This window comes from Ursus maritimus, unplaced genomic scaffold (assembly GCF_017311325.1).
Source record: "Ursus maritimus isolate PB19 unplaced genomic scaffold, ASM1731132v1 scaffold_34, whole genome shotgun sequence".
Classification (NCBI taxonomy): Eukaryota; Metazoa; Chordata; class Mammalia; order Carnivora; family Ursidae; genus Ursus; species Ursus maritimus.
The window spans coordinates 3809664-3953842 of record NW_024426008.1 but is presented as its reverse complement, the minus strand read 5'-3'; the positions used below and the strand labels follow the sequence as shown (position 1 = coordinate 3953842).

General features: G+C 41.8%; 1 protein-coding gene and 2 long non-coding RNA genes across 13 annotated transcripts in view; 2 read left to right on the top strand and 1 right to left on the bottom strand.

Moving 5' to 3' along the window:
- The window catches only part of TUT7 (terminal uridylyl transferase 7), a 63243-nt gene extending 11219 nt beyond the window's left edge, over positions 1-52024 (bottom strand). For 2 of the 9 annotated variants that reach the window (XM_040620168.1, XM_040620172.1), the window contains exons 1-28: positions 51855-52024; positions 50128-50678; positions 44696-44877; positions 44270-44386; positions 43582-43759; positions 41902-41990; positions 39729-39780; positions 38922-38991; positions 38001-38127; positions 36607-36726; positions 27001-27153; positions 23972-24152; positions 21473-22557; positions 20513-20663; positions 18609-18695; positions 17875-17975; positions 16130-16187; positions 11595-11698; positions 10672-10761; positions 10153-10266; positions 9901-9978; positions 9102-9279; positions 6548-6595; positions 6373-6464; positions 4678-4793; positions 3231-3556; positions 1102-1178; positions 664-727 (exon numbers count right to left, since the gene is read on the bottom strand). In XM_040620168.1, the coding sequence (XP_040476102.1) occupies positions 664-727; positions 1102-1178; positions 3231-3556; positions 4678-4793; positions 6373-6464; positions 6548-6595; positions 9102-9279; positions 9901-9978; positions 10153-10266; positions 10672-10761; positions 11595-11698; positions 16130-16187; positions 17875-17975; positions 18609-18695; positions 20513-20663; positions 21473-22557; positions 23972-24152; positions 27001-27153; positions 36607-36726; positions 38001-38127; positions 38922-38991; positions 39729-39780; positions 41902-41990; positions 43582-43759; positions 44270-44386; positions 44696-44877; positions 50128-50647 (4558 nt within the window). In that variant the 5' untranslated portion in view covers positions 50648-50678; positions 51855-52024. The other 7 variants (XM_040620173.1, XM_040620174.1, XM_040620170.1 and 4 more) reach the window with 6 other exon arrangements.
- A 68-nt stretch (positions 52025-52092) lies between these two features.
- LOC103667641 lies at positions 52093-52740 on the top strand. The gene is made up of 2 exons (XR_569802.2): positions 52093-52397; positions 52495-52740. It is a non-coding gene; the product is annotated as an uncharacterized LOC103667641 (long non-coding RNA).
- Positions 52741-66665: 13925 nt separating this feature from the next.
- LOC103667642 lies at positions 66666-128853 on the top strand. 3 transcript variants are annotated; one of them, XR_005831823.1, is made up of 5 exons: positions 66666-66996; positions 127067-127170; positions 127316-127439; positions 128226-128313; positions 128494-128853. It is a non-coding gene; the product is annotated as an uncharacterized LOC103667642 (long non-coding RNA). The 3 variants fall into 3 exon arrangements; XR_005831822.1 differs by lacking the exon at positions 66666-66996 and adding an exon at positions 126692-126941; XR_569803.2 differs by lacking the exons at positions 66666-66996; positions 127067-127170; positions 127316-127439 and adding an exon at positions 128013-128112.
- The last annotated feature ends 15326 nt before the right edge of the window (positions 128854-144179 follow it).

Below are 144179 nucleotides of genomic sequence, written 5' to 3'. Positions count from 1 at the left end.
TCCTTGATTTCTTTGCATAAATGTTACTTAAATGAAGTACTTAAATGACTCCCTTTTCCTGCTTTGTATTTCTCAGCACATGGTGCCATCAGAAATGCTTACGTATCTCTTCTGACAAGAATGTAGAGTGAATGAGAGCAGGGGCTTTGCTGGTTCAGTGCTGTATCGCCAGCGTGTAGGCTCATATCCCGCACTTGGGGCTGGCCGGGGGCAGTGGTGGCTTAGTAAGTACTTGTTGAAGGAAGAGACAGAGAGTGGAGTTTAGGCCAACAATGACTTTCTTTCCTTACTTCGGTGCATGGCAAATAGTCTCATGAGGAGAATACACTGCTGACAAGCCAGTGGCAATTTCAAAGCAGAAAGAAAAGGTGTGAAAGAGGAACAAATAATTAAAGACTATGGTTCCTACTCAGGGATGGTAGATGGTATAGGAATCACCTTAGAACACTTACAAGATATGCAGGCCCAAGCCTAACCACGGAAGAATCAGATTTAGGAAGTAAAGGTGGGGGCAGGGCAGCTGTATTTTTAAAAGTTCCCTGAGTGTTTCTGATGTCCAGTCCCTGTTAAAACCCCTTACTCAAAGGAATCATCTCGAAAGGCATGTGGTAAACTATGCAGTAAATAAAATAATACACATTTGTTTTTTTAAAACCCACATACCTGACTGGGGACTCAAAAATATAGTTGTTTTTTGTTTCTTTTTGTCTTCATGTAAAAGCACTGCCTAAAAAATGAAATAGACTGGTTTACAAAATCGAAAGGAATAGCATTTGAAAACAGCCTTAAAACTGTACCCATATCCAAGGAGGGCCGAAATTAGGCACGTGGAAGGCAGAACTTTGCAAGTTAATTGAAAAGCAAGACAGAGACTCAGGAATCCTGAAAGCACGCCCTGCCATCCGGAGCATAGCAAGCCTCACCACAGGCCGCACTGAGGGCAGAGGGAGGAGCCAGGCGGGTTAGCCTAGGAAGGAGGGCAGGCCCGGGCTGCCCAGCACCTCGCTGAGGGCCTGGCGCAGAGCTGCTAGCACTCAGTAAGTGTTCGCTGAACAGAGAGATGACCCAAGGGCTTCTTGCTCAGGCATGAGCCAGGTTTACCTGAGCAAATGTGCCAGCTGGTCTCAAGGGGCTAGGTGAAGAAGGGGATCCGAATACACAATCTGATTTAGAGATACCTGAGGAAAAATCGGCATTTTGTTCTCACTTCAAAATGAAAGCAGTAGCCCTGTTTTCAAACTTCCACAGAACAATTTTCTGTGGGTAGGACAGAAGCTCCACTCAGTATATCGTGTGGACAAAATAATAACATATTTGAAGAAATGAGAGGGGGCAGCATAATTTTTTGATAGGAAGAAGCAACTGAGTACTGGAGGAAACGCCCCATACTCTAGCCCCACTCTTCCTTTCCTATTGTACTTTTAGAATACAGTGACTACTTGATTTAATGTGTAAATACTGCACTCTGAGGAATCCAAGATTCTAGTGCTTTTCCTTAGGTTTGATAATACCCAGCCTTCTGCCCCAAGATCCCACTGGCTCTCCTTGATTTGCTGCTGCCCCTGCAGCCTTCCAGAAGCACTGCTCTGTTTTGAGAGCTTCACTTGTAGACAACTGAAACCTTGCTACCAGCTAGGAGGAAGAAATCCATCGAAGCTGGGGGAATGCAGGGGCCTCCCTGCACCGCTGTGCTGTGCCGAAGAGGAATGCCATGATAACGTGCTTCGTGCTACTAGTATACACAGACCGCCAGTTCTTCGGAAGGGTCTACAAAAATTACTTTGGTGAAACTTCATTATATCTGATCTATACTATTTCCAGTTTCCTCATCTGTCAACTGGGATTATCAATACACCATCTCATGGGGCTGGGGAGAAAATTAGATGAGACTGCCCACGTAAAGTACTTAAAATATAGTGCCTGACTCATAGTAAGCACTCCGTGAATGTTAGCTCTGGCTATTATTTTAATTTCTCTTAAATATATATTCCTCTTATAATCATAAAAGATCTGGTCTATGTCCCATGTTAGGGTAAAAAAAGTTTGAATTTACATTTGTCCGAGTCCCTTAGAAGTAGGGCAAACTGTATCTTCCATAAACACTGAAGTCCTATTTTAAAACCAATAATTAAATAATTAAAAAATATACTTCATTCCATATAAAGCTCCTTTTTTTAAAAAAAAAAAAATAAGAATAAGTGCTCTAAAAATTTTGTCTTTAAAAAAAGAGACACTATATTGCTGCTATGATATAATAAAATGGAAGAGAGGTACTAGTATTCCAGGAACGATGAACGGCAGAGAGTTTTAAGGGACTTGTCATCAGTGCTGATGCTCTTACACCATCATACACATACACAGTTGAGGACAGGAACAGGCGAGGTTCCTACTTTAATCTAAAAAATGACTTCCCCGGGTTTCTTTTCTATGCCAATCAAAGTCCGTCCACTCTCACAGGTTTGTTCTGAGAAACAACATGAAAGCGTATAAACTGCTTTGTAAGTCCTAACTTACTACACACACAGAAGGTACCTTCACGCTTAACAGTCTGTTAGAAAGGTGCCCACAGCGGACACTTCACCCATTTGATAGAAAGGGTCAATGCAGGCCCAACAGCTCCGGGGGACGGGATGTACGGATGATATTCAACTATGGACTGATAATGTATTTTTCTTCATCGGAAACTATTAATGTACTCTTATGTACCCCATAATTCTCTTCTGCAGTTAGAACCACCATAACTGTGTCACAGAGTTCCTTCTGGTCCCTTGTCTAGGCAGGTGCATGTACATATTTAAACAGAAGTACAAGTGGCTCACTATACACAGCTTGGTGTCCTGAGATAATTTAGCTATGCCTTCCCCGTGGCCAGGGCTTCAGTTTCAAAAGTGCACATACCGAGAAGTGAAGCTCAAGTGACAGCTTATTTTCTGGTCACATAGGCTACATTTTATAGGCACTGGGGATGAGTGGGTTTTCCATTCATTGATAATCTTAGAAAAGTCAACCAAATGACTTCTATAAGCCTCTCGATGAAACTGGGAGTAAGTTTAAGACATATAAGAAGGTCTGAATTAAAGGGGGTGGGTTCACTTTCTTAAAATCTTTTTCAGTAAGTCAATTTGTTAAAGAAATAAATATAACTAAAACAGTAAAGAACTCTAAACTCTAAAAAAGAGATTTCCCTTGAGATCTGAGTGCAAACATCGAGGTATGACTGGTATCCATACCTGGAGAGCCTTTAAATTGGGGGCATTCCTTTTTAATGTGCCCTTCTCTTCCACAAATAAAACAACGTTTTTCTCTTAAGTCTTTGTCATCCTGTCTCTTCCATTTCTCCACCGGTGGCCTGAGAATTTTCTCTCTGCCCACGTCGACAGCTGCCCTCACTGGCTTGGCTTTCTGAGGTGTGCACTGCATGGGCTTATCTTCTTTTGTCGACACCTCCCTCTCTGTGTACTTGTTCTGAATTTCTTTGTCCTCTTTGCTTCTCTTCTCTTTGTTCTCGGGGTATCTTTGGTTCAGGGTATCTTCTTGATCACGCCGTCGCCTCACTCTAGAAGATGATATAACACTGGTAGGAAAAATCGAAGCAGAAACCTGACAAGATATTAAGGGTGCTCCAGGTTTGGGAGATAACCAGAGATAGAACGTATCAGAGGGAAAAACAAGAATTTAACAAATTTAATTCCGTCTCCTCTTTCAAGAAGCAACGTCAGGGCGATGGTACAGTTTTTCTTTTTGATTTTCACAACTACTCTAGTGCCATAAAAGCAGTGTTGGCAGTTAGTGGAACTCCTTGGTCCGGTACCTACTGTGATATGGATGTAATGAAACTCCAGTGATCCTTGGGGTGATTTCTTGCAACTCTGTGGCCCATTCTTTACTAGGCACTAGAAATTTGAGATGTGGAACTCTCAGTTCACAAGGGAACAAGGGTTGTTAAGGAGATTTATATTCTTAAAATGTTAACAACGTTTCTTTCTTGCTCCACATGATCAGTGACTATTATTTGAACACAAAACCAAAGTACTAAATAAGAGCTTCACATTCCAGATGGTGCCTTATTTTAAGAGCATGTTTTTAAGTGAGAGTATTATTGTCCAGTTAGGACCACCACACCATCCAAAACAACAGTATGTCCCAAGCAAGCAACCAACACTGCTCCCCCCACCCCAGCCCCGCCTCCCGCAAACATCACCAGAAGCAAGCATGGTGACCAAAGTGAGTGGGTCACCACGGCAGTCATTAAGGGTTAAACTGCGTACAAGTGAAGGGTCCTATCTGGCAATAAACTATATCTGTCTGGTACAGCCCCGTGACTGTGCACTGGAAGAGTAACTGACATCCTGAAGAGCCCATTTTACTTTCCTTGTTTCTTCTTCCATCCCTGTTGGAGAGGCTGGTGACCAAAGGGCTGAGTAGTGACTGTGGCAGTGACCAAAATGAGGAAAGGGGACCAGGCCTGGAACACTGTTATCTGTACACCCGGGGGACGTCTGGTCATCTGCCCTTAAATGCATGTTTTAAATCACTTCATTTGCATTGTGAAAAATCATTTATCTGAGAACTGCTGGATTTAATACAAGTTTATTTTCTGTTACAATAGAACCTCATTTAAAAAATGGTACAATAAGAAAGTAAAAAGGAAACCACCCCTTTCGAACAGTGACTTACTTTCTCCTCATAGGACAGTCCTTCATGAAGTGTCCAATTTTCCCACAAATTCGGCAACATCTATCATTTGGGGCCAGCTCTCCTTCAGTCAGCACTTCTGGATCAAAAAAGTATTCCTAGCAGAACATAAATAGAGAAAAATATGAACTATTAATGTGAGATCAAAACACAGAAACTAACCAGCTATCAATCAGAGATCTTCTTTTTCATGATTACAATATTGTTAAATTCCAAAATCTAAGACCATTAAGAGGTGTACTTCAGGACAGTTTTACCTAAAGTCATGTTGGTTTATTCCTTTTCATCATGCAGACCATGGTTTGACCCTAACCACAAAGGGAGCCTGTTTTCCCCGGGCACTTGTACGCAACAACATCACACATACCTATGAGTCAGCTTCCCCAGGCCTTGGGGGAGGCTGAGGTCACGTACAAAGGCTTCACTTCCTCATAAAATGTAAAGGCTAAAACCCAATAAACTGAGGAATAGGATTTGCATTACACAGATTATACAGAGAAAAGACAGAAGCTATGTATTGTTCTTTGTTTGTTGTGGCTTCTAGAGAAAAATATCAGAAGAAAGGAAAGAGCATCTGGACTCCTTGCCAGTGAAATTAAGGTGAGGACCAGAGGTATCAGCGTCACCTGGGAGCCTGTAAGAAATTCAAGTCTTGGTCCCCACCCCGATCTCCTGAATCAGAATCTGTCTTTTAACAAAATCTCCCAAGGTGATTTGTTGGAACGAGTTTCAGAAGCTTTGGTGTAGAAGACAGCCATAGCATATCCAGCAAAAACTAGATGCAGAGAAGTGATCCAATGCTGAATACACACCCATACACTTAAGGTTCATTTAAAAAGTCTTGATTAAGAAAATTAATATAGGAAAAAAATAAAACCAAAAACCCCCTGGTTCCTAATCCCCTTTTCTGTCACTGAAGGGAGTATTTATAGTGCAATTTTGTTTTGTTTTTAAATGAGTCCTGTTCCATACAGATTTTGAGTATCAGGTTATACGACACCAGTGAGCTTGCTAGCACAGTGAGCGCAGTCTCGCTCTGAGTCCCATTAAGAGATGTACTACTTTGCAAGCTGACTGAAAAGTCTAGACTTCATATGAGGAGGGTGGAGGACCCTTAGCTATGTGCAAGCTGGACTTGGCAGAGGCTGGCACGGAGCTGAATGCCGGTGGAACAGCAATGCATTACGAAGGCACAACAGCAGCACCACAATGACTCATCTTCCAACCCAAACTCCACTTCTGGCTCTTTTGCCCTTTTCTCCTGATAAAAATGGCCTCAGATCCGGGATGCTTAAAAAAAGGTTTTTTTTTTTTTTTTTTAAAGATTTTATTTATTTATTTGACAGAGAGACAGCCAGCGAGAGAGGGAACACAAGCAGGGGGAGTGGGAGAGGAAGAAGCAGGCTCCCAGCGGAGAAGCCTACTGCGGGGCTCGATCCCAGAATGCTGGGATCACGCCCTGAGCCGAAGGTAGACGCTTAACGACTGAGTCGCCCAGGAGCCCCTAAAAAAAAGTTTTTTAGGAATTACTTTATATTGCAATTGTTTATCTTGGATAGATTCACCAGACTTTCAGAGTATGTGTTACTGGTATGATATGTACAAATTAATAAAGCACCTTTTTTGTTTTTTGGGTTTTTTTTTTTGCTATTTTTGGTATCTCTAATGGACACTTACCATTTTTGAGGGGCAGTCCTTCGGAAATCCTTTGACTGGAATACCAAATACTCTTCTACCATTAATAAATGCTTTCATTATAAAATTTGTCACTAAGAAGAAAAAAGTAAGTGCTCAATTAGATGGATTAAAAGGAATCGGGATCACGTTAACATTTATAAACAAAGCAACTTACTTTTCCTTGATAATCCAGCTCCAAGATTATGATTCAAATCAAAGGGATCTAAGTAAAGAAAATTAATGAGAACAAAAAAGATAATGAAACAGGAAATGCCACTATTCATTGAGTATATAAGACGAAGGAAGTGTTACATACTTTATCATTAATAAAAGTACAGTTGCCCCTTGAACAATGTAGCAGATAGAAGCACCAACCCCCTCCACAGTCAAAAATCCATGCAGATCTTTGAGTCCCCAAAAACTTAACTATTAACAGCCTACTACTGACCAGAAGCCTTACCTGTAACATAAGTGATTAATATGTATTTTGTATATGTATTATATACTGCATTTTTACAATAAAGCTAATGTTAAGAAAATCATAAGAGCAAATACATTTATTATACTGTATTTATTGAAAAAAATTCACATGTACGTGGACCTGTGCAGTTCAACCTCTTGTTCAAGGATTAACTCTGTGTTTCAAATGTGTAATACAGTGGAGTAAAATAGATTCCTAAATATAACTGTTTTCTCCAAAGTGTCCATCAGAAGAGAGGGTGTTGCTTTATATTTGAATCTGTGTAGACTCCTTCCTATTATGAGGAGTTGGTTTATTTTGAACAACAAAATACTGTTTGGAGAGGACACATTAGTCTAATGGTGCTAGTCTGGGAAGCATAAAGAGGCCACAAATATATTTAGAACATTTTGGTACTGGATGTCCCTACTAACTAACAGGTGTTTCAAGGATCACTTTGGTCATCCTGGAGATCATAAAACATGCTTAGAAGACAAAAAAAGACACACGCACCTGTGTCAGTGGCAGGCCAATGGCTACTTGGCCTCAGTTTTTAGTGAAAGTTTCATAAAGGACTCCCACATGATGTTAAAGGTCTGCATCTCAAAGTCTTAGCTAGGTGTATATATGTTGTGTTCTGGAATATTATTTATTAGATGACCCAGAAGTGGTAGGAATGATGAAAAAAAAGATGCTGATGCCAAAGATTTATTTGAGATCTGAATAAAACTTGTTCATGAATTAAATGGAGGTAAAGTACTATTTCTAAATTAAAATATTATTTTATACATGATTTAATATACATACATAATAATTCATACTTTGAATATTATGTGTAGATATTTATTTCCAATATATGCCTAAAAACATTGAAGAAAAGCAAAGGAAAAAACTCCCAAAACCCTTCTAGGGGATCAAGAAAGAAGAAGAATGCTTGTGTACAGTACATACAAAGGGAGTACATAAGTAAAAAGAGGCATCCTGCTGGCTGGCTGTTATGCTTTTAAATGGACAATAACTGGGGCACACCACTCGGGATTCAGACTCACGAACAGGTTACTGGAGTATAGGAGCCTTCACTCAGTTTGTCCTGCACTAATAACTATCCTGCCATCAGAAGACTACCTTCCTAGTAGGTTTGATCATGCTTTCTTCCGGTGACTTTCACGTGTGTGTATGTGGAAGTATTTCTGGTTGTTTGCTTAATGCAGCAGAGACACTACGATATTAAGCTATTGGACAGTTACAAACACTGCTGCCTCAACCACCCCAGAAATTCCTCCGTTCTAGAACAGCCGGTTAAAAGTCTTCTTTCTCACTTAGCTTATTACTAATGGTTCATCTGAAAGTAATGTAAAAATCAGAAGTAAAAGATAACGAGACTTCAAAAATTAAAAACAAAATATGAACTGGAGACCATAAGAATCCACTCTGACAATGGAAAGGTTTAAGATAAAGTTCTATGTTTTTGACATACGAGATCCTAAAAAGTTAAAACCCTATCTAAAGTCATAGTGATCTGAATTTGATTTTATAAATGTTCACAGTATTTCAATACTGCCAACAGGCAGAAGTAATGATGGAAACATAACTTAGGGTGACACACAGTATTTAACTAATTAGTATATTTTTAAAAAATTTAAAAGATTAAAATCAACAAAATAATTCTTAAGCCATTTCTCAGTTCAGTTTTAAGCATTTAAATTCCACTTTGTCCCTAAAATTAAAATCCCACAAACTGCAAATAAACAATCAACTACAAACATATATGGCCCATGGGTCTTTGCATTCAATGGAAGAACACGCTTCAGCGTGGGCAAAAGAAATGTCAAAATTTATATATAATTACTTATCAGTAAACACCTTCATGGATAAAGAGCAAGTAAGGATCTTGAAAATTCATTCTGAGTGCCCCTTCTTCAAATCCTCAATTTGGAAGGTGTTAAAAGTCCCACTCTTTTGAAGCTGCCTTATCTCTACTGCAAACGTATTCTCCAGTACGTGTTCAACAAAAGTCAAAGATGTGTCCTGGTCAAAAGACTTCTGAACTGGTGAGAGGCCCCACAGGAGGACATGGGTCACTTAAAAATAAATCTTTATGCTGGGAAGAGACAAGTGTGCTAATGTGGACAGTAACAGGAAGGCTGTGGTGCCCATCCCAACCAGTGGCTCCCTGCCGTTCTAGAAGAGCTCTGCAGGGAGGAAGAACAATGCCCTCACTGTTCAAACTCCATATTCTATTCCATTTTAAGTTTCATTTTATTTGTACCTTCAATAACAATGTATTTTGAGGTCCACTGTTTCTTAAAAGTTGTAAGCAGACTTTTTCTCCTGATGCTAATAACATGTTCTTTAAAATCAAACTCCTCTGTGTAGAATCGAAGAAGTCCCAACCATAGCTGCCCAACAGATTCTGTATTTTTCCCATATTCTGGCCAATAGGTGGGCTAGAAATAGAAGGGAACAAGAGATATCATGCTCTATAGTAAAGTGTTAAGATCTATCTTCATTTGTATCTTAGGGAGTAAGTTTGGACTTATTTTAATTAACTGGAACTTAAATACATAAAAACATAATTACTTAACTTTTCTTTTGCATCTTAAAATACCATGTATTTGAGTTTATTAATCTCTACGCTGTGACTTAGAGATAGGGAGAGCTCAGGGTTTTAAATGTCAAACCCCAGAAATGCACGTTTGTGGAAGAATCTGGAAATAAATTTTAAGAGCCTTGATGATGTCTGGGTTATTAGATCTTTGAACTCAAAGAAAGTCTTTCCAAACTCTGAAAACCACTTGGCAAATAGTTGTTCACTTGGAACAAAGTTACATAACCATTTGGAATTGACAGGCATTAAAGAAATCCCAGATACAGTCCCTGGAAACTCACCTGGCTTAATAAAAATGTTTTCAACTTCAAAGGAAACATCTGTATATGCTAGTTTTTTACTATCATAATATAAATAAATACAACAAATGATAATATAGTTGTTGACCACTACACCACAGCATAGTACAGCTAACTTTTAGTCAAGGATGTAAAAAAATCTTTACTCTTAAAATACGTACCAGTTCATCTATTTGATCAAAAAAATAAATATTCCAGCCATCAACAAATATTTCAGGTTTCTTTTCACCTTTGTATATCTGAAATTAATTTTTAAACTATTAGTATGGATTACAAATTTAATGCATTGATACAAAAACTTGTAGGAAAATAGTTAAATATTTAACTACAGAACCACAGAATATTAGAGAAGGAAGAGGGCTCAAAGGCAACCCAGCTTTACAGATGAGAAACACAATTTCTTTTACTAATACCTCTTGAAGGACAGGAATGACTGGTGGATTCCTCTGCTGGAGAAAATATAGCACCATAAGCGTGTATGCATATGACGATAAGCTGCCTCTAGATGCGTCACCAATATCACACATCTAGAGGGAAGGAAAACGAGGAACAAAGAAAAGATCTGCCAATGTTTTCTGCTCAATTTGCAGCTATCCTATTATCACTAAAATGAAGGTGCTTCTATAGGGCATTAATATAGAAATTACATTTTCAAATGCTAAAATATGCCAATGAAACCAAACAAGACCAACAAAAGGATGTCAAAAACAAATAAAAGAAAAACCCCAACCACCAGCCACAAGCAAGATCAGATTATCATATGTAAAATTTAAGATGACAAAATTTTAGCTTGCCATGGCAGGCTTCCCAAAGTAGTTAAAGGAAGCATTTAACATGGCCACGGTTCTTTAAAAAACACAGACTTGTGTTTTTAACTAGGTTTGAAGACACAGTGAAATTTCCTGATACATCCCAATAGGAAGCATACTCACCTTTGTAAATACTTTCATGGTATAGCATAAATATTTCACTCTGGGATCAATGGCTGAATAAGCAGATAAGAGCCTTGTGTTATGAAGAGCCTGTTAAAAGGAAAATTATAAGCAATCAATTAGAAGAAAAAGTTTTAGGCTGGAATATTCGGAAAAGGTTTACACTGTAATTCACTTTAGGTTGAAGACATTTAGGCTGAAACTAATATTTTTTCCCCAAAACTGAGCTTCACTAACTTACTAGATATTAAGAATCATAAATGACATCTGAGCTTACGACTTAGTTACAAACACTATGTTAACTGTCTTTCGTCTGAATATTCCTAGAAATAAGGACTATTAAGATAATTCCGTCTAAGTAGATGTTAAGAGTCTCCCACCTCACCGTGGCATTATTTAAACTGAATGCTCCTAGGGTCCAGTGAAGCCGCAAAGCAAACCAAGTATGAGACCAAAGACAGACAGACACTCCAAAATTAAACAAAATTCAAGCCAAACTAAAAGCACCTATAAATACTAACAACTCTCTGTTATATCCCCAGTCTCAGAACACTTCCAGGCACACAGCAAGCACTCCTAAGTAATGATTAAAAGAATGAATAAGATAGGGGCGCCTGGGCGGCACAGCGGTTAAGCGTCTGCCTTCGGCTCAGGGCGTGATCCCGGCGTTATGGGATCGAGCCCCACATCAGGCTCCTCTGCTATGAGCCTGCTTCTTCCTCTCCCACTCCCTCTGCTTGTGTTCCCTCTCTCGCTGGCTGTCTCTATCTCTGTCGAATAAATAAATAAAATCTTTAAAAAAAAAAAAAAAAAAAGAATGAATAAGATAAAATAAATGGCTTAATTCTACTTGAGATTTTGTCAATTAAGAGACATTTGTTCCCCTCGACCTCCCTAAAGAAAAAGGCTAGAGAAAATCTTACCAGTGTGTTATACAAACTGATGTCCACTTCCAGACCACTTCTCAAATGGAAGAACTTTACAATTGGCACCTTTGCTGTTGTAATAGGCAAGATGTTTCTCAGGCCTAGGTTGGGAATAAGATAGTATTGTTAAACACGGCAGCTGGGCCATAAGCTACTCTTGTTAATGTTCCAACATAAAACGAGGTAAACCTAACCTGGGCCTGTTTCACTGCAGTCACTAGAACTACTCAAGTCTGTTATTCAACATCTGGGAAGACTTTTCTCGCAAAGTTTATATTAGTTAAACACACTGATATCTGAAGTACAAGGATGAACAAGGCGGCCAGTGCCCTCTAGAACTCACTGGATCCTATGCATGTGTATAGGGCTGTCAGTCCGATAAACACCAGAACAGAAGAAACTACTACAGAGTCTCGGCTACGTGGATCCTCCCTATTCTCTCCACCTGATTATATCTAATACAGAGACAAGCCTTTGGGGCAATCATTTGAATCCTCAAAACAAAAATTACTTATCTCAGAGCTAGAAGTTAAGACAGTAAAAGAAAGGAATCAACTTCGATAGGAGAGGAGGAAACTGCCTGAATTAGGCTTTGAAAAAGGAGAGCAACAAGTAAAGATAGAGGTGACTAAGGGGATTTAGCAGGCAAGGAAAAGTACACAGGGAAAAGAGCAGACGCCTAAAGCAGAATGGCATGTTCGAGAACTTCTGTGGAACTGTGAAGACTATAGAGTAGACTTGAGGGAAAGGAGTAATGGGTGATAGGAGGTGGGGCAGAAAGCAGGAAGAGCCTAATACAGAACATATATATCCTGCTAAGAATTATCCTTAGAGGCGAAGAGACACCAATGAACTGTGTAAGTTGGAGAGAATCACTGACCACATCTGGACAACGACCCTGGCAATGGACAGACTGGAGACACCAGCCAGAGGGACAGGGTGACCTCACCTATCTTGGTGGCAGGGGGATGAAGAGAAGCAGCAAGACATGCTAGGAGTATGTATACTGGATGGGCTAGGGAAGCAGTGGCAGTGGGGAGACCAAGCAGAGGTGGCAGGGGGATAAGGGAGAAGGAGCACTGTAACAGTAAGAAGAGCTCCTGCGCACCCAGAATCCTTCACAAACATCACCTCCTAAGAATGTTCACCCTCACCCAACAGAGGACAGAGCCCCAGAGATAGTAATTTGCTTAGGAATATGGAGCTAGTAAGTTGCAGAGCTGAAATTTGCATGTAGGTGTGACTAAGTCCAATTTCTACTGAACCTATTCTAGGATGAATTAGTTACCGCTTCACTCATTTTGGTGATTCCAAGGATGTCAGTGTCAATGACAGAGAAAGTGGATTCAGAAGGAAGGACAGGTAGTGGAGGTTGCAGACGGAAGGCAGTAGAGAGAAAGAGGCGTTCATTCTGAGATGGAGCTGGAGTTTCTTCTCAAAGAGGTAAGTGGCACGACCCAGAGCTCAGGAGAAAAGTATGGGATGAGAGAAGAAATTTCAGAAAAAAACGTCTGTGTGGGAGACAGAGGAGGTCTAACTTTTACTGATGGGGAGAAGGAGGGACAAGGAAGTTCCTATTTGCTGAATACCTGGCATATGCTAGATCCTGTACTTTAATGTACCCCCTTTCTTAACCTTAAATGCTATTGTTATTCTACTTTGTAGATGAGGAACCAAGCACTTATAACGAGGTTGTCTTTCTGGGAACACCCAGCCAACAAGCGGGAGCCAAGATTTAAAACCAGAGAATCCGATTCCAGAACCCTCACCAACTACACCGCTATACTACATCTAATAAATTAGCTCGCCTTACACTCCATCTCCTTCCCATTCCAGAATTTGACACTGTTGCCCATTACCAGCCTGTCCTCTACGGTTTGTTCACAGCACGTTGTCCTGGTTCTTGTCATTCCAATGGCTCCTTTTTCAGTGTCCTTTCTTAATTTCTACCCACAGAAATTAAGGCCTTAACTTCTCTCAAATGATCCCTTAGAATTCTGTTTTATTCTTGGTCTCTCTCTCTTCGAGGATTTCAATGCAAAATTGTTTTCTTTTGTTCTTCAATCCTGACTGACAACTCCATATTTCTAACTGCTTGCTGGACTTATATCTCTTGAGTATACCTTCATGGCAAACTACATACCTCCACGTGGTGTCCTCTACAAACATTCCCATTTCGCAAGTACCCAAACGTCAGTCTGACCCCTTATTTCCTACTTATAGGTACCGAATCTAGGAAACGTCCTCTTGGGATCGTTCCTATCTTTTTCCTTTTAGGCTAATTAGCACTGGTTAAGGTCCTTCTGCCCTGAATTCACTTAGATTCATACCTTCTCTGAAAGACTCTACCAGCTGCCAAGAAAGCTTAAGTTTTGTTTTTATTGGGTTGCTCCTCTCTTGGAAGAAGCTTCAATGCTTTCCAAATACCTGCAGACTTTACCTTATCTAGTAATGGACTCCACTTGAAACCCCTCTCCAAATGTACTGATCTTCCCACCGTCCTCCCAGACACACTACAGTAACTTCCATGTTCACATGCATGCACTCTTAGGAAGGACTTCTCTTCTGGGAGAAGATCCTTCTCAAATCATATTCATCATCACCTGAGATCAGAATAAACCCATCTCTTGCATTAATCTCCCCTGTGCAACTCTTTCCCAGAGTCTCTCCTCAGAACTTAATGAATACTTACAATAGCTTCTGACTCGTTCTGCAAAATGAATACTACCTTACATTGTTACATGGTCTGTGCGATTGCCTTTCCTTTTTTAAAATCTACAAGTTGTCCAAGGAAAAGACTTGTATAGACTTATTTTTATTTTTCCACCATCCCAAAGTGCTCAGTACAGTGCCGAGCACATAGTACGCACCAAATAAGACAGCTGGGGACCACTTTAAAGATATTAGGTTTCAGTCATAGCCCTTTAGCTATTATCAAAAATTCTTGTTCCGTGCAATCTGTGTTCTATTACTATTATCTGTGTGTATAAGTGGTTTCAGTCTAAAGATGACTTGTTTTTTTTTTTTTTTTTAAAGATTTTATTTATTTATTTGACAGAGATAGAGACAGCCAGCGAGAGAGGGAACACAGCAGGGGGAGTGGGAGAGGAAGAAGTAGGCTCCCAGTGGAGGAGCCTGATGTGGGGCTCGATCCCAGAACGCCGGGATCACGCCCTGAGCCGAAGGCAGACGCTTAACCGCTGTGCCACCCAGGCGCCCCTAAAGATGACTTGTTTTTAACATGGTTCATTCTTAAGATAGATACACTGCTGTATTTAGGGGAAAGGAAAATGTCTACAGTTTAATCTCAAATGCTACAGAAACAATTGTGAGCAAGAAAGCGAATGATAAATCGAATGTAGTGAAATGCTAACGGCTGGTGGATCTGAATGAAGGATACACAAAGTTCCTTATACAATGTTTGCTGCTTTCCTCTAAGTTTTAAATGATTTCAAAACAAAAAGTCAAAATCTAGCTCAGTACTAAATAATTAATAATTGTGGCAACTTAGCAATTTAGTTTCTCTGCATAATCTTCAAAATATTTAAAAAGCTCATGATCTTTAGAGATAAAATTCCCAAGTGAGGGGAATGTGTATTTCAGTGACCAAAAAAAATATCAATGCACATTAAAAAAAAATACTGATATTCTAACTTTCAGAGGGAATAAACTGAAATTAACATGGTTTTTCTTGCTACTTAAGTAACATGGTATCCTTTTTACTTAAACTGCTGGAAATAAAAAAGTATAAAAAAAAAAGAAGGGGGGAGCACGCAAGGCGTATACGTTCGTGTGTATCTATACGTAACTTTAAGTCTACTCTTGACTGAGATAAAAGAAAGCACCTCATGGACAGACCATGGATTTTTAGTTTTGTGGGGTCACAGACCATATCGTGTTCACCTTCATTCCCAGCTCCTAGCACAGAAATGTGCTGAACCACATGTTAAAAGAAGATTGTCACTGTTAATACCATCCATAGCCGTCCCTGACACCCAAAGAATATGTTAATGGCATGTCAGCACTGGGCACGATTTACAGCATCTGTTCATTTTACAGCTATAAATATTTAGAGGTGACCCAGTTCAGTTTTCTGAATTTACTGGTGAGAGAAAAATAGGTCAAGTAAAGTTAAATGACTTGTCCAGGTCTGCATAAATGGTCAAGCAGCACAGCTACAAATACAGTCAGTCCATAACCCCCCAGTGCTTTCCACTATGCTTCACACCGCTGCCAGCAACACTCTGACTGATACAATGTCAATATGGCAAAATGGGTTTCCAGAATTTCTTGCCTGTACGCTATATGCTTTGTTTTGAAATAAAACTAAGTTAGGCATCAATACGCACACAAATGATTACCGATTCCTCAGTCTTTCATGCTTCATCACACAAAATTTTTTAAGGACACCAATACTGCAAATGTGCTATAGATACGCCATTATACTGTTTCATTGGCATTGATAAATTTTAAGAATGCAAAACACTAATAAAAAAGACAAAAACATTTTTAGACAAAGTTTGCAGAGGTACCTGAATGTTTTTTGAGGACTCTTGCCAATTCTTCAATAGTTCTTACACAGTCCAACCCCTGCAACAAAAATTGCACATACTGAATCAAAAAGGGAAGACAGGTTCCTAACCTGGTTACAGACAGTTTCCATTACCTTCAGAAATAATGACATTAATTTCAACTCATTCCATATACATTTTTGCCTTTTAGGCAAGCCTTGGTCAGTATTCATAGGAAATAGCCTAAGGATACAAAAACTCCCACAGACCCCAGTTACTAATTTTTTGGAGGTACAACAGAGGCTGAAATCAGATGCCCCAGAAAAGTCTGAACCACTGTCCAAATGAGGACCTCCATTTGTCCCCTCTCTGTAACTCTGTTATTCAGAAGCGCCCTCTGTGCCAGAATAAATAAGAGGGAGCTTTTGTGCCCCATTATTCATTCTGGGTGGACTTTCATTATATTTCACTTAAGAGATGATGAACTGCTGTGGAAAGTGATTAAGCTCAGACGATCTCTCCATAGGACTGTGTATAATGCACAAATGAAAGTCATACAGAAAATACGAATGTTTCAAATAAACCATACTTAAAAACATTGGGCTCACCTTTTACAACATAAACCCTTTTGATGGCTATACACAACCCAGAATGTATTTGAAATTTTCCTACAGAAATACCCATAAAGCTCATATCTAAGCCATGTAAAAATTCAATATCGATGATGCATTATTATAAGGTAATTCCATGTATTTGACCCTAACCTTGCTCATCCTCTTTACTCACCAAACTTAAGGTAGATAACTTTTGGCTATTTTCCCAAATCAGATACATCATCAAAAAACAAAGACTTGAAAGCAAGGAAAGACATAAAAAGCTCCTGAGTGACAGCAGCATCACTCATTTGGCTCTACAGTGTTTGGGCTGTTGTTAAAAATAAAAAAAGAAAAGGGACTTCGTACTTTTCAGACTTTATACCTTTACGCAGTATTTTATACTTTATAATGGCGTCATATTTGTCAGGGGCCAGCAAACCTTTTCTGCTCTGCAAACCGTATGACCCTGTTGTAACTACTCAACTCTGTCATTATTGAGGGAACGCAGAAGCCATAAACACTTCACGAATGGAGGGATGTGACCGTGCTCTGTATTGACAAAACAGACAGTAGGCTGGATTTAGGCCATGGGCCGTAGTCTGCTGACTCCTGACATGCAGGATCCAAGCTGATGTGCACGACAATCTCCTGAGGCAAGAGGAACAGAAGGTACTCTTTCCTTTTATAGATTATCAACCAAGACCACATGTTTAGGGGCATATGAAACCAAGCTTGTCTTGAATCTGGGTCTCTGAACTGCACGTTTAGCGCTCTTATCATGGTACCATATTTGCCTGCCTGCTAAGAAAGTCTCAGAAAACCACACTGCCTGCCTCTTAAAACACTTTTTCAAAAGCCTTATGTGAGTTTGTGCCTCAAAGTCCACCTACTGGCGGGTGGACCACTGGGCGGTGGCCAATGGGACACCGGAAGGGCTGGTTTGGCTTTGTAGCGTTCCCATAGGCCACTCTCAAATCCGCTTTGTACTACGGTTGAAAATACAAGCCCTGGTACCTCCTCACATTCACCTCTAAGCCTCTGAAGTATTTGACCAGACAGACTGTGCCATATGGCATGTCCTGATAAATGTGGAAAATACCAAGCTGTACTGTCAGTCAAGACTGTCAAATCACTGCCACGGCAAATTCAAGTTTTATGTGGTCACTGTACCTCTGCAGTTTCAAGTCCATTAATTGTCATGCAGACGTCAAGGTCACTCTGTTTGAACCCAAATCCATTTTTGGAGGAGCCAAACAAGCTCAATTTAGTTCCTGTTAGGGATATATGAAAAGTAATAACTAATTACCTGAGTACATTTAATTTTCTGATCAAAATGCCCCTCTCATGAATGAAAAATACCCTGTTGTTAACTATCCTATATGAACCTCATTATAATTATGTTCTTTTATTAACCAGTCATTTACTACGAACTATTTTTCTCTCAAAGTTTACTTTACTTTTATTTTTTTTTCAAAATTTACTTTAAATAAATACAATCTGCATATGGTGTGAAAGATTACCAAGTGCCAAACTTTATTCTTAAATGCAAGGGTATTTCAAGGAAAACGTGGATCACATCAATATACTTAATAACGTAGTTTTACTGCTTTCTAAATATTCATTTTTTAGAGATGTAAACTTTGACTTTAAAAGTAACACAAAATGAAATTTCACTCGTGGTATCTGCTAACAGAAATCCCACACTGCTACTGTCTTCTCTGTTGGTGAAGTAGGATCAGGCAGACCAAAGACCAACCTCAGCATATCACAGAGTAACTCCTTGTCCCCACCATCACCACAAAATTACTTTCTCATTCTTGCAGTTAATGTGCTTGTAACACCTGTACTCATTCTGAAGGAAGGTCACACTACCTTTCTTTTCTTAAAGGTAAAAAGTTATTTACCTGGAAACTCCTGTCTTATGAAACTTTCTAGGTTTTGCCGAATGTGTTCGCGAGCTTGATCTTCTAAAATAGTTGGAGAAAAATCCTCTGTTTAAAATAAAACACATTTAGAAACAAAGACTGTTCACATTCTATGGGGAAAAAAATCATTTTTTCTAAAAATCTAGCAAGTTAAAAAGAAAACTAAATTTCACGTGTATTCTTGGTAGACAGCATTAGTAATATAAAATAGAGGATGTTTTTCTTTGAAAAGAGTCTGTCCCCACCCTCTTACACTGCTGGTGGGAATGCAAGGTGGTGCAGCCACTCTGGAAAACAGTATGGAGGGTCCTCAAAATGTTGAAAATAGAGCTACCCTATGACCCAGCAATTGCACTACTCGGCATTTACCCCAAACATATAAATGTAGTGATCCAAAGGGGCACCTGCACCCCAATGTTTATAGCAGCAACGTCCACAATAGCCAAACTCTGGAAAGAGCCCAGATGTCCATCAATAGATAAATGGATAAAGAAGATGTTGTGTCACACACACACACACACACACTGGAATACTACTCAGCCACCAAAAAATTGAAATCTTGCCATTTGCAATGACATGGATGGAATTAGAAGCTATTAGGCAAAGCGAAATAAGTCAATCAGAAAAAGACAAGTATCATATGATCTCACTCATATGTAGAATTTAAGAAGCAAAACAGGATCATAGGGAAAGGGAGGGAAAAATCAAGCAAGATAAAATCAGAGAGGGAGACAAACCATAAGAGGCTCTTAATCATAGGAAACAAACTGAGGGTTGCTGGAGGGGAGGGGGATGGAGGGATGGGGTAACTGGGTGATGGGCATTAAGGAGAGCACGTGTTGTAACGAGCACTGAGTATTACATGCAACTAATGAATCACTGACCTCTACCTCTGAAACTAATAATACATTATATATTAATTGAATTTAAATTAAAAAAGGAAAAAATAAAAAAGTACTAATGTATTATCCCCCCCAAATAAAAAATAATTAAAAAAAAAAAAGAAAGAAAAAAGTCTGTTCCCAGGAGCTGCTACTGAAATAGAAACAAATCTGAACAGCAGTTCTGCTTCGAGGTTTCAGAAACCCCAGGGTTCTATAAAGGTGGCCCCCAAGGAACACCCCCAGAGTGTGAACGCAGAAGTTTGTGAGCACGCACATATATATTATTTTCTAAGGGGAATCTAGTTTCCTTTCATACTTATAACCTCGAAAAAGGTTTAAAAGCGACTCAATCACTGGGTAACAACTAAGTGCCTCTGGCACAGACTCCTCAGGAGGCAGCACTGTGATGCATCAAGTTCATCTAAACCCTGCCTGCCTCTCCTTTCAATGTTTGTCCTTAAACCTTAACCCTACGTATACCACTGCTTCCCCAAACTGGTATTCTTCAACGGGCTGTTAGGGGGCTATTCATTAGCGTTAATTAAGGTACTTTATGCTCCAATTTTGGAAATGCTGGGATACAGAGTTAAATAGGCTCTTTACCGTTAACATTTCTCAGAGGCCATTATTATGCTAACACGCCCTGCAAATCTCTCTGGCAGGGAGCAGCCGGCACACTCATTCCCTACTTGGGAGTACTTCTTGCCACGAAATTCTATTAATTACACTTAGGAAATTAGTTCAAGGAACATCAGTTGGGAATGTTAGTACTCCAACAGTTAGACTTAAAAGATCCTCCCTCCCTCCCTGTCTTTCCTTCAACAATTGTTTACTGTGTGTCTCAACTAGAAGAGGCATCACATAGAGCTCTGTGGACACAGTGGAGAATGGAACAGACTCGGTCCCAGTGACGGAGCTAACAGGTCAGTGACTCCGAGGACTCTTGAGCAAATGTCAATGCAATATTTTGACAAATGAAAAGAAATGTTAATAACTTACTATAACATTGGATGCAAACTTGATCCAAGATATTTGAAAATTTGGGTGTCAGTGGTGGCAAAGGTTCCAGCTGAATTCTTTTGAAGTCTTCGGGACAGTCCTTCTTGAGATGACCTTCTCGCTTGCATAAGCTGCACACGACCGTAGGAGACTGCAGGAAGGTGGCAAAGCAAAACAAGACATAATATACAACTCTGTTTGCCAAATAAAGGGGTCCTGAATCATTTTTTAAGAAGTCCACAGTCTAGGGGCGCCTGGGTGGCTCAGTCGTTAAGCGTCTGCCTTTGGCCCAGGGCGTGATCCCAGGGTCCTGGGATTGAGCCCTGCATCGGGCTCCCTGCTCCGCTATGAGCCTGCTTCTTCCTCTCCCACTCCCCCTGCTTGTGTTCCCTCTCTCACTGGCTGTCTCCCTCTCTGTCAAATAAATAAATAAAATCTTAAAAAAAAAAAAAAAAAAAAAGAAGTCCACAGTCTACTCTTATTTTCCAAAGAAATAAAAATAAACTGAGGGTTTCAGAGGGGAGGGGGGTGGGGGATTGGGATAGGCCAGTGACGGGTAGTAAGGAGGGCACGTATTGCATGGCGCACTGGCTGTTATACACAAACAATGAATCATGGAACACTACATCAAAAACTAATGATGTACTGTATGGTGACTAACATAATAAAAATTAAAAAAAAAAAATGTGTAGCCACTCCAAACTATTTGAGATGGGGTCATCTTATGGGATATTCGGGAGAAAAAGGTAGTAGTTTCCACTACCAAGAGCATTCCATCTCTCCAATACAAATTCGCACGGGTCTGAGGAGGGTAGGAGATCGAGCGGTCGTACTGGAGTGTAAGACCAACGGTTCACTACCACCCAGACAGCGGAGAGCTCTGTTCTAGTACACAAAAATTAAAATCACATGCATTAAAACTGTTTAATATCTCTTAGTTCTGGGAGTGGCACTGATTACCTTGCCTTTGGTGAAGGTGAGTTTACTAAATTCATAGAAGAAATCAGACTGATCCACAGCTGAGCTTTCCTCGCATGCACTTTCTTCTTTAAGACAGATCTTACTAAATTCCATCAACAGAGCCCCATCCGCAGGTTTTCCACCTTCCTTCAAGTCTTTATACCTAGCAGACTCGCCTAATTCATCCTCCTCCTCAGACAGGGCATCCTCGTCCCCTGATCCCGTGTATGTATTTTCTAACTCATCTTCATTAGCCAAGTCGTCCTCATCTTCCCTTCGGGTAACGGACAGCCTGGGTTCTTCATCGTCATCCTCTTCCTCTTCCTCCTCCTCCTCTTCATCGGAATGAATGATTCCTGAGGTACCACCCTGTCCTGAAGGGGCGAAGTGGCTCAGAGCATCTTCGAGATCATCAGTACCTTCTACGCCTTCTTCGTCGGCATCAGCCTTGTCCTCTGAAGTAGTGAATCCATCACACTCTTTGGCTGCAGGATTTCGGAAGCCTTCTAAATCCAACGTGCTCTCTGTCTCATTGTTTTGTGTGCTGCCACAGATGACGGGCTCTCCATGTCTGCTACTCCTTAAACCTTGATCATCGGCAGTTAAAGGATGCTTGCCCTCTCTCCCAATTTCACTTCCTGCTTCTGGATGGTGTTCTTTAACATCCTCAGGGTCATCACAACTGGCCCGTGCCTTGATACAGTCTGGGTTTTCCAGGTGGACACTGACATGCGCATTTCCCATTTCCTCCGCTGGGGGGCTTCCAAAGCTTTCAGCAGTCTCTTTGAGAGTCAGTGGCTGGACCGTGCAGGTGTCTGCAGTCAAACTGGCAGCACCTGGCCCTTGAGCCAAAACTGAGCTTTGTTTATCATCTTTTGTTTGTGCACCCAGGTCATGCTTGGCTACTTCTTTAGAATGTTCGGAAAGACAGGTGACAGTACTCAGAGGCTTTGGAAGGCTGGATTTTGTAATTTTGTGTGGAAGAGCAAAATACTTATACGTTGTCCTTAAACAATGAAGTATATATTCAAACACGGGTTGATTATTTAGAGTCCTTGCCACATTTCTTTTAACAGAGTAGGGATCTGTAACGAAAGAAAAAGAAAGAAAAATCCACCACTTCATACATTTCTAGTTCACATTTTAAAATTAGCCTGCTGTAGATAAAAACAGACAACAAACAAACAATACTAAATTTAGCGTGACTCTTGTATGCTTTTTTAAAAATTGGGGCTGGGGAATAAGAAAGATGTAGTTTAAGAACAAAAAGAAATGTTTTCTTAAAACATCTGCTTTATGAAGAGAACCCATTCTGTTCTGAACCAATACCCCTTCCCTCTTTAGTTCCGTGACTGTGGAGATAAAAAAGGTATCATCAGTGTGGCTCTTGTGCCCTGGGGAAGGGAGGGCTTCCCACCAGGCTCTGCTGAGTGCTCTGCTTCCCCACTCAGCCAGGCCCTGCGGGGTGTAGAGCTTACCTCCACTCTTCTGCCCTGGGAAGCCCCATCACTGAACTGGCTGGACTGAATTCAGGGGCGAGAGGGAGGCACCAGGAGGAGACACCACTTCTCTCAATCTTTTCTCCTCCCCCAGAACTCCAGCAGGTTAGGCAATTGGCCAGAAGAGCTGAGCCAGAGAAACTGCAGGGGAGGGTTTAAAAATGTGAGATTCCCCATGACTGCACACAGAATTTATGCAAAATGCAAAATGCAAAAAAAAAAAAAAACAAAAAAACCCCAAAACCAAAAAACTCCTCTTATGCAATATAAAGCTTGAAAAAAATCAAGCAAAAATACAAGAATTCCATTTAGGAGGTTCTTTAAATTATTTGAAGGAGGAGAATTAAGATTTCTAGAGGGGTTTCAACCTCCTGACTTTGCTGAGAAGAGCTAGTCCATTTAATGTAGTCTACAGGGCACATCAGCGAGTCTTTCATACAATGGTTTTAGTTAAATGAGCCTTCACTACAAAAAGTGTTTTCATGAATCAGTTCCAAATGCTACTGTAGATATTCCAAAAATAACCAGCCCCTCTCTCTATGAAGCGGAATCCAATGAAGAATTATTTTTCATGAGAAAAAGTATTTTCTCACCTTCGTAAAACTAAATGAAAACAACAATCCAGGAAAGGACTGAACCTAAAAATCCAGCAACGAGAACAATAAAGAGGAAAGGGGGATTCACACATCATGGTGGGGGGGACAACTCTGTAAGCGTTTAAGTTGTTAAGCAATTTACAAAGAAAGCAAGGACCTGACCAGCCACTGTTTAGCTGTTTTTTAACTAAGACATTTTACTGCAGTGCTTAAAAAACCCAGGATGAACAAACAGTTTGGTTCCTTGGAACGACCACAGTACCACATGCAAGATTCTAACTATTTCACTTTTGGGGTCAGGCCTACATTATGCATGGAGGCTGAAAGGAGAATGAAGTAAAAAGCATGCAGTCAGACTGGAACCTTAAAAAGAAAGGGAATTAAAGATAAACATTCTGAGATACCTTCAATGGCAATGCGCTTTTTGGGCCAATCCTTTGATTCCCGAGATACAGATTCTTTGACGCGAATACTGATCACTAAATCAGCCAAATTAAATTCTAAAGCATAGAATCGAAGCATTTCCACCCAAAGCTGCCCAACTGGTACTGATGGCAGGTGCTTGAAATCAAATATTAATGATACCTATTAACAGCAAAGAGAAAACACAAAGGTTAGTTCAGATGTCAGTACAATCTGAAAAACTGGAGCTCATTCAAGCAAATTACAAAAAACCTGAAAAACCTTAGCAAAGACAGGAATTTGACAATTCATCTAGGTAAATCACATCTAGGCTATATTTCAGAATATCTATATCTATATATATAGAATGGCATTCCTATCCTGCACTCCTGGGATGAGAGCATGTTAAAATCTAACCATCATCATAGGATCAAACAGGCAATTTTAGGTAACCAGGTGGCATTCCTTATTTTGAGGCCTTAATGACAGGAGGACAGAAATGTGCCCGGATTGCTACTCTCAGCACAGAGCTCTCCCTGGTGCTGCCGCTGGAGGGCACCTTTACACTTACACACACAAAAATGGGCAGCGGCTATAGGCAGAGAGCAAAAGGCAAAACACTCCTTCCATTTGCTCTGAGAAGCTACATAAGCTCACTGAATCTGCCAGGGACAACTGTTTTAAAGTCAACTCTTTTTTTTTTTTAAGTTTTATTTATTTAAGTAATCTCTATGCCCAATGTGGGGCTTGAACTCATGACCCTGAGATCAAGAGTCTCATGCCGTTCCAACTGAGCCAGCGAGGTGCCCCAAAGTCAAGTAACTCTTGATATCAGAAATTGATGCCAGTTTTACATTCACTGACTCTTGACAAACTGGAACGTACTGTGATGGAATATACTGGAAGGCACACAGGACCTACAGTAGAAACAAGAGTCCAAATACTGACTCTGCCACTTCGCAGCTCTTAACTGCTCTTGGACTTAACCTCTTCACTCTCAGTTGGCATGATGGCATAGTGGCTAATAGAACTGGCTTTGCAATGGGACACTCTGGGGCTTGAAATCCAACTCTGCTACATACTAGCCACATATGATCCTGGCCAAGCTCTAGCTGTCTAAGGCTCAGTTTCCTCAACTGAACAATGGGGATTACAGTACCCACCTCAGAGGGTTGTTGGGAGGACTGAGTGAGAGAATGTCTGTAAAGAGCTTAGCACAGTGCCTGGCATACATGTTCAAAAAATGGTCGCTATCATTATCTGCAGAGTAGGGATGGTACCACCTATAACACAGGATAGTTATGAGGATTAAATGAGAAACAAGGGAAAGCATCCGGCAGATTTGGTTGCTCTCTGTATTCTTTCACTTAGATATTGTCTTTTAAATACAAGAAATCCATTTATCATTGAAACATAATGTCACAACTGTAAGATGCTCTTAAGAGGTAATCAAGTTCAACTCCCATAAGTTACAAGAGAAAACTGAAGCCCAAAGAGTTGATGTGATTTGTCAAAGGTCCCACTGCTTGTAAGTGGCAGAACGAGAACAAAGTGTCTCAATCCCGGTACAGTGCTCTCTCACGGCGCCACGCCATCAATCTCGACCCTGCCTAGGTCTTCATTTCTGAAGTGGTAGCATGACTAATCTCTCCAAATAGCACAAAAATGTAAACATCAAGTATTTACTTGGGCTTACAGCAACAGCTTTTCCTTTCTCAGGTATACAAATCTGTTTCCCATTGCACTTTATTATACTGAGCTTCAAAACAAGCGGTATAGTATTTTATTACCCACTAAATCCTGACCATAAATATTCTGTCAAGTACGACAAAATCATCGGGTAGATTTACAAAGCAGAACTGCCTGAAAACGGAAGTTGTCTAGGTCCCAAACACAGTAGCTGAGGACACAAAGAAAACCCCCAGAAATTGAAAGCCTCGTTAAATTTCACCTCTCCACCCATAAGCCTTCTTCAGCATCACTAAGGGCCCTGAAGCATCTCACTGAGAAGACTTGATAATAGCACAACATGGAACTTATGAGACTTTGGACATAACTATACTAGTGGTACTTAAGCTGTTTTTTGTTATTGTTTTTTATTCTTTTAAAGTAGGGGAAGGTTTCTTTCTCAAAAACAAAAAGCACAAAAAAAGGGCAACTAACACTTAACGAGTTGCTTACCACCTGCCTGGCACTGAGTTAAGCATTCTAGAAGTCAACGACCCTATGAGAGGGTACCAATGTTATCTCCATTTTTAGGTGAGGAAACTGGGGCCCAGGCAGATGACGTCACTTGCCCAAGGACACATGGCCAGAAAGAGGGAGAGCTGGGATATGAATTCACAGACTCTGGTTCCACAGCCTGTACTCTTCCCCACTCCTGGAACCCCAAGGAGAAAACCGAACAGAGTGGTGGTGTTTTGGGGGCAGCAGGGCTTGAGCCCTGCTCAAGGCACCACCTCCCTTCTCTCTCCAGCGCTCAAGGATTCGAGAAAACACAACTGGAGAATCTATGATTCACCACCATCTCCCCATTTTAGGCACAGACCCAAGGAGCGATAGGACTTGAGTACAGCGAGGACTAGAATCCTAGTCTCAGAAGTCCTTTCTGGGTACTGCTCCCATTTCATCCCAGAGAGTTATGGGGAAGGTCGTGGGGTCAGGGCCCATACATCAATTTGGGGCGGATTCCTATTCTTATTTCTAGTATAATTACATTGCTCAGAGTTTTGTTTGACATTTCAATGGCAATTCTTTCCTTGTGCATAAATTTCCCTGCCTACCCCTAATGGTACGGATGAGGACACTGCAATACATTATACTGAATACTTATTCACTGTGGATTCAGTGATCTGAATTTTACCTTTTCTCATTACTTGTCTATTTGAAGGACTGCACAAAATACGGAATGAAACATCCATGAAAGAGTTAACAGTTGACAGACGAGAGGAGGACTGATTAACTCACAGACTCCACAATTAATGATGAAATCTAATATAAACGGCAAAATTAAAAATGAGAGAGAACAGACCTGTCCCCTTTTAACAGGCACTTCTTTTGGTGTGTCTTCTTTTGCTGCGTCTGAATCCCCGGCAGCGTTGTCGGTGTATTCCCACACCACGGCGTCTTTCTGAACATCTTTAAGGTTGAAGTTCCCTAGTTTGTTCAATGAGAATCCTTCAATCTAGGAAAAGTGAGACATATACTATTATTACGAGGTAGAAAGGATTTTACATCAACTAGAGTGTATCAATCCTGGAAGAAATGGAAACATAGCTCATTGAAGAGAGAAAAGGGATCAGTTTATGGACTGAGACATCTGTTAATTTAAAAATATTTTTTAAAGTAAAGAATAAGGTTTTAACTTGCAAAAGAAATGGTGATTTCGTGAAATAATTCTTTAGTAAACAGTCTAAGAGAAGGTAACATGGCCTAGGCCCAAAGCCATGGGTTCTGGACTCGAACTGCACAGGCCCTAACCTCGGCTCCCTCGTGGAGTTGCAAGACCTTCAGTCAGTCCTTCCTCCTGGTCTCAGGTGTCTGTAAAAACAGGTTACACTAGAACTGCCTCCATGAGGTAGTTGTGACAGGACATAATGGACACAAACCACTGACACAGAGTGTGGCACACAGTGAATGCTCGATGTAAGAAACTGTTTCTATTGATGTTGCCGAGATGTCAATTGCTGAAGAACACAGTCTGGGCTCCCAAGGTCTAAGAAACGTGGAACAAAGTTGAACAGGTTTCTTTATTGTGCAGTGGGCTTGATCACAGCCTTTAAACTGGCTAATGTGCATAATGAGTCATGGTGTGGGGTGTGAATGCGGTATTCCATTTCTCAAATATATTTCCACATCAAATGGGACTACTTTTTTGTTTTAGTACACGGAGTAATCCTTCTAAAACATAAGCCATCATGTCATTTCCCCTGCTTACAATGGTTTCCTTCTTAGGATAAAATTCAGTCCTTTCCAGGGCTTAGAAAGAACTTAGGTAATCTGTCCCTTTGCCACTTTTCTGTCCCACCTTCTCGATACATTCTCCCAGCTGGGAGGGCTACTCCCTCTGCTTCAAGGGCTCCTCCCCTAACAACCCTGGAGCCACACTCCCTGGCTGGCTGGTGCTTTTAGGGCTCTACCTAAGAAATCCTTTCCCACCTTCAGGCTGCAAAGATTTTTTTTTTTCCTGTTTTCTTCTGAGAATTTGGTTATTTTATTTATGTGAGAGAGCGAGTGAGCAAAAGAGAGCATGAGTTGAGGGAGAGGAAGAGGTTGTAAGAGTGGGAGACTCTCTACCGAGCAGGGATCCCGACAAGGGGCTCAATCCCAGGACCCTGGGATCATGACCTGAGCTGAAGGCAGATGCTTAACCGACTGAGCCACCCAGATGCCTAGGGGATTTAATTATTTTATTTTATTTTATTTTTTACAAGATTTTATTTATTTATTCGACAGAGAGACAGCTAGTGAGAGAGGGAACACAAGCAGGGGAAGTGGGAGAGGAAGAAGCAGGCTCATAGCGGAGGAGCCTGATGTGGGGCTAGATCCCATAATATGCTGGGATCACGCCCTAGCCGAAGGCAGACGCTTAACCGCTGTGCCACCCAGGCGCCCCAATAATTTTAACTTCTACATTTAAGTCTTTGATCTACTTTGAGTTAATTTTGGGGTATGCTGGGAAGTAAGTATCTAGTTTTTCCAGGATCAACTGTTGAGAAGACTTTCCCCCAATGAAATGCTTAGGCACTTTTGTTGAAAACAATATTAATGCTTCCAATCCACAGATTTCATATGTCTCTACATTTATGTATGTTTTTATTTAATTTTCACAGCAATGTTCTAGTTTTCAAGTTAGAAGTCTTACACATCTTTTGTTACATTTATTCTTAATTAGTGTATGTATTCAAGCGGCATTGTTAATGGAATTTTTCAAAACCATTTTTAAATGTTGCTAATATATAAAAATACAATTTTTTTTGTATATTATCCTTCTATTCTATGCTCATACTAAATTTACCACTTAGCTCTAGGAGTAGTTTTGTAGTTTTCTGAGGATTTTCCATGTAAACCATCATGTTACCCGCAATAGAGAAACTTCTACTTCTTTTCAGGTTTTTATGACTTTTTATTTTCTTTCCTTATTGTAATGACCAGCACTTTCTTCAATTGTTGGGTAGAAATAATGTATGTGGTGGGGGCAGAGGGGGGACACACACCCTTTTTTGTCCACAATGGTACAGGTAAAATGTCCGGATTCCAACATTAAGTAGGATATTATCTACGGGTGTTTTTCACAAATGCCCATGTTCAGGCTGAGAAAGTTCCCTTCTGTTCCTAATTTGTAGAGAGGTTTTGTTTTTGTTTTTTAATCATAAATGTAGAATTTTCTCAAGTGTTTTTTTTCCTGCATCTATTGATGATCACATGGCTTTTTTCCTTTATTATTTTTGTATATTTGAGTGGATCTGTTAATATTTTGCTAAGAGTTTCAGTGTCCATGTTCATGAGAGATACTGGCATATAATAGTTTTCTTTTGTGTGTCTTTTGGTTTTGATATCAGGGTAATGCTGTTTTTTTTCTCCTCTTCTATCTTCTGAAAGAACTTATGTAGTTGGCATATTTCTTCCTTAAATGTTTGAAAGAATTCACCCGTAAAGTCATTTGGGCCTGGAGTTTTCTTCATATGAAGGTCTTTAATTACATATTCAATCTCTTCAGTGAATAAAGGGCTACTCAGGTTATTTTTTTCTTGAATGCTCTTTTTGTATTTAGTCTTATAAGGATAGGTCTCCTTGATCCAAGCTTTCTAATTTTTTGGTATAAAGTTGTTTATAATACTCTCTTTTTATCCATTTATGTCTATAAGATCTGGAGAGATCTTCATTCCTGATACTGTGTTCTCTTTTCATGAATCTATCAGGGGCTTATCAATATTACTGATCAGTTGGCCTTGTTAATTTTCTCTATTGCTAGTCTATTTTCTCTTTATTGATTTTGTCCTTATCTTTATTATTTCCTTTCTTCAAGAACTTACTTCGGGTTGGGCTCAGTCAGTTGAGCATCTGACTCTTGATTTCAGCTCAGGTCATGATCTCGGGGTTGTAAGATTGAGTCCTGCCTCAGGCTCCTACTCAGCCTGAGTTGCCTGTCCTTCTCCCTTCCCCTCTGCTTATGCTCGCACTCTCTCTCCAAAATAAATAAATAAAATCTTTAAAAAATAAGAACTTACTTTGAGTTTACATGGTTCATTTCTGGCTTCTTGTGGTGAAGATTGAGGTCACTGACATTAGACCCTTCTTCTTTTAAATTTAAGCATTCAAACCTATAAATTTCCCTGTGAACACTATTTTAGCTGCATCTCACAAATTTGGATGTGCTGTGTTTTTATTAAAATCTAGTCCAGGGGCGCCTGGGTGGCACAGCAGTTGAGCGTCTGCCTTCGGCTCAGGGCGTGATCCCGGTGTTATGGGATCGAGCCCCACATCAGGCTCCTCCGCTAGGAGCCTGCTTCTTCCTCTCCCACTCCCCCTGCTTGTGTTCCCTCTCTCGCTGGCTGTCTCTATCTCTGTCGAATAAATAAATAAAATCTTTAAAAAAAAATAAATAAAATAAAATTTAGTCCAAAATATTTCTAATTTCCTGTGTGATTTCTTCTTTGGCCCATAGATTATTTGTAAGTACACTGTTTAGTTTTCAAATATATATGATTTTGTCATATGTATTACCCATTACTGATTTCTAATTTAATTCCATTGTTGTCAAAGAATATATGATTTCAATCTCTTAAAACGCATTGAAACTTCTTTTTAAACAAGCACATATGGTCTATCTTGGTGAAAGTACAACATGCACTTGAAAACAAAAGTGCATTCTGCAGTTGTTGTGTGTAATGTTCCACAAATACCAGCTAGATCCAGGCTATTGTCAATAGCGTCTATCAAATTCCTTAAATCTTCACTCATGATTTGTTTAGCTAATACAGATGTCAACTGCCAAGGGCGTGTTAAAATCTCTTATTCTGATGGTGGGATAGATTTTGTCAATTTTCGGTTCATGTTTTTGCTGCTCTCTTAATAGACACAAACATTTAAGATTGTTTTGTCTTTCTGATGAATTGACCCTATCATAATGAAATGACCCTTTTTGTCTTCAGGTAACATTTCCTCTTTTAAAATTGATCTCATCTGGTATTGTAGAACTTTAGTTTGACCTTAATTCCCCCCCAGCTTTATTAATATAATTGATAAAAACTGGTATATTGTATATATTTAAGGTATATAATCTGATGATCTGATATACACACACATTGTGAAATGATTAATCACTGGTTTCTGATGAGTAGTTGGCCACCATTCCAATCATTGTTCATTTATGTAAGGTGTTTCTCTGGCTGCTTTTAAGTTGTGCTCTTTATTTTTGGTTTTGACTATCATGTGTTCTCCATGCTTCTTGTGGAATTTATTCTGTTTGAGGTTTCTTCACCTTACCATCTATAAATTTGCCTTTTTATCAAATCTGGGAAGTTTCTGGCTCCTTTATTTTCCTGTCCCATCCTCTAATTCCTCTCCTTCTAGGACTCAAATTACCCATAGGTTACTTTTTTTTTTTTTTAATTGTCCCTAAGTCCCTGAGGTTATTTTTTTCAAACATTTTTTTCTTCTTCAGATTAATTTCTATTCATGTTTTCACCTTCACTGACTCCTATGTCACCTCCATTCTGCTATGTCATCCAGTAAACTTTTTATTTAAAAATAATATATTTTTCACTTCTAAAATTTTTACTTGCTTCTCTACATTTTTATTTCTCTAGCTGATACTTCCTATCTCTTCATTTATTGCAAGTATGTTTCATTTATCTCATGGAGCATACTATAACTGTTTTAAAGTCTTTCAGAGTTCCTACATCTGGGTCATCTTGGGTTTGGCAACTGGATCTCTTTTCCCTTTTCCCTTGAGAGTGGGTCCCATTTTCCTTGCTCTTCATATACTGAGTAATTTTTGATTGCATTCTGGATATTGTGATACCATACTGTACTGCGAAAGTTCTGCATTCTTTATGTTACCCCAAAACATGTTGATACTTTTGTGGGTAATTAACTTGGCTACACGAACTGCAGACTGTCTGTCTCTGGTGGACGGCAATTCTGATCTCAGTTCATTTTTTTAAGCCTTAGCCTCAAGCCTGTTTTTAGTCTGCTTCACATGTGTGTTTTGAAGGTGTGTCATTAATTTTGGAAAATTCTGTCATTATTCCAAATTATTTCTTCTGTTCCTTTCTTTTTCTTCCTCTGATACTCCCATAATACATACAACTCTTAGTAACTGTCCTGCAGTTCTTAGATATTCTGTTCCATTTTCTTTTTTCATTCTTTTTTTTTTCCTCCTTGCTTTTTAGTTTGGGAAGTTTCTATTGCAGAAAGCACGATTCTTTTCCCCATCTGTGTCCAGTCTACTGATGAATCCATCAAAGGCATTCTTCATTTCTGTTACAGACTTTATTTCTAGTATTTCCTTTTGATTTTCTTAGAGCTTCCGTCTCTCAACTTGTACTACCCATCTGTCCTTCTGTGTTGTCCATTTTTTCTGTTCGAGCCCGTAGCATATTAATCTTAGTTGCTTTCATTTCTTGGTCTGATAATTACAATACTTGCTGAGTCTCTTTAAACTACGTTCTTTTGCCTTTTAGTATGATTTGTAATTTTCTTGTTGAAAGCAGGATATAGGGGTGTCTGGGTGGCTCAGTCGGTTAAGTGTCTACCTTCGGCTCAGGTCATGATCTCAGGGTCCCGGGATTGAGCCCCGCATCAGGCTCCCTGCTCAGTGGTGAGCCTACTTCTCCCTCTTTCTCTGCCTATAGCTCTGCCTGCTTGCGTGCACACGCCCTCTGGTCAATAAATAAATAAAATCTTTAAAAAAAAGCAAGCTGGATATACATCAACTTGGTAAAAGGAACTGACGTAGAAAGGCCTTTAGCGTGAGGTTTTATTTTGCTAGGAGTTAGGCTATGTTTACTGATTGTTGTAGCTGTAGATGTCAAGAGGCTAAAGCTTTCTCTGGTGTCCTTGTTTTTGTCTTCCCAGTTGTTTTTGGGTTTCCCAAGAGATTTCTTCTGAAATGATGTCTTTCCATTGTAATCCCATTTTATGCAGGAGCCCTAACAACGTGGTAAAGTCTAGGGGAAGGGAAGCATTGTATAGTTCTATGATCAGGTCTCAGTCTTCTAGTGAGCCTGTGGCCCTGGACTGTGACCTTGACAAAGCGCTTTCAATCCTCCCCACCTAAGGTAAGACAGGAAGTCTCAGGAAAGGGGATGGAGTTGGGTATTTTTCTCTTCCCCAGGTTGGTTAGGCTCTGGTAAAAGAGTTTCCCTTGAAGGCAGGCTTTTGTTTAGGAGAATAGTACACTCTGGGCATACTTCAAAATGGCGACTTTTTCTCACCCTGCCAAAAGCATGAGGGGATTTTTCTTGGATCTTCACCCTGAGAACCTGGTGGGGGTTCCTGGGGTAGAACCTGTGAAATCATTGGAAGGTTCCCTAGGACTGGAGCCCCTGCTATTTTTCATTCGCAGGCTTGTTCAGACTGAGCCTCCAGAACCACAGTCTAAGCCCTCCTACCCTGGTACTGGCTCTGTTCCTGGGCTTCTGCTCTAACAAGTTATAATTTGCTGTATTTGCCTGTCTCTCTCATTCTGGGGGCAGTGGCTTTCTCTGTGACCTCAATTCTCTGCAGGATGTAAGAAGAGTTGTTGATTTTCAGTTTGTTCAGTGTTTTTCCTTTTTGTGAAGACAGAGTGATGATTTCCAAGCTGCTTACAGGACAGACTGGACTGGTTCAGGAGTTAGTCAGAGACATGCTGAGTTTACACACAGAATTAAGGGTTCCAATTCTCAGTATCTGTCCCTTCCGGGTTTCCCCCCTTTATCCGGTGGCCCTAGTTCCTCTGGCCAGAAAGAGGGCTGGTTTTGCTATGAGAAGTGTGTGCCTTTAGGGTAAAGCCACAGAAGAACAGAAACTCGCTATGTGTTGGCCACTTGCTCCAAATTCTGACTTCTCTCCAAAGTCTGCTTGTGCTTGTGCAGTCTCCAGAGCCTTCACGTTGGTTTTTTTTGTGTGTTTAGTTGAGAATTTATAGCTGTTATAAGGATCACCTGGTCAGGAGGTTGTGCCTCCATATCATAAGTAGAACTTGACTTTCCACTGAGGGGAGGGGGAAAGAACTACATTTGTTCTCCTGCCTTGGTTCAGGAGCTTTACATTCATGATCTCATTTCAGAATTGTTCAGATGAGGACTCCAGGGCTCAGAGAAAATAAATAACTTGCTGAAGGTCATAAGGATATGCGTAAGTGACAAAATCTGCAGGAATCGTAGAGCTAGCAAACTTTAGACTACTCTTCTTTGCACTACACTACCTGGCATCCTTCGTGGGTAAATAACTGCTAAAAGCTAAATCTATATAATCCAAGATAAGGCAGATTCCAAAGAATAACTACTAGGAGACTAGTAAAATATTGTTGTAGGGGATAAAAGATGCTGAGAAGACAGGGTTACACCTATTCATCAGTCACAACTCGCTATGATTAACTTTTAGTCAAATCAAAGTCTAATAACAATACACAGGAGTAAAAGGTCAGAGAGGACAGCATCTGACATGGAAGAGGTCAGCACAGGTTGGGAGGGAATGGCCCAAAAATCTCTGAAGAGATAGATGAGGGTACAGAGGCATGATATCCTAAACTTCTTGACTGGGAATTTCATCTTATTCATCTGTGTATTCCCTTCAGGGCCAAGTAAATGACAAACATACACAGTGCTTTAAAGATTTTGAAGGAATTAACAGTTTAGAAACTTTTATAAACATAATTTTGAAATCCTCAATGCATTTTCTACAGAAATAACAATGTAAAATTTCTGGCACCAATAACGTACTGTTTAATTTCTTTTCCTGCACTTGCTTTATATTTCTATGACTCTAGCAGAAGCTTCTAGCATTGATCATTTTGGTTCAGGCAGTAGAGTGTGCCTTATTTGATCACAGAATTCAATCCATTTTTGGCCACCACATACCTGCTTCTGTCCTTAAATCTTAAATGAACAAGTGGTATAATCAAAAGCAAATTCAATGTCACTTTAGAGAATGTCAAGTACCACTGTCTAGAATACACTGGCCACGGAATAGGGCATTCATACTACTGTACTCTTAAGTGAATCCTGAGGAGAATCACATCACCAGAATAGAAACATCCTTTTTCCTGCATCCTCACATCAGTGACAGATGACTACTCAGAGGTGACCAGGTCACCAGAAAAGGTAGATCTCACTAAGATAATAGTGAGTATGGGAACACATACAATGTATTCTAAAGGCCCTCTCAGAAAGAGGAATCTAAGTGGTTTGGTTCCATCCTAAACTCCTGTCTCTACTGGATTAAAGTGAAAGGAAAACCTCAAAGACCTTCACAGGTCCCTTTTGGGTCTGATGGAAAGGGTTATTTATCAGCCAAGGGTTGACTCCATTCTCTCTTCTCTCCACCAGGAGAGCTATCTAGCAGACACCTACTGGGGCCCTGCATTCTTTCATTTTAGTACCACAAGTACAAAGAGAGTGCCCTTCAGGCCACTGGGACGCACAGCGGACTGTGATCCTTCTGCCAGGACAGAGTTTACAAAGGGCTCATTCTGCTTTTGTCTTTGTTCCTAGGACCCAGCAGATAAAGGTCCTTGCTCAATACTCACAATATATTAAGTACAAAGAAAAAAATTTTCCCTATAATCATATATTTTTTATATGTACCCATAGTTAAGCTACTGCTGTAGAATAAATTCTCCTTAAATGATGAGAATCCTGTGTACGGTAAGAAAGGTGGTTACGATACCACATGTGCCAAAATAAGCTTTTTACGAAGTGAGACTTTTTATACGGTAAGTATACATATAAGATTTTTATCAAGATAAACACCTAGGATTTAAAAGTGAGGTTTCTAAAACGATGAGAAGGGTATTTATTTTGACTTTGGGATGGAGAGTTCTTCAATCCTACTAAAAGAATAAATCAACTTTAATTTATGCAGAAAAAGAGTGGTCACATTACTGAATTCTAACTCATCTTAAACACCAAAGTATTATTCAAGAGGTGATGACAATGTTCTGCATCTTGCAGTGTAACTAGCAATCTCGACACTTCTATTTTCTTTTGTTTCACAGGGAATGGGGAATGCAGAGAGCTAAAAGACTAGAAACAGAAAGGAAGTTACAGCAACCAAAGGCTTCGTATATTCTGTCTGGAGGTGACTTGTAAATTTAAATATCTAGTTATAGCCAAAGGAAGTACGTACCAAAGGATAAATTTAATTCAGGTTCACACTGTCTTGTTAAAACTCTCAGGATCCTCTGTTTCACAAATTAAGTGCTTTTTCAGTTTAGAAAAGCAGTCCTATCCCCAGCAGAGTACACACCAGCATCTTGCAGTCAAATACACTAATATTTCAGCAGGGAGAGGAATGAATATTCATACTAGTAGGATAAATAAATTCATGTCCATTTTGGTTAAGTTTCTAGATCCTGAAATTATGCGTAAGCAATTGTGGCCCTGTAATAAAATCAGTATCAGATATATAAGCAAAAAAAGTTTTATACCCATGATCCTAGATAAACAGGCAGAAGAGGTTCCTTCCTCTGTTGAAGAAAGAAAATGGCCATCAGGGCAAACACATAAGGCGGCAAACCTCCTTCTTCAGGGCGATCTATACTGCAAAGCTACAAATGAGACAAAAAAAGGATAAGCATTCTTTTGTACCAACCTATCATTTATATAATTTGGTCTAAAACCTAAAACACCACAGTGACAAAAAGTAAAACTTCCTTAAACTTGGAGCAACCACATATTGTGATGTTGAGTGGCAACCTCAATGTCAAATTTTTAATCTAATATTTGTTATTTCTTTTTTTGACATCCACGGCAAATCCACTCAACTTGGTTAAAATGCTTGTTAGTGAAATCAAAATGATGGCTCAATCCCAAGTGCAAGCCAACTGGCTCTGCTTAGTTTATTGGTCCCCTCATCTGAACCTACTGCCTTGAAAATTCATGCTTTGCTCAGAAAGGTGGTTGGGGAGAGAATGTAGTCAAACTCATTAGCACCAACAGGAATAACAATTTAAAAAGCATAGCCCACTTAGTGATGAAGCAGGAAGCAGCTTTCAAAGGATAGCATATTGTAATTATCAATTCACCTGGTTAAGACCAGTGCAATCCTCTGCTTATCCTGGACCGCAGCAATAGGAACTATATATTGTTACTGCCACATTTTTTTTTTTTTAAGATTTTATTTATTTATTTGTCAGAGAGAGAGAGCGCACAGGCAGGGGGAACAGCAGGCAGAGAGCTAGGACTCCCGATGCAGGGCTTGATCCCAGAACCCTGGGATCATGCCCTGAGCTGAAGGCAGCCACTTAACCGACTGAGCCACCCAGGTGCCCCTGTTACTGCCATATCGTAACCAGTAAAGCACTAGCTGTCCTCTATAAAGTACCTACACCGAATCTCAATTTTATAATCGCGATGGGACCTTAGGTTTTAAGGAAATACTAAATGCTCTAATAGATATCGAGATATCATATTTAAAACATAGAAATGCAAGCACCAGCAGAGAGTGGCTTCCATTTTTTTGGAGTCTCTGGGTATATGATTGGAAATGGTATCTCTCAAACATTCCTGCCTAGGAAGCACACTGGGAAACTAGTTAGAATGCAAATTCTTGGGCTATATCCTACATTTGACCTACAAATCTGATTTTTAATAAGCACTATAAGTCATTTTGATCTTTTCAGCAATACTGTTATAGTGAAATAGAAACACTAAATTTTCCTTTCTGTAGACATTAAAATTTCTGTTCCAATACTCAGATGCCTACTCTCTTCATGTCTATAAATAATGCATCCAAACATTTAAGATTAACCATGCAAAAATCAAAGCATACTGTTTATGCATACATAGGATGTGCTCACGCATTTAAAGAACTCAAACTTACCTTTGCCCAGTACCTAAAGGCAATCACCAAAGGAACCAGCTTGTTTTCAAGTTTTCCAAGGGCAGTTAAATGGTTTGTTGTCAAACAAGCATTTTCATTTCCTGCACTCACTTTACAAAGAAGACCGCTGGGGGGGTAAGGGTGGGGATGGGAAAGAAAAAGAGAAAGATAAAAAGCATTACTCAGCTATCATTTACACTGACAATAACTAATTTGCACTAATAATAAATATGTTCAAAATGAAATAAAAAACAAAATCTCTATGGGTCATTTTAGGTCATTGCATTAAGAAAAAGATAGGGCAGCTATTCTCTGAGCGAACTTTATTTTTCAGAACTAAAACTCTGTATTTTCATACATTAAAACTATTTCTGGGGGGAAATGAAAATTAGGAAAATACTGTAAAATGGTTCAAATGGGAGTAGGAATTCATCTTTGTAAAAGTAAAAGAGTGTTTTCCCAAGAGTTGGAGGAATCTGCCTAATGAAGAATCATTACAGCCTACAAACCACCCATGTACTGTGGTGATGGTAATGCTTCCAGATGGAGGAAGAGACACATGGGGGAAGTCACACTAATTGTTATTCAGCACTGCTAAAAATGCTGCTAAAAAGGATGGCAAAGTAAGGTGGCTACAGCAAGTAACCCTTCGATAAAGTTGTTTTTGACTAAAATGAAGTGGGTCAAAATGCTTCCTTCCTCTGCTGTTTCCTTTCAAATAATTTTATTCTTTTAAAAATAAAACACCTTCTCCTCTTGCATCAAATGCCAAAAGTATAGAGAGAATGCTAACAGTGAGCCTGTGAAATTAACCACATAAGGAGCTTGTTATTCTAGAAACTGGACATGAAGATGTAATAAAGTACATGAGCTCCTGGCAAATTTCTATTTAATATAGAAACAGCTTAAAGAAACGGAGACCTTTGCTTTTCTCTGCATACCACCACTGGCACCCTAGCGTGGAAGTCTGCATCAACATCAATAAAAGAGTCTGAGGAAAGAAGAAAAAATATTAAGTAGGTTAATTAAATCTCTGTTTAAAAGCCCAACTAGATGAAGTACAAGATGTGACTTAATCTGTTCGGCCTTTGAAAGAGGATTATGAAATAAAGCTCCGAGATGACTTGAAGAGGGAAACAGTATTATGTACAACAATCAAGTAATCACTTTAATTTAAAACCCTTATTTTGCAACTCACGTTTGATTAGAAATGACTACAGTAGGGAATCAGAATATTTAAGTGTTATGGGGATAAGGTAATTAGAATTGTGGATAGGATATATTCAAGAACAAAACTGCTGCAAAAGCTACTAAAATATCTGGGCTCAAAATACATTTTGACTGAAGTAGGAAGAAATGTTGAATGTTTCATTCAAACCAAATAAGAAGGATGGGAAAGACTAATTCATGGGGTGAGACGGTTTAATGAGGCCTATGGAGAGCGTAAAAAGTCATCAAGTCCTAAGCTGGACACTACTTTGGACAACTGATAACCCTAACCAGAAGCAAACATTTGGTGATTTATTAATCAGGGTTGGGTCATACCTATTTATCGCCTGTAAGGTATTAATTTAAACCACAGAATGGTTTTCTGCTTGGATATTACCCATAGAAATAATTAAAACACACATGACTTCCTATTTTCAACATCTGACAAATAAGATATATCCAAACTATAGACAAAAGAAAGAAAATTAAGAGCAAAGCGTGGAAAGAATTTGGCCTTACCGCTGTTCTTTAAACATTCTTGAACAAGTAAGAGAACATCCGGCTGAGACATCTAGGAAACAAATCAATGAATACATCACTAATCCATAAGTACTGTTGTTTCACTGAGATAATACACTGTTATCTGAAGTTATCCAAGCTCCTTTCCAAATTAGAAAGCACACTGCTACCCCAGCAAATAAATCAATCTTTATGCCATGTGCACACATCAGTCAGAGACAGAGATGAACACCAAATGAGGGCAAGTGACCTGTTACAGTTAACTCCTGGTTAACGAATTCCTGAGGTAATCAACCTCTCCACAAATCTCCAAGACACGAAACCGTTCATGTCACTTCTCCCTCTATGACTACTTCAGTAGATTGCTTGCTGGTCTCCACTTTCCAGTCCTTGCTCCCCGTAGGAACCACAACCATTTAACATCGTAAATCAGACCGTAAATCAGACCTAGTCGTGCCCCTCCTTAAAACTCTCAATAGCTTCCTACTGCCCTTAGGTCACAGTGAAACTCTTTACCAAGGCCCACAGATCCTGCATGTTGGGTCCTCTGTCCTAAACTTAAGGCTGATTTTTTCTCTTGGTCCCTCCACCATGGCTATACAATCATCCGTCAGCTCCTTGACTAGGCCAAGCTCCGTAGGGATTTAGGGTGTTTACAAACACTGCTCCCTCTGCCTGAAACACTCATCTTTTCACTTCCTCATTCCTTTTCATTGTTTAGAGCCTAGAGTCAATGTCATCGGGGCCTTCCTGACCGCTGCAGCTACACATCCCCTGCTCTTTTCTGTCACAGAACCTTGTTTCCCTGCATAGCTCTCACTATAATTAATCATATATATATGTAATTACTTATCTCCTCCACTAGGTATGACTTCCACGAGGGAGGAATCCTACCTGTTTTGTTCTCTGGGATCTAGGATAGTGCCTGGCACACAACATGGATTCAGTGAGTATTTGCTCAATGAATGACCACAGCAAAATAACTGCTATGCTGGTAAATTACTAATTAAAATTGAAGGTTAAAAGATGAGTAAAATCTATTGGTCAGCTGACCACGCCGCTGTAGCAGTCAGGGATGGCTGTACGACAGAACATCTTGGGGTGATGCCCAGGAATCTTCTTTATTATTTTTAACTAGCAACCCAGGTAAATGGGCATAAACTATCTGCACACTGGCCTGGGGACCCGCCAGCGGATGAACAGATGATCAACTAGAGTGCCTTCCAGATTCAAAACGGACTCACTTACATCTTTTTCAATCACATTTAAACCAGAAATCCAGGCTAGGCGTGGTTCTTCAAAAGCATAATTATTTTAACAAAGTAGGTGTACAAAAGTGGAAACTGAGGAGTGAATAGAGCTTTCAGGTCACAAATGTTTCCATGTCCACACTGTTTAAAATCTGAAATCCGGGGCGCCTGGGTGGCTCAGCCGTTAAGCGTCTGCCTTCGGCTCAGGTCATGATCCCAGGGTCCTGGGCAAGAGTCCCCCAGTGGGCTCCCTGCTTGGCAGGAAGCCTGCTTCTCCCTCTCACACTCCCCTTGCTTGTGTTCCCTCTCTCGCTGTCTCTCTCTGTCAAATAAATAAAATCTTTAAAAAAAAAAAATCTGAAATCCCTCTCTGACATTGGAAAGTTGACTTTACCAAGATAATTTAATCTTCTCAAGTTAACAGAATCTAAAAAGCCCCATTAAAGTCACATAGTCAGAAAACCAGCATTTCGGGGCGCCTGGGTGGCACAGCGGTTAAGTGTCTGCCTTCGGCTCAGGGCGTGATCCCGGCGTTCCGGGATCGAGCCCCACATCAGGCTCCTCCACTATGAGCCTGCTTCTTCCTCTCCCACTCCCCCTGCTTGTGTTCCCTCTCTCGCTGGCTGTCTCTGTCTCTGTCAAATAAATAAATAAAATCTTAAAAAAAAAAAAAAAAGAAAACCAGCATTTGAAGAAAATATAAAAGATCTGTAGAGTAAAAACTACAAAAATCTGTACAGTATTAAAAGAAATGCTCTAAAATCGAAGGTCGGCAGAAGAGCACGGAACTGGAAATTTTAGGGGAAAAAGCTGCCACTTATATTATCTTCAAGTATCTAAATATACTCTTAGATAGCTCACACTTGAAAAAAAGAATTTCCATACCACTCTGTGAAAATTCCAACATTTTATTTTGTACTTACAATGGCTGGAAATTGAACGTCGATATTTACATCTGAATTTTTGAAACCCAATCTGCTACAGGATGACCCATATAATCTCAGAGAACAATCTGAAAAAAAAAAAATTAAGTCATAAATAAAGTGAAATTTCTCGAACGTCGTAACAAAACACTGCTATTTCAGAAACGGAACCATCAATTGAAACTACACATGAAAGTAAGACAGTATTCAAGTCTGGTATAAATAAACAAAAAGGAATGGTTGACTCTTTGCTCTTGTCTTCATTTCATTTTATTTAACAGGGAAGCCTATATTGTCTGTAGTTTAGCTTAACAGCTACTCTTTCATGACAACTGTAGAACATGTTTTAAAAAATTCTAAATTATTTTATGTTTTGTGCAGAAAATAATATTTGCAAGGATTTTTACAAAGTGAAAGTAAAAATGGATGCCTAACTTTGTCTTATATTCATAAACCTGCTAGAATACTAAAGAGTTAATGCAAACATTTCACCTTTTAGAAAACACACGCAGGTGTAATTTACTGTAAAGATCATGTTTCAATGAAATAACCATAAAAATGACCTTCAACATAAAGTTACTTTTCAGTATGACTATGAATAAAAAAACCCTTAACATGATATACTCTCTTTAGGAAAACTTTTGAAAAATAATTACAATATCAACTTAAAATGCTAGGCAACAAGCAATTCACTCTTCAGAGGAAGACATGTGCACATGCATGCATGCATGTGTGTGTGTGTGTGCTGCCTATATTTATTTATGGCATTTTCCCCCCAATGTTTTACTACTACTATGCCAAAAAATTATCTCCTTCCCATCAGGGGATTTTGTGGGGTTTTTCAGGTTTATTAAGTCAAGTGATTTCTTTGAATTTTAACCGTTTTCCATGACAAAGTACATTAAATTTTATAATGGAAATCTACAGCAAAAATCATTGACATTACAAATGCCTTTCTAGGTACTTGGCTATAACACAAAGAATGAGATACAGATATAATGAAACGAACAGATTCTTGCCCTTTATTTTTATGAAAGTATACACAAGTATGAATGATATGCTATATGAATGCTCTTTCAGTAGGACAAACAGTTCTATGGGCCATATGGTGATAAAACTTTGAATGGTGATTCCAATCCTAACTGTGGGTTAGAATCACTTGTGGAGCTTTCTAAAAAACAGTTTTCTGTGGCTCCATAGACATAACCTGGAAAATTAATCAACAGTACACAAAATCTATTACAAAACAGGTTCAGAGCTCATTTTAGATGTTGCAATTCTTTTTAAAAGTGGTTAAACAGAACCTTTTTCAGACACACAAAACCTGAGAATGACTTGAATATACTTTTTATTTTAACTCAAAATGTTGCGTCAATTTGAATAGGTAGGAAGGTAAACGGGTAGATACACAAGAGTCCCACAGTGCCCTCAAAATCTAGAGCATTTAACTTAAAGTACACGTGTACAATGAAATTCATAACGAAGACAGGTTTAATGACAGCGCACGTAACAGTCTCTGTTACCTTGGGGGAAAGCCAAAAAGAACAAAAACACACCAAAAATTAAGAGCTTCAGGACACGGTAACTCAATTTCTATTAGATGAAAATTACTACGGGTTGGAAAAATGCATGAGGCACTTTTAGGTAGCTAAATATTAGAAAAACAAATCTAGAAAATACCTGGTAACTTGTGTTGGAACACATTTTCCATGATACGTTTAATTTCTAGTCTCTGTTCCAAGTTCTCATTGTGTAAGCCAAACTCCTGTACCACTTTGTCAATGGCAATACCAATTGCATTTATCTGGGAGGGTGTAGGCGGGGGTAACGTAGTGAGCAACTCTTCCTCTTGCTTCTCCTTTTAAGATCAATATTGAGATTAAAAATGACTCACACAGTTTTTTTACCTTCTACCATTCACTGAGACAACACCCTGTAGAATATTCTGGAATATTTTTCTTAGCTCTCCCTCTCACCTTAGCTGTGTTAGTCTTCAGCTCATCAAACACATATACTTCTTTATGCACATAAAGTGATAATAGAAGGCAGGCAAAAATAAGGAAAAAGTGCAGGGAAATAACATTAAAAGCAGCAATGACAAATTATTTGCTTTATTATTACTGGCATAAGGGCATATACCGAGGTCCCATCAATGACTTCACTCATCCTGATACTGTTCTTAATGAAATTCACAAGACTGCCCAGCAAAACATATCTGACCAATGTGAAGTATTTTGGCTAAAATAAATTCGGTAATATAAGTAGTGAAGTTATTAATATCATAGCCTTAAAGAGAGGAAAGTCGCAAAGATGACAAGTAAAAACAACTGACAATTAAACATATCTGTTTGGGTCACATTAAACTTACCTTAACATTTTTCTTGTGCCTCTTCTCTTTGATATGCTTATGGGCAAATGCAATGGATTCAATTAAAACATCACAAAGTTTGCAGGTGTACTTAGCTGTAGGGTAGTTTCTTGGTCGCTATAATTTGAAGAGATTTAGAGAGACATATATACGTATCTTCCAAAACGTAGGCAAACAAAAGTTAGCCAGAAATGACTTCCCCATCACTTTAAAAACTGTTAATATATTATTGTCATTCTTTACCACTATCCTATAGTCATTTTTTGGAAGTGATTTTATTAAATCAAATCAAGTACCACTTTGAACTCACAGTGCTTAAATGCTAATAACTGTAGTAGGATACCCAACTTATCAAAGCACATGTTCCAATTACTAGCATGGTTTAAACCAAGACAAGGATTTTAAGTAACAAATAAAAGACGTTACCCTTTTAAGCCTGTCAATGAAGTCTCTTTTTAATCGCTCCTCTGCCTGCTGTAAGCCCAGGAGCTCTTTCGTTGAAAGCACAGACTCGTCAATCACGGGGCCTTCCAAGTCTCCGTCCTGCTCATTTTCCTCATTTCTAGTCCTACGTGGCTTCCGAGGTCTGGACCTCTGCTTCTTGTTTTCTTAAGTTAGGGGGAAAATATTATTGGCAATATTGAGTAATACCACTCTGACAAAAAAGCAGACCATACATATTTATTCATACATATTTATTAACTAAAGAATGTGATTATTTGAATGACATCTGAACACAGCAAAAGGAAAGCTCTTCCATGGATAAAATGTGTGAATACTCATTGACCACCTCATCTGGATACAGCAACCCAAAGGAATCCTCTTTTGGGAATACTGGAAAAGAATTTGCTTCAACCCTACGATGTGATTTTATCATTTCTTCCAAGCATACTCTGAACATACTTAGCAGCAGTAAAAATTATTCTCTGAAGGCAAGTGTACCTGTAATTCTAATACACCTAATATGTTATAATATACAATATAAATATATGGAATATATTCTAGTATACCTGTTATTCTAACGAAAACTATCCACATTTGTTCTCATTTTTTGTAAGTGAACAATCTCAACAGAGCAAAAACGGACGCTATGATCTCCAAAGAACTCAGAAATCAACTACATTCTTACGTGGAATGAAAATCCATCATTTACTTGTAAATTTAGCTTTCATGTAATTGGGCCCTCTCCCTATACGGATATAAGAAGTCCAGGCCAAAATTTTATTTACTGGGGACAACCAGTTCCTATCTTATCTTTACTTTCATTTTAGCTTCTTTGGACAGCCTGCACGCTAAGCACATTTCAAAGAAAAAAGGCCATTGGTTAAAATAAAAGTTTTCTACAAGTATAGACTAACTCATTTAAACTCTACTGTTAGTTCTACAATCTTTATAACTAATAAGTGAATCTGTTCCCTTTTTTAAATGTACAACTTTTCTACCTGTGAAACTGAAGAGGACTGTGGGATTGATCTATAAAAATTTTTTTAAATAGCTTTGATAACATCTATCAAGCTCTGAAAATAAATCTATCCATATTACACATGATTAAAATAGAACTCATTTCCCCAATTAAAATTGTGATAAATGGTTTGAATAATGTTTAAATGGCTAAAATATAAACCTACCAAAAAGCCTGCATGAGGCAACTCCTATTCCTATATCAAGTTTTCAGTGGAACTCATTTCTTGTACAGCAGTTACAACGAATCAGTTGGCTGAAAAAGCTTCTGAGTCAGAAAAGGAAGGTACAGGATCTCTAATTTGCAAAAAGCTGTTGCCAACAGCTCTAAAGGAAAAGTAGCAGCACTGTGCTCAAAGTACTGTAAGATGAATATATAACGAAATGCTATAAATTGCTTCTATAATATAATAAACGGCAATTGAAAGAAATTAAAGTATTGGGACAAATAGTTGTTGTTTTTATAAAAAGCCATCAGACTGGACCAAACAAATAAAATACTAAAAGGTTAAGTAGTCATTTGCAGAGAAAAACCAGTCTACTGTTAATACTTGCTTTTTAACACTCCCCTGCTCCCAATTAAATTACCACCATCTTTTAAGGACTGTGCTCTCGGTCTGCATCAATTTCTGAGATAAGCACTTCTTTTAACTTAGAGGTGTGTCTGTTCTCATTTAATTTGCATATCTTTACAACCTCTACTCTAACTAATTACATCTGATTTCAGTGTTCATAACAAGTTTCTTACTTTGGCAAACACTCATTAGAGATTTACACCAATATGTGCAATACCCATTAGAAAAGTCCACATTAGTTCATAAAACAGTAATTGATATGGAACCAAATCCCTTTTTTTAACTTCTCCTCTCTTGAATCACAAAGACTTTTTATGTAACTATACTTGCTGTCATCTTCCAGAATGACAATTTCCCTCCAAAGAGCACGATTAAGTTTTTTCTTTTTAAAGATTTTATTTTTAGGTAATCTCTACACCCAAAGTGGGGCTCAAACTCACAACCCTGATATCAAGGGTTACAGCTCCAACTGAGCCAGCCAGGTGTCCCACTCCTTATTGTTTTTATACAGAGGAGTGGATGGTTGCAGAAATTCTGTCTGATGATGATGACGATGATGACGGCAGCTGTCATTACTGAGTATTTTTTATGCGACAGATGCAATGCAAGCCCTTTATGTGCATTGCCTCATTTAATCCCTGTAGTGATCCTGTCATGGATGCTGATATTATATCCCCATTGTACAGATGGGGAAATGCTGGACCAAGGAAATAACTTGTTCAGGGACTAATGACTAAGTGAAAGTAATGGGATTTAAAATAAAGATTAAAGCATGGCTGGAATTCTGAAAATCAGCCTTTTATCTAACACTATAAGCACCGGAAAGAACTTACTGAAATACCCCCTTGTAGCACATCCATTCACATCTAGACTAGACCATAACCGACAAGACAGTATCACCTTCTGAACTGAGTTTCACAGGACTGCATGATAAGAACAGTCAAATAAAATCTCACTGAAGGGAATCTTGAAAGACAAAGCAGGGTATTGCTAAAAAGTTCCCACAATTACGTAGAGGAAGACTACCTGGCTCATCGCAGGTGTCTTGTAACATGAATTCTCTATATACAGTATTCCAAGTCTCCCATGTTTTATTTGCATATGGCCCATTATTCCATTCACAAAGGACATGTGTATATGAGTGGATATTTTCCAGCTAAGATCACTAATGGCATTGTCCCAAATACATTAAATTGGCAATCTAGGATATTTGAGGGATGAAGTACAGGGCGGTAACGTAGAACTGAAAAATAGAAAATAAGTATTAAAAAACAAAGCAACTCTAAGATAATTTTTACTGTCTTCTCATATCATTTAATGAGACCCTTCCTTAATAAGACAGAACTCTGATTCAAGGAAAGTTTCAGTCCCTTTAATGAGGTCCTTTTTAGGATCCTGAATACAGTGCAAAGTTTATACCTCAAATTGAATTTCTCTCTACAGTAAGTCATTTTATACCAAAGCTTAATATTTCCCTTATGAAGATATCCAAGGGCTAGAAGCTGAACAGTCCTTCATCTAGCAATTGTGAAAGCACACACCTAGTTTTCATATAGAGAGAACACGGGGGTTTGGGGATTGTCTTCAATTAAAAGGACAGTAAAAATGCATGTACTTCCTGTTCAAAACCACTTAAAAGTAACTTTTTTAGTTGCTTTTCAGACTAAACAAGAATACATATACAAGAAGTTTTTAGTCTGTTAACAGTCCCTACTAATGTCTGTCTGGTTGCAAACTTTTATTCTATAAATCTTTGTTTTCATAATGCTACTCGAGACCAACTTTTTCTTTTAAAAGACTACTGGTAACTGCGTTAAGATGACCATGTTCTACCTGAATACAGTAATACAGAAATACTTATCTACACAGACTTTTAGAAAGAAAAACACCAATCAAAAGCCAAGAAATTATCAATATGCCTTTGGTTTCCCTCTGTCAGATTCAAGGTCCAGTGAGGCTGAGTTAATGGCCAAAGCAGCACAGCACTGAGCCTCAGTTCCACTTCCGCATCCACCACCCCGCTAAAAGAAATTTAACCTCCCAGGCCACAGCTGCTTGCTTGGAAAAACTATGATTGTACCCTGATGTATCACGACAAAAGCACTAGATCAGACAATTCCTTCAATTTCTTTCTAGCTTAAAGATTTACGCAGCCAAGATTTTCTCTCTCCTGGGATTCCTTTAACACCTCATTCTATTTCTGCTATTTGATACAAGGCATATTCTCTTGCTTTTCCCACCTTAAGAGATACAAAACAGCACCTTTTCTCCCATTTAATACTATCATAAGACCCCCTGGGGTGCCTGGGTGGCACAGCGGTTAAGCGTCCGCCTTCGGCTCAGGGAGTGATCCCGGTGTTATGGGATCGAGCCCCACATCAGGCTCCTCTGATGTGAGCCTGCTTCTTCCTCTCCCACTCCCCCTGCTTGTGTTCTCTCTCTCGCTGGCTGTCTCTGTCTCATAAATAAATTTAAAATATTCTTTAAAAAAAAAAATACTATCATAAGACCCCCTAAAGATAACAAATGATGTTTTCTCTGTTAAGTGTTCTAAAAGTCCAGATCACAAGTTCAAATGCCTTAGTAGTAACATGCATAAATGTAAACTGGCCACTGTGAGATAACACGTAAGAAAAGGGCTTCTGGATACCTAAGCGAGTGCCAACATTGCCTAGACGCATTTAGTTGAAAAAAATTTTAAAGTGCCGGCCAATTTGCCACCCATTCTATATGGTCACTAAAAAAAGGCTTACAGCCGGGCACCTGGGTGGCTCAGTCAGTTAGGAAGCGTCTGCCTCTGGCTCAGGTCAGGATCCCAGGGTCCTGGGATGGGGTCCTGCATACAGCTTCTTGCTCAGCAGGGAGCCTGCTTCGGCCTCTTCCTCTCCCTGAGCGTGTGCTCGTGCATGCTCTCTTTCTCGCTCTCACACTCTCTCAAATAAATAAATAAAATCTTAAAAAAAGGCTTACAGCCAATATATTTAACAACCCATTTTTTCCAAGCATAATTTACATTTTCAGATTAAATACTGTTTTACTTTTCCTTCATATTTATGAGTTTATTTCATTTCAGCATTTACTGTTCATTAGATAATTTTCCTGTTTATAGAAATCATTGCTACATGGACAAAATCTACTATTCATCTTTTAGAAAAATGTATAATCACTCTGAGGCAATTATTATCAAGAACAGAGGGCACTCAGAAATGGGTTTTGGTACTACAGAAACTAACAGGCAAAATTTTTATCTGTATTTCTGACTTTCAAAACTTAATGTGTCCCAGCCTGTTTGCCATGGTCACTTTTGGAAGAAAAAAAAAATCTTGGACTACTCTCCTCTGGAGACTGCTGCTCCATCCAAAAGACATATAACCCTCTGTGACAGGAAACATAGTCTGTATTGTGTACTTATGTTGAATACAATTTTTTTTTAGCTTTATATTCTGTCATTTATATTACGGACACGTTCGCTATTCAAATACAAAATTACAATACACAATTTAGAAAATGCATATACACCACTCAGAAAGTATGACAGAGTCCTCAGGGTGATAGAGTCACCCTCTTCTGTAAAAGGCACCCATGGGAAATACGTTTACTGAAGTAAAATCAGCCTCATAGCAAAGTGAACTTTTAAAGTGACCGGTACATGCACTGTGTTGAAGTTGCCCAATTACCATGATTACAATTTTAAAGTATTCACATTAAATAAGCAGGAACTATGAAAAATCAGAACTGCATTGCTGAAAATAATAAACGTAATCTGGATGAAAAAGACATTGTGACTTTGGGGTTGTAACTTGACAAGTTGGAACACATTACCAGGGCTTCCCGCTTCCATTTCTGACATTGTTTCTAGGCTTGTCAAGTCTTTATGAAGTAGTCGTCTTACAGTTCTGCAGCCTCTTCCATCTTGCCACCTATATCCATCCTCACTTTCTTGAAAGGAGTCTTTTCTTGGTCGGTTTATAACAGGAATTCTAGGTCCAGGTTTAAATTCCCTCCGACTGTCTGAATTACCAGCAAGTTCATCTGAGAGCCATCTCTTACTCTGATCTTTGTGGTTGTCATTTATCCAAGCGGGTTGACTGTAAATTGGGTTTTTAAATGCATAGGGATTGCTGGAAACAGCATATGGTCCTTTTCTGGGGGTATTCCCATAGTTCCCTGGTGTTATTTTTTTTTTTGGAAGGCCTTTTTCCATTTTACTGCTATGGCCTTTAGCATAATCATCCATTATTAAATAATCTTGCTGGGGGTGACCCCTTCTGAAATCCTCATCATCTATAGTCCCTCGGTCTTTAGCACGTTTCACAAAGTAAGGTTTTGGTGCATCTCCCATGGTCTTTGACTTCAATTTTCTTACTCTGCACCTGAAAGAAGGCATTTTGGGAAATCATCAAACTACAACAAGATATCATACCAGGCATATGAAATACCACACGTTTATTGCACAGATGTTCAAAAGCCTATACGAACTCTTTTTTTCCTAATTTCCATCACATTCTAATAATGAGCACATTACACTAGAAGTTGGGAGGCTTGAATCCTGTAATATCTTCACGAAAATTAGTACTTACTATTTAACACGAAGATTACATCTGTAACTAAGGGAAGCTCCCTACAGTCTCGAGAACTGCAGTATTAAAAAATGTTACTCATATCAAGTCGGTTGTCCTTACCTACAAAACAAAAGCACTTCTCCACAAAACCAAACCAAACCCTCATTCCCAAGCCTATGTTGTTAGAAAAATCCGGAAACAGTATTTAAAAAAAAAAAAAAAAAGTTGGCAATTACTTTTAAGTGTTATACAAAGTAACCGAAACTTTCTGTGAACGTAGCTCATCGCCACTTTTCTGTCCCTTCTCCGTCCTCCAGGGAAGGGCCTCCGCTCCCCTCACCACCACTATTCAGAACGACGGGCTTCGGTCTTCGGTCGCTTGGGCTGGGGAGGAGCTCGCTCCCCATCAAGGCTCCCCTCGTCAAAGGGGCTAGGTTTCTGACTAAGAGACAACTCCAGCTAACCTCCCCAGTCCTCATTCTCTAACCCCAAACAAGTTTGGTTTTGTCACGGACAGCATTTCTCCCTCTTCGACCCCCGTCTATTGCCCCACCCCCAATCTGCCTCAGTTTCCACCCTTCGAGGCAGGAGGCAGAGAAAGAGGAGGCGTCCCCGCACTCCTGGCCACGAAGCCACCTCGGGGACCAGGAAGCAGGAAGTGACCTGCCTCCTCGATGGGGTTCCGGGGTCCCCCTGGCCGGCCAGGAGGCCGGGGCCGAGTGCCTCCACCCAAGTCCCTTCTTCTCCGGCGCCGGCAGGGTCTGACACAAAGTGAAGATGCGGACTCGAATCCGACAGCTCAGTCCCCGCCGGCCTGGGGGCTCCCAGGTGCTCGCAACTGGGGCAAGGAGGCCGGCGGGGGATGGAGCCAACGCTTCTCCCGGGCCGGGCCCGCCCTCTACTCCGGAGACCAGGGGTCCCACCGGAGACCCACCCCGGAGGCTCGTCGGGGAGGGACGCGGGGAGAAGGCGCCCCGGAGCACTCACCACCTCCGCCGCGGTCCCCCGCCTCTTCCTGTCCCGGCCGGGCTCCCTCTCCGTGTTTTCCTTCGGCCCCACTTCCGGCGCTCAGCGCTGTCTCATTGTGCGCGATTAGGAGCCGGCGGTGCCCCCGCCCGAGCGATCCGCCGCGCACGCCGGAAACGCGCGCCGCGCCCGCAGGGCCGCCCGCCGCCCCGCCCCGCCTCCGCCCCGCCCCCGCCCCGCCCCTCCTCCTTCCGCCGCGGCCGTGGCGCGCGCCCTCCGGGGCTCCGGAGCCCGGTCGAGCTGGGGAACTCCCGCTCCGCCCCTCCTCTCTTCGCCCGGCCCGGCCGCAGCGAGGCCGCCGGTCTCTCCTAGGCCTTGAAAGCACCGCGGAGGCGCGGGGAACAAGCCTCTAGGTCTCCGCGGGAGGCGCGGAGCTCGGTCGACTCGGACGCCCGGCGGCTCGGCTTTGCCCCTGGATGCTCTTGGTTGCGTCTGAGTCTGAGGCCTCGTGGCGCTCTTGCTGTTTTTTTCTGACAAGTCCGAGTGATTTAACGACTCAGCGAGGTCTTAATTGCCTACCCTTTAGAAATGTCAGTGTGTAAGCATCCGCTGTTCACCCAGATCTGTGTGGTCAAGAGAGACGCTCTGCTTTTTTTCTTAGGTTGTCTACGGATTCGTTTTACTTAAGGAAACAAAACCGTGTTTTCAAAGAATATGTGTCATCGCAAAGGGTGATCCGGGAGAGTCATATTCGAATTTTTGAACGACGAAGGCACATATGGAACTCGCGAACAAACAACGCGGCGTTCCCTTTCTTCTTTTGACTGTGTTACCTTCCTTGCTGTCATGTTCTAAATGCGTCGGAAGCCTCGAACAGCTAATAAAATCAGAGAGCGTTGGGAAAGTGTGACAGTTTTGGTTTCTCTGCTTTTTAAGAGCATTAAATTTAAATCCATGGGATGCCGTGGAGCATTGGTCCTTAATAATGGACACATACGCACTGGGTATTGCCAGGCACGGTTCAGAGAGCTTTACAATTATTAACTCTAATCCTCACAACAAATCCTCTAGGAAAATATCATTATACCCGTTTTAAAGATGAGGAAGTAGCATTTACTGTAAAGTAAATGGCACTGCTGGAAACCACACTTTAATGAGGCCGAGTCCATCATTAACTACCTATACTAAAGGTGATTTAAAACACGTTGGTACAACTTTTGTAGAATGCCTTATCTATATGCTTTGGTTCTGAACAGACATGCGAATCAAGCCAATAATCCGTCCGACAGGCAGACAATGGCCTTTAATAGGCTCCAAAGGGAGTGGGGTGGTACGTGAATACATTTACTATGGGACAGTAGCGTCACCACACCCAGCTGAGTAATTCTTATACAAAAGAACTGGTTGAGGAAGTATGCCTCAAGTCAGAATCCCACAGGATCAGTGGAGGATACATCTTTCTGAGTTTAAAATATTTTTTATTTGCACTTTCTTCAATGTGTTCCCCAACGCCTAACTTCCATTCTAAATTTGCCTTTAAGATTCATGTTGAGGGTAAATGAGGCCCTCTCAAATGAGATGCAATACTAAATCAAAAGATATTGACAGATAATACAGCTCTTTTTGTCTGTATCATACTACAATGGGAATTTAAATTCATTCTTAATATCCAGTTGTAAAAGTTGGGTTTGATTTTTCTTTGGATGTCACCGGGGGGAATGCTGAGTTTCTCAGAACATTTGTGATGATTATTTCATGGTCTAGACATATTTCTAACAACATGAAGCAGAAATTTGGGCTCTGTCTGCTTCCGAGGACATTAACCCTGCGCAGTGCATTAATTACATTGTATCTTCTATCTTCAACTATACTTTGACATTGTGATACTTCTTGACAAGTCAACCTTTAACATACCCAGTGCCACTGTTCTTGTTCTTTGTAGGGCCATGGAGTCAGAAGCTGAGGAATTTTATTCACAGCTTTGTCAGCCCATTTTTTTTCCTAGTGTGTTTTATCTATTTTGTTAAGGGAATTGTGTTGGCTCCTTCAAATATGTCTGGAATCCAAGGTTGTCTCACCATCTCCATCACTTCCAACCTGCTAGTTAACACCATTGCTTCATGTATTGCTGCGATCATCAGCTTTCACTTGTGTCCTCCTTTATCTATACACGATAGCCAGGCAAGCCATGTTAAATTCTGAGTCAGGTTATGATTTCCCCCTCAAGATTCCTCGGTGGCTCCCTATTTCTGTGGAAGTAAAAGCCAAAGTCCATACAATTACTACAAAGCCCTTCCCTTTACTTCTGATCTCACCGCTAATTCCTCTTGCCCTTCGTTCACTCCACCCTAGCCACTCTACCTTCTTGCAATTCCTTCATCACACCAGGACAGTACTTGCCTCAGGACTTTGCACTGGCTGTTCCCTCAGTCTAGAATGCTTTTCGTGTCTCTGGTGTCTGTATTGCTCACACCCTCATCTCCTTAGTAACTTCTCTCAAAGGTCACTTCTCAGTGAGGCCCCCTCCGACTGCCTATTTAAGTTGCTATTCACCACCCTTTCCCCTACCGTCCTAACTCCCCTCACCTCATCTATTGCTTAATTTTTTTTTTTTTAGGTGGGCTTCATGTCCAGTGTGGGGCTTGAACTCACCACCCTGAGATCAAGACCTGAGCTGATTTCAAGAGTCAGATACCTTAAAAAAAAAAAAAAAAAAAGAGGATGCCTGGGTAGCTCAGTCAGTTAAGCAGTTAAGTGTTTGCCTTCAGCTCAAGTCAGGATCCTAGGGTCTTGGGATCAAGTCCTGCATCAGGCTCTTTGCTCAGCGGGGAGCCTGCTTCTCCCTCTGCCTCCAGTTCACCCTGCTTGTGCTCTCTTCTCTCTCAAAATACATAAATAAAGTCTTAAAAAAAGAAAAAAGTCAGATGCTTACCCAGGTGCTCCATTATTGCTTTTGCTCGTAGCACTACATACACCCTGTCACCTGCCTTGTCCTTTAATTATTTATCATGGTTATCTGTTTCTTATCTGTCTCCCTCTGCTAGAATATAAGTTCGACAAAGGCAAAGACTTGACTCTTCTATTTAGCAGTATGTCCTCTAGAGCCTAGACCATTGCCTAACTCATAGCAGACTTTCTAGAACTATTTGTGGAATGAATGAAAGATACAGGACCAGCCAGGCTCTACACCAATGCTTCTTCATGAACATTTGATTCCTCTCTCTTCTCCAGGATTATTAGTTCTCTTACCAAGGTCTAATATTACAGCGGGATTGACAATGAACTCAGAAAATTTAAAATATTCTACCCCTCCCTCACAGTCTGCCTAAAGTCTTAAAAATCCTCATAATGGCTTTTTTCCTTTCTCTTTTCTTTCTTTTCTTTTTTTTCCAAATTTCTCAGAAAATTATGTTAGACTTCTTCTTGAATCAGTTAGGATGCATGCGGCTTTGAGTTTGGTGTAAAACCTAATTTAAACTATAACTGGGGCACAGGGGAGTGAGAGCTCCTGGCCCCAGGGTCCCAAGCAGGTTCAGCCACTGGCCACCGACCAAATCCGCAGGCAGAGAGATGAGTGGTGGTGAAACAGGAAAGGAATTTATTTCAGTGAGGCCAGGGCTGGGAAGAAAGCAGACTAGTGTCTCAAAGACTGTCTCCAAAGTACTGAAAATGCTTCTAGGTTTATATAAGGAGAGTGTGGGACAAAGGTGGGTGGGTACGTGCAGGTGGGCAGGAAAGGTCAGGTAGATTGTTGTCTTGGGGTCAATCACACAGGTCTTGCTGGCTCAGGGCCCTCGTTATTGCTTGAGGGGGGAGCTTTGGTTTCCATCATGGGATGCTTTGCCCTGCAGGGTCCTTTGCCCGAGTTACGAGATAAACTGGAAAGAATTTACTTAGGAAATACGGACCGAGGTCAGAATGGAGGTGGTTGATGTCTTCTCTCAAACCTGGCTTACACAACGAGGATATTTATCGGCTCACAAAACTGGGAGTTCAGTGTTGGCGTAAGCTTCAAACGTCAGCTTTGTTGAGTGGTTGTGCCCTCCTGTGTATATGGACCTTATCTTCACATACACAGGAAGGCAAAACCCAGAGGGTCACAATGGCACTGGGGGCTCCTGACTTCACATCTGTCCACCACCATATCCAGCAGGAGAGAAGGGGGCCTCCAGAAGCCAGGACCGATCTTCCAAGAAACTTGCACACTTAAATCAATCCCTAGGAAGGGGGATGCCATAACCCTTTGGAAGGGTTTCTCTCCTAGTGGACCATTGGCGTTTGGGTTGGGTAGTTCTCTGTTGTGGAAGACTGTCCTGCGTATGGCAGAATGTTTTGCAATACCCTTGGCCTCTCTCTAGTAGATGACTTCCCCCTTGTTGTGACAATCCAATATATCCCCCGGCATTGCCGGACATTCCTGGGGTGCAATGTCACTTTCAGTTGAGAATCACATTGTAGAGCCTCAGGCTTACCCTTGGAGTGAGGGGGTGGGGTCAATTTACTCCGGGGCGCTCCAGTGCTTAAGGGAGGATGGGGTAATGGATAAAATCTGGGTCCTGTTAGGAAGGAGAAAGGTGAGACTGGATGGCAGCCAACAATGTTTATGTCACCTCTCTTAAACAAATTCACCTCCAGACTTTGCAACAAATTTTGGCTTTCCGTGAAAGTTACGGTGTGAACGGGAAAATTAAAAGTGTTTAGAATTTTGACGTTTGATCAGAGAAGAGCTTCCAGTCAGATATCAACCTTTTTAGAATATCAGAAGAGACAGATACTCCTTCCTCTGCTCCATGGAAGGCAGAGAACAGAGGAGAATTAGGACAACATTCAGGGGGTCTTTGGGGGCTCTCCTTGTGTAGTCTTTTCGAAGACCTTCCTCTAAGTCCAGTTTAGACTGGACTTTTCTAATTTCTGTGGCTTGAGGAATTGCCAAGGGCTTAACAGAATCTCCTGCTTCTGCCTGCCAAAGAGTCTTAGTTGAAATTACTCCAGGACCTTATATTTACAACCTAAGATGTGTTGCATAAAGTAAAAGAAGTTTATTTCCAGTGTATGCTTTCAGATCTCAGGAAAATCAGGAAGCCAGTGAACTCTAACTAAAACCTAGACCTTGTTTTTCCAGAATTTTTGGAAAATTGAAATTTCATTTTGGAAAATGAAAATTCATTTCATTTTTTCAAGCAATGTCGAGGGCCTGATACGTGCCTGATGAGTGAGAGAAAACATAGTCCTAGATCTTGAAGTGTTAAAAAATACGGTGATGGTGACAAATGTCCTGAAATTGAAAATTTAAGGCTGGACTTTGAATGTACTGCTTCCCCCCCACCCCCCAGGAAATTAATCTAATCTTACTCTGGGGATCTACTCTCCTGGGAACTATGAAAGAAAAAAGTTTAACTTGCCAATAAACTAAACATGTCTCAGTATTCGGTTTTAAATCATATCTTTGATGATTGGGTCTCTTGGCTATGTGCCCCCTCGTTCAGATTTCCTTCTCCACCCTCCTCGGATGCCATCTGGGGATGTGATGCTCTGTAATCCTAGGACTGGAAAGAAGTGCCCCCTGGATACACACTCACAGGCTCTGTGAGTGGACCTGTTGGCTTCTCTGGTGTCTTTGAAGTCTCACTTCTTTGCCTTGTCGCTGGACATCTCATGCTGAGTCTCGACTCAGGCACTCCTGGTTGGTTCTCTCAGCCCAGTCCACTCCAGCCGTTCGCTGTCGCTGACTTGGACTTGCCCTGTGCTTGATGGCTTTGTGTGTCCCTCTTGAGTTCCAGCTGCAACTCCCAGGTGATTTTCAGCAAGGACGCTCCACTAGATCCCCTCCCCGCCCCCACCCCAGTTCTGGCAATCTCTAGGCTACTTTGCCATCTGTCTTGCTCGGCACCAAGAAGAATCCAGAAACACCTGGATACTTTTCAAGGACACAAAAGATCTCAAGTATGCCCGAAGTGCCAATTGCAGCCTCCTCGGCCAGGCTGTGCCCTGCTGTTAACGTTCATACTCCTGAAATCATCCCGGGTCTCTCTTGGGTGGTCTACTTCCTTCTGGTTCCAAGCTGGGGATGGGTCACATGCTTTAAACTTTTCCCTCAAGTAATCTCACCTTCCGAGTGATAGAAAGTTCTGCTTCCCCTTCCTGTTGCCATGGAGACCAGCCACCCTATCTTTCCCTCCTCCCCCCACTTCCAAGTCACAGCCTTCTCTTTTCCCCATGGGAACCGAACTCAGGTCTGTTTCTTAGATCCCACTCCATCTCCCACTGTCACAGTGGAGAAAGAACCTCTCATCTCCATACGCATCAAATGCTTCACTCTAGACTTCTCTAGGTTTCCCATAGGCCTCCCACCCCCAGGGCTTTCCTGGGTTCAAACTTCCCAAAAGGCCTCTGAACATTCACTTGATCCGGAGCCTGAGAATATGTCTGGGCTCACAGGCTAAACCCCGGAGCCTGCAGCCCTCCCTTGGACACCCAAAGCTGGGACTGTCTGAGCCCATCAGAACTCATCACTAGGCCATCTTTGGTTTTCAAGACCCAGCCCCCCTGGAAGATGCCAGGAAGTTGCTGCCTCTCTCCTTGCCAATCCACTCTGCACAGATGGGATCCCTTCTTCTGGCACTGGCCACAGGGCAGTGATGGAGAGAAATCAGGGCTGGATTATTCAGAGAAAACCAAACCCAGACAAAACCGTCTCTCTTTAAAAAGCAGACGTAGTTGCTGGTGGGGGGGGGGGGTCTGTGGCAGAAGGAAGAAACTTCTATTGATGGAATAAGCATTGGGCTGAGCACTCAGTACATGAGTCCGATTGTCTTCTCGGAATTCTACAAATCGTGTTATGTTATAAAACAGAGGCTCAGTTGGTTGAGTGTCCAACTCTTAATTTTGCCTCGGGTCATGATTTCAGGGTCATGAGACCAAGCCCTGGGTCAGGCTGTGTGCTGGGTGTGGAGCCTGTTTAAGATTCTCTCTCCCTCTGTGGCTCCCTGCTCATACCCGAGCGCTCTTTCTCTCATTCTCTCTCAAAGAAACAGAAAACAAAAAACCCCCAGAGGCTTAAAGAGTGAAATAATGGGGGGAGGGGCGGATGGCAACACGGCTTTAGTAGCCTCGGCTAGTCAAGACCTGACCAGAGTCTTTCTGACTCCAAAGTTTTTGTTATTTTAACCTTACCATGCTCCAAGCTCCTGTCCTCTGATGAAGACTTCACGCCCCAGAGAACCACTGTTCCTTTCTGAATGCTCCCATTCTGAGATCACGCTCTGAAACTGGGACTCACCGGCCTCTGGCTCTCCATCCAGTTCCACTTCTACTTTGCTTCGATCTTGGGCAACTTGTCTTCCTTCCTGAGCCCTAACTGTAAGCCAGAGACAAGGAACATGAAGCCAAATATCCGCTATTCCTGTCTCACCACGAGCGGTTCAATTCCTCTCTGTAACTTATTCTGAGGATGTGCATTTTTATAAGTCTATCAATTTTGAATGACTTGGTTTTATTGATTATTTGAAATCCAAGTTAAAAATTAAATTTTACGTATTTTGGGTTTTTTACTTTTTAGACTTCTCTTCTATTGGACATACTAAATTTCCATTTAGAGTTGTCAAGTAAAATTTTCTTTTAAAAATAGACATTAAAATGATCAAATCCATTTGAAGAAAATTACTCACAATTATCCAGAGATGTCCAAGATCATAAAGATGATATATGCATGGTTGAACTTTGGTAAGCACTAGACCTAAGGGAGAGAAAAGAAAATACCCAGGATTAAAAACTGAGGCTGACTAATCTTTAGACACTAAGAAAAATAAGAGATACTGACAAGGAAGACCAAAAGAGGAGGGGCTTCACTGAATTTAAAAAAGTGTAATATGTAAATCTTTTCTCCGAGCTACTCTGGTCTCATGGAGGCCAAATGTACCAAAAATGCAGGAAAAGACATCCAGGCATTGCCTTGGGACGGGAGGGTCCCTAACCAGCTTAGGTCAAGGTACTTAACTAATGGCATTAGGTGGGGTTACATGGTGACTCAAATTCCCGGAAACAATTCCTACTAACCATCATCTGTTGCTTTGGAGCTATCCACACATGTGCCAAAGAGGTGGACGTTGAGAAGGAAAAATGGTAGTGCAAGGGATGGGCAGAGTGAAGTATTTAGGAGTCAAAGCTGGGGGGAACAGGGAGAAAACTTTGAAATGCAGTGGTCCATATATACAATGGAATATTACTCAGCTATCAGAAAGAACGAATTCTCAACATTTGCTGCAACATGGACGGCACTGGAGGAGATAATGCTAAGTGAAATAAGTCAATCAGAGAAAGACAATTATCATATGGTTTCTCTCATCTATGGAACATAAGAACTAGGAAGATCGGTAGGGGAAGAAAGGGATAAAGAAAGGGGGGTAATCAGAAGGGGGAATGAAGCATGAGAGACTATGGACTATGAGAAACAAACTGAGGGCTTCAGAGGGGAGGGGGATGGGGGAATGGGATAGACTGGTGATGGGTATTAAGGAGGGCACGTATTGCATGGTGCACTGGGTGTTTTACGCAGCTAACGAATCATCGAACTTTACATCAGAAACCAGGGATGTACTGTATGGTGACTAACATAATAAAATAAAAAACATTAAAAAAAAATGAAATGCAGTGAGAGAAAACTGAGTTTAAATGAGGGTCGTACCAACAATACTTAAGGAGAAAATATGACTCGAGGAGTAGTCTTCATTAAAGAAGAGCCGAGTTTGATTAAAGAGAAGTAGTACAACAAATATAATATGGTCCTAACCTTGAACCATCCTGGGGTTCCTAAACCTGGCATGCTTTATCCCGGCATGGAACAGGTCAAAGTGCCTCTCCGGGTGGGGCTGCCCACACAATATGGCGTGACCCAGGCAATATTTGGGGCATATTTATACTAAAAAATTATTGGCTGTTTATCTGAAATTCAAATTTAACCGGGCATCCTGTATTTAATTTTTTTTTTTTTTAAAGATTTTATTTATTTATGTGACAGAGAGACAGCCAGCGAGAGAGGGAACACAGCAGGGGGAGTGGGAGAGGAAGAAGCAGGCTCATAGCGGAAGAGCCTGATGTGGGGCTCGATCCCGGATCGCCAGGATCACGCCCTGAGCCGAAGGCAGACGCTTTAACGACTGCGCTACCCAGGCGCCCCTCCTGTATTTAATTATTGATTAAATAATTTTGTTGTTGCTAAATTCATCTATATCCCGATGTCCCTGGGCTCTCTGCTGGGGCTTGCACTCTTGGATTCATTCAGCTGGTGAATGTTCACTCGTTCTCAGATTTTCCAATTATGCTGTCTTCTGGGAGTGACCGTATGAAAAGCTCCCCGTCATGTTGTATTTTGAAAAATGTCAAACTGACAGAAAATTTGCCAGAAACGTACAACGAACAGCCATTTGCTGTCCATATAACTTATCATTTTTAACATTTTTCCACATTCTTTCTCTCCTTCCCACTTTTCCTCCCTTTGTGTGCATGTGTGTGTTTGGCTGGACCATTTGAGAGTTAGCTGCAGACGTCCGGACACCTGAGCTCCCAAACCCTCAGCATGGATCTTTCAAAAACTAGGATATTTTCCTCTGTAACCACAATGCAATTCTCACACTCAGGACATTAATTTTGACACGATACCATTTTCTAACATGAAGTTCATATTTTAATTTCTGCAACCATCCCAATAATGAGACACTTGTCATTTAACTCTGTTTTACTTTTTTTATTCCTGATTTGAGCAAGAATTGCATGTTGAGTTTATTTTCATGTCTCTGTAGTGGTAGTGTTCTTTCTTTTCTTTCTTTATTCCTTCCTTTCTTTCTTCTTTCCTTTCTCCCTTCCTCCCTTCCTAAAATTTTTATTATTTATTATTATTTTTAAAGATTTTATTTATTTGACGGAGAGCGAGGAAGCACAAGAAAGGGGAGTGCCCCCCCCGCTAAGTAAGGAGCCCAAGGCAGGGCTCGATCCCAGGACCCTGGGATCATGACCTGAGCCAAAGACAGACGCTTAACTGACTGAGCCATCCAGGCACTGCTTTCCAGCGTGTTATAATCCATTCCTGTCATTATCCATTTTAACACTCAAATTGTCCTATATCTGGCAAGTGACAGCACCTTACACTGGTTCTTGTATCTCTTCAATATATCTTCCTCAGTTCTGAGCACTTTCTTAATCTCTAGCACAATAAGATATCTGGGCTCACCTTGAAATTAGGCATTTTCCCAGAGGGTTTGGGCAATGGTGTTCAGATAGCAAGACCTGTAGTTCCTTGTCACTCTGGGGTGAAATTGCTTTTAGGTCTTCTCAATGGACAGAACCAGGGAACACTTTTCAAAAATCGTGAGTTCATAATGACACTTTGAATTGATACCCAAGCCAATGGTGTAGGATTCTTCCCTTCCCTCCTCAATTCCATATTGGTATCTTTGCTCTCCTACAGTGAACTCCTGCTTTCTATTCTTTTTCTTTTTGGAAAGATTTCATCTGTTCATTTGAGAGAGAGAGAGCGAGCTCATGAGAGAGAGCACAAGCAGGGGGAGCAGCAGAGGCAGAGGAAGAGGAGAAGCAGGCTCCTGGCTGAGCAGAGAGCCCGATGTGGGGCTTGAGCCCAGGCCCCTGGGATCACAACCTGAGCCAAAGGCAAGATGCCCAACTGACTGAGCCACCCAGGGGCCCCGAACTCCTTTCTTAAAATATCAATATATTTACTGATTTGCTCAATCCTGCAATATACACAAAGCAATTTCTGAATTACCTCACCAATATCACGACCCAAACAACCTACCAAGTAAAGTTCGAAATTTCTTTTGTCCTTAAAATATACATCCCACTGAAAGTGTACAGTCAGAACACCTTGTTCTTATGTTCAAAAGCTTTTTGGATCCGTTATTTTTCTTCATAATGGTGTTATCGACTTGGTTATAATCAAGTACATTCATTTCTTTCACTTTCAGATTCTCCTACTTAACCTGCTCCCCCACCCCCATTCTTGTTGATTTACTTTTATTTTTTTATATTTATTTATTTATTTATTTATTTATTTATTAAAAGATTTTATTTATTTGACAGAGAGAGAGAGACAGCCAGCGAGAGAGGGAACACAAGCATGGGGAGTGGGAGAGGAAGAAGCAGGCTCCCAGCAGAGGAGCCCAATGTGGGACTCGATCCCAGAACGCCAGGATCATGCCCTGAGCCAAAGGCAGACGCTTAACGACTGAGCCACCCAGGTGCCCCTATTTACTTCTATTTTTTGAATATGTAAAACGTTAACCTCGTTCAAAATCCAAAACTATATAAAAAGTTATATTCAGCAACATCCTCTTTTCCTGTTCTATCTCATTCCCCCAACACCATAGGTAATCAAATTCATTTGTTTCTTGTTTATCTTTTCTGTCTTTCTTTTAAAGATTTTATTTATTTATTTGAGAGAGAGAGTGAGAGACAGAGAACAAGTAGGGGGAGGGGCAGAGGGCGAGGGGAACGCAGGCTCCCTACTGAGCAGGGAGCCTGATGCGGGAATCTATCCTCAGACTTCAGGATCATGACCTGAGCCAAAGGCAGACGCTTAACCAACTGAGCCAGACAGGTGCCCGTCTTTCTTTTTTCTAAAAATAAATGAGCAAATATATTTTACCTTTATCATATAAAATGTAGCATACTACAAATAATCTTTAGCACCTTCTTTTTTTCCCACTCAATAATATATTCCAAAAATTAATTTATGCCATTGCATAAATTTTTTTAAAAATTTCCAGCTGTATAGTACTCCACTAAGTGCAAAATAGTTTATTCAATCACACTCCTTTATGGTGTTCCCAGTATTTTGCAATTACAAATAATGTTGTAATAGGGGCACCTGGGTGGCACAGCGGTTAAGCATCTGCCTTCGGCTCAGGGCGTGATCCCGGCGTTGTGGGATCGAGCCCCACATCAGACTCCTCTGCTATGAGCCTGGTTCTTCCTCTCCCACTCCCCCTGCTTGTGTTCCCTCTCTCGCTGGCTATCTCTCTCTCTGTCAAATAAATAAATAAAATCTTAAAAAAAAACAAATAATGTTGTAATAAATAACCTTGTGCATGTGTTTTCTTGTATAGTTGGAGATGTATTGTCAGGGGAAATTCCTAGATCTGCCGAAGGGTAAATGCGTATGTAGTTTTGCTACATATTACTCAATTCCCCTTCATGAGAACTGTACCATTTTGTACCCATCAGTAGCAAATGAGAGTGCCTATTTGCCCAAAACATGCCCAACAGACTGTCTGGCAACAGTTTATATTTTTGTGAATATGAAGAGTAAGAAACAGCATCTCAGTGATGCCTGGGTGGCTCAGTTGGTTAAGCATCTGCCTTCAGCTTGGGTCATGAACCCAGGGTCCTGGGATCAAGTCCTATGTCGGGCTCTTCGCTCATCAGGGAGCCTCCTTCTTCCTCTCCCTCTGCCACTCCCCCGCTTGTGCTCTCTCTCTCTCTCTCTCTCTCTCTCGGACAAATAAATAAATAAAATCTTAACAAAAAGAAATAACATCTCATATATGTTTAACATCACTTCTTTTTTTATGAGTTGAACATCTTTTTTTTTTTTTAAAGATTTTATTTATTTATGTGACAGAAAGACAGCCAGCGAGAGAGGGGAACACAGCAGGGGAGTGGGAGAGGAAGAAGCAGGCTCCCAGCGGAGGAGCCCGATGTGGGGTTCGATCCCATAACGCCGGGATCACGCCCTGAGCCGAAGGCAGACGCTTAATGACTGCGCCACCCAGGCACCCCTGAACACCTTTTTATATGTCCTTTCTATTTTAAAGTAGGTATAAAAGTTTGAATACTTGACTTGAATTTTTCATTTGTATTACGATAAAGGGAAACAAAATGTTTCTCCTCAAAGAGTCTCTTTTTTGGTGGTTTTAAGTACATAAGGGAGCCCAGCGTGGGGCTTAAACTCATGACCTTGAGATTGAGACCTGAGCCGAGATCAAGAGTGGGACACTTAACCCACTGAGCCACTCAGGTGCCCCAGAAGTAGTTTTATAATGACTTTCAAGATAAAGCATTATTTTGTAACAATATTGCAAAACAGTTTGATGTGTCAAGTTAAAAAAATTATCTGAGTGGAATAAGTTGTGCATTTTGCTATGTTATTTGGAGAAAGGTAATAATAATCTCTTTATTAGGTATACAGCTCTATTACAAAAGGCCCTCGCTTTGATCCTGTAGAGTGTGTTGGGCAACAGTAATTATCCCGTTTTACAGATGAGGGAACTGAGATGGAGAGAAGTCTGGGGACTTACCCAAGGCCATGTGACTAATAAATGGCTGAGTCAGAATTAGAACTCAGGCTGTTTGACTTCTAATCCAGTGCTCTTTGAATAACTAGATATTGAATTATGAATTTACATATTGGGCATTTGTGTTTCGGTGGTGGTTCAGAATTGGGAGTCTTTCTTTTACGTTGATGGAAAATGCATTTTTTCCCTTAATTTAAAAATTTATTTATTTATTTATTTATTTATTTATTTATTTATTTGACACAGAGAGAGAGAGAGCACATAAGCAGGGGGAGCAGCAGGCCGGGGGAGAGGGAGAAGCAGGCTCCCTGCTGAGCAGGGAGGCCACTGGGGGCCTCAATTCCAGGACCCTGGGATTATGACTTGAGCTGAAGGCAGACTCTTAACTGACTGAGCCACCCAGGCACCCTGGAAAATGCATTTAACAGCTACTGGTTATTTAAGAGAAATTACTAAGTTAACAATGTTAAATGTTTTCTTTTCTGATTTTGGGCATGTTCAGTTGCTTAGGCTAAGCCAGACTGATAGTCAATGGAGATGCCAAAGAAAGTGGGGATAACGTATAAACGGGTCTCTTTTGCCATTTTCAGACTTTCTTGGGGGTTTCTGTCAATTTCCTTTCAATGACTTCCCACTGTTTTTGAGATAAAGACTGACTCCATCCCATGGTCCTCAGTCCCCAGGGGGCCTGGTTCTTGCCTGCCTTTCAATGCCCCCCTGCCTATTCTTCCCAGGCTCTTGGCCTTGCCTCCTCTCAGTCCCCAAACGTGCCACCCCAGGGCCTTTACACACTTTCTTCTTCCCGAGCTGCTTTTGTTTCCCTTCTTCACCCACTTAACATCTTCTCAACACTCAGTGCTCAGGTCAGGCGTTGCTTATTCAGGGAATCTTCTCAGATCTCCCTGACTGGGTTAATCTTTCTGTTATTCACTACAGTACCGTGTAGCCCTTCTTCGTAGCACCCCTCCCAATTGCAATTTTGTAGATGTTTCTACAATGACATGATCAACGTCTGTCTCACGCTTTAGTGTGCACGCACCGGGAGAGCAAGACCTCTGGCTTTGCTCACAGCCCAGACGGTGCCCGGCACACGGGCAGAGTTCCACCGATATTGATGGATGAGTGATGGTGTGCACGGTTGCCCGCAAGCACGTGCACAGGGAGCTCCCTTGGCTTGGCAGACCACTTGCATACCTTCTCATCTTCTCTAGGTCTTTTCTTTTACCTTTGCATATATGCTCAGGACACTTTGAGCCTTTAGTCGGTGTATGTATGTTTAATCACATTTTTTTCTAGCTCCTATTTCTGCTGTTGTCTATTAACTCTGATACAAACTCTACATGAACTCAGAACCCACTCCTAAGCCTTCATGGAGTGTGTGCTCCATCACTTCCCATCATTTCCCTGACTCTTCTTCTCTCTTTCTCCCAACTTTCTTTTCTTTTTTTTTTTTTTTTTTAGATTTTATTTATTTATTTGACAGAGACAGCCAGGGAGAGAGGGAACACAAACAGGGAGAGTGGGAGAGGAAGAAGCAGGCTCCCAGCGGAAGAGCCTGATGTGGGGCTCGATCCCAGAACGCTGGGATCACGCCCTGAGCCGAAGGCAGACGCTTAACGACTGTGCCACCCAGGTGCCCCTCTTTCTCCCAACTTTCTATTCCCTCCTAACTCTTCTCCCTCTTCCACTTCTGGACTGTCACAGATACCTCCCCTCCCCCAGCAGGGTGGTTTTGCAGAAGCCGTGGATCTGGCCAACATCCATGACCCTATAGGTATTCCTCCTCCGCAGGTGGCCTGACCTGGGCTTTTCCCCCAACAAACACGGATCTCATGCAGGATGTGGACCAAGTACTGAAAGTAAGTAACAATAAAACAATACCGTTTTGTGATGTTGTGTTAGAGTGAGATCAGTTCTGGTCAAGTTTGAAGGATGTCCAGGGCCCGAGCCCTGGCCATTCGGGGAGAGATTGGTGGAAGGGAAGTTGAGAGGAAGTGAGAATAATGAGTCAACTTCCTCTCCCTTCCTGAGACACATCCTTCCTGCCACAGTCCTGTCATTGGCCCTCCATACATTCCAGCTACCCCTTCTCTTCCTATTTCTACCCTCAGATAGAACAGTAGAAAAGATGACACAATCAAGAGTTCCTCTGAGGCCTGGGCAAAACCAGATTCAGGACAGGTCCTTTTAATTTCTGGAATCGCTAGTTAGGACCCGCAGCCAGTTCTAGGAGCCCTGATCGTGACGTGCCGTCTTCCTTTGGCAGACCCTTGAGTGTGTCTAAGTTTTCGAAGTGGTGTGTCTGCCACCCTGGCTTCTTCCGTCGGATTTCATCGCACCCCTTTACCCCCAGCTGTCTTGTACAAGCATTTCATGCGACGCTGCTGTCACTTTAGAGGTTGAGGTTTTAGTGCCTACCTTGGAGAGTTTTCGTTTTATTCTGGACTAGGTGTCCGTAAGCGTGAACCTTTATTTAGATAAATATACAACAATAAACCGCCACCCTTGCAGTCATCCGAGGCTTGCTTGCCGGGAGCTCTTCTGTGGTGAGAACCTGACCATCTTATTGTACCCTGACGACTGCCATCCGAGACAGATCAGTGCAACTTGGGAGGTTAGGAAGCTTGTCCTAAGACACACAGGTAGGCAGAGCAGAGCCAGGATTTGAACCTCTGACTCATACCAAAGCCAGTGAGCCTGAATGTCAGGCTGTTTACCACGGCTGGAGGGGAGGGACGCTGATGTGGGGAAATCAGTGTTTTGCAAAGTCAACAGATATGTTGACATGTCTCTGTATAAGCAGTGTGATTTCCCCGCAGGAGTCACACAAGAGGAGGCAGTAACTCCTAAAAACACATTGGTGAACTTGGCTCTGCCTTAACTGCTGTTAGTTCTCATTCTCTCTTATCAATGTCTTACTTACTTTTTTTTTCTTTTACCAGCATCTTTTTTTGTTACTCACAAACCAAAAAGCCTCAATGAACTCTCTTTTGGAATAATTGGTTTTCTGGTAAAAAAGCCAATTCCCGTTTTGCTTTTTCCTAGGACTTATTCCCACAAAAGGCAGCGTTCCTAAATTTGCATCATTCCAGCCATTAGAGAACCAGTGTCAAAACCTTATAGGATTTTAAGGTTGTTTAATTCCTTCTGCCCCCAACACACACACACACACACACATACACACACACACAAAACACACATTGATTTTTGCATAGTCATTACTCAAAATATAGATGTAGGGGGGCATCTGGGTGGCTCAGTCAGTTAAGCATCCCACACGTCAGGTCTTGATCTCAGGATCGTGAGTTCAAGCCCCATGTTGGGCTCCGCACTGGGTTTGGAGCCTGCTTAAAATTTATTTATTTATTTATTTATTTATTTATTTATTTATTTATAAACTTAGGGGCACTTGACTGGCTCAGTTGATAGAGCATGTGACTCTTGATCTCAGGGTCATGAGTTCCAGCCCCACACTGGGCATAGAGATTACTTAAAAAAAATATAGGGGTTTGGGGCGCCTGGGTGGCACAGCGGTTAAGCGTCTGCCTTCGGCTCAGGGCGTGATCCCGGCGTTGTGGGATCGAGCCCCACATCAGGCTCCTCTGCTATGAGCCTGCTTCTTCCTCTCCCACTTCCCTTGCTTATGTTCCCTCTCTCGCTGGCTGTCTCTATCTCTGTCGAATAAATAAATAAAATCTTTAAAAAATAAAAATAAAAAATAAAAAAAATATAGGGGCATCTGGGCGGCTCAGTGCGTTAAGCATCCGCCTTCATCTTAGGTCATGATCCCAGGGTCCTGGGGTGGAGCCCTGCATCAGGCTCCCTGCTTGGTGGGGAGCCTACTTCTCCCTCTGCCATTCCTCCTGCTTGTGCACTCGTGTACTCTCTCTCTCTCTCTGTCAAATAAATAAATAAATAAATCTTTAAAAAAAATCATGTTGAATTTGTATGAGAGCAGGGAGAGGGTCCATTGCGGTCTCAAGATCGAGCTCGCTGTGAACCAGCTCTGGAGTCTGCTTGCAGACCACAAAGGTTTATGCAGCAGGAGGGCTAGTGACATTGTCCCTTCTAGAAAAATAGAGTGACTCAGAATACAGATGTTCCGCCTACCTAGCCCTGCATTTATAATGATGAGCTGGCTGAGGCAGTTCACGGGGACTCTTTGAATCATCTGTTCTTATAGTTTCTGATGCTGCTGCTCTTTTTAGAACAATCTAGGACGTGTCAGCTGAAAAGCGCACTGGTTGCTTGCAAAGAGAGAACGGCGTTTGATGTGGGGGTGGGGACACAGTTCTCTTTTTCCCTCGCTAATAATTCTTAGGGAAATGTATATAAGTTCTGATGAACCCAGATACCTGGAGAACATCGTGAAGTGGAGACAGCTTAATGCACCTTTTAACTTTAGTCCTGGTGTGTATAAGTGAGGAAGACATGATCATTTCACTTTAATAAATAAATACTAACTCCAAGGAGATAAACCAGAGAAAGCTGAATTTGCATGCAGCTTCATGAAGTAAAAATAAACTGGGTCCCTATGCAAAAGCGTTTTTGGTGCAATGTGCCTTAGGGCTGTGCCAGTCCTGGTATTTTTGCCTATCTGCAGTGAGCGTCCCAGCCCAGGCAGACGCTGGATGCAGATAAGCAGAAGGAACTTCAGGTCGGACAAGTTCATGGGTGTTGCTGGCACAGGAGAAAGGACCTTATTATGATTATTTTTACTTGTCAAGTATTTATCTGTACAAGGAATTCTATTAGGCACTAAATCCTGGTTTCCGTGTCAGCTGCATTACCCCTTCAGTTCCTGGGATTTGGGGAGGGTGGCGGAAGCACAAGCAGCAGTATTAATATCACGGAGCTTCGGAGCGAAAAAGTACTTCAGAGGAATACTCCTCAGATGTTCCTCAAGTAGAGGTTTGTGGACAGGGGACAATTAGGAATTTTTTTTTTTTTTTAAGATTTTACTTATTTTAGAGAAAGAGCGTGTGCGCACATGCGAAGGTGTGAATTGGGGGGAGGGGCAGAGGGAGAGAGAGAATCTCAAGCAGATTCTGCCCCTGGAGCTCGGAGCCCTGCAGAGGCTCATAGCAGGGCTTCAGCAGGGCTCGATCTCATGACCGTGAGATCATGGCTTGGGTGGAAATCAAGAGTCCGAGGCTCAACCGACTGAGCCACCCAGGCGCCCTGACAATTAGGAAAATTTTATCAGTTTGGACAAAATGAAAAAGAAATAAGAAACTGAGTTTGTATAAAGTGAAATATATTTAATTTGAAAGGAAATGTTTAAAAAGAATGCCTGTCTTGGGGTGCCTGGGCAACATCTGACTTCGGCTCAGGTCATGATCTCAGGCTCCTGGGATTGAGCCCCAGGTTGGGCTCCCTGCTCAGTGGGGTGTCTGCTTGAGGATTCTCTCTCCCTCCCTCTGCCCCCACCCCTGCACTTCTGTGCTTTCTCTGTCAAATAGATAAATAAATCTTTTTTTTTAAAAGACTTTATTTATTTGAGAGAGAGAGTGAGAGAGAGAAAGTATGAGAGGGAGGAGGGCCAGAGGGAGAAGCAGACTCCCTGCTGAGCAAGGAGCCAGATGCAGGACTCGATCCTAAGACTCCAGGATCCTGACCTAAGCCGAAGGCAGACACTTAACAGACTGAGCCACCCAGGCACCCAATAAATAAATCTTAAAAAAAAAAAAAATTCCTGTCCTGAAAAGACATTTGATGATAATTTTGGGGGAATGACATCTTTTATCCTCTACCATTTCTTTGCTGCTTCCTTTTCTGTGAAGGAAACCAGAATATGTCACTCCAAAATATGCCTCTTTGACAAAAAATATTTTGAGCTGAAAGCAATTAAGAGAGAGCAAACACAGAAAAGGCTCCCCTTTCTCTGCCTAAAGGCAGGGTATAAATTCTCCTTCTGCTGAAGATAGAATCTTATCAGACCAAAGACACTGAAGGCATCTGCAAACAAACCTTACTTCATTAGTTTCCTCCCATGTATTTACCCTTCCACAGTTTGCCATCCCTGGGAGTCTGAAACTACTTTTCTTTGTCCTGTCATTTTTCTAGAAATTTATTGTTCTTGGTCGAAGATGCTGCATAAGCTGGAGTTCTAAGCCACTGCTTTGAGATGCTCTTCGTTTATATTTCTCCCAAGTCATGTGTGTTGCATGCTTTGTTTTTCTCTTGTTAATCTTTTCTTTCTTTCTTTCTTTCTTTCTTTCTTTCTTTCTTTCTTTCTTTCTTTCTTTCTTTCGGGTCCCAGGTGAAAACGTAAGATGAGTGGAGGTTAGGAGGTTCAAGACCCTGAGACCTAGATGGAGATCAAAGTGTCACTTTGGTCTCAGGGCAGGCAAAGGGAGAGGATAGTTGAAGCCCAGTCCAGAGGGCAGCCCCCTCCTCCTTCCCCCACAGCTGAGTTCATCCAGGCCCATTCCACAAGGCTGATTGCCTCATAGATGGTCCCAGGCAGAGGAGGTGGAACAGAGAGATTGTAGATTGCTCTGGATTGCTAGAGTGGGCCAGGCATAGTTGGCTTAACCACACAAAGAGAAGGACAGGTGCTGTGAACTCTTACCTGGGACTTGCCCACCAAATTGACCATGCTTGTGAATGTCAGCTCTCACCAGTCGGATTCGGTGCTTCTTTACTTTTTAAATTGCAAGAACATGGAGTGGAAGCTCTCTTCCCAGCTTGACCTAGAGATGGACGTGTTGAAGGAAGAGCTTTCTTCCCTGGACCAAAGTGGGGAGTGCAGGAGGACTGGGTAGGCTATGGAATTTACTAAAAGAACCTCCAGATATCCTGGTGGTTTGATTGTATCTGCCATTGCTGGATAACTAAGGGTTGGAGAGAATCGTAGACCAGTGTTCTTAGCTCTATAATCCGGTTAAGGGAGATGTTTTTTTATGAAAATATTCAAAACTTGTGGTAAAATATACGTAACACAAAACTGACGATCGTCATTGTATTTTTAAGTGTACAGTTCAGTGATATTAAGTTACATTTACATTGTTGGGCTCTGCTCCCCACCGTCCATTTCTACAACTTTTTCATCTTCCCACACTGAAACTCTGTACCTACGGAACAGTAACTCCTCATCTTTCTTTTGGCTCCTGGCAACCACCACGAATTTCAGTCTCCATGAATTTCAGTCTTCCGGGTACCATCATATAAATGGAATCGTACAGTATTTATTTATTTATTTATTTATTTATTTATTTATTTATTTATTTATTTTTGTGTGTGTGACTAGCTTCTTTCACTTAGCATAACATCTCAAGGCTGATCCATGTTATAACCTGTGTCAGAATTTCCTTCCTTTTTAAGGATGACTAGCATCGATTATACGTGTTTAACTCATCACTGTCTACAGGAACTTGAACCAAACCCTCAATGTGGCAACTGGTACTCGTTGCACCAACAGTTCTGGGAATGGCCTAAAAATGCGTGGACGGTCCTAGCATCTTCCGGAGCACACAGCTGCAGAGTGGAAGGTGTAGGATAAATTCTTTATCTTGGCTGAGAAACAGAGTTATAGCAATCGACAGGGAGATACAGGAGTGCCTGCCAATCACTAGAACCTTCTCAATGGCTCCTGTCTCAGGAGCACTGGAAGAGGCCTGTGCCTGGTTAGAGGTCCTTCTGGCTTGCTCCTGAAAGTACCTTTTATTCCACCAAGATCCATGATCTTCTGTCTGTAACACTCGTGAAGGAGACAGTTTTGATCTCAGGATTATGTACTTGAGGAGAAAATTCCTGCTCCCTGCAAATCTGAGTGAGAGAAATGTTGAAACTTAATGTCTTCAGGCTTCAATCCTCCAAAGTCAAAGGATTTCGTGTTTGGAATTCAGCTTCTCGCTGGAAAAGTAATCGTTGATATGAGTTTGTGTTAAAATTTGGGCTTTTTTTTTTTAGTGTTCCTGGCTTTGCATTATTTGGGGTACTTAGACTTTTGACTGGCATTCATTGTAAGATCTCTGGTGAGTGATGTTGAACAGCGAGTGGAACACCATTTGAGATGGGAACTAGAGACGGCAATGAATCGTGGCCGACAGTGTGCATGGCCTTGCAGTATCTTACTATTCTGTTCCGACCTGTTTTAGAGCGTTCGGGGGCAATAGCTGAGCGGCCCACTTCACAGCCCCCTGAAGCAGGCACAGCGCTGGGGGTAGAGAGCAGAGGCCCAGCCTCATCCAGCTAGAAGAGGCACCACCCTGATCAGCTGCTCTGTGTGTGACTGGCATCAGGCGTGGTTGTCAAATCCAGCTCATTGGGAGATGCCAGCTGGCGCTCCCTTATTCAGTTTTATGAGATTCCCTATTACTCTGTGGGGCATTTGGCACCTGACCGACCCCCTAATAAAGTTGTTTTTTGGGTCTTCATGTGAATCTCTGTGTCAATTCTGGTTGGAGCCAGGATGAGAGGAGGGATGGGTAGGTGGTTATAGTTGTTGGTATCTTGAATTTATTTCATATAATAAAGAGTTAATCCTCGTCAATGATTAAAATTAAATTCCATGTTAATCCTTAAAATTAAAAAGATTTTTTTCCCTTCTGACCCATGGACTCATCATCCGGAATCCACTACGTTAAAGACCACACAGACCTACACGATCACTTTACCAACAAGGAATCTAAAGCCCAGAGAGGTTACTTAACTTGCCCATGGTCACACAGATGATGACCCAGCTGTGTTCCTTGCCACAAGCTGTTTCCACCAAAGCATTTGGAAGCCCCCAGCTGAGATCTAGGGCTCCTGCTGCATGCACCCGCTACGATTTACAGAGGCATGAAGTTCTCTCCAGGACGCAGAATGGTCTGGTGGAAAGTGGGAGAGTCCCCTGGCCCTGTGCTGGCGTGGCAGTCATGTCCATGACCTTGGGAGGCTGACATGGAGGAGGGAAATAAGATGAATTCAGTTTCTCTACTTAAAAGCCACAAAACATCTGCCTTCGGCTCAGGGCGTGATCCTGGCGTTCTGGGATCGAGCCCCACATCAGGCTCCTCCGCTGGGAGCCTGCTTCTTCCTCTCCCACTCCCCCTGCTTGTGTTCCCTCTCTCGCTGGCTGTCTCTGTCAAATAAAGAAATAAAATCTTAAAAAAAAAAAAAGCCACAGAACAGTGCAAAGATAGCACCTGGTCCCATCTACACCATTGACATCCTGGGAGGACACATTTCGATAACGAGGTTGTGAGCTCTTGCAAGATTGTGCTGTGCGATCTGAAAGCAATGATCGTGTCAGGCTGCCGAGACAGATTTGCGTGAGCTCCTGGAGAACCCCATCCTTTTACAAGTGTGTCTAGGGGCCAGATTTCCAAATCAGCCTTAGTCCAGAGCGAGCGGACCAGTCCATGAGATACTTGAAAAAGTTCTTTCTTGTTGATTTTTGAGAAGTGAGTTGAGCTTTCTCTAATGCTTTCAATTAGGGTAACTGAGTGTTACCCTAGAGAGGAGAGAGGAGAGGAGTTTCCAGGACATTCTTTCTAAGATTTAGCCTAAAGTAAGCATCTCTGTCTTCTCTAGTTTGCTTTTTTCTTTTCTTTTCTCTTAAATTAAATTAAATTTTAAGTTCCAGCACAGTGAACATATGCTTTATGGTTTAAAAAAAAAAGTGATTTGATCCCAGCATGACACAGCTCCTATCGATAACCCTGTTTTTGATGTCAGAATTTAACTCTCAGCGGCCATGTTGATTTAAGTGGAAATAGTCAGTGACTTGTAAGAAGTGTTTGTCTCCTCCGAAGGGAAGTGTTTTCTTCCTTCGGGCCACTGTAACAACATATCACAGACTGGGCGGCTGAAACACAAGAGAAATTTGTTTTTTGTAGTCCTTGAGGCTGGAAGTCTGAGGTCGGGGGAACAGCATGCTGGGGTGAGGGCCCTGTTCCGGGTCACGGATTTCTTACTGTGTCCTCACATGGAGGAAGGGATGAGGCAGCTCTGTCAGGCCTCTTTTCCAGGAGCACTAATCCCATTCCTGGGGCTCCCCTCTCATGACCTAAGCCTCTCCCAAGAGCCTTGCCCTCCTAATGCCATTCACCACATTGGACGTGAGGTTTCAATATATGAATTTTGGGGGGACACAAACGTTTGGTCTATAGCGAGAAGTATATATTCAAAACCAGGCTGTGGCCTGCGAATGGAAATGTGGTCTGCCCAGAGAAAAGGTATCACAGTCACCGAACAACACAGATGCTGCAAATTCATCTTTACATCCATTTCTTGAGTGATCTCAGCCATTCCTTCATTTATTCAATGAACGGTTATCAAATGTGTGTCATGTGTGCCTCAGACATTCTCCAGACACTTGGGATACATCGGTGAACAGAATAGGGGTGCAGGGCAGTAAAAACCTCCAGCCTCCTGAGGCTTCCATCCCAGCGGGCCAGACACCAAGCATAACCAGTAAGCCAGTGGTCCCTGGGGAAGGAGGCCATGAGTCTAGAGAAAGGGTGGGGGAGCAGGCACGGGTGAGCCTCTTTTCTCCTCCCTATCCCACCAGAAAGAAGGAAAATGCCGTACTGAAGACCTGAGTATGTGCTTGGAGTGAGAAGGGAAGATGTAGGAATCATTCACGAGGCCAATTGGGCCAGAGGTTTTCACCAGGAAAAGCAAGCCTTTGTTGCTCAGCTTCTTTTCAGGATAGTGTGAAATACCGTCTAATTTTTAAAGTATATTTTTTTCTTAGAAGCTGTTCTTAATCCAAAGCAAAGCAAAAAGACCACGGTAGTTTATTTTGCAATAAAACAGTTTATTCTGCAGTAAGACAGGCTTTGAATCCAGAGAAGTAAACAAATAGGATCCATCCACCTTCTCTTTTTCACGGAGCCCGGCATTCTCTTTTCTACCCACTAGATGGCAGTAGAGTTAAAGGGAAAAATGTCCAAAGGGGCTTCGTGAATTTATTTCCTCCCAGCGCTGGGATGAGGTTGGAGTCCGTGCATCCTCTGTCAGAGCCCCGCAGGACCCAGGTGTGAAGTGACACCCCAGCGTGTCACATGCCCCTTTCGGTAAAATGTATCTGGGGGCAGAATCCATGTTGTGTCTTCACGGGGTAAGTAAAGCATTAGAGACTGATGAAATCTAGCTCCTAATTCATGATGTAACTTTTGGTTGGCAAGGTGAAGAACTTGTCTTTAAAAATATGTCCTGGGGGGCGCCTGGGTAGCGCAGTCGTTAAGCGTCTGCCTTCGGCTCAGGGCGTGATCCCGGCGTTCTGGGATCGAGCCCCACATCAGGCTCCTCCGCTATGAGCCTGCTTCTTCCTCTCCTACTCCCCCTGCTTGTGTTCCCTCTCTCGCTGGCTGTCTCTCTGTCACATAAATAAATAAAACCTTAAAAAAAAAAAATATGTCCTGGGTTTGTATATATGTACTTCTTGCATCTTTTTCTTGTCACCCAAGATCAGTTAGATCTCAGATGACATTTATTTATTTTTAAATTTTTTTAAAAAAATATCTTAATTATTTATTTGTCAGAGAGCAAGACAGAGCACGAGCAGGGGAGGGGCAGGCAGAGGGAGAAGCAGGCTCCCCGCTGAGCAGGGACCCCGATGTGGAAATTGACCCCAAGACCCTGGGATCATGACCTGAGCTGAAGGCAGACGCTTACCTGACTGAGCCACCCAGGCGTCCCTCAGAGGACATTTAAGGTGAAAATTGGAAACCCTAAGGAAGCCAGCTCTGTAGTGGTTTTCAAATGTTTGAGTAAGAAATTTAAGAGTCATGTCACCAAGATTCTCAGAATGACAATAAAAATAATAAAGATACGGGGGAGTGACCAAGATTCTCAGAATGACAATAAAAATAATAAAGATACGGGGGAGTGGTAAAGCAAATGTGTGGAACTGTTGGCAATCGGTGACCCTCCGTGGAAGGAATGTGGTAGTCACTATATTACTCTTTGTAACTCGTGCACAGCTTTAAAAGTTTTCAAAATAAAAACCAGAAAGTAAAAAAAGTTATCACAAAGTGTATGGCCTAACTCACACGATAGATATGCGGGAGGAATTACCATGCAGCGTAATCAAAACTCCGGCAAATATACCAAATATGTGGATTTAAGAAGTCTTAGATAAGATCTCTGTCTTTCTGGCAAATCAAGGCCAAGCCTCAAGTATTCATTCATGGGCCCCAGTCTGAACAACACACATTTATTGAACAGCTACTAAGGGTCCAACACGGGGTGACAGCAGTGACTATTGCAGACAGATTCCCTACATCCAACTGGAGAGACGCAAAGGCAAGTGAACATTCTCTGGGTTGAGCGCCGATGGGCAGTAGGAAGTTAGGATAGAGAGTGACAGGGCACGGTTACTGTGGATAGGGTGCTCGGGGTAGGCTGGCCTCTCCAAGGAGGTGACCCTGGAGGAGACACCGGAGGAAGTGAGGCATGGACCCCGTGTGTAACTGCAGAACTTGTTCCGGGCAGAGGGAGTGTGCCCGAGGAGTCAGAGGTCAACAAGCAGCCAGTGTGTCTTGCATTAAGTGAGGGACAAGGACTAGGTAGGGGATGAGGGTGACAGGTACCAGGGTCAGATCAAGATTGGCCTTGTGGACCAGCAAGTCAGCAAAGAAACCGTGAGAAGAAAAATAATCTATAATGCCCAATGTCTATTATCAAATTTTTTAAAAAAGATTTTATTTATTTGACAGAGAGAGACAGTGAGAGAGGGAACACAAGCAGAGGGAGAGGGAGAGGGAGAAGCAGGCTTCCTGCTGAACAGGGAGCCCAATGCGGGGCTCGATCCCAGAATGCTGGGATCATCACCTGAGCTGAAGGCAGATGCTTAACGACTGAGCCACCCAAGCGCCCCATATTATCAAATATTGTTGTCTGAAAAGCAGTTTGGTGGTTCCTTACAAAGTTAGACAAACATACACTTGCTGTTTGATCCAGTCATTCTGCTTCTGGGTACACACCCAAAATAATTGAAAGCAGATATGGAAACAGATAATTCTACACCCATGTTCATTAGCAAGACTATTCACAGTAGATGGAACAGCTCAAATGTTCACTGACAGAGAATGGATAAACCTAGTGTGGTATATACATACAGGGGAATGATACTGAGCCTTGAAACGGTGTGAAATTCTGACACAGGCTACAACGTGGATGAACCTCGAAAACATTATACTAATGAAATAAGCAAAACACAAAAGGGCAAATATAATTCCGCTCACAATGACGTACCTAGAATAGACAAGTACATAGAGACAGAGAGTAGAATTGAGGTTGACCCGGCTGGAGGGAGGGAGTATGGGGGGTCATTGCTTAAAGGGGACAGTTTCAGTTTGGGAAGATGAGAAAGTTCTGGAGATGGGTGATGGTGATGGTTGCACAAGGCTGAGTGGACTTATGCCAGTTGAATTGTGTGCTTAAAAATGGTTAAAATGGTAAAGTTCATGTTATGTATATTTTACCAAAATAAAAAAAATTTATTTTTCTTATTCATCTTACTCAATTTATCCTTTCTCATTCTTTTTTTTTTTTTTTTTTTTTAAGTAGACTCCACTCCCAACGTGGGGCTCAAACTCATGACTCTGAGATTGAGAGTCGTGTGTTCTGCCAACTGGGCCAGCCAGGCGCCGCCGCCCCCCCCCCAATTATCCTCTTAAGGTGACTAATTTACAAGGACTTTGAAGAGATGGATTTTTTTCCCAACGATGTTAACCATCAGTTTTTATCATCTCGTCTTGCTCTCCCCCATGAAAGAAACACACCTGCACAGTAACATTGCCTTATTTACGCTCATGATTACGGAAAGTCTTTTCTCAAGGAGGAAATACATTAATGGATCAAAACCACATTAAGAAATATTTCTTACTTGTTGGGTGAAGAGTTAGGAATGAATTAAATGTTCAAAAATTGGAAAATAATTAAGACATTTAAAAACTTGTTCAATAGGGGGGGCGCCTGGGTGGCACAGCAGTTAAGCGTCTGCCTTCGGCTCAGGGCGTGATCCCGGCGTTATGGGATCGAGCCCCACATCAGGCTCCTCCGCTATGAGCCTGCTTCTTCCTCTCCCACTCCCCCTGCTTGTGTTCCCTCTCTCGCTGGCTGTCTCTCTCTGTCGGATAAATAAATTAAAAAAATCTTAAAAAAAAAAACTTGTTCAATAGGATATTAATGAGTCCATTAATATGATGACATGTGAAAATGCTTATGAAAAAATGTGGAATGAAAAGTCAGGCTATAAAACTTCATATGGGTAGGATCTCAATATCTTTGGGAAAAACCCATACTCCACACACTCCAGGAATTAAAAATAAAAGCAGTTTGACGAAGATACTGACGGTGTTGATCTCTAGGTGTTTGCATGATGGCTGGTATTCATTTTCATTATATTTTTATGTATTTGTGTTTTCCCCAACTTTTTATCATGAAAATACTCAAACATAAAGGAAACTCGAAAGACTAATACAATGAACATCCATGTACTCTCTACTAAGATTCAACGACTGTTCATCTTTTCCTACATTTGCCCTAATATCTATCTATCTATCTATCTATCTATCTATCTATCTATCTATCATCTATCTATCATCTATCTATCTATCTATCATCTATCTATCTATCATCTATCATCTATCTATCTATCTATCTATCTATCTATCTATCATCTATCTATCATCTATCTATCTATCTATCTATCTATCTATCTATCTATCTATCATCTATCTATCTATCTATCATCTATCTATCTATCTATCTATCATCTATCTATCTATCTATCTATCTATCTATCTATCTATCATCTATCATCTATCTATCATCTATCTATCCTCTTTCATCTATGTATCTCTCTGTTACATTGACTCGGCAAGCTATGGCCATGGTCAAATCTGACTCATCACCTGTTTTGTACAGCCCCGAGTTAAAGGTTTTTATGCTTTTAAGTAGCAATATTTTGGGGGCACCTGGGTGGCTTAGTTGGTTACGCGTCTCAGGGTCCTGGGACCAAGCCCCACATTGTCCTCAGGCTCCCTGCTCAGCGGGGAGTCTGCATCTTTCTCTGTCTCTCTCCCTCTCCCCCCCCCACCTTCGTGCTCTCTCTCTCTTTCTCAAATGAATAAATAAAATCTTTTTTTTTTTTAAGTAGCAACACTTTAACTGGCTACATAGTTATCTACAAAATGTCCTTGATTTTGTTTCTTGGTTTGCAAAGCCTAAAACATTTATTATCTGGTCCTTTACAGAAAAAGTTGGTCAACTCCACATCTACACCCCCCCCCCCCCCCCACACCCAGATACAATAGCTGAACCATTTGGAAGCAAGTTACAGACATTACAACATTTCTCCCTTAAACGCCTTATTATGAGTTTCCTAAAAATAAAGAAATATTCCTACTTAATCATAATACTATTATCACACCAAAGAAATGAAGAATTATTTCACGATATCATAAAATGTTAATTTTACGATACATCCCCATGTTCATTTATGTGATTGTATTTACCAATTTTACAACATGAAAATGCATAATTTTATAAAAATAAACAATTTCTGTTTGGAAATCAGATTTTTATACTCATCAATTTTTATTATACAAGGGATTTGGAAAACGACTCTATGCAGCCACTCCACTGGGCATTTCAGGTTGAAATTCAATGTGTTTGCAAGTCAAACAGCTCATATTCTGCAAAGCGTTCAGTGTTGGTGGTGCTGTTATTGTTTGCTGCAGGTGTAGGCAGAACAAGGTAGAACGTTCTATAATCTTTTCTTCGTATTTAAGAATAGAGTTGCGTGGTGCATGGGACAACCCATGAACACGGGAGTTGGTTATGCTATTCCTCCTACCGTTTTGTTTTGTTTTGTTTTTTTAGATTTTATTTGTTTATTTGACGGAGAGAGACACAGCCAGCGAGAGAGGGAACACAAGCAGGGGGAGTGGGAGAGGAAGAAGCAGGCTCCCAGCAGAGGAGCCTGACATGGGGCTCGATCCCAGGACGCCGGGATCACGCCCTTAGCCGAAGGCAGACGCTTAACGACTGAGCCACCCAGGCGCCCCCCCCCCCCGTTTTTGTGTGTGGTTTAGGATTTCTATGATAAAAAATACATGTATGTATAGCTCACTCTACTAATAGACTTGGTTCCCGCCCTACGTGTAGTAAGGCAACTGTCAGAGCCCCGTGTGTGTATGGACTTCTTAGTTTAGAATAGGAATAGGAAACATGGTAGTTATGTCAAACAAAACATAGGAAGATTGGCTTAAAAATTTGAATGGATTTGAGAAAAGGCTACTTTGTCCTTTGGGAGTCTTATTTTTGTAAACATTTCATTTTTTGTGGGATGTGAATCATGTGTTGGGATCACCTGATTTAGCTGTGGTATCACTAAGTCTGGAGGGCTTAGGGAAGACTCTGTTTTTAAAATTCCCCACCACCAATCATGATTATGGTTACATGAGATTTGTGTCTTGAAAAACGAGATCTGTGTCCCAAAGCTTTGGAATTATTTATACCATGTACTTTGTAAGCTCATCTTTGTTCTGTTTGAGCCATAATGTTATGTCTGCTTTTACCACGACCATATGGATAAGAAACTGGCAGGTCAGGCCCTTTCCCATCATGCCACAGCACAGAATCTGATCCATAAAGTCAGTATAAAGGTCAAACGAATTCCTCTTCCTGGCTTTGTGAAGAGCTTGGAGATAAATATTACAGTGCACTTTTCTTTAAAAGTGGACCCAATCCTGCGGTGTTATTTAGTAAGACAACATTTAATTATAAAGAATTTGGAAGAGTTAGAGTGAGCTCTTGAAAATTTTTATGTTTAAAAAATGGGGTGCCATTGTATTTTTGCAGACATAAAACCTACAGATTTTTCATGTGCTCAATGAGATACCAAGGGAAAAGCTATGAACTATGGAGTGTTAAATTCAGGGCAGCCAGAAATGCTTGAATTTGTGTAATAAATATTCATTCTTTTGGAAAGAAATTTTCGCAGAACATTTTCTTCCCATTCAGAAGATGTACTTTTTTACCCCTTCCCTTTCGTGTGTTCTCCTTATTATATAATAGTAATAATAGTAATAATCATCAATTTTCTGCCTATGCTACACTGCTGACACTTCTTTACTATATCAATATAAAATTCTCTCTATATATCATTTTGGTTTCATGTGGGTTCATGAAGCATGTCATTTCACCAACAGATGTCTTCTTTCCTTCCTTATTTTATTTTTTTAAAGATTTTATTTATCTGACAGAGAGAGACAGCCAGTGAGAGAGGGAACACAAGCAGGGGGAGTGGGAGAGGAAGAAGCAGGCTCCTAGTGGAGGAGCCTGATGTGGGGCTCGATCCCATAACGCCGGGATCACGCCCTGAGCCAAAGGCAGACGCTTAACCGCTGTGCCACCCAGGCGCCCCTTTCCTTCCTTATTTTAAATACAGTTATTTATGACCTATTACAATTGCTTCTTATTAGTCACGGTCATTACGTTCTACAAAGTCACCACGAACAGTGAATTAGCAGTACCGAACCATTGCTTCTAGGGGAGAATACAGGGTTAGGTTCCTACCAGTCTCTGGTCACAATGTTTTTGTAAACCAATCAATACATAACTAGTTTTACATATGTTTTTGTGTAAGGACACCTTATTTGATACATACTGTTGACTTATTAAGAGTGGACTCACAGCCAGCAGCACTATAACTCACGCCTGAAGAAAGCTTAGCTAACACACATATTTCCTCTGGAAGACACATCCCCGCCTTCTGGCGCTTGGGAATACTGGACAGTGCTTCAGCTCTATGCTTGTCGGCCATTTTAAGCAGTGAAATCACCAACAAAAAGTACAAAATTGTAAAAAAAGAAAGGAAGAAAGAAAGAAAGAGAAAGAAAAAGGCACTATATAGACCATGAGAAAGACACGTGTTTACAATCTGAGAGCTGAAACCAGAAGACATGGCAGTGCCTTTGGACCTCAGCTGGAATGTGCGTGGGCGGTCACTCCGAGTTTTCATCCTCTGCGCATGCTCATGACTACGAAAGTGCCCCTAATACTGACTTTGGGATGACAAACGAATGTCAGCGAATTCTCAAATATGGACTCTGTGACTAATGAAGACTGTATTTGCAGTTACTCTGTTGAGTTCTGGGGACTCAAAAATAAGCACGACTTTATTCTCAGGCTTGAGCAGCTCAAAATCCATCACGTGGGAGGCACGTGGAGCTAACTGTGATACAGAGTAATAACCATGGTACTGGAGCTATAAGCAAGACGTTCTCAGAGTCTTAGGGAAAAAACACCGACTCTCTTAGGACTCCTTGTGGAATGGTGAGAGACAAATCAACCTCGAAGTCCTGTTTGGGCACATAGTCCGACTCTGCCCTGAAACAGCTGTGCGACTGTTTCCAAGTATTGAGAACTTTGAGTCTCAGTCTACTCATTGGAGAAATGAGGAGGAGGGTAACCCCTACCTTTCAGAGCTACTGTGAGGAAAGCACGTAACATTGTGCTTGAAAAATAGCGGGTACTCAATTAGGTACTTAGGGTAGGTGCAGGAACTGGTAGCTTAAGGAGGTGACATCTGTGGTGTGCCTTGAAGCATGAGAGAGGTGTCCACAGGTGCACTGCTGATAGAGGGGAGCACTGGGCTTCTAAGCCCCTTGTGCTTTTATACTTCATATGCCCTCACCTAGTGGGGTGTGGGGCTGGGGACGTAATAGTTACTCAGTTAATAAATGTCAATAGTTTGGTTGGTTGAATGAGTGAAAGTGAAGGATCCCCCCTCCCCTTTCTTTGAAGGATTCTTTTTTGGTTCTTTGGTTTCTGCATCTTTGCCAAGCCACCTATTTTCATAATGACACATATTTTTGGGCCCCTTATGCCAATCTCTGGAGATTTAGTCTACAAGTAACTGAACAAAAGAAAGTTACGTAGTTCCTCTAGGAGTTGTATACTTCCAAACTGATTCTGCGTAAGAATGTGGCTGGAAAATGAAAGACGGGAAGAAAATGTGTGTGTGTGTGTGTGTGTGTGAGCACGCGTGTGTAGGTGGGTGCGTATGTACCTGTAGGAGGGTGTGGGACAGAGAGAGGGTGGGGTCACATGCAACAATATGGATAAATCTTAGCAGTGTAACATTGTATCTTAGCAATTGTAACATTGTATCTATTAAGTGAAAGAATAATTTCCCCTAAACATATGTAAACATACAGTCTGGAGATGCCAGGCAGCAAGGTAACCAAGGGTTACAAATATCATCAATGAGGGTCTCTGGCTGTGATTTACTAAGAAGGACATGACACATGGTGTCACTTCAGTGACATCTTTGCCAATAATGAATAACCTGAATACAATCAAAAGGGAACATTAGAAGAATCCAAATTGAGGGACATTAATAAAATCCCAGATAAATGTTAATGTCATGAAGAGCACAGAAAAGCCGAAGAAATTTTCAGATTCAAGAGGACGAAAGAGACACAAAAACTGAACACAAGATGTGATCCTGGACCAGACTCCATACTTGAAAAAATTGGGACAATGGACAAAACTTTAAAATGGACTGTTGATAAGATACAAGTATGGTATTAATGTTGACGTTCCTCATTTGGGGTTATGTAAGAGAATTCCTTGTTCTTAGGAAATATACAGTGATGTATTAAGGGGGTAAAGAGGCAAGACATATGAAACCTATTTTCAAATTATTTGGAAAATTATAACTCTCTCCCTATACAGGGATGGAGAATTACACATACACGCACACACACACACACACACACACACACACACACACACAATCTATATATCAGTAAGGCTATATGAAATTTGTATACCATCCTTGAAACATTTCTGTAAGTTTGAACTTATTTCAAGATTTTATAAAGTCTGTAAAATAAAGCCAAAACAAAGAAAAAGCACAAATCTTTTCATGAACTTAAAAAACTAGAGTAAAAAAAAATTTTTTTTACAGTACACATAGATACAATTAATCAGTGTAAAAAGAAAGGAAGGAATGATGCCCGAAATTCTGCATGGTAGCTACCCCGGGGTGGGAAAGCCAGCGGGTAGGGGAGCAGGCTACAAGATGGCTCCCTGGAGGATATTGTTGTGATCCCCTTTTTGTTTCAATGATTGGTAGATTCATTGGTGCTTAGTACATAAAAACAAGTAATTGGAAAAAAACCATGAACCAAACAAAAGAACCTCCTGAGCAAGTCATGAAACACACAATATGATTAATCTTTTTGTTTTCATCTGAGGCCAATTAAAAAGTAAAAGACAGGGAGTGGGAGAAGAGGGAGGAGGGCAGAGGGGGAGAGAGAGAAATTGAGAAATCAAGGAGCAGGGAAAAGAAATGGACATCAGGTCTTTGAAGGAGAAGAAAAAAATAAAACAACTTGGGAGAAAATAATCTGAAGAAATGAGTGAGGAAAGACTGAGCATATGCCCAAGAGAAGAGAAGAATGGATTGGAAGAAGCTGAAAGAATGAGAAATGGGAATGCTGAGGCAGAAGAAAAGCCTAAATGGTATTTCTAAGCCGCAAGAGGGACATTCTGTCTCCACAGAAGAGTGTCAGCCAAAGGGCTGGATTCCAGGAAAGGGTGATGTGGTTAAACAACACATCAAGGTTTGGTCTAACGGAAGGCTGACACTCAGCCAGCTGGGCTTTTCCAAAAACTCAGAGTGTTGTGGTCACTTCTGGCTGCTTCAATACTCCAGGCTATTAATTAGGAGGAACCACTAGATTAACCCATGGCCATAATCACCTATGATGAGAGCTTATGCCCAGATGCTTGTGGGTAATTGAGGGCACTCCTCTGGGAGCTGCCATCTTGTTTTAGCCCTTCTGGTGCCCAGTGTGAGAATAGTGCATGCTGGGAGCACGCCAGGGAAACTGGGCTCATGCAAAGTGCAATTGCATTTATTAAGGACGCTGGTCACTCCTAATAACTTTCTTGTAGCCTCTGGGTGCTCAGTGATGGCTGATCAATGAATTATTGGCCTTGTCAGCATTCAAATTACTAGGATACTTTGGAAATACTCAAGAGGTCTCAAAGTTTCAGTCCTTCATCTGTTTTGCCCTATGGCCATTGGAAACAAAACCAAACAAAGAAAATGCTTTTGTTGGAGTGGGGAGGAAGATTCCCATGTGCCAGGTGATTCAGTCTGCCTCAGTGAAAGGGGAAAACAAGGCTCTCTGTGATTTGACTCTTGCTTCTCTAGACTTTTCTATGCCTCCCCTCGGGTGGGTTCCTATTGTGCTGAGCTGATCACAGCTCCCTGAACAAATGATGCTTTCTTTCCCCTTATCTCTCCCTCCACTTGGAATGTCTTATTTCCCTCAACTCTGGGGAATGAATTTCTTTTTTTAAAAAAATTACATAAACACTATTGTAGTGGTACTTCTTGCATAAAACTTTTCCTGATACACTGTACCCCTGCCCCATCCCACATACATGCAGTGTCTCTCAGCTCTTGGGGATCCCTCTTGGGCTTTTTGGATGTCTTTCAGAGTACCAGAGCACTTTATTGTATTGCTTTGCTTACAGGGCTCTCTTCTACTTCTGTCCTTTGCGGGCAGAAAATTAAAATCAGGGTGCATTGAATGTCAAGCAGTTCAATGAGTGGATAATAAGCACTTTTTACAGGCCGTGGAGGTGCTTTACGCATCATGCCTCATCTAAGCCTCACACAGCCCTCAAAGGTGGTTACGATTATTAATCCTGTCCTTACAGATGAGGAAACCAAGGCTCACAGAGGTTAAGTCATTCCTCCAGGATCATATTATTAAGTCACAGGAATTGGATTTACCCCTAGATAGGCTGACTTCGGAGTTCTTTCTTTTAACCACTGCACAGGGAGTGCTAACTCGTGAATAATCATGTCATGTCATAGGTCATGAATGTACAGAGCATTTCTACCCACCGTGGATGTGATGGCTGCCAGGTTCAATGTAATCACAATGCCATGTCTACCTGTGTTGAATGTTCACGACATGTAAGACATCGGCTTTGCCTCAAGGAGTTTGACCCACTTGAAAAACTTCAACTAATATTTGCGACAATTTGTGAACAATGCATTATTATATGCACTCATTTAAATATATATATTTTTTGGTACCTCTACATTCAAGGCATATTACTATAGATCATGTGAGCTAAAAAGAAAAATAAATACAACTATACCATCCCAATTTTCCAGAATGGGATGTTAAAAATGACAGCTTTATTGAAATATAATTCATATACCATAAAATTCACCCATTTAAAGTCTACAATTTAGTGGTTTTAAGCACATTCACAGAGTTGTACAACCATTACCATTATCTAATTTGAGAATATTTTCACCACCCCAACAGGAAATCTTATGCCCATTAGCAGTCATTTTCTACTCCCCTCTGACAATTCTCTGAGTCCCTGATAACCACTAATCTACTTTCTGTCTCTACAGATTTGCCTATTAGCAAAACTGAGTTCATTTCTATGAAACCTATTCAGTTTGCAGAATGGACAAGCTGATGATCCTAAAATTCATATGGAAATGCAAAGGACCCCAAAACAGCCACAAAAAAAAAATATTGAAAAAGAACCAAGTTGGAACTTTGTCAGTTTCTGCCAAAAGAAAAGAAATGGCAGAAATGTCATCATACGTGTGACCTCTCATGTCTGGCTTCTTTCACTTAGCATACTGTTCTCAAGGTTCCTCCATGTTGTGGCATGGATCAATAGTTCATTCCTTCTTATGGCCCCAAACATATTTCATTGTATGGATAGACCACCTTTTGTTGATTCATTTATCTGTTGATGGACTTTTGGATTGTTTCTACTTCTTGGCTATTATAAATAATGCTCCTATAAACATTCGCATATAGTTTTTGTGTAGACATACGTTTTGATTTTTCTTAAGTACATACCTAGAAGTGGAATTGCTGGGTCACATGGCAACTCCATGTTTACCTTTTTGAAGAACTGCTTTGGTAGTTTTTCAAAGTGGCTGCACCATGTTACTTACCCACTAGCAATGGATGATGGTCCCAATTTCTCCACATCATTGCCAAAGCTTGTTATTACCTATCTTTCTGATTATAGCTATCCTAGTGGGGGTGAAGTGGTATCTCGTTGTAGTTTCAATTTGCATTTCCGCATTGCCTAATGATGTCAGCATCTTCTCATGTGCATGTTGGCCATTCGTATACCTCCTTTGGGGGATTGCCTGTTCAAGCCCTTTGCCCATTTTTAACTGGGGTTGCTTGTTCTTTTATTGTTGAGTTGTAGGAGTTACTTTATTCCACATTCTAGACTTTTATTTGATATATGATTTACAAATATTTTATCCTGTTCTGAAAGGTTGTCTTTCAGTTTCTTGTTAATGTTCTTGATGCACAAAAGATTTTAATTTTGATGAAGTCCAATTTATACATCTTTTCTTTTGTTCACGTTCTTGGTGTCATACCCAAGAATCTGTTGCCAAATCTGAGGTCATGAAGAGTTACTCTTAGATTTTCTTCTAAGAGTTTTATGGTTTTAGCTCTTTAGGTCATTGATTTTTTTAGTTGATTTTTGTATGTTGTGTGGTAGGGGGTCCAATTTTACCCTTTTGCACATGAATATCCAGGTGTCCAGGATGCTAAAGAGACTATTCTTTCCCCAATGGATGGTCTTGGCACTTTTATAAAAAATCAGCTGGCCATAGATATATGGTTTATTTCTAATTTATAAACCAGATGTATGGGTTTATTTATTCCATTGATCTATATATTTAGCTTTATGCCAATACCATAGTGTTTTGATTGCTGTGGCTTTGTAGGAAGTTTTGAAATTGAAAAGTGTAAGCTCTTCATCTTTATTCTTTCTCAAGATTATTTTGGCTGTTCTGGGTCCTTTGCATTTCCTTATGAGTTTTAGTATCATCAAGTTGTCAATGTCTGCAAAACAAGGTAGCTGGGATTGTAAAAAAAAGATTATGTTGAGTCTGGAGATCTGTTTGGGGAGGATTGCCATCTTGACAATATTAAGTCTTCCAATCCACAAAAATAGGATGTGTTTCAATTAATTTAGGTCTTCTTTAAGTTTTTTAAATGATGCTTTGTAGCTTTCATTGTATAATTTTATTTTTATTAAATTAATTCTCAAGTATTTTATTCTTTTTGATGTTATTATACATTGAATTTTTTAAAATTTCATTTTTGCATTGTTCATAGATGGTGTATAGAAATACAATTGATTTTTTTCAAATTGATCTTTTATTCTGCAAATGTGCTGATTCAATTATTATTTCAATATTTTTGTTAAAGGATGATTTAGGATTTTCTATATGTAAGATCATGTCACCTGTGAATAGAGATAGTTTTACGTCCTTTCCAATCTGGATGCCTTTATTATTTTTTTTCTCTTCACTAATGTCTCTGGCTAGAACCCCCAGTAAAATGACTAGATGTCACTAAAGCAGACATTCTTGTTTTGCTTTCAATCATAGGGGGAATGTATTCAGTCTTTCTTCATTAAGTCTGATGTTAGATGTGGGATTTTAGTAGATAGCCTTCATCAGGTTGATGAAGATCTTCCCTTTTATTCCTAGCTTTCTGTGCTGCTCTTGGATGGAGCAGTCTATCAATGTTTGTTAGGTCTAATTCATTTACAGTGTTTTTCAAGTCTTTTATCTCCTTTTTGATCTTTTGTCTAATAATTCTATCCATTATTGAAAGGCGGTCATTGAAATCTACAATTATTATTGCTGAATTATCAATTTTCTCAATTCTGTAAATTTTTGCTTCATGTATTTTGGGACTCTGTTATTGGAAGCATATATGTTTATAATTGTTATGTCTTCCTGATGAATTGACCCTTTTATAATCATAAAATCTTCTTTGCCTTATAGTCAGTTTTATCTGATATTAATATGGGACTCCAGCTCTTTTGGTTACTGTTTGCATGGTATATTATTTTACATTTTTAAAACTTTTAACCTATTTGTGTTTGTATTTATTTATTTATTTATTTATTTATTTATTTATTTATTTTTTATCAGTTTGTTTCTCATAGTCCATAGTCTCTCATGTTTCATTCCCCCTTCTGATTACCCCCCCTTTCTTTATCCCTTTCTTCCCCTACCGATCATCCTAGTTCTTATGTTCCATAGATGAGAGAAATCATATGATAGTTGTCTTTCTCTGCTTGACTTATTTCACTTAGCATTATCTCCTCCAGTGCTGTCCATGTTGTAGCAAATGTTGAGAACTCGTTCTTTCTGATAGCTGAGTAATATTCCATTGTATATATGGACCACAACTTCTTAATCCAGTCATCTGTTGAAGGGCATCTCGGCTCCTTCCACGATTTAGCTATTGTGGACATTGCTGCTATGAACATTGGGGTGCATAGGGCCCTTCTCTTCACTATGTCTGTATCTTTGGGGTAAATACCCAGTAGTGCAATGGCTGGGGCATAGGGGAGCTCTATTTTTAACTTTTTAAGGGACCTCCACACTGTTTTCCAGAGTGGCTGTACCAACTTGCATTCCCACCAACAATGTAGGAGGGATCCCCTTTCTCCACACCCTCTCCAGCAATTGTTGTTTCTTGCCTTGTCAATTTCTATTTGTGTCTTTGAATTGAAAGTGTATGTCATGTAGACATCATAGAGTTGGATCATTTTAAAAATCTATTCTGCCCAAGATCTGCCCTTTTGTTCAGAACATTTAATCCATTTACATTTAATACAATTACTGATAAGGTAGAATCTATGCCTGTCATTTTATAATTTGTTTCCTATATGTCTTGTGTCCTTTTTGTTCCTCTATTTCTCCATCACTGCCTTCTTTTGTGTTAAATAGATACCACTTAAATTCTCTTAATCTTGTTTCTTTTACTCTATTTTTTTGTTATTTTCTTAGAAGTTGCCCTGGGGATTACAATTAACATCTTAATATGAAACAATCTAGTTAGGATTAATAACCAACTCAATTTCTGCAGTATGAAAAACTTTGCTGATAGACTGAATTTAGTGTAATATTCTTTTCAAGAAAGGTGAGTTGTTAAATATGACTTACTTTTATACCTTTTAAGACTTCTTCTATAATTCTATATCAGGCCACTTGATTCTTGCTTCAAAGAACTTTTAATTTAGTCGAAGAGAAAATACAGACATCTGCGAACAGTCAGATGGTAGTGAAATCTTTAAATACCAATTCAAGGCAGTTAACAGACATGAACAACACATGTTTAGATGGGAAATATGTAGTGGCTTAAAGATAGAATATTTCAGAAAATCAGAGTTGGTGTGAGACCCATGGCCCAAGTTGGTCAGAGGAGATTTTGTGGAGTTGGAATTTGACCTAGTGTGTGTGGACATGAATAAACTCATTGAGATGCAAGGAGAATGACTGGTAACTCACTAAGCTGTCTGCCTTTTCAGTGAAATGGGCTGACACCATCTGTTCACTGCATATCCACGGCACCTAGGACACTGCCTGACAGATTGTAGGTGCTCAGGAAATATTTATCAGATGAACTAATGTGGGAATTTGGTTGAAAAAATAGGTTAAGTGTACAATCAAGACCTTGGAAGAGAGAAGATACACTCTAGAATGTCAACTTTGGACCATTTGCTTGGTAATCGATGAGAAGGAAACAGATCCATTAAGCCATCTGAGTAACAGTTGGCTCTTGTAAGGGGTGTTCAATTGCTGGTATAGACCACTGCCATTATTCCCATTAGTTTTCAAGATCCAGGGAATATGCCAGGGCTTTTCACTTACACTTTAAAAAACTCTATACATCAATATTCTTTTCTGGAAGTTCAGAGAAAATAAATATAAGGACCCTAAGTGTGTTTGCACATTTCAGGGATGGAACAATGGGATGGAAAAGGCTCTGTGTGTATTGATAGGAGAGAATAGGAAATACATGGGAAGGTTACTTCAAAACATTTAAATAGCTTTATTACTATTTTCCTTTCTTAAATTCCCTTTCTAGTCTTTAACTCTCCAGGGCAGAGTTAAGAAAATCATCAGAAAATTTCGATAGTTTCAGCAAATATCAGCAAAAATAAATGAACAGAAATTATTTTTAAGGGTTTAAACCTGTTTCTGCTAACTCTTTAATGTGATGTTTGCTAAAGGTTCTGTAAGCCTTTGGTTAAGGTCTAAGACACTTGCAGCATCCTTCTGTTTCTTGGTCTTTGGAGAGAGGAATTCTAGCTAAAAGATTGAGTTGTGAAGTTCAGTTCATCTTTAACTGCAGGGACAAAGCCAGTAGAGGGAGCCGTGTATCTACCTTTGCATTTCTGGGTTGGAAAATCAAATAGTCTAGATAACCACGACTTCATTTTATCGAGAGAGAAGGGAGTCTGGGACTATAATTTGGGTTTTTGGCAATCATAACTTTATGTTAAGGAATCAGAGTTATAGAATTGCTTTATTACCACTGGTGACTGTTGATGAGGGTGCTGTATAAAGACAGTTCTTCTGTTTTGCTTCCCAGGCAAAAAGTCATTTAAGATTTTTTTGGTACCAACTCCACAAAAAACTGGCTTGGATAAACTCATCAACTGGATTAGATTCTGGGTCTCCAGGACGGCTTGCGCAATGGGTTGGGCTGTTCTTCTAATCCTTGGAGCCTTTGATGCGGCTGCGGAGTGGGAGCCGGGATGCATTCCTCCTCCCTGACTCGCCAGCTTGCCTCCAGGAGTCTCCAGTGGCCGCCCTGCGCTATCTCCAAGCTGACTTAGCGGAGACAGGACCCTTCCCGTTCTCTCCCACCTCACCCGACTCACTCCCACAGCGTGATTCCTCCTTAGCAACAAGGTTACGGGCAGCCTCCTCGTGGCCACCTCCACCCGCTTCTGTCACTGTTGGTTTTGTGCGACATTTTGCCCATCCTTTCTTCATCAGATTCTCCTTGTGTTTCTGCTTAACAGCTCAGATAGGCTTAAGTGGGGGCTGGTTTCTTTGCTTTCGTTTATCTTTTGGCACTGAAGTGAAGGCTTCAGTAATATTATCACCCCACCTTGTTTGACCTTTCTCTTGGATACAATTCCTTTGACACTCACTCTCGCTCTAGTGACGTCTCTTGTATTTCTTGAGCCAGTAAGCCTCTCCTTTTCATTTAGCATTTTTCTTGTTTATGCCTTCTCTTTCCAGCTAGAATGCTAATTAACACCTGTGGTTGAAAAAAAGCTCTTTTGACCTAGGATCCCCGATCTTCTAGGTAAGAGTCACGGCCTTTTTCACTCAGCTAAAGTGTGTTAGAGAAAAATAAAAAAGAAATTCAGTATAAATCAGTAATTCTGCCCTCCACCTTTGGAATAAAACAGAAAGGGATTTGTGCTATTTGGGATTCGATGGATTTCCTCCTTTGCTCTGACACGTTTTAGTAAACGTCCCACTCCAATAATACGTTAACATCTCCAGGGTCAGTGTGGGTTAAAAAGTCAGTGAGTTCTGTTTTGTTCTTGTTTTCTCTGGCTCTTTCCTACCATCTCTTTAGGCTTCTTCTTCTTTTCTTTGTTCTAACAGGTCAGAATCTGCCCTTTGTTTGTTTCAGTTCAGTGTGGTTGGAGCGAGAAGTCCCGTCCAATGTTCAGGTAATTGCCTATCACGTGAACAGCATTGTGAGATAGACAAACTGTTGGCCATTCGTAAAAGAGTTACAGAGACAAAATCATGTCATATGTCTTTGACCACTGTATTCAGAACAGATCTTCAATGTAAGAATTTGGGAAAGGCCGCTTTGTTCTTTATAGAGGACCAAACTCTGCCACCTGCTTTGTTCTGATTTTGCAGTTGGGTCAGAGGTCAAGAAGGGAACAGGTCCCTCTGACACCCCGTCGCCAAGATGAGATGAGAAAGTTGAGTTTGGAGGGTTTGGAGGAAGGGAGGAAGCCAGAGGGTAAGTCTATTGTGGTTAGAGATGGAAAAACAGAGAGAATTCAGAATGCAGGATCAGAGTTTGAGAGGATTCCAGGTGCGGCTTCCGTGGGCGGGAAATGGAGACAGAAATCTAAGGGGTAATGGAGAGTGAGCGTTGAAAACGAGGTTACCATGTGTGAAGAGCTGTTACTGTTGACCTGGGAGTTTCAAAGTTTGGGGAATGAAGTTCAATTCATCGTTTACTCTCAGCAAGAGAACCTTTACTGCCTTAGTGACCATTTTGTCTGATGTTCGTATAGCTACTTTAGCTTTTGTTTTGTTGGCATATACTCAGTATATATTTTCCCATTTTTTAATTATAAGTTTTATTTTGATTTTACTTATGCATCACTTACAAACTGCATAACCCGGATTCTGCTTTTTTTTTTTTTTAATTGAGTTTTGCTTTCATGGATCTTGCTTAGTTCATATAGCTTTATTATAGACTTTCTTTTCGTCTCAGTTTTCCTTGTCCTCCTCCCTTTCCTTTTAAAAAAATTCTTCTTTCTAGGGGCACCTGGATGGCTCAGTTGGAAGAGAGTGTGACTCTTGATTTGGGGGTTGTGAGTTCAAGCCCTGTGCTGGGCGTAGAGATCACTAAAAAATAGATGAACTTTAAAAAAATAAATAAATAAAAATTTCTTCTTTCTTGACATCCTTTGGATTTAGTTTTGGTTTGCTTGTCTTTACATTTTTTTCTGATTCTATTTTTGTTTGGCGGTGCTGTTCTAAGTCTCTTACTGTTCTCTCATAAAATAGAAGGACCTTGGGATGCTTAAACTCTGTTCACTCCCTTCCCTTGAACACTATTGCAGTTGTATTTTATCTCCAGAATGTTCTCTGTCACGAACTAGATACTATTGTTTTACACAGTGAATTTGTTTAGATTTACTTACCTATTTACTACTCCAGTATCTTTGCTCACCATTTTTTTTTTTACAGAAAATTCTTTCTATCTTAGACAATCCCCTTGCCTGCAGTACGGTCCTTACAATGTTTTAGTTAATCTAAAAATCTCCTTATTGCACTTCTCTCTTGAAAAGCAGTCTTCCAGGGGCAACTGGGTGGCTCAGTTGGTTAAGCGTCTGCCTTGTGCTCAGGTCATGATCTCAGGGTCCTTGGATGGAGCCCCACGTGAGGCTACCTGCTCAGCGGGGAGCCTGCTTCTCCCTCTCCCCCTGCCGCTCCCCCTGCTTGGGCACTCTTGCTCTATCTCTCAAATAAATAAATAAATCTCTCTCTCTATTTCTCAAATAAATAAATAAATAAATAAAATCTTAAAAAAAGAAAAGAAAAGAAAAGCAGTCTTCCAGTAATTTATTATGAAGATTTCCAAACATATAGCAAAGCTGAATTTTTTTCAAATGACTATATTGAAACAAGACACTTATTGAATATTATTATTTTATTTCAAGTCCAATTTTGGTTCCAGAGAAGGCAGTGTTGTCTTAAAGGCTTGGAGAAGGTTTTCTTTTTCTCTTATTCCAGGAAGATCACTTAACAACAAATACTTGAGGTTTCTTAAGCGATGTAAAGCAATGATGTCCTTGTCTGCGATATTCCCACATGAAATTGTTTCCATTTCCAACAAGCTTTTTCATACATTTTCAAGTTTACCAAGTCTCTCCAAGCACTGGGCCTTGATTTAATGACACGCTCATAGCCTTACTTTTCCAACATGCTGTAAGCGCTCCTGTGACCAAAGACAACGCTGGTGATACAGGAGCTGGTGGCATCAATTGCCTGAATCTTGTATTTGCCCAGAGGGCCTGTGGGGAGGTTGTGGTAGTCCCGCGGCCACCTCTCCGGGCCGTGGTGGTGCACCAGGGCCCCAGGGCGCAGTGGCCACGGGACCACGCACACACGGCCCTGTCGCGGCCTACACCCCTGATGCGCTCCCTACACCCCTGATGCGCTCCCTACACGCCTGATGCGCTCCCTACACCCCTGATGCGCTCCCTACACGCCTGATGCGCTCCCTACACCCCTGATGCGCTCCCTACACCCCTGATGCGCTCCCTACACGCCTGATGCGCTCCCTACACCCCTGATGCGCTCCCTACACCCCTGATGCGCTCCCTACACCCCTGATGCGCTCCCTACACCCCTGATGCGCTCCCTACACGCCTGATGCGCTCCCTACACCCCTGATGCGCTCCCTACGCGCCTGATGCTCTCCCTACACCCCTGATGCGCTCCCTACATGCCTGATGCGCTCCCTACACCCCTGATGCGCCTGCCACTCAGAGGTCCTGGCCACTGTGGTAAGGTGGCTACAGAGCCAGCACCTCCCACCTGCACCCCCTCGCGGGACTGATGTCCCGGCTTGACCTCGCGGTCCCTGGCGGGAGAGAAGGTGGGGGTCCCGCGCAGCTCGGCGGGCAACCTGGGGTCCCGGGGCCCCTGCGGCATTCGTTCACTGTGTTTGTGTGTGTGGGGGGGGGAAGAGTAAGAAAGGGAGTAGAGGTCAAGAGCACTTCTCTCAAAGCTCAAAGAATTAAAGTCAACACCCACATGCTCACCACCTGAGCTCTGCCGTTGCTTGGAAAGAGTATTTGCTGGACCTGGAGCTCCAGCTTGCTGGTTTTGTCATTCAGTGCGTCGTCGTGGGGCCTCCCGTGGATGGATATCAAGACGTCGGCTGTCGGGCTTACGGCCATTTCTCTGTAGATAGTCTCTCTTCTCTCTCTGGCTGTTTTGTTAAAAATGCTTTTCATCTCTGATGTTCTTCAGTTTCACTATGACGTGCCTCCTATATGTTTGGGTTTCATTAAGCGTCATGATCTGAGGACTGGTATCTTTCAGCAATTCGGAAAAACCTCTCAGTATCTCTATATTAGTATTATTTTTGAAAAAAGACTTTACTTATTTATTTTAGGGGGGAGGGGCAGAGGGAGAAGAGAATCTTAAGCAACCCCACGCAGAGCGTGGAGCCCTCTGCAGGGGCTTGATCCCAGGATCCCGAGAGCACCAACCCCGCTGAAACCGAGAGTCCCCTGCTCAACCCACGGAACCATCCAGGTGGCCCACTCATTATCTCTTTAAACGTTGTCTCTTGATTCTAATGATTCCTTCTTCAACTACTTTATATGTATTTTTTTATTTTTTAAAGATTTTATTTATTTATTTGACAGAGAGAGAGACAGCCAGTGAGAGAGGGAACACAAGCAGGGGGAGTGGGAGAGGAAGAAGCAGGCTCATAGCGGAGGAGCCCGATGTGGGGCTCCATCCCAGCACTCTGGGGTCACACCCTGAGCTGAAGGCAGACGCTTAACGGCTGAGCCACCCAGGCGCCCCTCGAGTACTTTAAACTAAGGTCTCTGCTTAGTAGCCTTTGGACTATCTAAGCCCTAGGAATTGGTCTGGAAACCTTAGCAAGGGCCACCTTAGTGGGTATGAATCCTCAGGGGGAGATTTCTTCTTTCCCTTTCCTGTAGCATGGGAGGTTGGGAGAAGCAAGTTTATATGAGGTCCTCTTCCCGTGGGGCGACTTGGTTCTGTTATACCCTCTCCGGGCCCTGTGGGGCCTCAGCTTTAAGCAGGGATCTTCTGGCACATTCTTCCCACTGGCAGACCCTGGGTTCTACTTCCCGTTTCTCCAGCAAGACACTCCCTGCAGACTGTGGCAACTCAAGGGCTCTAGGAAGGCACAGCAAACACCAGGTAAGGTCAGGGTTGGCATTTCGCTCCCCCTCAGAGTTGTTGGCAAGTTGAACGACACATGCATGGAGATTCTGGGAGAATTTGGTTAGATGAAACGAGCAAAGCAATGGGAGTCATTTCAAGGCCATGATCATCAGGAAATTAAACCTGAGGAGAGCCTTTTCCGATCAAATATTGAACTTCAGGGGACATAGGATTGGTGGGTGTACCTCACAGTTACTTGACCCTCTCTATTGATGAGGAAACCATAAACTTTTAGCAATGACCATTCGTTCAGATGTACTAGTCCGGACACAACGTACCATCACCCATACCACAAAATGGTCTCCAAAATATCAGGTGAATTTGAAACTTTTATTTCTATTTGAGGTAAGCTGTTTAAGCATATGGAAACCTTTTTGTATCAAGTTGACTTTTTTGGGGGACCAGATGTCATCTCAGAACGTTTGTCGTTCTAATTGTTAGAATTATGTTTATATTGGCTAAAACTGCATGTCATTTATAGCAGAAATATATATCAGAAATTGTAAGTACAGTCTTATCATCATCAATACTGAATAGTTTATGTAAATATTTCAGGATGTGAATTAAATATCACCTGCCACTTGACTCTATTTCTTACGCTAGCTTGTGCCAACTATATTTTGACCATATCTAAAAAAATTTTGTCGTAATCTGTTCTTTTGGGATATTAAACATATACTTTGGCAGTTAATGAAAAGAAATATGCTTCATGAAGATTTAAGTATTTGCACCCTTATGTCATTTTAATATATGACTCAACAGAGACACGTATGCCAAAGAAGAACTGTTAGCGAATCTATGCTTTTTACATTAGAAGAATAAAACAAATGATGAAAAAGTGAGTACATTGCTGTGCTGCTCTTTATAGTTCCTAAATCATGAAACTGTGGTGGATTTTCAGTATATTTCTCATGGAACAAGCCAATGGTTATGAAATCATTATTTTTATAACGACTATTAATTGGCCACATGTGCACTTTGGCAGTAACATCTTATTAAGACTTCGTATATTTAAAATTAAATAATCCTTACTGTCATTTATTATTGTATCCTGTGGGGTGTCAACTCTAAAATTATGTTCAATAAAAGTGGGAAACAAGGGGCCCCTGGGGTGGCTTAGTCGGTTGAGTGTCCAACTCTTGGTTTCGACTTGGGTCATGATCTCAGGGCTCTGTGCTGGGCATGGAGCCTGCTTAAGATTCTCCCTCTCCCCCTCTTCTCTGTCTCTAAAAAAATAAAAAAAAAAGAAAAAAAAAAAGAAAAAAGTGCAATTTATTAAAAAAATGTGAGACACAAGTATATGAAAAGATACACAAAGCCCACTGAACAAAGCAGAGCCTTAAAACACGAACAAATCTCTTAACTGTCTCATTTATTATCAGAGGGCCATTTAGGCATTGAGCAATCTGACTGAATAAGTCATTTGAGTCCTGCACATTATTTTAGATTTCAGTGTAATTTCTTCCATGCAAGCCACGTGTTTTCAAAATTTATTTTGAAATAAGTGCGTTCTACCCACTGGAATCTTAGCTCCAAGAGGACGGGGACTTTTTCTCTGCAACATTAATTCCTAGTTTGGGACACAATAGTTACCAAATTTTTTTCAACAGACAAGTTAGTAGTTCGGAACTAATAGTGGAAGATATTCTAGTAAACAGAGAAGAAATCAAATGTAGTCTGAATTTCAGTCAATATTTCCTCAGAACTATTTATTTAATATATTTTTGTGGTTCCAGGGTTAGGTGCATACAAATTTAAAGCAAGTATATTTTCCTGGTGTATTGTTCCCTTTATCGTTAAATAATGACCCTCTTAATCTGTAATGATGATTTTTTTTTTTTTTTGGTCTTAAAGTCTCTTTCTCTAATTGTTATACTGGCTTCTTCCTGCCTTCCCCCTACCCCCATCCTTCCCCTTTATCTTCTTCCTCTTTCCCTACCCCCTTCTTTCCCCCTGCCCTTCTTCCCCACACCCCTTCTTTGTATTTGCCTGGTACATCCTCTTTCATCCTTGTCATTAGTTTACTTTTGACCTTTTTGAACCATTATAGATTCACTTTATAGAAAACAGCATATATATAAAAAAGAAAAGAGCATATAGCTGTACTTTTTGCATCTGTTCTTTGAAATCCTATCTGAGAATCTGCTCTTAAATGGGCATATTTGTTGCGTTTATAGCCACTTTGATTATGAGTTTGTTGGGCTTATTTTTATCGTCTTATTTCGTGTTTCCATTTATCATGCTTTTTTTTCTTTCGTTTTCTTCTTTCCTAACTCCTCTTGGAAAGACTGAGTTTTCTTTATTCCCACCCCCTATTCCAACCACTGATTTGGAAGTTTTATATTTTATTTCTGTTTTTTTTTTTAGTCGGCAATCTTAAAATTTTAACATCGATACATGACTTAATATTTCATAGTAATTAATAGGTCTGTCCTCATACCCCCGGATACATATTAGCTCTTTCCTCCCGTTCCAAATTCCCCTGGTTATTTTAATATTTTTATTTTTTTTAAGGTTTTTAAAATTTATTTGGGAGAGAGAATGAGTGGGGGGGCAGACGGGGGCGGGGAGAGAGAAGCAGACTCCCCGCTGAGAAGGGAGCCCCATGCGGGGCTCAATCCCAGCACCCAGAGGTCATGACCTGAGCCGAAGGCAGACGCTTAACCGACTGAGCCACCAGGTGCTCCTTAATATTCTTAGAATAGTGTTTTTATTTATTAGTCAAGATTGACTGAGATTTACAAGTAATTGCTCATCATTGCCCCTTCCATCTTCTCTCTTCTCGATTCACTTTTCTTCTTCCTGAAGCACATACACCTTCTAGATTTACTTTGAATCCTAATAAATTTTTTTGGGGGGTAAAAAATAGCCAGATAGGATAGAGTTCATATGGTTCACCTTAATAGTCATTTCAGGGAGGAATTGTGGGTGACAATTTTTTAAATCCGTCTATCTAAAATGTTTTCCTTTTGCCATTGCTGTTGTATAATTTAGCTGTACATATGCTTTACACAAATGATCATTTTCCGTCAATTTTTGTTTCTAAGATTTTGATTTATTCATTTGAGAGAGAGAGAGCACAAGCAGGGGGTAGGGGCGGAGGGGCTGAGGGAGAAGCAGACTCCCCACTGAACTGGGAACTCGATGCAGGGCTCGATCCCAGGACCCTGAGATCATGACCCGAGCTGAAGTCAGATGCTTAACAGACTGAACCACCTAGGCGTCCCCCATTTTCCCTTGTTCTTAAGGATATCTCACTGCCTTCTAGAATCATTTGATGAGATGATGAGAAATTACTGTCATCTAACTGGCACTTATTTATGGATAATTTGTCTTTAGTTTCTCATTCCTTTGTTGTTGAGGGTTTTCTGTAACATATCCGAATGTGGATATTTTTATATGTTTTTAACTTTAATGACTTTGTCCTTTTCTAGAGGTTCTCGCTGTCTTCTTTTCAAATTGGCCTGTTCTTTTTCTTTATCTCTTGACTTTACCTTATGGTTTTCATTCCTTTGTTGTTTCTCTATTAATTTTAAATAAACTTGTTTGTAGTCTCCTTCACACTCTATATAATCCACACTTTGGGAGGGCTAATTTTCCTGTTGATTGCATTTTCCAAATCTCCCTCACAGTGTTTTCATTTCTCATTGGGTTTAAAATGATTTTCAGCTATGGTGGCTCCCTGACCCTCACCTCTGACCCTATGAGAGTTTCCTAAGCCCCTGTTTTTATTTATTTTTATTTTATTTAAAATAAAAGAGAGAGAGAGCACAATCAGGCAGAGAGGCAGAGGGAGAGGGAGAAACAGACTCCCAGCTGAGCCATGAGCTCAATGCAGGGCTGGATCCCAGGACCCCAGGATCATGACCTGAGCCAAAGGCAGACGCTTAACCCACTAAGCCCCAAGCCCCTGTTTTTAATAAAGCATCCCCCAGAGAGTGGTTTCACGTTTTCTAGGACGCTAAGAGTCTTTCAGAACCATTTTTATATCAACTGCATGGTTCGTGGTGCCTGAATGGTGTGGGGGTTACACAGGTGAACTCTACACGTAGGTATAAGGGGTACCTGGAGTTTTGATTTCTCACAAGTGATTTATTTTCAACCCAAGGCCCTGGAGAGGGGGCAAGCCTTCTCACTGCTTTCATAGTCACGTGGGAGGAGTTATTTTAGTGTTTCATAGAGGAGTAGTACCTCGAGGCTCCATGCGTCGTCACCGGGGGACAGCCGGCCACACATCCCCCACCCCGCCCCCACCCCACCTCACAGACATTCTATCTCCTGTCCTCAGAGAAGCAGTAGATGGGGCACCCGGCTGGTTCATCAGTTGAGCCTATGGCTCTTGATCTTGGGGTTGTAAGTTTGAGCCCCATGTTGGGTGTAGAGATTACTCAAAAATAAAAACAAAACAAAACTAAAAACAAACAAAAAAAGAGTCATTTGAACTTAGCCCTGAACCTCTAGGGTCTGTGATTGATGTTTGAACTGCTCTTGGGTGACCTCTCTGCTCTGGCTTTGACTTCTCTGTTTATCTGGCACGTGGGGATTTTCTCTTTCTTTCTAGCGTGGCTATGTGTTAATTTTGTTGTTGCTGGCTCTGCTACATTTTCTCCTAAATGCTTCTAATGAGAAGGTGATTCCTCGAGGACAACATAGAAATTCATGTTCTTGAAAGTCCTGTTTGCCTTGGAGATTTTTTTTTTTTAAACATTCATTTGGTTCTGGCCCTTTTCTTGGTTTATCTTTGTGTTTCTTTGTTGTCCTTCAAGTCTTTGTCCTTTTCATTGCTTCCAGTTGAAGCTCTGACATCCTGAGTTTATGTTTCTAAATAAGCTGTATTATCTTAAAAATTTAACATGATGTTAATATATTATATACGATATCATATATACGTATTTCCATTAAACGTGTATTCTTACAGTTATGAGAACCCAATTCGTTGAAAATTAGCCTTTTCAAGTTGGAGGACATTCCCTAAGAAAATAGGCACAAACTTCGAAATAATTTTTCTTCCCTCATCCTTACTAGGAATGTCGAAATTAACGTTTCTGAGGATATCAGCACCCAAAGGCTAATGTAGAATTTTCAAGCACACATTCTGCAACGATCAACCATTTTTTGTTCCTTTTTCCTTTTTATTCTTTTCTTCCGTACATGTATCAAACACCAGTAGGTAACCAGACACTCACCTTGCGGGATCATTAGGTCTTAAAGATGCTATTTTCTTGGATGGATACTTGTTATTTATTAATATAGTGTTTTTCAGTGAATGGGGATTGCTAATTTTTAAAAGAGATGATAAATTGTGGTCAGTAAATCCAATTGCTTGAACTAAGGAGATATTATTTATTGAGTCATTCGTAGATTGACAATCTCTTTTCTATTTTTATAGCCTCTTTTTTTAAAATTAGTTAAAAAGCCAGGTAAAGAGAATAACTTACAGCACAGCAGAGTGTGTACCGTACACACACACACACACGCACACACACAGCTGTGCCATGCCATCAACGTCATTTTCTTTCACTTTTTGTTTTTTCTGGCAACAGTGGAACATGCCCTGACAAGCCACCTTCCATTATAAATATTTTAAAAACTAGGCAGGAGAGAGCCATCCCTTAACCACAGTCATATAGTGTAATGAAGGGTACACACAGCTGCAGCAACACGGTGTAATTACTTAATTTGTTTTTGACAGCTCCCATTTGCAGAGGAGAGGAAAGTATGAACCACACAAGGATTTCATATATGCCCAAATTTGTTTGTCGGTTGTGAATAATCACACGTTCTCTTGGGGAATGGCACAGAGTGCGAGGCAGGAATCAAAGCCAACATGACCCCCCTCCCAGTGTAGAAACAGCTCCACACATTTGCTGTCCGTGGAAAGTTGAAGCAAGAACTCAAGTCAGCGTCTTGTTCTTAGATTAGCAACTACTTTCCAGCGTGTGGTGCTAGGGCGGTAGAATGAGTTAGGAATGCAGACCTTAACAGAAGGGGGGCACCTGGGTGGCTCAGTCAGTACAGCGTCTGACTTCGGCTCAGGTCATGATCTCAGGGTCCTGGGATCGAGTCCCGCATCGGGCTCCCTGCTCAGTGGGGGTCTGCTTGGCCCTCTCCCTCTGCCTCCCCACCCAAATAAATAATAAAATCTTAAAAAAATTAAAAAATAAAGAACATAGGACTTGCTTATCTGATGGAAAAGTTCATTTTAATGAGTAAATGGAATCTAAGAGGGGCCATTGCATTTATCCCAAGCCCCCTTTCATAATAGTTACGTGTTGGGTGGTGTTAGCTCTTCCTGTGGTTTCTATCACCCAGGTCTAGGGGTTCAGGGGGGCTTTTCAACACACACGTTTTAGGTAACTAATGTCAGTCTACATAGGAGAGAGGGGGACAGAGCTCTGGGATGTTCCCTGGATCCCCTGAGGCATGTCCTGAATTGTTTGGGACTGAACACTTTACGGGGCTTGGTCTTGAGGTAGAATTAGGGCAAGATGGAACCCAGCGACCAGGGATGTGTGATTATAATTTGAGCTCTTTGGGAGTATGGGAGTTCTACCACACCTAGGCGTCGGTGTGGTGCTCTTGAACAATGAATCCAGACAGTTCTGTGAGGCGATGATGGAAGCATCACCAAGTGGGGAGCACTAGGACCAGCGGGACACCTTGACCTAGCTCTGAATTGTCATCCGCAGTCAGAACTGGGCTTCTGGATACAGCAATTGGGTCTGAATAAGAGGATGTCCGTCACCTTACAAAGATGGAATAAGGGCAGTTGACATATAAATTAGAGTAGGGAATTCTAACAAAGGGTATGCCATTATTCTATTAAAATTTAATCATAAGCAAGATAGGAAAGAAAGTGGCAGAGCTCTGTCATTTACCTGGCTGACATCTGACCTCGTCCAGTTAAAGATCTGTCTGTGCTTTTTCTGTCCCCAATTGCCTTTGAAACCACATGCAAATATCATAAGCAGTAATTAAAGGCAGAGTCCCACGTGGTCTAGTTAGCCCCACCTCGAAGGAAGTTCTTGGGAGAAGTTGGGGAGGATTTGTTCTTTGCAGAAGGAGGTCATGAAGGGGAGGAATTCGATTTGCGAAAAGAAGTTGTTTGAGGCTGCAGGCTCCGGGGAGCTCCTGGGGATGCTGACCTGTCTTTGTCGCTGCTCCTTTGGTCAAGTCATGTAGTTATACATTCACGTTATCTTGCATGTTCTACTCAGCAGGAAGGAATTAGGGCCTGGTTGGATGCAGAAACTCCCTCTCAGGTGTCTGGAGTACTTTGGTCCAAAGTCATGGTCATCAGACTGCTTATGGCTAAGATTGCTTGTTAAGATTTTTATTTATTTATTTGACAGAGAGATAGAGAGAGAGCACGAGTAGGCAGAGTGGCAGGCAGAGGGAGAGGGAGAAGCAGGCTCTCCGCTGAGTAGGGAGCCTCACGTGGGGCTGGATCCCAAGACCCTGGGATCATGACCTGAGCCAAAGGCAGACGCTTAACTGACTGAGCCCCCCAGGTGCCCCCACATTTCACTTTTTAATAAAGAATGGCAGAGTTTCTTCTTAAGAGTTAATGGCAGGGGCACCCAGGGTCCTGGGATTGAGTCCCGCATCGGGCTCCCTGCTCAGCAGGGAGTCTGCTTCTCCCTCTACCCTTCCCCTCTGCTTGTGATCTCTCTCTCTTTCTCTCTCTCTTTCACTCTCTCTCTCTCAAGTAAATAAATGAATAAAATCTTAAAAAAAAAAGAGTGAATGGCAGTTCAGATCTGCCATGTCGGCTCAAGTTGTTATACTACCCTCGAAAGGGAGCTTCGGGAACATGTCAGCTTCAAGCTGCCTTCTTACAGCAGGCATCGGATTTTAAGTATGTTATAAATAAATAATTTCAGTTACTCTACCTGGTATTTATTTGCTCTTAAAATGAGAATTTCGAAGTGACATTTAGAAGTGGTCCAATTGCAACTCCCCCTTATCTCCTGCTCAGGTTTCTGTCCACATTCTCCACCTCACGAAGGGAGACCTTCCGCAGGTCCAGAAGACAATCAGCTGAACGCAGTTGCCAGAGTGGATGCTTCTCTATTGAGCACAAGAAGGAAAATACCACATTTTGCCTTTATCATGGCTTTTTAACTATATTGTGTTCTTTTTTTTATTAAAGATTTTATTTATTTTAGAGAGAGAATGAGAGCGAGCTGGGTGTGCAGAAGGGGAGGGAAGGGGGAAGAGACAGAATCTGAAGCAAACTAGTGCTAGCATTTAGCCCGACATGGGGCTTGATCCACGACCACGAGATCATGACCAGAGCCAAAACTGAGAGGCAGAGACTTAACCGACTGAGCCACCCAGGTGCCCCTCAAGGCTGGGTCATTTTGGCTGTTCGGTTTTCTATCTCGTGCAATTACCAATGGATGAAGAATTAGGCAAACCAAATGGTGGGGCTAGGAAGAAAAATGTGAAAAACCATCAGTGTAAAGAAGGTTAGTTTGAATTCCCTGAGTTTGAGTCCTTCTCTTGGACATCAGCCTAGTGTTCCAGAAGCTCTGAATTCAGAGTCCTGCTTTATTTTGGCCAGTGTCCATCCAGAGACTGTAAACAGCCCATAAACCCTGCCTCTCCATCAAGGAACACTTGCCTGGAATGCCGGGGGTCAATGCTTCATGGGTCCTTTGTTTCCATTGTCCCCTCACCTGCTCAAACACCCTATGTCTGCGCGGTGGGCTCCATTCCACCTCTGCCACCAGCAGCAAGAAGCCTTGCCTATGCTTTTCTCACCCCCGGCCCGTCTCATGTGAGTTTACATTCACTCCAGCCCCGCCCAGCTGAATCTACTTGGTGTTTTACAAAGTATGGTTGAAGATATAGTTGAGGTGGTATATTTTAATTTTTATAACTTTATATGTGCTTTGATATGTATTATGATATGACTACCACATCATGTTCATGCTTTATAATAGTAAGATTAGGGTTCCTTTTTAAAAAACAAATATAAGTGAAAAAGATCACATACTATGTGATTCTTTTTTTAAATTTATTTTTTACTTTAGTTTTTTAAGGATTTTATTTATTTATTGGAGAGAGAGAGGGAGCACAAGCAGGGGGAGGGGCAAAGGGAGAAGGAGAAGCAGACTCCCTGCTGAGCAGGGAGCTTGACATGGGGCTCGATCCCAGGACCCTGAGATCATGACCTGAGCTGAAGATAGATGCTCAATTGCCTGAGCCACCCAGGCGCTCCTGATACTTTTTTAAAAAGATAGTCTGGAAGAGGCAGATTTATAGGGACAGTAATGACATCTATGATTGCCAGGGGGTGGACATGGAGTACAAAGGGGCATAAGGAAAATTTTTTGGATGATAGAAATATATTTCTTGGGGCGCCTGGGTGGCTCAGTTGTTAGGCGTCTGCCTTCGGCTCAGGGCGTGATCCTGGCGTTGTGGGATCGAGCCCCACATCAGGCTCCTACACTGGGAGCCTGCTTCTTTCTCTCCCACTCCCCCTGCTTGTGTTCCCTCTCTCGCTGGCTGTCTCTCTCTCTCTGTCAAATAAATAAATAAAATCTTAAAAAAAAAAGAAGTATATTTCTTGATTGTGGTGGTGTTTACACAAGTATGTTTATCAAAACTACTGAACTGCACACCTTAAAAGAATGAATTTTACTCTATGTAGATTATATGTTAATGAACTGCTAAAAATTTAAGTCAAAAGAAGGAATGAATTTAAAGCAATTATCGAACAATTATGGAGATGGTCTGTAGGTATGGTAGAAGATGGTAAGCAAATGATCAGAAGTTGGACACATTGAATTTAAAGATTTTATTAACTTAATTTAATTTATTTAAGAGAGACAGAGAGCCCTCGAGCGTGAGCTAATGGGGGGAGGGGTGGAGGGAGAGGATCTCGAGCAGATTCCATGCTGAGCGTGAAACCCAATGCAGGGCTTGATCTCACAACCCTGAGATCATGACCTGAGCCGAAATCAAGAACTGGATGCTTAACTGACTCAGCCGCCAGGTGCCCCAAGGGACATATTGAATTTAACGATAATCTCAGAATTGGAGCATTATGTAGTATTGCCTTAGCTCATTACTTAGAATATTTTTGCCTCCTTTTGTTGTTAGGGTTTATCTGTGTGTTGAACACCATTTCAGGTTCCCAAGGCCTCATCTGTCTCTTACTCTAGGCACCCGTACAATACAACTCAATAGCGCTTCACCTCTGACTGTGAAACCACTGGGCTCCCACTGACGCAGACCCCAGACGTGGTGGAGAGACACATCCGTGGGGCAAACCTGTGTCCAGTTCAGGGTGGAGCCCGGAGATAATTGCTTTTCCCTTGCTCCCTAATGGATGGTCTTGAGCCACATTCCATAAAATTCCCAGGACAGTCCCGCGGATCCAGCAGCCAGTTCCCTGTAATCGGCGGCCAAGTCCTCAAGGCCTCTGTTCTGGCTCTCCCTCCTGTCTGATTTTGCTCCCCCTTTCCCTCACTCCTGTTGCCTGGAATTGTACTCCCAAATAAGGTTTGTTGTTGTTGTTGTTGTTTAAATTGTGGTAAAATACGTGTAACATAAAATTTACCATCGTGAGCATTTTTCTATTGAGACATAATTGACGTATAACAGTCTATCAGTTTCAGGTGTTCAACCTAATGATTCGACATTTGTATATATTGTGAAATGATCAGCGCAGTAAGTCTCGTTAATATCCATTACTGCACGTGGTCACCCTTTTCTTTAAGACGCACTGTTTTAGTAACTTTCAAATACGTAAAACAGTATTATTGGCTGTAGTCACCATGCTGTACATTGTATCTCCAGGACGTACTTATTTTATAACTGGAAGTTTGTATCTTTTCTCTGTATCTATGAGTTGTTGTTCTTGTATTTTTTTAGATTCCACATATAAGTGAGATCACATTGTCTTCTTCTGTCTGACTTATTTCACTTAGCGTAACGCCTTTGATGTCCATTCATGTGGTCACAAATGCCTGGGTATCCTTTTTTATGGCTGAATATATTCCATTGTGTGTATGTGTTTACCACATTTTAAACCCTTTTTAAGTGTACAGTTCAGTGGTATCAGGTACATTCACGTTAGGCTACCGTCACCGCCGTCCATCTCTAGAATACTTCATTTTGTTCGTCGGAGCCCTACACCCATTAAACAGTAACTCTCCATTCCCACCCCCTTCCCCCAATAAAGTTTTTGCTCTTTGACCTTTGTCTAGGTTACTGCTTTCTGGGTAACTCACACAAAAAGCCCAATCCACATCCAGCCTACCTCTGTCCTTTGTTAAAATGAAGTATTTGCAAAACAGAGTGTTGCTATGCTACAATGTGAGTTATAATTATTACTTGTTTGCTTTTCTTCTTTCTTGGGCTTGGTTTCTTCTCTTTAAAAAAAAAAAATAGGCCATGCAGCTCTTAGATTCTACATCCTTCTTTGCTCAAACATTAGTTAAGTTCTTTTTTTTTTTTTTAAAGATTTTATTTATTTGACAGAGAGAGAGAGAGAGAGAGACAGGCAGCGAGAGAGGGAGCAGAAGCAGGGGGAGTGGGAGAGGAAGAAGCAGGCTCCCAGCGGAAGAGCCTGATGTGGGGCTCAATCCCAGAACGCTGGGATCACACCCTGAGCCGAAGGCAGACGCTCAATGACTGAGCCACCCAGGCGCCCCCGTTAGTTAAGTTCTTACTATGGGACAGCGGAGTGGGCTGCTAGAGATTGGTGCACTGTGGCCTTTGGGCCGCATAGGGCTCCACATCTTCCTTTGTTTGACCTTTTTATTTGACTTCATGGCATTTTGAAAAGATTTTGTAATTGACAGACATTACACTTGGCTTGGAGACAAGTAGCTCAGACAATTGTGTTTGCTACTTGGCACCCTTTGCCATTTGAGTTTGTGGTCCCTGGCTACCTTGATGGCTGTGGAGTGATACGGAGCTTAATTCTGGATCCTAGGAAGGGTAAGGGTCCAATGTTACGGGGAAGTGCAGCCAAGGTTAATGGTTGAGCCCTGTGCTTCTCAATCATGGCTTTTGTTCTCCCAGGTGCACAGGGTAGGGTTCTCCAGGTGCTTTTGCCTATGCTGTGTCCTTCTGAGCAGTGATCTTATATTAACTTTATATTGAAAAGAACAAAGCTATCGTATGAGGCAGCATGCAAATTTTTCATTGATTTTTAAGATACATGATATTTACAAATGCTGTCCTAGCACCTGTTTCTTCAATATCTTTAAGGGTATGAATCTACTCTATCATTAGTTTCCTTGGAAAAGTCTGAAAAGCCCGGTGTTAAGGCACTTCTTGGCTTCTTTAGCCTTGCCCTCCTTTAGTCAGTGAGCTTGAACTTGGCAATTTTCAGTTCTTCCCTCTGACTTTGAGTGCACCTGGTCTTGGTTTGCTGACCTGGATCTTACCTTTTGTGTTCTTGACCTGGCTTTCTCTTTTCCGATTCTCTCTTGCTTCAGGTGCTTATCTTTAGGTTTTGAACTCTGGTCTGGTGTCTGGGTTCTGTTTGAAATGTCAGCCAGAGGCACCGGGATCTCCTCTTCCCGACATTTGGGTAAAATGAAGCAAAGGCTAAAAACTGTATAGGACTTTGGGTTTTTTGTTTTATTTTTTTAAAGATTTTTATTTATTTATTTGACAGAGTGAGACAGCCAGAGAGAGAGGGAACACAAGCAGGGGGAGTGGGAGAGGAAGAAGCCAGGCTCCTAGCGGAGAAGCCTGATGTGGGGCTCGATCCTAGAATGCTGGGATCATGCCCTGAGCTGAAGGCAGACGCTTAACGACTGCGCCACCCAGGCACCCCATAAAAACTGTATAGGACTTTGAGCTCCTTGGACATAGTTTCCACCTTCTTGCCTATCAGGTCTTCATTTTTGTGCTTCCTCTTTCTCTCTGTGTTTTAGATTATCTCCCTGTCACTGTTTTAAATGAATCATGGAACACTACATCAAAAACTAAGGATGTACTGTATGGTGACTAACATAACATAATACAAAATTATTATTAAAAATAAATAAATAAAATAAAATTATTTTGAGAATAAAAAAAATAAATGGCTGTTTTCTAGGCAAACTTTACATTTGAAAATGTCCTCTCCTGTTTGCAAATGAGCTTTTCTTGCAATCGAGTTGCTGCCTCTATGCTAACTGACTCTCCTTTAACAATAAGATTTCTTGTTTTCCCCAGATTTTTCAAAACCTGAGAATTAACTTTCCAGGAATGCCAAACCACTGCATTTCATCTTGACTCATTTGTCACATGGGCAGGCTTCCCGCTGCAAAATCAGCATGAGTTTAAACTTTTTTTGTTGTTGTTAAAAGAAAAAGAAGGCAATATGATTCTTTGGCAGATACTCACGTTACTTTCCCAGTAATCTGATAAAATCCCATCCCTCCCTTCCCCAAAAGCAAATCTTGAGCTAAACTTTCAACTTGTTTTTCTGGAAGGGGGCTTAAACAAATGCACTGCGTTTGGGGGAACAGATCTCTCTCCAGGCAAGGCAGGCTGGGCTACATTCCTGCATTTCTTATGCTGCAGAGGGAAAAGTTCACCAATGTAAGGGACTGCTTTTCTAAAGTTATCTGCGAAGGGAAAGGAATAATTACGTCTGTGTGATTCAAACCTGGGCACCATCCAGGTCCCCCCAATTAGCTGTAAGAACAGTGCCTTCCATTGTGTCTTGGAGAATTCCAAGGAAATTCGCTTCTCTGATCAGTGTGAATAACAGCACGGGCCAACCAGCTTCTTCGTGTCTTGAAGCAAAAGAGGCCCGTATGACGACAGAGACATTAAGAGAAGAGCAATTGCTGTAGCATTTCAATGCCAGGGTTTAGGTAGAAAGGGACTGGTGATGTAACTTTTTATATTTTCCCAGAAAAAAAAATCAGAAACTTCGGCATTATGAGGGGTGATCGAATATAGATACTTTTCCATGCATGCGCAGATGGTGGGAGTCATACAATGTGTTTATTTTTTCTTTCTTTCTTTCTTTGTGTAGCCCTGTTTTTCAGTATAACTTGTGTTTCTGAAGTCACACTGGACAAGGGGTAAAATGAAGGTGAAAATAAGTCACAAAGGAAGCTCTGCCTCTGTAAACTCTGGAAACTCTAGATTCTCAGAATCTTCCTACATAGCGTGGGGAGCCAACATGGAGGCACCTCACATATGCTTCTTGGGTGCTACGTGGCACCTGCCATTTCCTGCCTTTCCGAATGCGGTCCATAGAGGACCGCCATATTTTCTGTTTTCTCGGATGACCCTGAGACCTGGTTCTGAGGCTCTAGGGTCTGTGTTGAGCATATCAATCCTGATGTCCTCACCTGTCAAGATACCACCGTCAACGGAGTTGCTTTGGAGACAAAGTTCATGCCAAGACTGCCGATGGCTCTCGTTCATGGCACTCAGCTCTGCACAGAGGTCATTCTGAGGAAGCCATTGCCCAATGTTGCTCCGTCTGTGTTCTCAAAGCCCCATGGAGATATCTGTGGGTGTTTCTTTCCTTTCAGTAAACCCATTTGAATTGAGGATGTGTGGGTAACATGTCCCTGACGACTGACAGGGAATCCGAGTGACAGGCACACACCTTCTTCCCGAACAATCTCCCTCTCTTACCTGGCTTGTTATCCTGGAATGGACCTAGCAGCGACTAACCTGCAGCTTTGTCCCTCACGTGCATGGCCTCTGTTCTCAGATGTGCCCAGCCATGCCTTAGTCTTCGGTGAACACAACTGAAGGAGCACAACTACATGCATTTGCCTTTATTCCGTGTGGGGCGGAGATATGTGAACTAAGAGTTGGGCGTTTTGCAAATCTGTCCGACACGCTGATCAGAATGTGATCTTTGCTTTGCCTGCACGGGCGAGGATAGGCCTTTGTTTTTGTGTGTGTGTGTGTGTGTGTAGGGAGTAAAAATTCTAGAGCCCACTTCAGTACGTCTTCTGTGCAATAACTCCCAAATCTATGACTCTAGTCTAGATCTTTCTCTTGTGCTTCTGATTCTCATCTTCCCAGAATCTCCTCCTGTAATCCCCATTTCCATCAATGGACAAACGAGCTTCTGAACTAGAATCATCCTTACATCCTCCCATCCCCACACAATCAAAAACTCAATTGTAAAATTAAACACTAAACCTCTGACTGTTCTAATATTAGCAGAGAGGGACAGGAGAGTGAGGGTTGAGAAATGTATTTTTCTTTAGGAAAGATATACTGGAAAATAATATCTAATCATTGAAACATTGAATTAATACTCATTGTCCTAATAGGAGGGAAAGGTTTCCCTTACAAATTTTATGGGATGAGAATCCATCAAAATTCTTCTTCTGTCGTTTACTAATATCTCTAATAGTCAAAATAAGGTAGCCTATAACTTGGCCATATTCAAGACGTGAAAAAGGAACATATTGTCCTAAAAATAAGCACAGCTGGGGAGCACATATTTGGGGTATCTGCTGCAGGTGTGTATGTTGTCCCCTTCAGTGCAAGGTAAGAATATCACTTGGTGTAATTGTTTTAAAAATGGTGGCTTTCCTCTGCATTCAAACTCAGAATGTTTTATGGGATTTAAAAGCAATGGATGACCCATCTGTCAATGCCCCTTAAGAAACTAGTCAAGATAGAAGTTGAATCTATGTGTAGCCGCTGTCGAGATCAGTTGGAAGGAAGACTTCAAGACATCACAAGTGCCCAGGAGTCCTGGGCAGGGGAGATGAGGTCTCCTAATCAGATGGACTCCGATGGACTCCATGTTTTCTGTGACTGGAGGCCAAAGCTGACGTGGTCAGCTCCATCTTGTCTGAATGTTTGGCTTAGTGTAGAATTGAGTGGAATTGAGTCACCCTCAATGGGTGAACCCATTGAGGAAAACCTTGCCTCACCAGAACCTGTGAATTAATAGTTTAACTAGTTGAACACCGAATTCAACTAGTTAGACACGTAACCAAAACTACTTCTAAATTTCTGCTACAAACACCGATGGTTCTCTGCAAGGATAGTTTTATGGGAGTACAGATGGCTTTACGGAGTTTCAGAATCTTGGGATTCATGAAGGAGCTACTCTAGAATAAGGTAAAAAGGTGCTTGAAAATATTTGGAAGTTCTTTTCTTCTAGCGCTCACATGAAAATGGAGCCTTGAGTCCTGAACCGTATAATGTATTATGACTCATGCCATGGTTGAATTAGAGTTACAATTTTCTGAAAGCTAATCATCTTGAGAATGCAGTAAGGAGTTTCCCTTGCGCAGGAATATTAATTTGCTGAAGGGCTTGTGAAGGTGGGTTAAATCTACAAAAAGACTTTAGCACAAAACTTAGTCAAGTCAGCAGGAATGAAGAGGCAAAAGAACTCCACGTATTGGCTTTCCCGCCTAATGACTATGTGATTTTGGACAACTGATTTAAGATGCTTCCCCCACTTAAAAAAATTTATTTATTTATTTGAGAGAGAGAGTGTGAGAGAGAGAGTGCGAGTGGGGAGAGGGGCAGAGGGAAATGGAGAATCTCAAGCAGACTGTCCACTGAGCTCAGATCCCAAGGCAGGGCTCGATCTCACGACCCTGAGACCATGACCTGAGCCCAAATCAAGAGTTGGATGCTTAACTGACTGAGCCACCCAGGATGCCCTCCCCCATTTTTTAAAAAAGAATATCTCTCCATTTATTTAGATTAAAAAAAATTTTTTTCTACACTCTCTCATAGTTTTCTGGACATAGATTTATACATATTTTGCCAGATTCATTACTAAATATTCCATTTTTGGGTGCGATTGTAAATGGCATTTCAAAAAATTTCCATTCCGGTGGTTCAATGCTGGTATACAGGAGATGCGTTGACTTTTGTGTATTCACATTGTAGTTTGCTTTTTGTTGTCTCCATTCACCATCTTCAAGACATGGGGCACTGTGTTCCATTTCCATCGTATTTGCCCCCCATCGTCCTGCAGCTCTCTCTTTTTCTTTTTATCTTTTTTCTTAATTTTTTTATTGTGGTAAAAATACTAAGCATCATACGTACCCTCTTAATAAATTTTGAAGTGCACAGGCCAGTACTGTGAATTACAGGAACAATGTTGTATGGCAGATCTTATTCACCTGGCAACTGGAACTTTATACAGTTTTATTGAACAGGAAAGATCTGGACATTCTAAACTTCAGTTCTTTTTTCAGTATCCATAAAGTTTTCTTGGAACACGACACATGTTGATTCACTTTTATCTCTGGCTGCTTTTGTACTGCAAAGCAGCTTTTATTTTCCCCCAGCTTTACTGAGATACAGCGGACATGTAACGTTGTGTAAGTTTAGGTGTACAACGTGGTGATTTGATACACGTATATATTATGAAATGAGTGCCACAATAAGGTTCGTTAGCACCTCTATCACCTCACATAATTATCATTTTTTTAAAATGGTGAGAACATTTAAGGTCTGCTTTCTGTTTTTTTTTTTTTTTTAAGATTTTATTTATTTATTTGACAGAGAGAGACAGCCAGCGAGAGAGGGAACACAAGCAGGGGGAGTGGGAGAGGAAGAAGCAGGCTCCCAGCGGAGGAGTCTGATGTGGGGCTCGATCCCAGAACGCCGGGATCACGCCCTGAGCTGAAGGCAGACGCTTAAGGACTGCGCCACCCAGGCGCCCCTAAGGTCTACTTTCTTAGTAACTTTCAAGTATATAACATGGTATTGTGAACTGGAGTCACTAGGCTCTACGTTAGATCCCTGGAGCTTTTTCATCTTATAACTTTAAGCTTTGATTAACATCTCCCCCACCTTCAAGCTCCTGATTCTACTCTTTGCTTCTGTGAATTTGACTGTTTTAGATTTCACGTACAAGTAGGATCTAACAGTATTTGTCTTTCTCTGACTTATTCTACTTTGAACAATGCCCTCAAGGCCCATCCATGTTAGAAAAGGCAGATTTCCTTCTTTTTAATGACTGAATAATATTCCAGTGTGTATATACCACGTCTTTTTTATCCATTCATCTGTGGATGGACACTTAGGCTGTCTCCAAGTCTTGGCTTGTGTGAACAATGCTGCAATGAACATGGGGTGCAGATTTCGCTTCAAGATAGTGATTTCATTTCTTTTGGATAAATACACAGAAGAGGGATTTCTGGATCATATGGTAGTTCAGTTTTATTATTATTATTATTAAATATGTATTTATTTAAGAGAGAGAGGGACAGAAGGAGAGGGAGACAAGTGGACGCTCTGCTGAGTGGGGACCCTGTCTCAGGGCTTGATCCCAGGACCCCAAGATCATGACCTGAGCCAAAACCAAGAGTTGAGTGCTTAACTGACTGAGCCATCCAGAGGCCCTGGTAGTTCAATTTTTAATTTTTTGGGGAAACTCCATACTCTTCTCTATAGTGGCTATAGCAGTTTACATTCCTACCAACAGTGTATAAGGTGAGGCTTAGTATTTCTTATCAGTGAAATAGAATTATATCTATCTGAATTGTTGAGGCTAGGCTTAGTGGAATGTGCATGAAATGCTATGATAGGGTTTCTTGTGCATAGAGAAGCTATTATCAAATCTCCTTATCCCCGGGAGTGAGGACAGTAAGAACGGACTTGTTGGTGGAGTGTTTGGCCCTGGAGCTAGCACTAACACGTTGCACTCTGAGTGTTGATGTACCATTTTCTCCTGCTAGACTGTGAATTTCTTAGGGGCAGGAGGGGCCCTGTTGGTCTCGGACACTTACTAGGCTCCCGATGCATGTTCAGCTCTCGTCACTTCAGAGCTGCTTAAATTTTTTTCAGAAACAATTCGAAGAAGTCTAGCTACCAGACTTTTTTTCCCCCCCTTTTCTCCCTTCTTTGATTGAAAAGCAAGGAAAGCATTATCTGTGGACATTTGGCCTGGGAAATTTTGGTAAAACAACTATCTAGAAATGTATTATTACATTTTTTAAAAGGTTTTATTTATTTATTTGACAGAGAGAGACACAGCCAGTGAGAGAGGGAACATAAGCAGGGGGAGCGGGAGAGGAAGAAGCAGACTCCCAGCAGAGCAGGGAGCCTGATGCGGGGCTCGATCCCAGGACCTGGCGATCACGCCCTGGGCCACAGGCAGACACTTAAGAACTGAGCCACTCAGGCGCCCCTGTATTATTAAATGTTAAACTCATTACAAGTTAGCATGAGTCTAAGACTGGTGTTTTATAGGAGAATTCTTATGTTATTTTTTCAAGAGTTTTCTTTGAAAATATTTTCACCATTTGCCCTAAGAATAGTTTGGGTTTAGTCCACTTATTGCCCTGGGTTTTTTCCCCTAGAGGTGAATGGTTTTGTTGACCAAAATTCACTCGTTCCATATCAAATCTACACTATGAGATTGTTGAGTGTGGTTTTTTTTCTTTCTAGTCTAAATTGGAACCTTATGGACATTGAACCTAGAAACATATGCTGATGTGATTTATATGTAGAAAATCTCTTTTCATATTATTAACAAAATCACTATTGTGTTCCAATCTTTGTTCTCTGGGGATGAATCTTAGAAAATCACTTCCTGCCGTGCCGATACCCCAGAGCTCCAACTGCGTGAACCTTAACAACAGATTCATCAGAAAACGCAATTCAAACATCCAGAAGGTTATGATGACAGGAAAAATGTTTCCCATTTCTCCTGAAAGGGTGGGGAGGGGACAGGGAGGAAAGGAGAGAATTTTAGAATCCAGTTCTTCCATGTCTGAGAAGAGACAGTTCACATTAATTACAAGTGCCTTAAATAAGAAACAGGACAACATCCTCCGTGGATACGAGCACCCGAGTCACGTTAGCCAGCCATAAACATTGGGTACTCCTCTCCAGGCTCCAGGCGCAAAGTTTAGACAGGTCTGAAAGAAAATTAGACCAAGCACGTCTTTAAAAATGAAAATTGGAAATAAAACTCGTTGTGCTCACACGATTCCTTTGCAGACCTATCTGCCCTCTCTGTACATTGAGTCTATCACTTTAACAACCCTGGGAAGTTCAAGGTTTTGTGAGTACATGTGTCTCTACTATTCTCCTCCTCCCCCCTTCCCGCTATAGAACATATTTTTCCAATTTAGTTTACAAAGAGATTCAGCTCTTCCCCTCTTCCCTGTTGTGCCTTATTCACCTATAACGTGGGGGATCATAAATTTGTTTCCATCTCCTGGGGAACATTCTCCCCACATTGCATTTCCGAGATGTGCTGTCCAGATGTGAAAGGTTAAGTTACTTTTTAAATGTCTTCAGAACAGGGAATCTCTTAATGGAATACATTCTGTTATTCATGCAATGACATGTTAGTCAAGGATGTCTTTTGTTAGGATAAACAAGACGCATCTGAGCTTTTCCTCCTCTTTCCGGAGATGTCCATCACAGCAGATGGGATGGAGAAGGGGCTGAGGGTTTGGACGAGGTTTGAGGAGAGTGGCAGATTGATTCAGATCTATGATGTTCTATTCCTGAAGGTTCCATTTTATGTGCTTGTTACTCCGTGAGTCTCAATTCTTGGGAGAGCGAGCTGGCTCTGAAGCCATTGGTGTGTTGCTGGGACCAGCGGCGTGTGTGGGTCAAGATCGATGAGAATTTGTTTTGAATGAAGATCACAGTGGCTTGATCCAGGTTATGAATTAGATGATGCTGTGTTTGTTTGTTTGTTTGTTTTTCCTTTGAAGAACCGACCGTGTCTTTACATCAGTTCTACAACAATCCATTTTTGGAAAGGGAAACACTTTGAAGGGAAAGCAGACGTCAGGGAATGCACGGAGTTCCACGTGTTGATTCCACCCATAAGGGCGGGATTGACGGCCCAGCCGATCAAGATCACAATAGGAACCTTCGTGTTCCTTTTGCTTCTCTTTCCCCTTCCCTCATTCTTGTTTCCCAAAACTTAAAACAAAGGGAATCTTAGTGGTTCTTGGGCTTGAATCTTCTTCTTAGAATACCTCCGGCGGTGCAGGGAAAAGAGATTGTTTAAGAAACTGGACATTCTGCACAAGACACTTCAAGAGCCCTGAGCTATGTGTTGCATTTAACACATTTTAGTGGGAAAAATAATTTGGAATCGGTAGACCTGGGTCCTAAAATATGGGGCATGTACTTCCTGTATGTTTTGTGCCAATGTCTTAACTTTTCTGAACCTAAGGTTAAATAGTGAAACAGGAATAATCATATCTTCCTCACAGGTGCTAGTAAGGACCCAGTGAAAGATACTAGGAAATTGCCAGTATGCAATTGTTCTTGACCTTCATCAACAACTATCTTAAATGAGGGCAAACTCAGATAAGCAGGGTTTTGTAAGTTGTAAAGTACATGCAACTTTTAGTTACAATAAAGTGAAAAGTTACTTTTTCCTCTCATGTGTGAGGGAGAAGTGGAACTTCCTTAGGGAGCAACGGGAGAACAATGTGACAGGAAGGTGTGTGCAGACTTTAAAGGGAAAAGATGAGGAAGATAAAAATAAGCGAGATGAATTTTTATCTTTTGGGCAACCTTTTGCTACTTTCATGTGGGATGGGAATGAAGTTGCTCTGTTTAATCAACCGGTTTAATGAGCTGTGTGTATGTGAAATAGTCATACTATTCCTTGTTAATAGTTTGGAAAGTGAGTTTATTAATATCAAGCCTGGCTTGATATTAAACAAACTGCCATCTTTTTCAAAGGACGAAACATTTCCTATTCAAGCCTCTCCCTCAAAGCCCTCCAATTTAATAATATGATTAATAAGGTCACTTAAAATTTGGATGATATTCACATGTTGCATAAAGAAAAAGTAACTTGATGTTACAGGTCTTCTGAAATAGTTGATCCATATAATTATTTATTTGAAGGAAATAAAGCAGAGAAACATAACACTAGCATTCATTTTTTTGAGGTGATTATAGTTTAAGGTGCAGTAAGGCTCAGTAAATAAAAGGCTAACTAGGGTGGGTATCACACTTGATATGTTTTCCTCTTCTCTAGTTGAGATATGTTAATATAGAAAGCATGTTTCTGTTTCCCATCTTTCAGACTGGTGTTCTGAAGCCTGAGTTAATAGCTTAGGCTTAAATCCTTGAATAAAGACCGTGACAGTCCAAGTGGAAGATTTAAAACAGTGCTAATTCTCTACCTTAAGTGAAAGAGATCCATTAGGAAGAGTTAGCATTTTCCAAAGGTGCAGGGATGCTGTCGTCATGGGGTTCTGTGTAAAAATCAAATGAGGGTATTTGCATTGAAATCCTCAGACATGAGTGTTTGTCTTGGGTTTGGCAATGAATTTTGCAGTGGGTTAAACCATTTGCCCTTATAGTTTCACGGATAAAGATGTTTCATTAAGTACTTGGGTTTTTTTTTCCCTTTCTCTTTTTCCTTGGGTAGAGGGTTTCCATACGTCCAGAATATGTACGTCTGTTGAATATTTGGATGTTTTGAGGGGTCTGTAAGATAATTTGTGCGTTATTGAAGAACAGATAGCAAATAGTAGGTGATATGGTCCTAGGTTATCGTCTAATTCTGTCTCGGTGTGGATTAGGGAAGGTGTGTGTAGCCAAGGAAATGTCTTCTGGATAGTTTCTGGACTCTCTTCTTCATTGGTGCATTCTCCTATGATTCTTCTTTATAAGTGTTCTGGGTCCAGCTTCTGCTAATTTTGAGACCCACTTGGTCCTACCTCAGTCATTCGCGACCCAGCGAAGGTTCATGCCTCGACAGTGTTGGCAGCCTGAACTGCCCCGCCATCACTGTCCCCCCATGTACGATGCCAGTCGGCAGGGGGAGACCCCTGTCCCTGGAGAACTGACTGATGACACCCACAGGAGACTCCGCATTCCTCAGCGGCTGCCTGGAAGAGATGGAACCAGAAGGTGGATTGGGAAGTGTGTGTGTGGGGGAGAGCAAGCAGATGCGTCATCCAGGAACCTCTCTGGAAGTCGATCACAAAGACTTAGCAATACATGGCTTGTTGTGGAGCCCTGACCTGTTTAGAACATTCCCTTTATAGATCATCTTTCTGCCTCCCCACCCCTCCTTTGCAAGGACTTTGCTGGGGCTCCTTCTTTCCTTGGGAGGCTCCCTTAAGTATCTTTCTTTATTGTATTTATTCAGCAAATGTACATATATATTTAAATATTTTATTTATTTATTTGAGAGAGACAGAGAGAGAGAGAGAATGCTCACATGAGCAAGGGTAGGAAGCAGAGGGAGAGGGAGAGAGGGAATCTCAAGCCTACCCCATGCCCAGTTCAGAGCCTGACGTGGGGTTTGACCTCACAACGCTGAGACCCTGACCTGAGCTGAAACCAAGAGTCAGACTCTTAACAGACTGAGCCACTCAGGCGCCCCCTACAGATGTGTCTTGAACACTTCCTATGTGCCAAGATGACGCTAGTTGCAATTCCTCGTGGGCTGTACTAAGAAGTTTGATGAAAGAGTTTTTGTTTTGTTTTTTAATTAAAAAAATGGTCAGGAAGCAATATGATCCAGTAACAAGAATTTAAAAGGTACCCTGTCTGCTGCCCGGAGCAGAGACAGCTGCTGGGCAGGCATGGAAGCGGAAAGAGCACTGGGGGCTGCCCTGAGGCCATCCCTAGGGGCTGGAGCAGGGGTGGTGTGGGTCAGGATGGGGAAGGGTGGATGGATTTATAGTACAACTTAGAGAGAGAAAGGATAGAGTTTGGTAATGGATTAAATAAAGAGGGGAATGAAGACAGAATTAACAATGATTCCTAGGCTTGTGACATGTGGAAATGGGCGGTTATACACTAAGAGGAGGAAGATGGGGGGGGGGGTCATGGGAGGATGACCAGTTTTGTGGGGTAAAGAAGAACCTTTCAAGCTTTTCATGGGCTTGAAGGCATGTCATGAATTGACTTCTTAAGAATCCCTTTTTCAGCTAAACAACTCTACTTAACAAGATAAATTTATTTTAATGTGTCCATGTAGGATTGCCGTTGACCATTGTGTAAAGACAGTCATTAAAGAAATCTCTCGCTCTTTAATTTTCGGCTTTCTGCCAATGTTTCTTCCTTACCCATTAAGGAGTTCTGCTCTCATGATATATCTTTGGCTCATTCCATTTAAACAATGTGTTTTGTTTAACTTTTCCTACTTGTGAACTAAACTCGATCTTTTATTACCACCAGTTGTGTGTCTTCTAGGTCCCACAGTTTTATTTTTCAGTACAGAGCCACCGATCATGGTTATAATTACGTTTTTTTCTGTTTTAAATGGCCGTTTTCCTTTATTCAACAGAAAAAAAGTGTAGAACTGGGGACAAAGATCTTTAGTGTAAGCAAGTTGAGGGAGATCTTTCTGGAGGAACTAAAGGAATAATTCAGAGGGAAAATTGCTCTGGAAAATACCCAATTTCTATTTCTTTAAATATTAGTTGTCAAGGAAAGTTCCATAAATCATTGGTTAATATCTGAAGACAAATATAGAATTAGATCAGAATGTTTTCCCCCAAAATATCCCAGCTGTTCCCAACAGAACCTCAGAGTCTCACTTCCAATCAGGATCTGGATTGAACAATAGTCATTTTAGGACAAATGTTCCCCAATGCCAAGATTTTTGTGGCTGGAAAAGTCAAGAGAGAAATTTAGACCAGCTTTATTGTGCTTGGTCAGTAATTTTCGGGACTTGTTCGGTAATCGCATTGGAAGATAACAGCAGAACTCTGCTTCAGAATATCCTTGCAAATAATCATTTGCAATTTAATCTTAGCATTTCCTCTGGACCCCACTACATTTTCATGAATTTATATTTTTCTGGCTTTCTGTGGATATCGCTTGTCTGAGCCTTGTATTTTTGATAAGTACCCATTTTTAGAATCAAAAAACAAGGGGCACCTGGGTGATTCAGTTGGTTAAGCATCCAGCTCTTGGTTTTTGCTCAGGTCATGATCGCAGAGTTGTGAGATCGAACCCCACATTGAGCCCTGTTTGGAGCCCAGGATGGGGCTTTGCAGTTGGCTCAGAGTTTGCTTGAGATTCTTTCCCTCTGCCCCACCCTCTCCCTCTGCACCTTCTCCTGCTCAAGCTCTCTCTCTAAAATAAATAAATAAATCTTAAAAAAAAAAGAAAGAGTCAAAAAACAAATCGGAACTTTACTGAGGCTGAAACTTTGCTGGTGAAGCTTATATTGAATGAAAATAAGCACTTGTTGGAAGTTCAGCCTTCCCTGACCATCCCCTCCCCATACCACTTTCTTTCCCATTTTTAGTTGGAAAAACAGAGTGGCAGTAGTTTTCAGTAGATGGATTATCCCTTTTGACATAAGCTTGGTGTTTGGAGCATGGAGCCAAGATCTTTGCTTTTGGGTTTGAAATGTACTCTGTGATCAGCGGTTCATATCTAGACTTTGGGATTCTGAGTTTAAAATGAGGATAGTAATTCCCTTCTGCCCTGGGGTGGGGTGGAGGGCTGTCGTGAAACTTCACGAATTTGTAATTTGTAATATGCTTTGGAGAATAAAAAAGCTTCATACAAATAATAAGCTTTGCTATGACAACAACTTCTGTGTTTGGAAGCAAACTATTAACACAATTGAAGCTGTGTACGTGTCCAAAGTGAAGTGAAGACTTGGCTTTGTTTCAGTTGATTTAATAAATGTAGATAGCTGAAAGATGTACTTCATTACATAAAGTGGACTTTTTTTTTTTTTTTAACTTTCCCGGAGGAGATACTCTTGAATAAACCAGTTTCCTGTTCTCGTTATTCAGATGAACTGAAACACTGTTAAATCTTTTATTTAAGTAGATTTTATTTAAGTAGATGCAACTTCTACTAACAAATGGTTTTAGTCGGTTTATTTTTAATTTTTTAAAAAATTAAGTAGGCTCTACACCCCACATGGGGCTTGAACTCATGACTCTGAGATGGAGTCACGGGCTATACTGGCTGAGCCAGGCAGGTGGCCCTGTTCTTGTTTTTTAAATAAAGTAGGCACTTTTACCGACAAGGTTAAGCATTGGCCGGGATCAGGGCTGCCAGAAAACACAGCAAAATTTGAATTTCGGATAAGCAAGGCATAATGCAGGTCCCATGCAGCAGTGGAGTGGAGGAATGAATTGTTTTCCTACAATAGAGCAGTAAGGATAGACAGCAATGAGAATAACCGAACTGCAACTGTTTGCAGCAACAGGGATGAATTTCAGACACACAGTATCGAAGGAATGCTCTAGTCGCAGAGTGCGCACTGTGTCATATGGAATTTAAAGAGAGACAAAATGAAACTATGGGATTAAGTCAGTCTGGTAGTTAGTCTTGGAAAGCTGTGACCGGGCTGGGCAGGAGGGGGCCCTGGCGGTGCTGGCTGTGTTCTGTTTCATGATCTGGGTGCTTCGTTTTATGAAAATTCGTTGAGGGGGTGCCTGGGTGGCTCCGTCGGTTAAGCGTACAACTCTTGATCTCAGCTCAGGTCTTGATCTCACGGTCTTGAGTTCAAGCCCCTCGTTGGGCTCCACCCTGGGCTTGGAGCCTACTTAAAAAAAATAATACATTTATAGCTTTTAAAAAGATTCATTGAGGTGTTATGGTCTATGCGATTTTCTTTATGCATGATATTATCTGAATACAATTTATAAGAAAAGAGAAAAATAGCATGCTTTAACATACTTTCACAAATTTCTTAACTTTAGAAAGTTTCAAGAGCGAAATTTGAGAAAGTAAAAAACTTGACAAATATTCATATAATTGTGCATTTATTACTATAGATGTCTACTTATTCGGTAAAATGAAGATAGCTATTTCAGCTTTAGGTGATGTTTACTATGTTCCTTTATTAGAAGATGACACTATTAGTCACCATTTCTAGATAAGCAATTTTTATAAAAGGTCATAAAATATTCTACAATGCTCTAAATCACATGGCTGACGTTTTTGGGAAGGAGTCAGGTAGAATGGAGTGATTAAAGTAATAGGTAGGCTTCAGGGGCGCCTGGGTGGCTCAGTCGGTTAAGCGTCTGCCTTCAACTTAGGTCATGATCTTAGGGTTCTGGGTTCAAGCCCCTCATTGAGCCCCACATTGGGCTCCCTGCCCAGTGGGGAGTCTGCTTCTCCCTCTCCCTCTGCCCTTCCCCTCCTGCTCATGCTCTCTCTTGCATGCTCTTTCTCTCTCAAATACATCAATAAAATCTTAAAAAAATTAAAATAGGGGCGCCTGGGTGGCACAGCGGTTAAGCGTCTGCCTTCGGCTCAGGGCGTGATCCTGGCGTTCTGGGATTGAGCCCCACATCAGGCTCCTCCGCTAGGAGCTGGTTCTTCCTCTCCCACTCCCCCTGCTTGTGTTCCCTCTCTGGCTGGCTGTCTCTATCTCTGTCGAATAAATACATAAAATCTTTAAAAAAAAAATTAAAATAAAATCATACATAGGCTTCAAAAATAGACCTGGCCATAAATCTCGGCTAAGATGCTCGCTAGCTACCTTGGCGGTCCACTTTACTTCTGTGGGCCTCAGTTTCTTCATCCATAAAATAGGGACAGTAACATCTCAATGCTTTAAAGAGGCTGTTGTGTAGGATAAAGACAATAACAATGAACACGGAGTGTGGTGCCTGTTACGGGGAAGTACTCAATGCAACAAACAGTAGCTGAAGAAAACCAGCAAGTCAATAGCTTGTTCAGGTCTGAAATCCTTACGTCTTCCTCTGGTTGGCAGTTTTAGCGAGGTCGCGTTCCACCCCGGGTCCAGTAGAGGCTTGACCTATTTTGCAAACAGGGCTGGGAAAAGAGAACCTTAGTTTGCTGGTGCCAAGCTCTAAACATACTCACGCAGTGTGGTGAACCAACGTCTTGCTTTCGTTCACGTGCACGGGGCTGGCTGGAGCTAGGACGGAGAGCCTTGCATTTGCTCCTGAATTGCATGAAATAAAAGAATCAGACTGAAGTGGTACCTTAACGATCAAATGGGCCTATCATGGGCAGGTCTGTCTCTGGGTGACCTTGTCTGTGCTCTTTCAAGTTTCTCATTTCTGATCATCTCAAGATCTGCCTTTTGGACGAACCCGTATGTAGGACTGTGCATATATGTGTATGTCGACGTTACGCGGTGCGAGGACAGGATATTCAAAGGTGGGGTGACTCGCATGTACCCAGGTAATGGAACTGCAGTGATGTGTGAAACAGGAGTGGCAGGTGGCTTTGTGAAGGAGTTCTCATCCCCACCCTGGTGGCCAGGACCCTGGCCACACCCTGAGTTCCAGCTTTCTCAGAACGGGATCATGAAACTGTTGTTTAAAACCAGTGGTTCTGGGGCGCCTGGGTGGCTCGGTCAGTTAAGCATCTGACTCTTGATTTCGGCTCAGGTCATGATCTCAGGGGTGCAAGACTGAGCCCTGCATCAGGTTCCCCATTCAGCGGGGAATCTGCCGGAGATTCCGTCTCTCCCTCTCCCTCTGCCCCCCTGCCCTGCATGCTCTCTCTCTAAAATAAGTAAATAAATCTTAAAAAAAAAATAAGAAAGCCAGTGGTTCCTCAGTGATTGTAGAACGAGGACGCCTTTTAAACATCAGGCATTTTAATGGACCCATGTGCTTGTGCCCGTTCTTTGGATCTCTGTTGCTTGAGAAGATGCAAAGCGCACGAGGATACAGTAAATTCAGTGACACCTGCATGAATGTGTATTTTACTAGCAATGAGCATTGAAGAAACGAGCACAGCATATTGTCTACTTTGTCTGCAGATGATACCAGGTGCACCTGTGGATGTCGGGTGCCTTGCTTTGCTCCTAGGGGCCCCTCAGGAGTCTCCCTTGTTGGGAGCACAGCCCTAAGCTCCCTCTGGGAAGGAAATCTGGTGGCCAGTTCACTGAGCGAACTCTACACCGTGCAGGGGCCCCTCGGGCTGCATCATCTCGGGCAAACCAAGTCATCATTTGCAAAGTGGGACTGGTAGCTTACTTCCTGGGCTTGTTGTGAGGAGTAAATTAGACAAGCCAGAGGGCCTAGAATCGTTGGGCACAAAATGCAAGCTCAGGAAATGTGAGTTCCCTCTAGCGGCCCTTACATTTTGAAAATGTAAATGAGGTCATTTTACTTTCCTACTTGAATCTCTTCAAAGGCTTCCCGCGGGTGGTGCTAAAGTCAGAGTCGAAGTCATCCTCTCTGGCCTTCCTCCCTAAGCCCCGCCCTGGAAGGGCTTCATTCCTCCGTGGCCTGAGTGCTGTCCTGCAGGAGAAGGCTCTGAGCCTAGGAGCACCCCCAGCATCTTTGGGGTTTTCTTTTCCCTTGTGGGTCAGCAGGAGAGTCATGGCCTCAGAGACGCTGGGTTTGAAGCTCGCTCTCCAGGGCACCCCTGTCGTCCTCTGCTGGTGTTGGTTTCTGTGATAACGCATATCATAATATATGTTATAACATATCATAATTACAATAGTTATAATACATCGTAACGAACTAATGAACTAACTCGCTTTCCTGTTTATTTTCTGTCTCCATCAGGACAAGGACTCGACCCGCCATGTTCGCTGTCGTCTGCTGTGCTCCTCACAGGCCTGGCACTGAGTAGGGGATTCAAGTGCATGACCGATGGCGTCTGGCACACAGTAGGTGCTTCCGAAGTGTTAGCTAATTGTGTTATGGAAGAAGCATCCTTCCAAACAATTGGATGTGGCACGTCTACATACTTCCAGCTTTTACTGAACAAATGTGGTCATTAACCCCTTTTCCCCTGGTCCCTCTCTGCTGTAGAAATATAGAAATCTGAATGCACCGCGTACCCCAGTGGGCCCAACTTCTTTCTGAGAGTCTCTCGTGTAGCTGTCATCACGTGACACGTGTGTGTATGTTTGCTGAGGACCGCAACCTGCACATAGTAGGTATTACTTGGTGTTTGCGATCATCGGCACCAACACCGGTATTAACGTGTGTTGGGATCAAATTCCTTACTCCTTTCCTCCAGTCTTCTTGGCATCCCTCCCTGTGTCTCTCTCAATGGCCATCTTTGGCTGAAGGGCAGTGGGCCTTCCTCCTTCCTCTGGCTGATGTCACTACCGCTCCTCTAATGTTAGGGGGGTGACGGTGCTGATGTCCCGACCACTGCATCTCAAGTGCAGAGTTTTCCTCACACTTCCTTCAAAACAGAGGTCAGGTCCTTCTCAGGCCCAGGAACAACTGACGTGACCACCAGCGTACGTGACTTGTGGCACTCCCAGCAGTGCCTCTCCTCAAGCCCAGGGACCCCTACTCTCCTTAGGTCTTTCTCAGCTGCTGCATTTCACCTCCACCCTCCAGCCATGTTGGAGGGAGACAGAGAGAAAGTATTAAGTTTCTCTTACTCAGGAAAGCAAGAAAGCCTCTGAGTCACAACTCTGACTCAATTCTGTGTGGCAATCGACATTTCCAAATCAAGGCTTAACTTCCTCTCCTCAAAGTGCTGAGTTAAATTAGAGGGTATTTTTTTGTCCTCCCCTAACGACCATTGGGACTGTTGTTGATTTGTATTAATGTAACCAAAGGGCATATTTTGGGGTTTTTCTTAAAATAAGGTAACAATTGCCTGGAAGGCGAATCCAATCTTCCTTTGAGGAGGCAGAAAACTTCTTTTAAAGGTAAGGTTTTCTCACACTGGCCAATGCCCTCCTTGTCTTTCCTCTACAAGCTTCAGGTGCTCGTTGTCTGGACATAAGGACCACGTCACGCTCTCCCGTCCACTTCAAAGAAACAAGTGTCCTGCCTCCCTACTGCAGGTGTGTATCAGTCAGGATGGCCTCTGATATGCTGCAGTAACAACCATCCCCATGATTCTAGTGGCTAGAACCATGAAGGTTTGCTGCTCACCGACATCACATGGTCGGACCAAGCGGCTGTGCTCGTGGCACTGTCTCAGAGACCCAGGATGGCTAAGCAGCGACCCTCTTGAATTGCAGGCCACTGTGCCACAGGGAGCAGAGAACGCTGAGTCTTCCATCCGCAGTGCAGTGTTCTGTCCCGGAAGTGGTACACGTCATTTCTGCTGTCTACTCATTGACCAACACAAGCCACGTGGCCCCACCCTACCAGCCGGGAGCCCGGAAGTGCAATCCCCCCCGCTCCCCCAGCCTGGGATCGCTGACTGCTTTGGGGAACAGTACCAGTGCTCCTCACACATTCAGAGCCAATATCTGGAGACTGATTTCACTTCTTTCCTCAGAAAGAGCTCCTGGATCTTTTTTTCACTTCCACTTGGATTCTCTTTCATTTCTCTTCTTGAGGACTTCAAGAGATAAAAAAATAAAGCCTATCACATAGTACTAAGAAAGCATTTGATTGTTCAACCTGCTATTCTCTTTAACCTTATTTTCCTTGTGTTCCTTCTTCTATTCCTGGGATTTTGGATGTGTTATGTCCCCTTCCAGCTTTGACATTACTCTGAAAACTCGAGATCGGAACTTAACAGGGCTCTTGACCAACACTGGGAAAAGGGCTCAGCTTGGCTCCCTTTCTGGCCCTGCCTTGTGTCACACCTTTCTTTCCCCCCTCCCAAATATTCAGGTATCAGTATTACCAGATCCCTGAGCATTCCTGAGAGAGCCTCACATCCTTCCCTCCCTCCTCTCCTGAACTTTCAACTCCAGACTCTCTTAGACCACATCAAGGGAATTGTGCTGTGGAAAGTCACAGCCCTGACTACAGTCAAGTCTTCCTTCCAGTAAATGAAAGTAGGTTTCACAAAAGAAGGAGCTTCGCTGCAAGATGGTTCTAGCTGCTTCCTAGATTTTGTCTGTTCAGAGGCAATGTCCATGTTGTAGAGTTCATGGTTGTGGTGGTTGAAGTCAAAGCTACAGTTGTGTGAATTACCTACTCGGGTCCTGGAAATAGTAGCTGTTAAAAGGAATTATACAAAACCAGCTTCTTCCAAGTGAAAATGTTACATAATTTTTTAAAAACAGAGACATTGCTTATAGTCAAGATTTTTAAAAATGTTGGTGTGTATTTAGCAGACTTCAGCTTTTCCCACGACGAGAGAGTTCAGTCTGAGGTAAAACAGATAGATGTGTTTATCCAAACACGGGGCTAGCCTTCCTTCTACGCCCTTCCCTCGGAGCCATCTATAGAGATCTACACAGCTACAGAAGTGTCTTTGCGACAGGAAAATGCAATGGAAAATAAACCAGACCGCGCTTTGCACCGAAAGCAAATGATGTGATATATTGTAGGGCAGGCAATTTTAAACACTTCTGTTAGGTCAGGCTAATTTTCTAGTCTAAGATCAGAATGCAAACATGGCTAAGCCAATGTATGTGGATTTCTATACAAAACATATGTGAGTAATATTATTTTTGGGGAAGATTATGGGCAGGCCCTTTCTTGTAAATATAATTATTTAAGATTATGGTTCAATTCCTGGCACTGTCTGTGAAGCTTAAAAGCTTTCCAGGGAATGGAAGTTTTCGCTCTCTGTGTGTCATAGCTCCGTTTGACCGAGAGTGACAGGACGTGAAGACAGCAGGGTTGTTTTTTCCCTGCCAGGTGCGAGATGCTCCTGGAACACGAGCAGCGGAGACTCCTTCCCAGAAAAGAAAAAGTGATCAAAAATGAGAAAAAAAATTCAAGTGTGACAAAAAATGGAACAGAACGGGCTTTTACAAACACGGTAGTCCAGCCCTTATCTTCTCTCTTTTTTTGAGATTTTATTTATTTGTTTGAGAGAGAGAGCATGAGCAGGGGTGAGAGGCAGGAGAGAGAGAGAAGCAGACTTCCTGCAGAGCAGGGAGCCCAGGAAACCTGACGTGGGACTCGATCCCAGGACCCTTGAGATCATGACCTGAGTCAAAGGCAGATGCTTAACCCACTGAGCCACCCAGGCGCCCCTTATCTGCAGTGTCGACTTGCATGGTTTCAGTGACCCATGGTCAGCCAGGGTCTGGAAGCAGAAGGTCCCCCTTCTAAGGTATAATCAAAAGGTCAAAGTAGCCTAATGCTACGTCACAAGGCCTACGTTATTCATCTTACTTCATCCCATTGTGCTGGCATTTTATCATCTCACATCAGCACCAGAACGGTGAGTACAGTACAATAAGATATATATAGAGAAAGAGAGAGCGAGAAAGACCACAGACACATAACTTTTATAATCGTTCCACTTTATTCTTGGTTATTGTTAATCTCTTACCGTGCCTATTTTATAAATTAAACTTGATCATAAGTATGTATGTATTGGGAATAAAGCATAGCATATATCAGGTTCAGGATTATTTGTGGTTTCAGGCGTGTGTCATCCCCCCATTCCACTGGAACCTATCGCCCACGAATAAGAGGGGATAGCTGTAAGTTTGTCTCTATTCCACAAGGTGGCGGTAAAGACATTTCTAAGGACCATCTGCCCAGGAGAATCGTGAAGCCCCTAAGTGGCAAAGTATTATTTCTAGAGTGTACTAGGAATTGATGCTATTGAAACCAGAGTAAACACATTTAAAGCCTGGGTGAGTGTTGTTTGTGAGAAGCTCCCTCTGCAATCCCCTTCCTTAGCTCTTGGAGGGAAATGAAGGAGAAAAACAGAAGTGCAGCTTGACTTCATACCATGAGTTTCTGTCCCCCGAAAGGAGATCTCAAGCTGAAGACCAGAAGTTGATTTCTGTCTCCTAAAATCTCCAGCTTTCCTTGAAGTGAGATAATAAACAAGCCATTTTTTGGCTTTCAAGGCTGAAAATAAAGTCTACAGTTGAACTGTGAATCAGACAAAAAGAAGTTCAGGCCAAAAGCACCGTGTTTTGTGCAAGAGGTCGTAGAATGACCCAATGACATTGACATTTTTAGATTTTTTTTTTAACCTAGAAAGATAAACTCATCTGTAACTCAGAAGTATCATATTAAGATAGTTAAATTAGAACTTCTTGGGGTGCCTGGGGTGCTTAGTTGTTAAGCATCGACTCTTGATTTCTGCTCAGGTCATGATCTCAGGGTCATGGGATCGAGCCCCGCTGAGCATGGAGTCTGCTTGAGATGCTCCCTCCCTCTCTCCCTCTGCCCCTTCCCCCACTTTTGTGCTCTCTTTCTAAATAAATCAAGTCTTAAGAAAAAGAACTTCTTCATCCTTGTGTTCTCTGATTTCATTAACGCTGGAGAAAGAACATGCAAGATCTAGGTTAGATAAGGTAAGTTCCCGGAGATGGGAATTGACGAGCCTTTTCTGCAGGTCCAACCGAATGGGATGATTTCGTATGCATGAGTCAGGGCCCTGCTAACCCTAATCTAAATCCACATCTCTCCCCTGAAGGGCAGGATCAAGCACTTGGAAGCACATGTTGGGCCACTCCGCCCAGGGCGACAAATATTGGTCGAGCAATCGCACTGTTGAATTCAGGCCCCGAGAAACTCAAGAATGAGAAAGGCACAGAGTCTGCCCTCAAGGAAGGGAGGAAAGTCTGGTGTTTTCCATCTCTTTGCAAAAATTGGTTAGTAGCCTTGTTTTTGAGCTTTGTTTCCATATCAAGTTTGGGAGGACATTTGAGGAAGAATTGATCTGAAGTTTCTGTTGGGCCCCGAATAGGGGTTTAGCTGTAGCTGGTGCCCAGCAGGGTCTTTCTCATGAGCGTTGCAGGACTAGTGGAAGAAGAGCTTCCATTACTTTCCTCGGCAGGGGCTACAAAGTAGATTTATTTTCCTCTCTGGTCAGAGAATGATCCATAGCTACTAAGCCCCCTCCCTTGGGACAAAGGAAGGAAATGAGGTCTAATATTTAATATAAACATTACATCCTTTGAGGACTTTCTTTCTAGCGAGCTGAGTCTTCTCCTAAAACAAGGCATAAACATGGAGAAGCATTATTGTCTCCATTTGACAGATGGGCAGACTGAGGCAATGGCAGATCAAGAAATTCATCCATTCTTACATCATCTGTCATTGATAGAGCTAGTTGTAGGTTACACTGGCCTGTTGATACCTGACCACACGTCATCTCGCCTGCACAGGACCCCCGTTTGACTAGAAAATGCTTTTTTTGTGCCGTAGGGAAAGGGGCACCCTTTGGGCAGATGCGGCCCCATGGGTGCCTGGCTTCGCAAAAGGGTCACGGGCTGCATTTCAGTTCCTACTTAACTCCTTCGTTGGGTGCCCTTGTGCAGTACACAACCCACACAACTTTGTGTCATCCCTGGCCCCGTTATTGCTGCATACTTGGGAATCAGACGCTTCCATGATTTGGTGAGAAAACTGAGCACTCGAAAAGCCAGCACGGCAGACCTGCCGTATGGCAGATGTAGAATAAATGTTTGTTCAATGAATGGATTAGGTCAGGCATCCCATCCCGTGGTCACCCTGCACCATGGCATCCCCTAGCCATGGAGCTCCCTAAAAAGGCATGTTCGGGGCACAGGTAGAGGTGGGGGGTCGGTGCAGTTCTCAGTTGTGTGCCTCTTCTTCCCAAGCGTGTTAAATTCCTTTGCAAGTGCTTGCTCCCAACCTTTATGAATAAGAGGACTAAAACCACGAACACCACTTGTTATTTCTTTGGGGTTGACCACACACCTATAAATAGGTGGGCGCCCGACATGGAGGTCTGGGAAGAGGAAACCAACAGCTCTCCTCCTTCCACGCCCCTTGGAGTCTTGGGTCAGAGGGTGTGGACAAGGGCCATCTGCGGCTCCTACCAGACAGACAGACAGATCTACAAACAGCCCTGGACCTTCGGATGAGAAGCCCTCGGGCCAGTCTGGGGGACGCCTCTCCCTGCCATCAGGGTCACAGAGATGGAAGGAGTTAGAGAAAATGGACTCTTGTGTTCAAGGGCTTGAAAAGCACCCTGTTAGCACCCTAAGATGGAGTGGGGAGAATCAAGATGGAGGGTTTCCCTATTTTTGTTAGAGTCAGTGGAAAACTCTGGGGAGGAGCAGTGTCTTCTCTTGCTCCTGCGTCTGGGGTCCTGTGGAGCTTGTTGGGCTGGGCAGGGCAGACGAGGCTCTTAACTGCTACCTAGAGCTGCTGATAATGCCCAGTGTGGTCTGGGAAGCGTGTGAGCCTGGGCTGGGTGGGTCCTAGATAAGCCATAGAGAACTCCTCTTTGTAGATGACAGATTTAGGCCATTTTATTTATTATTAGTTGTTTTCACAAGGCAACTGTAAAAATGAAATTACCCTGCATTGAAAAAGAGAGTCCCTCCTGCCGCCTCCGGCAAAATCCTATAACCTGCGTGAATTACTTTTCCTTTTGGGTCCCAATTCCCCCAGTTTCATCTTTCTGGGGCAGCTCAAGGAGTAGATCTGAATCCTCTTAAGTCCTCACACAAACACGATTTCTCTGTCATTTTAATCTCTATGTTTTGAATGAAATGAAAAAAAAAATTGAATTCCAGTGGAGTTAACGTGTGAATGAATTTTTAAAAACTGGCTGCCATTATTTTCCTCTCTCGGTTATTTACGTATTAATCTTTTTGGGGGAGAGGGGAGCGAATGAGTGGGAATTCACTAATAAGAGGATTGTCTGAAGAAGCCTTATACCAGCAGCCGAGTGGCGAGCATGACCCCCTCTGCTGTGGCTTCCGAGTTCAGACACACAGAATTTTTACTGCACGTATGATTTGTCCATTGGTCAATAGATTCCTGCTGCTGGAAAGATTTCATACTTGTCCTGTGACAATATGGTGCTGAGGCCCTGAGAGAGGCCGAGGCATACAAGAGTGTCTTTTATTTTATTTTATTTTATTTTACTTTATTTTATTTATTTAAAGATTTTATTTATTTATTTGACAGAGAGACACACAGCCAGTGAGAGAGGGAACACAAGCAGGGGGAGTGGGAGAGGAAGAAGCAGGCTCCCAGCGGAGCAGGGAGCCCAATGCGGGGCTCGATCCCAGGACTCTGGGATCACGCCCTGGGCCAAAGGCAGACGCTTAACGGCTGAGCCACCCAGGCGCCCCAAAAGTGTCTTTAGAAGAGATTTACTCATGGGGGCAGCTGCCAGGGGAGCAGCTAGGGACCAGCTTGGGGGGGCCCTCTGCTCAGAATTGTGTTCCTTAAATCCGTCCCTTGCTGTGAACTACAGAAAGACTCACTTGGCCACGGCAATGTTTCCAGGTAGGAATCGTTTCTTTATCTTCAGCTGGAGTGGCCGTCCTGTTTCCTGTTTCACTTCAAAGTCACCTTTCCAAGCATAACTCTGACTGGTGCCTTCAGGAGCAATGGTGGGAAAGATGACTTCCTAATTACTAGCTTCTCGAGCCTTCCGCTTTGCACCGGCTCCTGAGAAATTAGCGCTTGAGCTGTGGTCAGTGGACATAATGACGCAGGAGGCCGAAGGTTCTCCACGTAAGAGCAACACACATCGTATATTTGTTTTGCTGGAAGTTTTCTTTTCTGAAGGAAAGTTTATCAACTTTTGAGGTTCGTATCCCCCCCTTTTTTTTTTGCTCTGAATTTAAAAAAGAATCTGTGCGATCCCAGCTTTTCGCCTAGCGCCAGGCACCCAGAAGGAGCTAAAACAGCAGAGTTAATAAATGAATGAGCGGATAAACGGGAGTGCTTTCGAGTACGCTTAAGTATCTGGCTGTATGGGGCTTGCTGCCCTGTCGCCCAGTCTCCTCAAAACCACAGACAGCTTCAAAAGCTAGCATGTTTGGCCTCACTGATTTGGGGGAATCTGTGAGCCACAAAAATGCTCCCGATGACGTACGTTTCCAGGGGCCAGTGGGCATTTCCGTGGTCATCTCTTCCTTTGTTTACCTATCCAAAGGCATAGACAGCACACACCCCTGGCACTGAAGAATTCTCCTCTTGTCTCATGCAAGCCATGGGGAAAGACGGAGAAGGAGGGGCACACGGTTCGGTATTTTGTGTTAGACCCGTTTTCTGGTTCTTGCTCGGTCAGGCCGGGGCCTGTGGGCCCGTGTGCACTTGCACGGACGCAGGCACAGTGCTCTAAATTCGACCAAGCATTGAGGTAACTCCCCAAACTCATGACGTCACAGGATCAAACGTTTGTTCCAGTTAGGGATCTAGCCTCAATCAATGACAGCCACACCATGAATAGTGCTGAGTTGGGGTGTCCGGCCCCGTCGTCACACTCGCGCGAGTGGCGTTCCTCCTCGGGGACCCAGCTCGTGTTGCCCCAGCCCTGGTTTGTGTCTTCTATCACCGCTAATTCAGTAATTGTAACAGCTTGTTTGACCTCTGCTTTGAAAAGAGAGAGTGATTAAAAGGTTATTGTCTGCACATTTTGACATGCGTGGTGAACCATTCAGCACCGAGGTTGTGAGATTCATTCATTCATTTATCTAGTATTCTGAATGCCCAGCACAGTGCCTGGCAGGCAGGAGGCAATCAGTCCCTGCGTGTGAGTGACTGAGAAAAGACAGGACGTTATCCCCAGTTCTGGGACAACACGCCAAAGCTGTGGGCCGTTTGTAAGGCGCACAAATGTCTCTGGTTTAATGCCAGGCACAACTGTAAGCATTTTGCTTGTATCAGGACATTCGATCTTCCTAACAGACCCCAGAGGTGCTTTTCGTTGTCACCCCCAGCTTCGAGACAGGGAAACTGGTCACACACGAGTTGCCCAAGTCAGTACGTGGCAGAGCTGAGGTTTGAACCCGGCGTTCCGTAGGCGGAGACCGTGCCTTTCATCACGATCCCACCCTGCCTTTCACGTTTGGATACCGCTCACGTTCTTGGGCCCCCAGGAGAAGGAGCATTCATAAAGTAAATTCATTAAAAAAACCCAAAAAACAGATAGTTTCTTTGCTTCAAGTCTATTGCAGACTTGACACAAGTGTTTGGGATTTGGTTTAGGAGTTAGGGAGGGTAAGCGGAATCCAGCTCACACACCCATGTACTGAAATCTTATCTCTGCTGATTTCTTATCTCATATTTCATGTTGCACATAAAATACCTCGGGACTTCTTTGTCCTCAGAAACCCACACAAAGGGCACTTGATTTAATGACGTCAGGTGATCAATCTTTGTACAGCAGTCTTATCACAAGTGCTACAGAACTATTTTTATTGTGTTTCCTTGCGAGCAGCTATGGAGACAGGTCCAGATCCACAGCTAATGCCCATTTCCACAAAACTTCCGTAGCATATGGCGGGTGTTCACGTCTAGACGGTCTGCCCCACACGCCGTACGTGAAATTAAACTTGAAGAGAAGGGCTCATGAATCTGGATCATGGATTTAGTTCCATAGGCACCTCCGTAGTGTTCCTTCTTATTTATAATTTTCAATTATGCTTATTAATTAGGAAAGGAACATGTAATTGTTGTCACCAATGAAACAACAGGATATATAAAGAAAAAGTTAATAATTATTCCCCCCCAACACACACACACACACACACACACACACACACACACGTGTGCACACACTCGCATACACACGGGTGTGCACACACATTCCTCTCCTAAAGTAATTGATAGTGACAGCCAGGTATTTCTCCTTCTATACTTTCCCTATCTTAGTAAAAAACTATGCAACTATAGACCCCCATAGTACTATAAACATTAACGTGCATATTTTATTTTTTACAATTTACTAGATTTTGTTTTTTAGAGCAGTTTTACGTCGACAACAAAATTGGGTAGAAAGTGGAGATTACCCATATACTCCCTGCTTCCACACATGCATAAGCACCCCCCTCAGGGACATCCCCCACCAGAGCGGCACACTTGTTACAATTGAACCTAGCTGCAATGTATTTTTTTTTTTAAAGATTTTATTTATTTATTCAACAGAGACCGAGGCAGCCAGCGAGAGAGGGAACACAGCAGGGGGAGTGGGAGAGGAAGAAGCAGGCTCCTAGCGGAGGAGCCTAATGTGGGGCTCGATCCCAGAACGCCGGGATCACGCTCTGAGCCGAAGGCAGATGCTTAACCGCTGTGCCACCCAGGTGCCCCTGCAATGTAATTTTTAACACAGTAATATACGAAGTTGCCGATGTTTGACCATTTTGACCTCCAAATTGGCAATCTCAGATGCTTCAACATAACAGCACATCCATTGAGACAGATTTTTATAATCATTTCAAATAAATGCATGTGTGCGCAAAATTCCATCATGGTTATTTGTCCGTTTTCCTATGGATCGTCAGATCGTTTCCAGTTCTCGAGAGCACGACGACGCTGCAGTAAATATCCTTAACCTTTTTCTCTCTTCCTTGTAAACAATTGCTCATGGCTATATCCCAATTTCTGAGAACATAACTTGGCACATAGAAGATGCTCGAGGAACATTTGTTGAGTGACTCCTTGGGGGAAGAGGTTCAGACGGTCTCACGCCAGCTGTGTGAATCTCAGGCCACTCCTCGGATGGACTTGCCGTTGGGTGGGACCGTGGCTTCTCCACGTCCGGCCTCATGCTCCCTACAACTCGCTGCCATTTACTTCTGCCTGTGGCAGCCAGTGAGTGTTTCTCATACTCACAGACTCCTTTTTATTTCCTTTAAAAACAGCTTTGTTAAAACATAAAGTTTTTAGCACATTCACAGATATATGCAACCAGCATCACAGTCAATTTTAGACCATTTTCATCATTTCAAAAAGAAATCTCATGGGCTTTGTCATTGGGTTAGTTGTCTTCTTATTGAGTGGAAGGGCTCCTTATATATTCTGGATACTGGACTCTTATCCGATATGTACGGCTTCCTTTCCACTGAAATTCTCCACGTGGTATATTTCCCTCTTTCTTCAACGGACGCTGGTTGCTCTTAAGTGATGTGCCCACGAGACACACACGGAACCAGAGGAGAGAGAGCCCTGGTAAGAGCGTGAAGTATGAATGTCTCCAGCTGGCCTGCGAGAGCGTGTTACGCACATCTCCTGACCCTGGTAGATCCCATGGCAGTAAAGCCAGAGCTGGTCTTTTTCAAAAACTACCTCATTGCAAAGGGCTCCTTATTGGGCAGTGGATTAATGTCCAAACCTCTTAGTTAATTAGTGTGGAACACAAATCACCCTTACGTAATAAGGCTTGACAATAAAATGAGAAGTCAATGTGCATGTTTCAACTGGATGTCCACCCCTCAGAGCCTTGGAGACAGCTGGACGAGCTGTTTGTGCCGTCTCTAGCCCACTGCTGATAACTTCCATGATATGAGTCATACTTTCTATTTTGCACAATTACTTCATGGAAAAATCCAAGATGATTTATATATTAAAGTTATTTTCTGGAGCTCTAAATAGAGAATTAGTTTTGCACCATTTGATTTCATTCCAGAATGAGATTTTTGTGGATTTCTGCGATGGGGAAAGTCTGAATTACTTAGCAAGGAGGCAAGACCAATGGGACCTGGTTGGTGGGGTAATTGCTAAGTAGCAAATGAAGAAAATAACAATCTCTACCCAGAAACCCCTCCCAGAATTCCCTAGAATTCCTCTTAATAGACACGGTATATCTAAACTGCTATCTGAACGTCCTATCTATCCAAAGGACAGTCCTTTGGCTAGATGCCTGACGTTTGTTTTTTTACATAGCTCTCTTTCCTGACAAGAACATATCGTGTAATGCTAATTGACAAATGATAAGTTTGGCTGTGATCATCAGCCATTCAGAGACTGAGGTAGTCAGTTTGTGGCACTATGAATATTTGGTTTTAGTTTATTCATCTTGGTGATTTTCAAACCACCAACCCTAAAGAAGATTGATTCACAAAAGAGCTTTTTTTTTTTTTAAGTTGAGATATAATTGACATATGACATTGTTCAAGGCAAATCTGAGGAGTACGTGTTGATTTGATCATTTATATTTTGCAATATGATTACCACCTTGGCGTTAACTAAACGCTGGAGCCTCTATCCCATCACATAATTATCAGGGTTGTTTTGTTTGTTTTGTTTTTGTGGTGAGAACAGTTAAGATCTAGTCTCTCTTTTTTTTGTTTTAATTTTATTTATTTATTCGGCAGAGAGAGAGACAGCCAGCGAGAGAGGGAACACAAGCGGGGGGAGTGGGAGAGGAAGAAGCAGGCTCCCAGCGGAGGAGCCTGATGTGGGGCTCGATCCCAGAACGCAGGGATCACGCCCTGAGCCAAAGGCAGACGCTTAACGACTGCGCCACCCAGGCACCCCAAGATCTAGTCTCTTAGCAGCTTTGAGGGTTATCATAAAGTATTGTTGGTATAATCGCTCTGCTGGACATTCGATCTCCAGGACTTATTGATCTACTAATTATAAGTTCATACCCTTCAACGACATCTCCCTAGTTACCCCACGCCCAGGCCCTAGCAACCACCATCCTTTGTTTTTACAAGTTTCGATTCCACGTGTAAATGGTGTCATACGGTATTTGTCTCTCTCTGTCTGATTTATCTCACTCAGCATAATGCTCACAAGAGAGAGTTAATAATTACGGAAGACCAGAAACTCTGTGTGTAGCTGAATTGCCAAATTAGAGTTCGCCGACCACATGAGGGTGGTGTTGACTAGAAGAATGAAGGTGTTCTTAATAATCTATAGAACTCAAAGCTACAAACAAGGCTTCCCAGGAGGGTGGTGATGGAACCTTCCATCTACCCGACTTTTCTGTGCACGACATGACACGTGGCCCAGGTTCCCACTAGCATCTTCCCTTTGGGAAAAGCACAGATGTGGGAGTGAGACAGACCTGCACCAGACTTCTAGGTCCGCCCCTCACCAACTGATCGATGTAAGACAAGTTACTTGGTATCTCTGAGACTCCATAGAGATGACGGTTTAGCTCATCTCATAGGTTCATTGCAAGGAATAAATGAGAACATGTCTACAAAATGCCTCTTCCAGTAACTGGCCCAAGGCAGGCCCTGACCACATGCTACTGCTCTTTCCCGCCCCACTTTGTTTTCTGTCCTCTTTGCTCCCACCACACTGCCTCCACAGTTTAGGTCAACTCAGCCCTTGAGAACTTGGGAGAGTAGGCTTGATCCCCCACTGAAAAAAGAGAGCGTCCTAATGCTTACCCTCAGATCTACATGCAAAGTAGAGCTCCTTTCTAGTTATCACTGACCTTTCGGCAAAATTGACTGCAATTCTCAATTCTTAGCTCTTTTCCTTGTACGGTTTCCTCCCAGTTATTCTTTCTTTCCTTCTTTTCTTTTATTGAGCTATAATTGACATGTATCAATTATTTTAGTTTCAGTTGGTCAACATAATTATTCGACATGTATGTATACTGTGAAATGATCACCACAATAAGACTAGTTAACATTCACCACCACACACAGTTACGATTTTTTCTTGTGATGAGAACTTTTAAGATCTACTCTCTTGGCAGCTCTGACATATACAATACAGTGTTATTAGTGATCATCCCCTGGCGGTTATTCTTGACCTTGGCTGTGAAATCCCCCTGTCTCCTGTTCACCTCATATGTGTCTCACTTAAGAGGCAACATAGGAAACGACAACCCCCCAGTACAAATAATGACACTTCATAGATGAGTGAATCAACGTGATTAAAGAGTTATGAAAAGATGCCCCAATCCACTGATAATTAGGAAAATACAGATGCACATAACAATGACATAACACTGGCAAAATTTAAAAGACTGGAATAATTATGCACAGCTAGTAGCAAGGTGAATCAACACCGTGTTTATGGAAAAGACCATGGAACATCTAATGAATTTAGCCATTAAAACAATGTATTAAAATTTAAAAATACACAATTTCCAAGCTAGCAGTCGGCTCTTGTAACTATATTCCGTAGAAATTCAAGCATTGGGGTGCTTGGGCGGCTCAACTGGTTTAACATCCTACTCTTGATTTTGGCTTAAGTCATGATCTCAGGCTCATGAGATTGGGCCCTGAGTGAGGCTCTGTGCTGAGCGTGGAGACTGCTTAATATTCTTTCTCTCCCTCTGCCCCTTCCTCCTGCTCGTGTGCACACGCTCTCTCACTCTAAAAAAAAAAGGAAATTAAAGCATCAACATGGAAAGTTATATTTACAAGGTTGTTTATTGCAGCATGGTTAGTAAAGAAAAAAGCAAAATCACAAACAAACAAATACAAGCTAGAAATAAAGAGCTGTAGGGGAAAAGCTAATTAATCGGTATCACTTTACCAAGTTATATTTTTAAGTATTAAAAATAACATATTAGAGGGGCGCCTGGGTGGCACAGCGGTTAAGCGTCTGCCTTCGGCTCAGGGCGTGATCCCGGCGTTATGGGATCGAGCCCCACATCAGGCTCCTCCGCTGGGAGCCTGCTTCTTCCTCTCCCATTCCCCCTGCTTGTGTTCCCTCTCTGGCTGGCTGTCTCTATCTCTGTCGAATAAATAAATAAAATCTTAAAAAAAAAATAACATATTAGAGCCACCACAGCTGACGAGGTATTGCAGAATAAGAAAATTAGGGATGCAGAGAAGTCCGAATAAAATGGCCCCACTTGTACAATAAACATGGGCCAACAAAATTCCACGTGTGTGTACATGTCTGTGTGTCTATGATGATACGAGCATAGAGGAAAATAAAGACAATAGCGTTAAGGATACTGAGTAATTAAAGTTAGGGAGCTGGGGGCAGTGAAAAAGAAAAAAAAAGACTGCGCTAAGAGATCTCTGTCAGATATGACATAATTCCATTTATGCAAGATTAATGTGCGAATACACATATGTCTAAAGAAGAAATAAGAATGAGGGGTTAGAACTTGCTCTACTGACTTGTAGAGACAATTGCTATACAGTGAAAAAAAGAAAGTATCAGAAGTGATGGGAACAGGATTATCTTAGTTTGTAAAACAAAAGCTCTCCCAGCAATTGCCAATGAACCCATCCCTCCACCCAGCTGTACACACGTGTATGTGCCCGGACGATGTCACGCAAGACGCACGTGGACGTGTTGGATAGCTTTTTCTTCGTGCATCCTGTGGAAATTTGAAAGAAATATCTACTTAAAAATTTCTTTATTATTTTTGTGACTTGAAAAAATATTTAATAAGGAAAAGGGTTATTTTTAGATAAATTTTGTTTTTGTTTTTTTTCGAAGAAAAGAAAAACACAGAGGCAAGCTAAGGGTTATCAAGGGCTGAGAACAGTTTATGAACTGGTTTGAAGAGAATCTGGTTGGCTGCCTCAGTGGACATTAACTCAGTGTGGAATAAGTTATTGGTGAGCTGAAAATGAAAATTGTAGGAGGGTATGCGTGTATCCAGAGCTCGCTCTGGGCCAGACGGGTCGTAGCTCCTGAGAGTTTCAGCCAGAAGAGCTAGGCTGCATTGGACATGCCAACCTGTCTTGGGTCTCGGAGGGTCACCTTTCAAAGGCAGGACCTGGCTGATCAAATGCCTAGACAGAGTTTGTGGTTTTCTTGCCCAGAACTCCGGATTTCCAGTTGGACTGTCATTGTGGCTTCCATGAAGAGTCCCAGAGTTCTAGAAACTTGAGGTTAAACCCTGGCCAGTACACGGCAAACCTGGGAACAGCCTTTCCAAAACAATCCTTTAAAAACACGTTATGGCCCAGTGGGAGGAGAGCAGGAGGGGGAGGGAGGAGCGCCGTGTTATTTGCTAGTGGGTATTCCGCCAAGCAGAGTCATGGAGCTGCTTAGAGCGTTGGACAGAAAACTAATGAAAGATTTTGTGTTCCCACGGCTTGGGGTTTGTCTGACAGCCGGTGTTAGAATTCCAGACTCTTTCGGATCACTGTGATGGTTGAAACGCTGCTGAGCTTTAAAGAGTTCCTTGGGGGACGCCTGGGGGGCGCAGTCGTTAAAGCGTCTGCCTTCGGCTCAGGGTGTGATCCCGGCATACTGGGATCGAGCCCCACATCAGGCTCCTCCGCTGGGAGCCTGCTTCTTCCTCTCCCACTCCCCCTGCTTGTGTTCCCTCTCTCGCTGGCTGTCTGTCACATAAATAAATAAAATCTTTAAAAAAAAAAAAAAGAGATCCTTGGGATTCAGAAGTGGGACACTGAGAACCTCTCGTTATCCTGACTTTTCACCACTGAAAAGGATGAACAGTGAACAAACAAGCCTCCTCTACCTTCTGCCTTAATGTCCCCCAACATTTGTCTTCTTCCCCCGTTCGCCGTAATATCACAAGGCAGTTATAGCTGTTCAGTCAAAGTACATGACGGCAGTGGACTGGGAAATGCTGTGCACTAACTTACCTCATTGAATTTGTAATGGGCAGTTAGTAAAGGTTTTTAAAAGTGTCACATTAAAGAAACCTATTTAATTAGAATAGACAAGATATCAGAGTGAAGTCAATTTATTTATTTATTTGATAAATGGTTTTTAAGCACCTACTGTTACCATTTTCCCTGTATTCTTCTAGAGAGCACCTATTATGTATACATACGCACACGCACACACACACACATATCCCACATCTGTCTGTCCATCCATCCATCCATCCATCATCTATCTATCTATCTATCTATCTATCTATCATCTATCTATCATCTATCTGTTTTTAAACACAAGTGATACCTTGAGATAAGGCCTAATCTGTAGTTTGTTTATTTATTTATTTAAAGATTTTATTTATTTATTTGACACAGAGAGAGAGAGCACAGCAGGGGGAGCAGCAGGCAGAGGGAGAGGGAGAAGCAGGCTCCCTGCTCAGAGCCCGACTTGGAGCTCGATCCCAGGACCCTGGGATCATGACCTGAGCTGACGGCAGACCTGGCTTAACCGACTGAGTCTCCCAGATGCCCCTATATTTTGTTTTTTTAAAATT